We start from the raw sequence: 144,179 nt of genomic DNA, 5'->3' as shown, positions 1-144,179 counted from the left end.
TCACACTTTATGTAAGCAGCTTTAGAATACTTAGCATCGGGTTTGAAAGCTACACAAAATATTCATTTCATAGATAAAATGAATGTGTTGTTTTCATATTTAAAATGTAGATTTTGCTTTTATGGAAAGTGAAGCATGTTCAGAATCTTCTTGCACAGGAAGCTCCTTAAAACAAAGCAAAGGAGAGAGAAACCATTAGATCAATATTTAGCCGGCGGCGGTGAACATTTTGCCTCTGGCGTTATTCCTGGATATTTAATGCCAGGCCATGTCTGGGCTTTGACATTGATTATACGGTTTATGTGGTTCCGTCTGAGACATGGCCAGTTAAGTCGATATTCAGAACTTAACCGACTAGCAGGCTTATTTGCAAAAGAGAAGGACACCCATCTTTCGACACAAATTGGAAGATGGGTGTCCTTCTCACAGGGTCGTCCAAATCGGTATAATCGAAAGACAATTTTGGACGTCCCCAACTGCTTTCTGTCGCAGGGACGGCCAAAGTTCACGGGGGCGTGTCGGAGGCGTAACGAAGGCGGGACTTGGGCGTGCCTAACACATGGACATGCTCGACCTATAATGGAAAAAAAAGGGTGTCCCTGATGAGCTCTTGGACGACTTTACTTAGTCCTGTTTTTCTTATGACCAAGGCACAAAAAGGTGCTTGAACTGACCAGATGACCACCGGAGAGAATCGGGGATGACCTCCCCTAACTCCCCCAGTGGTCACTAACCCCCTCCCACCCTCAAAAGAAATCTTTAAAAATATTTTGTGCCGGCCTCAAATGTCATACTCAGGTCTATCACAGCAGTATGCAGGTCCCTGGAGCAGTTTTAGTGGGTGCAGAGCACTTCAGGCAGGCAGACCCAGGCCCATCCTCCCTACCTGTTACACTTGTGGTAGTAAATGTGAGCCATCCAAAACCCACCACAAACCCACTGTACCCACATCTAGGTGCCCCCTTCACCCCTTAAGGGCTATGGTAGTGGTGTACAGTTGCGGGTAGTGGGTTTTGGGGGCTCAGCACACAAGGTAAGGGAGATATGTACCTGGGAGCAATTTATGAAGTCCACTGCAGTGCCCCCTAGGGTGCCCGGTTGGTGTCCTGGCACATCAGGGGGACCAGTGCACTACGAATGCTGACTCCTCCCATGACCAAAGGGTTTGCATTTGGTAGTTTCTGAGATGGGCGTCCTTGGTTTCCATTATCACCAAAAATCAGAAACGACCAAGTCTAGGGATGACCATCTCTAAGGACAACCTAAATTTCAAGATTTGGGTGACCCTGACCGTATTATCGAAATGAAAGATGGACGTCCATCTTGTTTTGATAATACGGGTTTCCCCGCCCTTCCATCAGGACGTTTTACGAGGATGTTCTCAGTAAAACTTGGGCGTCCCTTTTGATTATGCCCCTCCAAGGGTTGCTGCATATAGAACTGACTTTCATACAGTTCCATTTTTGCGGTTACCCTGGATGTTTAAGTGGCTAAGTGTCAACAACGTTCCTGGAACTCCCCGAAAATAGTTGGCTTTCACTTGGGTGCTAACTACTAATTTTCACTGGAGATAACTGCTTAAGTGCCACTGAAAATTAGCAGATAGCCCCAAAGAAGTGATTTAACCAGTTAGCAGCCATTTCTGGCTGATTATGTCATGGCAGCACACTTCTGCACCTTGCAGCATGTAATAGTTCTATAACTTTGTTCACAGCCTGTGAAGTGGAAGCAGTGGCTTGGCCGCCGGTTTGTGAATTGGATAATATTGCAGCGACATTGCAAGGTATCCCCTGAAGAAGCATTTTTGTGAAACAGAGGTCCCTGTTGGGAATTATTACAAGATAAGTGTGGAAACTGTATTGTTAATGTTGCTACAGAAATGCAAATGTAAAGAAGTTCCAGGTATTGAATTGCAGGTCATTGTTTATGACCGGCGGTTAAGTATAAGGACTCAAATTGGACTCTTGTCAATATATTGTCTTTCAAGGATACATGTTAGAAGAAGGCTAAATGTTGGCCAGAAGAACTTTGTAAAGCTCCTGTGCGCTAGATTATCACGAAAGATTTAAAAGACTTTATTTGCCTATTTCATTATATTTTTGAATACACACATGTTTTTTGGAGTTTTTTTTTACCTATGATTATAATGGGGGTTGTATGAGTGCATTATTGAACTACAAATCCAAATGCCTAAAATCTGCTGAGGTCTTTTTCCTCTGAAAAGTTTTTTTTTTTTTTTGAATATTAAAGAATTAAAAATCAAAAACAAATATTATAATAACTATTTTTTACCCATGATTTTCACTTTTTGCTAGTTGGGCACATGTTTTTGAGTTTAGTGGAATTATCATAAATTTTGATTTTGTGTTTCACACTTATTAGACAAGTTCAGTTATTTATTACATTTGATAACCACGTAGTTTGTTGAGGAGGAACTTCTGAATTCTCTATGAAAATGGTAGATTAATCAAATCCATCTGAAGGGCAATTCTATAACTTGGTGCCCATCTTTACACGCCACTTGTACATGTAAAAGTACATAATATTTGCATTTTCACAGGTAAGTGAACACTTATGTGCAAAAGTTGAAGCAATGCAGGAAGCACTATTCTGAAGGGCATTCATAAGTGTCATAGCAAAGGGTAGAACATGGGAGGGGTATGGGCAGAGCTGCCATTTTTGCATGCATCTTCCAGAATTCTGTAAGTTACGTGTACTCTTGTTGCATTTAGGTGCCTGCAGTTCACCAAGTCTATGGCAGTTGTAACTGTGAGTGCCTAGTTTTTAGGTATGTCAATTCCAGATTATGCCAGTATTCCATTTCAGAATTGGGATGCACAGATGCAGATATAGAATAGTCACTTAACCCCAGATTCTATATAGCGCACCTAGAGACCTGCACTGAGAATCATGTCCAAGATCAGCAACCTCAGACTTCAAAAAAGGACAGCTGGGCTGGCTGACATCATTTTGACTACCCTGGCTGACAAAGAGAAGCTTTCAAATTCCACAAGACTAGGGATCTAACACGATTCAATATCTGAAGTCAAATGATCTTGCAACTTTGAGTTCATTCAGCCTAATTTCCAAAGGACTTTAATCACGGGTGCTCCTGGTAGTAGTGTGCATGCATACTGTAGCTGAGAAGTGATGTAAGATATGAGCGGGATTCCGATTAGCAGAATGTTGGTAGTCGTGGCAAACCGGAATCCCTGCACACAGGAGTGGAGGAGTAGCTACAGTCACTAACCACGTCACTTAACCTCAAAGGCTAGGTGAGGAAATTTAACTAAGTTAGGATTGAGATGGTTTCCCCAGAATTCAATGGCACCAATCACTAGACTCTCATAAACATTCACGTTGTTTTTTTATTTGCAAATAATCAATCTCTTTTAAGACTATTAAACATTGACTGAAAACGTTTAGCAAAGATGTCTGATATGATAACTCTTAAATAAATAACTATATTACTAACACGTTTCTCTAATTTATTACTTTACAGGTCAACCTTTCAAGAGCAACAAACAAATTTCATCAGATAAGTATTTTCCTATTTTTTTTCCCTTTAAAACTTTAACACATAATCAAATTTTCTAGTTGATTTATCAACTTTTACTGTGACTAACAAGAATTTGAGTCTTTCCGTATTACTTTTTCTCTTCCAGGAAACCCACTTTTCTACAGGATCTCCGGTTCACCAGGTAAGTAGTTCCCTGAGATGTAAAGATGTTTTTTTTTCTTTTTAGGCACTTATCTGTTATCCCCTTTGGTAACAGGACCGAGATGCTGCATTCTTTCTTACATTGGGGCCCAGTTGTCCGCTCCGCTTTTCCAGGTCTTTTCTTCCTCCTAAACCTAACTTAATAAACTCAAAAGGAAGGAAAACCCTTTTCTCCTTAAGGTCTGCTCTCCTAAGGGTCAAACAATATAACTGGGGCCAGATCTATTTTCAAAAATAAAAATAACACATCGCCCTCCCTTCTTCAACCTGCCCTTTTTTTTATATAGTCCCTGCACTAGAGGACCACTATGATGTTAACCCAACGCTTTCACCACATCAAACAAATCACCTAAAGCTATTTCCAGACTTTTTCCCTATGTTCACCCTTCTCTTTCTCTCAGATGTTTTATTATTTCTTTCATTCAGACAACTTTCCAAACCTTGCGCTCTCACACCACATCAGACACCAGCCGTGCACACCCTCTTCATCTGACAGCTTCAGCTTCTCTGCCAACTGTCCCCAGCCCCGTCTCCTAGGAGACCTGACTTTGGCTTCCCATTCCGTGACCCCCTTAACCAATCGTCAGCCTATTCCCACATTCCGCTGACAGGCGGAATGTTGCTCAGCCCTGTTCCAGCTCCATTTTAATCAATCCAAACCCATAGAAATAAATGGGAAATATTTCTAATTAACCAAAAACTACACAAACTTTAATTAAATTACCCCCAAATCTCAATAGACATTAAACCCTCCGTACCCTATTAACCTATAATTTCCAAATTTAAAATTCCTTAAATTTACTGTCCGCCCCACTAATTTCTCCTCAAACACCCCTTTAAAAACCCCAAATTTAATTTTAAAACCTCCCAAAAATTCAAACACCTCCCTCTTTACCCACTGCGTCAAATTTAGCCCCCTAACTTTTAATTAAGCCCTTCAAAACCACCTCCCTCAAAATCACCCCCTAAAAATACTAAAATTGTAAAACTAAATCACTAGAAAAATCATAAAAATTCCCCCGAACATGAATCTGAAAACCAAATTTAAATTAAAGCAATTCCTGAAGTTTTAAAAATAAAAAAACGTATTTATGCAATTTAAAAAATAATAAAAAGGAATTTCGGGTTAAACGACCCCTTACCTGAATCGGGATTTTCTTCTTACGTGATGACTGCCCTCCGTTCTGGTCCCGCTTGTCCTGGGGCGAAAACGGAGCCAAAAATCGAAAACTCCGGCTGAAAATTTAGGCCCCGGCTTTGGCCTACTCGGGAAAATGCGTGTTCCTGATTTGTGCATGAGGCTCCCGCCTCATGCACGCCCCCACACTCCAGCGACGTCTTTCCCATCGGCTCCTCCTCTCCTTGGCGCGTCCAGAGCAAGAAACAGGCCTCTTCACCGGCCTTCCTGCTCCTCCGTCTCTTCAGCCCCAGAAACACTGCAGCTTCCTCCCGCAGCTTCCTCTCGCAATGACCCCATCGCCGCTTCTCCTTCCAGACGTCTCCTGCAGCGATTCACCGATCCCCCCAGTCTCGCCTCCGGGTCCCACAGACATCGATGTTTTTAAAAAAAAAACACTGCGCTGCTCCCAGCAGCCCAAAACATGCGGTTTCTCTGTGCTGGCGCCACCTCCACTATCCGGGCTTAAGAAGCGACCAGGACCAGACCCCGAATGCCTCTGCTGATCCGCGATGGCCTGAGCACCCAAAACAGTGGCACTTCTTCCCATGACACCCAGAACATGCCCCAGAGCCCAAACAGCACCAACCTGACCCCAAAGTGTCCCCAGCACCCCCGGAGCCCAGGTAAGTATTTATTTACTTAACCCTAGGTTACATTGAAACATTTAAAGGGGAATTGCCCTGACACCCCCAACCTTGCAACAAAGACAAGTGCTGGTATCACTAACCAGTAAAACACACAGCTGCTTGCAACCTTTGTAGGTGATACCACTTCTGTGGAACAGGCTTGTACAATATCAGTGGCAAGTGACACTACTCATCACCAAGCAACTGAGGAAACTCTAGCTTTATTCTGCTGCAGTGATTCCTAACTTTTTTTTCTATTGTGACACAATTGACAATGTTCACCTTTGTGACACAATGAACACTGCAATTCACAGCTAAAGAAAGAAAGATACCATGAGCTTGATATTCAAAGCAATTTAACCAGAACTGAACATCAGCCAGCACCTGGATAACTTCTGGAAAATGGCTTGAAGGGTTTATTTATTAGGATTGATTTACCACCTTTTTGAAGGAATTCACTCAAGGCGATGTACTTGTCTGAAACCCCTTCCCATACAATGACAGACCCTCACCCAATTTAGTTCCCCCACCCTCCCTCCAAATTATAATCTCTAATCCCCTCCCCCATTTTAAAACCCTTCTCCCTCCTCCTGATTCAGATCCCCCTTCCTCCAGCAATGATCTCCCTCCCTCCTTTTCTAACTCACATGGTCTAGGGGTACTAAGGGCAGGAGTACTAGTACTGCAAGACTGCCAAAAGTGCTTGCCATTTGGAGTCCTTCAGCTCAAGAGGCAAGAGGAAGTAGGCATTGCTTCTGCTCGTAGGATCTCTTGACCACCAGGGCTATTAAAGGTAGGCCTAGGGGAGCCTACAGGGGTTGGGGTTGGGGGTTTTGTTGGCCCTGTGCTATATCTTTGAGGGGCTTAAGGAAAAGGGGAGGAAGGATCAGGATCAGGGGGAGGGAGGGAATGAGTGGATGAATTACCCAGATACCCTTATATGGGTCTCAACCGATATTTAGCTGGAACCTGCATAAGTGTTTTATGCAAGTCCCGACTGAATTTCAGCTAGGACCTGTATAACAGCCAGCAGCTTGACAGAGTCTAGTCAGACGCGCATATTCAATGCCATTGCCTGTACATGGCTCGGCATTGACTATCAGGGCCTAATTGTTCCTTCAGCAGTCAGCGATTAAAAAAAACCACTGACCACCACCAGCTGAATATTGACCGGCCTATATAATTTCATTGTTGCTAACAATTATGCAAGGGACGTACAGATGCAATGGTATTGACTTCCAGGGTGGAGGAGAGGAGTGGATCAGTGGCCTGCAACATCTCCAGCTGGAGTTGATGGCAGGAGTAGTGACTAGTTATGGAGATTTCAGTTACTTGACTTCCTGGTTCTCAACTCTTCCCAACCCAGCACACAAATAGTTGTTAAAGAGAGCACAATCATGCTGTCTGTTAAATGTCAGCTCTTGGTGACAAACCACTGTGCCCTGACCAGGGGGCGTAGCTGCTATGGGGCCACGGGGGCCAGGGCCCCCATAAATTTGGCCCTGGACCCCCCTACCGATGCCCCTCTCAACCCCCCCTGCCAGCCCACCATCGCCGTCTGTACCTTTGCTGGTGGGGGACCCCAACCCCCGCCAGCCAAAGTCTTCTTCCTGTGTTTGGTTTCTTCTGAGTCTGACGTCCTGCTGCATGTACAACGTATAGGACATCAGACTCACAGAAACAGAACGAAGCCTTGCGATCTGCAGGGCTTCGTTCTGTTTCTGTGAGTCTGACGTCCTGCACGTTGTACGTGCAGCAGGACGTCAGACTCAGAAGAAACCAAACGCAGGAAGAAGACTTTGGCTGGTGGGGGGGTTGGGTCCCCTGCCAGCAAAGGTACAGACGGCGACGGATGGCGGGTGGGCGGGTCGAGGGGGGGTCAAACATGTTGGAGGTGGCGCTGGCGTCAGTAGGGGGTGTTGGCAATGGCGGCGGGGGGGGGGGGGGGTCGGCGGCGCCGGGGGGGGGGGGGGGGGGCTAAAATGTGCCCCCTCACCTCGGCTCTGGCCTCCCCTACCGCTGAAGTCCAGATACGCCCCTGGCCCTGACACACTGGTTGAGAACCATTGCTCTACTGTGACCAGCTCTTCTGGGGTGCACTACAGCTGTTTTGGTTAATGGAGTCTGAGAGACTGTACCCATTGCTCTTTTGTATCTGGATTGGGGTACCCAACATTGATACAGAAAAGCAGTAAAGAACACCATGTCAGCACCAGTCCTGCTTGGAATTCACATGAGTCCAATGAACATTACCTTTTGTTTAAAAAAAAACTTTGTATTGTGGAAATGTTCAGGTCTTTACAATTAAACAAGAAAGCTGAACAGAGCATACAGAGCTGCCAGACAAGATCATAAATATGACATGTAGTGATCTCAGCTTTAATGAAAGAGTGCAGCCTAATAGCAGGGGAAGCAAACTGCTTGGTAAAATAATGTATACAATATTTCACATGGTAGTGACAAAATATATACCCATGGAAGCACTGGATACTACCAGGAGCTTAAAAAGAAAATTGCCAATACACTCAGTAGTAATATGGATGAAAACAATAGAAGAAAAAAAGAGAGGAAAAGGAAAGAAAAAATGCTGTTTCTGCCACATATCACAATCATGAGCAAACCCTCCCTCTCCCTCTGGAGGCAATGCAAGAGTTCAATTCAAGCTAACCCTTGTCCAAGCAGTCTTTAATTGCCCTAATATTGTAACTGTCCAGCTTGTTCTTCATTAGATAAAGTCTCTCAATTATTGCTTATCTCAGCAACCTGAGACCTCCAAAACTCCAAATTGGGCTTCGTCTTCCAGTAGAAGGTAATAGTGTGCCTCACTGTGTGAATGAAATGGCCAATGAGTTTCTGGTGGATAGACATCATTAATAGTCCAGCCAAAGTTCAAGCCTGGATAATGCATGTGCAAATTCTGTGTACCTGCAAAGGAGTCTGATGCATTTGAATGTTTGACAAAAGTGTGTGTACCTGCATGACTACCATATATGTAAATATATGTCAATTTGGCTGCAACCCCATCAACAAAGAACTTAGGTTACTAAGGGCTCCTTTTACAAAGCCATGCTAGCGATTCCCATATGGCAAACACAACCAAGCCCATAGGAATTGAATGGGCTTCATTACGTTTGCCGCACTAGAATCACTAGCGCAGCTTTGTAAAAGAAGCCCTAAATTTGGTGTAACATGGGAGAAACGTGTGGGTGTGGTGCAAGGATCTATAATTTCAGACATGGCTTCTGTAACATTGATATTTCTGACTGAATACTCTGAACTGATCACAGTTATCTGTGGCAAGGGACAGAATAAGCTTTCGGTTCTATTTTAAAATTAAATTTCCAAGAACCGAACTCAGGGCATCTGTGTCTTGGGGAGTCCAATAAACTGTGGTAATTCATCTAGGATGCTTAAAATGGTGTAATATATAGACTCAAAAATGTTAGCCTGAATAGATGGTATACTGTCTCCATGCTTTATGAAGCACTTTCAGGATTTCAAAGTATAGATCATGAGAGTATGAACATTACCCTTGACAGTGGAAATAATGTTGCTGCAATGATAATCCAAAGTCAAAGCTGAGTAGCCCAACATGTGGAATCGGGGAAATCACCTCTTTTGTTCCAAATTCTGAGGCAGTTCAGGCAGAACTGGCTAACCATGTGGCAGAAGAGAGTTCTCCCATAATTGCAGCTGAACCAGTTCCTGAGGTGACTAGGATGGTGAGTATTGAGCAGCCTCTTTTGTCTGACGCATCCGCTGATGAGACTATTGACCCCAACTTGACAGTCACTGACTGAGACTCTTTAAGTTATTTATATTTATATAGTGCAGAGAAGCCTTTGATACGGTCCCTCATAGAAGACTCATGAATAAGTTGAGAGGGCTGAACTTAGGAGCCAAAGTGGTGAACTGGATTGGAAACTGATTGACTGAAAGGCGACAGAGGGTGGTGGTAAATGGATTCCACTCAAAGTGAGTAGTGGAGTGCCGCAGGGGTCGGTGCTGGGGCTGATTATGTTTAATATATTTGTGAGAGACATTGATGAAGGGTTAGAAGGCAATATTTGCCTTTTGGGGGATGAAGATATCTAATAGAGTGGATACCCTGGGAGGAGTAGAAACCATAAGAAGGGATCTCCAAACATTGGAAGCATGGTCAAGGGTCTGGCAGTTAAAATTTAATATCTACATCCAGGGAAAATAAAAATTAATAAATCATGTGCTCACAAAAAAACAACATACACAAAGCACATTATATTGCATAAATTATTTTTTATAATAAATATTTGAAAATACTTTTTGAACCTCTTCAGAATAAATGCCTCCAAAAGGAACAGTTATGTTCAAACTCTCATCTTTATTTAATGCCAAGAACTGCAAAGTAATGCACCTGGGGCGCAGAAATCCAAAAGTGATGTACCAGATAAGAGGGAAGAAATTGGAAGCTTGGCTCAGGAGAGGGACTTTGGGGTGATGTGTCAGAGGATCTCAAGATGACGAAACAATGCAACAAGGTGGTGGCCATGGCCAGAAGGATGCTAGGCTGCATAAAGAGGGGTATAACCGGTAGAAGAAATGAGGCGTTGATGCCCCTCTACAAGCTTGAGAGTATTGTGTTCAGTTTTGGAGGCTGTATCTTGCTAAAGATGCAAAAAGATTTGAAGTAGTTCAAAGAAAAGTGATGAAAATGGTATGGGGTTTGTGTAGCAAGATTTATGAAGAGAGACTTGCTGACCTGAATATGTATTTCCCAGAGGAAAGGAGAAACAGGGGTGATATGATACAGACGTTCAAATATTTGAAAGGTATTAATCCGCAAAAAAACATTTTCCAGAGATGGGAAGGCAGTAGAACTAGAGGACATGAATTGAGGTTGAAAGGGGGCTGGCTTAGTAATAATGTCAGGAAGTATTTTTTCATTGAGAGGGTGGAATGCCCTCCTGTGGGAAATGTTGGAGATATAAACTGTAACAGAATTAAAAAAATACATGGGATAAATACAAAGGAATCCTGTTTAGAAGGACTGGATCCAAAGAAGCTTAGTGGAGATTAGATAGAAACACTGGTAATTGGGAAACTATGCCAGTACTGTGCAGACTTCTATGGTCTGTGCCCTGATGAGCTGGAGTGGAGCTTTTCATAAGCTTCAACAACAACTTCAGAAATTTTTGAACAAGGACAGTGCCGGGCAGACTTCTGCAGTCTATGCCATGCAAATGGCAAGGACAATTCAAGATCAGGTATACATATGAAGTATCCTATACCATATATAATGAGCTTATCCTGTTGGGCAGACTGGATGGACCGTACAAGTCTTTATTTGCCGTCATATACTGCGTTACTATCTAATTGACCGACACCTAACGCTTGAGAATCATACGAACAACACAACCAAAAAGATGTTCCATTCAATGTGGAAACTAAAAAGAATAAGACCATTTTTTCCAAGGAACATCTTCCGCAACGTAGTACAATCATTGGTACTCAGTCACTTGGACTACTGTAATTCACTCTACGCCGGCTGTAAAGAGCAAATACTAAAAAAAACTCCACACAGCTCAAAACACGGCAGCCAGACTAATATTCGGCAAATCAAAATATGAAAGTGCAAAACCCTTACGAGAAAAACGACACTGGCTCCCACTCAAAGAATGCATCACGTTTAAACTCTGTACTTTAGTCCATAACATCATCCATGGTGACACTCCAGCCTACATGTCAGACCTAATAGAACTTCCACCCAAGAATGCAAAAAAATCTTCTTGCACTTTCCTCAACCTTCACCCACCAAATTGCAAAGGCCTGAAATACAAACTAATGCATCTACCTTCTCCTATATGAGCACGCAGCTCTGGAACATGTTGCCACGTAACTTGAGAACTGTCTATGAACTGACAAACTTCCGCAAACAATTGAAAACCTATCTCTTCGACAAGATATACAACAAAGAGCAACACATGTAACTATATAACCTCTGACTTATCCAGAAATGTTTTATACTATCTTTTGCTTTATTACTATCATTTAATCCAATACTATCTGTTATAATAAATGTATGTTCCCCTCTATTTCCCATATCCACGTTGAATTGTAAGCCACATTGAGCCTGCAAAAAGGTGGGATAATGTGGGATACAAATGCAATAAATAAATAATGACATAGAATGTGACATACTGAATCTTACCTAGAAGTCCTGCAGCAGTGGGTGACCAACCACAAGATGAAAACCAGACTATAGCATAATGAAAGGGGGCTTGTTGTGCCAGGAGACTGATTCTGTTGGTGCTAACTAGCACTGGACAGCAGTACGAAAGGTTATAGTGCCCCAAAATATACAGGGAACAACTCTTGCAGATTGCATATGACATTCCACTATCAGGACATCAGGGAATGACACACACATGGATCTGATTGACCCAAAACATTTGTTGACTGGGAGTATCTCTGTCAGTAGTTGACTATTATTGGATATATGATGCTTGCCAGAGGCTATTATTGGATGTGTGATGCTTACCTCCAATCTGTTCCTGCGTACCTCTGAAACTCCTACAAATTATCAGTGAACCATTTTAGAGGATAGTGGACTGATAATAAGATTTAATTTTAATGTGATAATGACCTTTTTGGGGTTGGGATTCAAGGACTAGAAGAATTATCTGTACTATCTACAATTTGCCTACAGGGGCCTACTTGATTGTCCTCATTTGAGCTGGTTTATGGCTGGAGAGTGAATATGCCACTTGATGTAATAAGAGAATACCAGGATGAAAAAATTGACACCCCAGACACTTCTGCAATTGAGTATTTGGTTAATGTGTACAAGTGTTTGGAACACCTTCCAAACCTTCCAAACTAACACCTTATTAGTTTTGTAGGCAACCTGGCTAAGCAAAATATCACATATGACCTTAAAGCTTGGAGTAGAAGCTTTGTAAAGGGCTAGTAGGTGCTTAACTTAGTCCCAGTTCACCAGAATAACCTTCAGGTTAATTAGGCAAGAACTTAGATGTTCATTATCTGAAAATACCAATTATGCAACTGTATGTCTATGGACTCCAAAGATGATGACTGTAGGGTAGTGGGATAGTGGGTCCTTACCTGAATTCCTAAAAAAAGGCCTTACCTGAAGGACCTGAGCATCAAGTTGCTATGGCAAAAGAGTTAACAATGGTACTGTACCCATATGCTGATATATTTTCTACTAAATTTTTGTATAAACCATTGAAGTATCAAGTATCCACTGGAGTGGAGAAACATATAGAAAAAAGAGATAGGTAAGGTGTTAGTCATCAGTATTATAAATAAGTCTCATAGTACCTGGACTTCTCTTATGGTTCTGGTTCCCAAGAAAGGTGGTACTACCTCCATGGAGACTATGGGACACTCACTGAAGGTGCTGTTTCTACTGCATATATGTTGCTCTGGATAGATGAATTGTTAGACCACTTAGCTGGAGCTGAATAATTAACTACTATGGACCTTAGTAGCAGGTATTGGTAGACCCCTCTGGACTGCTGCTCAGGAGCAGTCTGCATTCATTACCTGTGTAAAATCACTATAATACCTCTGGGCATAAAAATACCTATGTTATGTTCAAAGGCCAGGTACACTGTTAGATGGACTTCAGGATCATGATATGACTTACAGAGATGACAAACTATTTATTTATTTGTTACATTTCTACCTCACATTTTCCCACCTATTTGCAGGCTCAATGTGGCTTACATAGTAGCGTACAGGCATTTGCCAGTCGGTGGATAACAAATGCAAGGTTATGTTGTGGTCGATTGAGGTAGGGGTGTGTCAGGTACCATGAGGGTCGAGGGAAAACTATTATAAAAAATAAAATTACTGAACACACGTACATGAACTGTCAGGAGAATTAGATCAGGTTTGAGAGGCAGACTTAACTATTAAATCCAGCAAATGTCTGTGAGAATGGCTGAAGTCAATATGTAGGACACAGATTGTGTGTGTATGTGTGTGTGTGTGTGGGGGGGGGGGGGGGGGATAGCTAAATCCCAAAACTACTAAAGTACCTAGCCCCAGCAGAAAATGTGATCAAGAAATTGAACTTTCTTCTGCAAGGCAGCACACATAGTGCCATTGAGTCACTGTAGGCTTTTTAGCAAGTTAGTAAATTCCTGTTACTATGCTTTTATTTATATTCTTCTGTTTGATAACTAGTTTCAGGGACACCTGTACTCAGAAGATGACTGTTGTGTTCTCTTTGAAGAAGATTGTAACCTGATGGTTTGTTAATTTCTACATGCTGCTGTTGTGTCTCTGAAGAAATTAATAAAAATAACAAGGAAAATGAAGGGAACTAGTATTTCCTGACACTTAGATGTTGTGGAGATGGACTTAACTATGAAAGTGTGGTTTACTCTGAGTGGAAGAAAGTTGGATAAGATGAAATCTTCGAGTTCATTATTGTGTTTAATTTATCTTGTGATTTTTCTATTTGTCATTGTTAAATCATTTGGTTTATTATCTATTGTTTATGGTTTTATTACATATTACATATATATAGAAGCAAATCTTTTCCAGAGAAGAGGAAGTGGTAAAACTCGAGGACATGAATTGAGGTTGCAGGGTATAGCGTCTACATTTCGGTTCAGATTGCACCAGATTTCATGTCCTTTTACTCTATGTGAGTTTCGGAGGAACATCTATATGCATCAATTTGAAGACCCCTGAAGAAGGCCTTTTGGCCGAAACATGGACCGTGTAGGGTCCAAATAAAAACATCTTTGGTGCTCTTACTATCTGTGGTTTCAGTCTGGTTTTTTGGTCTTCTTCCGCCTCTTTTGTTGCTTTGTGCGTTAGACTTAGAAATAATGTCAGGAAATTCTTTTTCACAAAGAGGGTGGTTGAAGCCTGGAATATGCTCCCAAGGGAGGTGGTAGAGGCAAAAACGGCATGGGATGAACACAGAGGATCTGTAATTAGAACATGGATGGTATTAAAAAACCTAAACTTCAATGGCTGCATGTGTGTGGATGTGTCAAGTGATGCTTAGATGGTGACTCCGGCTGTGATGAACTAGGGCCCATGCAAGGCAGACTTTATGGTCTGTGTCCCATATATGGCAATCCGGTTTAGGATGTGCTGGAAAAGGCTTGGACAGCAGCTTCAGTGGCTGAAACCTGAGGACAGTGCTGGGTAGACTTTTACGGTCTGTGTCCTGCAAATGACAAGACAGATAGGCTGGAGTGGGCTTCAACAGCAATTCCAGTAGTTAGAATGAAAGGACAGGGCCAGGCAAACTTCTATGGTCTACGTCCCAGAAATGCCCAAAAAAGACCATGATCAAGTATTTCACATCACATTCATTGTTGATTTAATCATGAAGTCATAATAAGTGTGGCAGTTGGGCAGACTGGATGGACCATTCACTTATTATGTTATAAATTTTTCCTAGAAGAGGACTCCTTCTTTGAGATTGTCATATGTAGAAGCCAAAGAGAAGAGAATCATCAGTTTTGTGGTTACCAGAAATGTTGAGATATCTCTTATACAATATAATTCTGTACTATGACATCATAATAAGTAATTCTTGAAAAGCAATACCAAAAGGTTTGTGACTCACCCAGACACTACTTTTTTTTAATTGGTCTTTTACCCCCCTGTTTGCAAAGCCGTGCTAGGGGCAGTTGTGCGCTAATGCTGATACAGCCCATTCACTTTGAATGGGCTGCGTCGGCACAGCTTTGTAAATAGGGGACTTAATATGTTTGAAAAGGTGCCCAAATGTATATTTCAAAAGACATTCACTGCTCACATATATATATTGGGACATAAAGGTTTAAGAATGCTAAGTACATATATATTTAATGTAATTGATTAAGTAAATAGCAATGGCTATAATCATGCACAGTTGTTATTTTTTACAATAAATTGAGAATCAATACATTTGCTTGTTATAAGATACACATAGCAGAAGATGCTATTACAAATATTTTAGAACTGTTATTGTGATGAATGTATTTTCAATGTTTTTATAGCCAGGGGATATTATAATGGTTTGTTATGAAGAGGGATGCTGAATTTATTTATTTATTTTTCAAATTGAACACACTGGGTGCATGCACGTAACATTAATGTGCATTATATTACCGTACAAATGTTAGGATCTGAAATGAGGGGAACACTGCTATGTTGCAAATTTTTCACCTTCAGAATCAAAGAAAAACAGAGACATGAAAAACCTGAAAAGAGGTTGCATATAGCAGAGCTACAGCACGGAGCAGTAGTACTTAATAATGGCCTTGGCATTTTCTTAGCAGCTGTACAAAGAAAAAAATATTCGTAGAAAAGGATAATCTACAGTCAAATCTGATTGAAGTCAAAAGAAACATTGGCTGATTTCTCTGAAAGATGCCCGTCTGTCCCTGAATTTGACCGTACACAATACAGCTTGCAACAGTGAGTCAGATTGTCAAGGCCAGAACCAGGTGCCTGTGCTGCTTGTATCCCTCTACATCAGTCATACTGTAGGGTGCAGACAATTAATTCTGGAGCAAAATTGAAAGTCAGAGGCAGAGTGTGAAAGAACAGAATGACAATAATAAAGTGCCCCTGGCTCACATTAATCTCCCTCACTTCAGGGCTGTCAGAGGCGGCCTGGCGGTGACTAATGCCAAGCTTTGCATACAGTGGTCACAGACATGAGCAGCATGCTCCCTTTACAATGGCCGCGATTCGCTTTGTTGAGTTTTTGACTCCTGTGGAATCACTGAAAAAAACATAGCCACCGGTCATAGGTGTCAGAATGAAGTTCCTTCATCATACCCATCCTGATCGATATGCAGGATCTAGGACTTAACTTCAAAGGAAATAAAATCCTAAAAATCACAGAGAACATTATTCTACCTTTTGGAAGCAGTGAGCTCATTAGATAATGGTCAACAAATGTAGTCTTTATGGAGGCATTTTGCAGGTCCAGGGGGCAAACCTCAAGGCGAAATAAGCTTGCAGCTCTATAGACACACATACCCATTATCATTGCAAAAGACTGTGATGTACCTGTGGGAATTGCATGCCATAGATTTTATTGTCATCTTTTTGCACAAGTAGTAAATGGGCTAATGTTCAAGGCATAGTATAATTATTCCTAAAAAAGCAAGACATCAGTGTAAAATTTATTGTTGCAGACCAGACATCTTGACAGAAATACAGTAATGTTCCAGGGGTGTCACTGGGTTAGTGAAAAGGATCAAAATTAGTGCACTGTGGAGAAGATGAAGAGAGGATAAGCACTAATCAGGAACATCAAGCAATTTGATCTATTTAAAACTGGAAATATTCATTTTCGGCCCGATAGTCAAAGGATTTATGTTTCCAACTTTGAGAGTTATGCTCCAAAATTGACCTCTTTGAAAATTTACTAGGTTTGAGTGCATCATTTTTTACTCAAAATTTCACTAAACTCTTAAATTTAGGAGCATAAAGGGACAAATTTTGGGTGGGGAAGAATTTAGGAGCTTAGCACTGATTTTCAGCACTAGGCTCATAAATAAGGCTCATAAACCTAGGAAAATGAATGGCAGGCTTGAAGTTATGAGCATAACTTTTAATCTCCTAAATTAAGATGAATGTTCAGCTGAAAATAGTGCACAAATTTATGATCCTAATTTAGCATAAATTTAGAAGCTCAGCCTTTCCTGAATGTTGGGCCCATTAGGAATAAGAAACCAAGGTGACAATTCAGATCTGCCATTTTCAGCCTCCATTTAATGACCTGCAAGATGTTTGAGTTTTCTAACAGAAAAATAAAAATAAAACAGCAGATACGGACTGCAAGAACCATCACAATTCCCCCACCCCCATTTTTGAAGCACTATTGCAAAGCATACACAAGTCTTTCAAGGCTTTACCACTAAGAATCATCTGTGCTTATCTCATGCTTTTTGAATTTCACCTTTGTTTTGATCTTTATCACCTCCACTGGAAGGCTGATCTATTTTTGTGCTGTTGGGTACTTGTGACCCAGATTGGTAAGTGTTGGAAACAGGGTATTGAGCTCAGTGGACCTTCACCTGACTCAACAAGGCTTATTGTATAATCTTATGCTCTAAAGAATAGTTTCTTATATTGCTCCTGAATTTAACCCTGACTGAGTCTCTCATCTTGACCCAAATAATGACTATCATAAAATGGTCCATTCAGGAGTTATTTGAGGTAGGCAAGCACCTATTCTGAGCACAGAGGAGTTAGATCCACTATAGATGGTCCATTAATGTCCTGTATTCATATCCTGAGCAAGCTTATGAAGGGTTATTCAGCCACATATTTATGCAGTTTTTATTTGGTTCTTTGACTGCTTTACTTTACTATTGAAACGATATGTCTGGGCCATCTCTTCTGTAAAGGTTTAATTGGGGCTTATTTTCAAATCACTTAGACTTACAAAATCCCATAGGTTACTAGGGGGTTCATTTTCAAAAGAGAAAAATGTCCAAACATTGAAACTGGTATTTTTGAAATTTATTTTGCAGAAGTTTATCTATGCAATTCATCTGCAGTTCATCCAAATCACAAGGGAGCGTGTTGGGAGCATTTCAAAGGCGGAATTAGGGCATGAAATACTTTCCAGGCTACTCAGCTACGAGGAGTACCAGACAAATATTGACTATAATCAGAGAAGAAACTAAGGAGTCTAACATTGATGTTGTTAGACTCACCTGGGAACAAATGACCTGGCCAATAACACCCCACTTGCAGCGCAGAGAGCTTTTCAGGAGCGGAAGGAGGGGTTAAAACGTTTGGTACAAATGGTAGCTTTTTCTGAAATACTACCTACTTTTGGAAAGGGAGAGAAAAGTTTTCAAAATACCGAGAATTTCAATAGGTGACTCAAAGCCTGGTGTCATCAAGAAGGTTTTAGGTGCATAGGAGGATGGGGCAAAACAGAGAAAAACAAAAGACTATATTGTAACAATGGACTGCATCTCGCTGTGGTATGAAAAAAAAAATCCTTGGAGGCGGAGATGGCATATTGGAGGCAGGCCAATTCCAGTGGTCATCCCTAGCTAAAGACAAGGTGTGACAGTAGTAAAGAAAACAACAAAAACAATAATCTTAGCAAATCACTTCTTACCAACACAGCAGGAAGTGAGACTAAACAAAAAACTAAACAGAAGATGAGACTGCCACTGAAATGTACCTGGAAAGCAATGACCACAAATGCTCGCAGTCTAAGGAACAAAGTTCATGATCTGCAAGTCCTGATGTTAGAGGCAGAGTTAGACATTATTGCTATCACAGAGACATAGTTCAATGAAGGGATGCAAACATACCAGGCTACAATCTATTTAGGAAGGATAGAGATGGTCGCAAAGGTGGAGGACTAGCTCTGTATGTGAGAAGCTATATCATAGCAACTGAATTGCCAGGGGCCTGGGGAAAGGAAGAAGCAAAATGGATCACCTTGAAAAGAAATGATGGAACTTCTGTCAACATGGATGTTGTCTACAGACCTCCAACACAATCGGAGGAACTAGATGAAGATCTGATTACAGATATCCAAAAGTTGGGAAAGAAAAGAGAGGTACTGTTGCTGGGAGATTTCAACCTGCCGGATGTGGATTGGAATTTCCATCTGCAGAATCAGAAAGAAGTAGAGTGATCATGGATGCCTTACCAAGTGCTCTGCTCATACAAATGGTGATGGAACCCATGAGGGGAGGAGCGACGCTGGATCTGGTGCTCACAAATGGGGAAAGTATGTCTAATGTCCGAGTGGGTGCCCACCTTGGCAGCAGTGATCATCAAACAGTTTGGTTTGATATAATAGCTAAAATGGTGGGCAGCCACTGAAAACTTAAAGTCCTGGATTTCAAACATGCTGACTTTAGCAAAATGAGGGAATACCTGAAGAAAGAACTGATGGGCTGGGAGAACATACGAGAAGTGGAAAGGCAGTGGTCCAGGCTGAAGGAGCTATAAATATGGCTACTCGTCTTCCACAGCCTAGTGCAATCACTCGTGCTCAGCCATCTGGACTACTGCAACTCACTATACGCAGGTTGTAAAGAGCAATTACTGAGGAAACTTCAAACAGCCCAGAACACAGCAGCCAGACTCATCTTCGGGAAACCAAAATACGAAAGTGCGAAACCCTTACGAGAGAAGCTACACTGGTTCCCACTCAAGGAACGCATCACTTTTAAAGTATGCACACTAGTCCACAAAATCATTCATGGTGAAACCCCAGCCTACATGTCTGACTTAATACCACCCAGAAACGCTAAAAGATCATCCCGAACTTTCCTCAACCTCCACTTCCCTAATTGCAAAGGCATAAAATACAAAGTGTTGCACGCGTCAACCTTTTCTTATATGAGCACACAATTCTGGAACAAACTACCACGAAACCTGAAAACGATCTACGAACTAACCGACAAAGGTTTAGAAGGTAATGTCTTCCTTTTTGCAGAGATACTAAGATTTGTGACAGAGTGGACACTCCAGAGGGAGTGGAAAACATGAGAAAGATCTGAAAAGTTAGAAGAATGGTATATTGTTTGGCAATTACATTTCAATGCAAAGGAGTGCGAAGTGATGCACTTCTTTGCAAAGTGCAAAGTGATGCACTTAGGGAGTAGAAATCCAAGGGAGACATATGTACTAGGTGGTGAGAAGCTGATATACACAGACAGGGAGAAGGATCTTGGAGTGATAGTATCTGTGGATCTGAAGGCAACAAAACAGTGTGACAAGGCAGTGGCCATAGCCAGAAGGATGTTAGGCTGTATAGAGAGAGGTGTTGATGCCCCTGTACAAGTCGCTGGTGAGGCCCCACCTGGAGTATTGTGTTCAGTTTTGGAGGCCGTATCTTGCTAAAGATGTATGACGACTTGACACTGTCCAGAGGAAGATGATAAGAATGATATGGGGCTTGTGCCAAAAGACATATGAGAAGAAATTGGAAGACCTGAATATGTATACCCTAGAGGAGAGGAAGGACAGGGGAGATATGATACAGATGTTTGAATACTTGAAAGGTATTAATAGAGAAACAAATATTTTCCAGAGAAGGGAAAGTGGTAAAACTAGAGAATAAGAATTGAGGTTGTGGGGTGGTAGACTTAGGAGTAACGTCAGAAACTTCTTTTTCACAGAGAGGGTGGTGGATGCCTGGAATGATTTCCTGAGGGAGGTGGTGGAAAAACTAACTGTGGCAGAATTCAAAAAGGTGTGGGATGAAGACAGCGGATCTATAATTAAAAAAGAAATTATATAAAAAACAAAGGGTTGCATATGTGTTTGCATGTCAAGTGGTGCTTAGATGGTGACTCTGGCTACATCAACTAAGGCCAGTGCTGGGCTGGGTTGTACGGTCTGAGTCCCACATATGGCGATCCGGTTTAGGGTGAGCTGGAGATAGCTTAGACGGAAACTCCAGTGGTTTGGGACATGAAGATAGTGCTGGGCAGACGTTTACAGTCTTTGTTCCGCAAATGGCAAGATGGATTTGGATAGACTGGAGTAGGCTGACTGCAACTCCAGTAGTTGGAACATAAGGACAGAGTTGGGTGGACTTCTATGGTCTATGTCCTACAAAAAGTCAAAAAAGCAAACAAACATGATGTAAATAATATCACATTCATTGTTGATTTAAATCTTGAATTTTTTTTTGTAATATTTGTACACCACGCTTTCCCACTCATGGCAGGCTCAATGCGGCTTACATGGGGCAATGGAGGGTTAAGTGACTTGCCCAGAGTCACAAGGAGTTGCCTCTGGCTGAAGTGGGCATTGAACTCAGTTCCTCTGGACCAAAGCTCACCACCCTAACCACTAGGCCACTAATTGATAATGAATGTGACTGTTGGGCAGGCTGGATGGACCATTCAGGTCTTTATCTGCAGCCACTTACTACTGTATGTGCCTAACACTTGGATGTTTTACAGCCATAATAGAACAAAACAAAAATGTCTAGGGCAAAAACTTCAATGTTTTGGTCTAGATCTGTTTTTCTAATGAACAAGACATAAAAAGGTGCCCTAAATAACCAGATAGCCACTGGGGTGATTCAGGGATAACCTCATTACTCCCCCAGTGATCACTGACCCCCACCCACCCTCCCTCCAAAAATGTGAATAAAAATAGTACTCACCAGCCTCTGTGACAGCCTCAGATGTTATAGCCAAGTCCATCAGAGTACCATGCAGGTCCCTGGAATAGTCTAGTGGTGGGGTGCAGTGCACTGTGACAGGTGGACCCGGGATCATAAATCCCCCTGCCTATTACACTTCTGGTGGAAACATTGAGCCCTCCAAAACTCACTAAAACCCCACTATACCCGCATAGAGGTGCTCCCTTCACCCATAAGGGCTATTGTAGAGGTGTACAGTTGGGGTTAATGGGTTTTGGAGGGCTCAGCAGACAAGATTAGGAAGCAACGGTGAGACGTGTACCTGGGAGCATTTATATAAACTCTACAGAAGTGCCCCTTGGGGGTACCCCATTGCTCTCCTGGGATATCTGGGGGACCAGTCTGCTAAAAATGCTGGCCCCTCTTACATCTCAATGGCTTGATTTTGTGCGATTTTAACTTGTGTATTTTTTTTCCCAAAAATGTCCTAAAAAGATAAATGCACAAAACCTTGTTGAAAATGGTATATAAAAAAAAAAAAAGATGTTTTTTCTTTTTTCGAAAATGGTTACATTTGCTATTTGGATATGGGACGTATAGCCTTACATACATCTTTTTTTTCTTTTGAACAGTTATTTCTGCCAATCAAAATCTCCCCCCTCCAAGACCCAAGAATACAACAAACTGAAGAGTCACTGTTATGAAATAATTTCAAGGCAATAGTATGACAAATCTAAATAAGGTGTGAAAAATGTTTTCTTGCGTATGCATGACTAAGGGGCCCTTTTAAAATGCTGTGATAACTAACGCATGCTTACTGCAGCAAAAAATGGCATACTGTGGAGTGCTGTGAGGCATCCCATGGTAATTTCAGGATGTGCACATGCTTCCCACATGCTAAAAATAAAATTTAGTTTTTTGAAGCAGGAGGCATATCTGGGGAACCGAGAGTGGGCATTCTCCATGCTAATTGGTTAGCGCAGCACTTTAAAGACCCCGCAGCAGCAGGGCGAATGTGAGCAGAGCGAAACGCTAGCCAACGTTGGTCATGTGGGTGGCGGCGGATATAGAAGATAGCCACTCGAGCTGTCAGGATAGGTGCTTTGGAGTTTTTTGAAATCTAAGTACCTTCTTTGCAAAACTGTGTTATTTTGAAAGTATATTATTTTGATGCACATAAAGAATTGACTGTGTGATGTGCTTTCTGTATCTGTCCACTGAAGGGTTTTTCAGCCAATGATGAATTGCAGATCGTTTACAATCTTTTCAGCTCTATAGATCTCGTGATCCGGAGCTCTTTGAGGCTTTTTCCTTCCAATTTCTAAATTTAGCACTATTATTGTGGGACACCCAAGTTTTGTTTATCCCAAAGGATCTTTTGTGTTTGTTGGGAATATGGAGAACTGCAGGAATGAGTTCACTGTTCTGGAAAGGACAATCAATATATACAACAATGCCCCCCTGAACCCTGGGAAAGGTGAATGGGGTTCACCACACAAACAGAGATGGAGTCAACTTAGGAGACATGTGAGAAAAGCTGGAGAAAAGCCATCAGATGGGGACCCCCGTGAAGGAGCTGAAGATAGACGTGAGGTGCAAAGCTGGGGAAAAGCCACCAGATGGGGATCCCTTGACCCTGAGTCCAGTGGAGATCATGGTGCACAGATCCATTCCCAGGGCCTCTCCCCCTCTTCCTGCAGGTGGCCACAACTGGGTGTCTCCAATACATTCACAGCTGCATATATCAGCACAGTCCCATCATGTCAGTCTAAAAACAAGACATATGTACATAGGCTAGAAACAGTTTGTATCACAGTCCATTGCTGTACCTTGTGTTCCTGTTGACTAGTGTCTGTACTCCATCCTGTCCTGCATCCATTTCTTGTAAAAAGCAAGGAGTCCTTGGTTAGCAGATACATAAGGGCATAGCATGTCTCAGCTCTGCTTCCTAGCAGAAGGGGAAGGGTAGGATGAGAGGTCTGTGCTTACCTGCAGACTATGGCAAAACCAGAGTCCATCTGGCTCCAGGCTTCCTAGATGCAGTTGGCTGATAGTGGAGGGGGGGGGAGAGAGAAAATGGAGGGCAAAAATGTCTGTTATGGAAAGCTCAGAGTAGATGAAAATCCACCTCCCACTTTGGAACAGTTAGAGGCAGGTGGAAATCAACAAGTAAACAGTTTTACATCATAGAGATTCAATGTCTACACGCGGAGGGGCATAATTGAAAGGGACACCCAAGTTTTGCTGAGGACGTGCTCGCAAAATGTTCTTGCAAAACATTTCAATAATACGGTCGGGGATGCCCATCAGGGGAAGCCGATTGGGCAGTCACATTTTGTGACTGGGAAGCAAGTTGGACAAGCAAGCCGAGTATTTTTCATCAAATGAGCAAGTGGAGCATTTCTACTAAAAAATTCTTTGAAAAAAAACGTCTAAAGATAAGTTCACGTTTTTCAATATTGAGCACTATATTATTTGTTAGCACTTTTTGATTCAGGCAATAGCACTTACACTTGAGTTAGCCCTATGAAAGATGTGCTATGCCACCGGGCAAAACCAATGATATTGCCTTAAAATAGGTGGACTTCTCTGAGGGTACTCTTTTAACAAAAATATTGAGAGACTTTTCAATTTATATCATGAGTACTGTGGTATAAGTATTAAAAAGTTCTTTACCTTATTTTGCTGTTAGCCTGCTTTACATAGTGTGGATCTTTGGTTCTTTGTATCTGATATAAACGTTTTACCAAGGATTATGGGGTGTCTTTTTGTATTGTGCCAGGTTATAAAGCATGCAGCAGGCCATGAAGATCTTGGTAACCTTTTCTGGCCTATAGAGGATCTCCCCTTAGGACCGATGGAGACATCGGAACCTATTCTTTAGCTGGCCAAATGTGCATACTGTGGTGCCAAATGTGGTCCAATGTCTGTTGTAGTCCTCCTCCACTGCAGTTTGGGGGTGCACTAGTGGGGTCATGAGCCAGGTCCACAGTGGGTATCTTCTGTCATCTGTGGGGGGAAGCAGAATGAGAGACATGGTTGTGTATAGCTGGTCTGGTTACCAGGTAGGGTGGGGATTGTGGGTTGTGGAGACACATGGAGGGAGGGAGGAACTGTTGAAGGTTTGTTGGAGGAGGGGATATGCAGATCCTTGTTGCGCTTACCTAGGAGCAAGCCGCCGATGATCTCACTTCGGTCGAACCTGCAATAAATTCCAGAATGCTGTGGTATATAGGTGTCATGGTGGAACCTGGGCATCAGGCACACATATCCACAATCTCCTCCTAGACATCACACACAATCTGTGTATTCATAGAGTGGAAGGCTTTTCTATTCCTATAGGTGGCCTCTCATGCCCTGGGTGGTATCTGAATGCAAAGTGTGTGCAGTCGATGAAGCCTATGACTGAGGGGAAGTGAGCTATGCTGTAGAACTGAGCCATGTTGTTCTGTAGGGCCTGGGGGGTAGTGGGGAAGGTGATGTAGTCTGAGGTGTGGGTGAAGAAGGCATCAAGGAACTGAGTGAGGCAATTATAAATAGCAGGCTGGGTGAGGCCTGTGTTTACAGCTAGGACAGACTGGAAGCTACTAGTGGCCAGAAAAGTGAGGGCGGTGGTAACCTTCAGGTGGACAGGAATGAAATTGTTCCCATGGGTCGAGGGCTGCAGGAGCTGGTCACACAGGTGCTGGATGGCAGCTCTGTCAAACCAGTACCTGGTGATGCATTGGGCATCAGTGAGGTTAAGGAAACAGGTGCAGAACCTGAAACAGACAAATGTAACACAGCACTCAAGTCTTTCTCAATAACCACCACTCCTAGCGCTCCATTCTTCAACTCCAAAAAACCAAAAATGGGTCAAAAGACAAGTTGCAATTACCCTAAATGTTTTTAAGGCAGGTCTAGTTGGGGATGTTTTTGTTCCTGCCAGTAGGAAATCGTTTTTCTATCCATTATGGGCTGGAGATGTCCATCCTGTAAGGCCACCCATGTCAGGCCTACGAAATGCCCCTTCTGAGAATTTTTAGTTCTAGACGTACTGGTGTTTTTGACATGGTTTTTCTTTTGTTTGATTATATGCTTTGGACATTTTTCTCCAAGAAAAACTTATATCTACCTTTTATGCCATTTTTTGGACTTTTTTTTTGTTTCAAAAATGAGCTCCATAGACTAGTTTTCCATCCCTAGATTAGAAAGTATTTTTGTGTAAAATTCAACATGAAATAAAGCAGTGTTTTCCAAACCTGGTTTTGGAGGTCCCCCAATCAGTCAGGTTTTCAGGATATCCACAACGAATATTCATGAAAGAGATTTGCATGCAGTGAAGGCAGTGCATGCAAATCCCTCTCATTGAATATTTATTGTGGATATTCTGAAAACCTGACTGGCAGGGGTCCCTCCAGGACCAGGTTGGAGAACCACTGGAATAAGAGATACTTTCTATCCAGGGCTGGTGTAACCATTAGACAAGGCAAGACAGTTGCCTAAGGTTGTAGTTTATGAGAGGCGGAAAAAACAGCTGTAATCAAAGCAAAACAACAGATCCCGATAGCTAGACAAACTTAGGACTAGATTTACTAAGTGGCGCTATGGGTCCGTTAGCGTTTTTAACATGCCCATAGAAATGTATAGGCGCATTAGTGTTTAGTGCACCTTAAATTTTCAGGTGCATTAAAAATGTTAACACACCTTAGTAAACATATCCCTAAAAGAATCATCGGCATATTCTTTTACCTTCTGGGTAATTTTCAAATAGCCCATTTATATAAGTGGGGCTACATTTAACTTGAGACTTTCTCTATTTCAGGAAGCAGGTAAAAGCCCAGCACTTCTCCCAAGCCTTTAATACATAGAGTGACTGACTGTACACCCATTCTGCACCCGGACTAGCTTGCTACACACAATGTAACTTAAACCAGTTATTTATATCTTGATTAACTGTGCAAAGAACTTACCTTTAGTTTAGCTACCCATCTATTTATCCCAACTGACTCTGTACCAGCCATCTTGTCCCCATTTATATATCTGCACTTGGCCCCTCAGCTATATGGTAAGCTGTATTGTAGAAAAGCATTAGTATCATATCAGTGTTATTTGAACGTTCTAATTGTGCGTTTATTAGATATTTCATTAGTATTATGCTGACATCGTATTATATCTCTGTTATTTGAATTTCAGTGCTGTCAAATGTGTACATTTTTTGATCCTGTTTCATGGTAGTCCTATTATTAGGGTTCAATTTACTGTTTTCAAGTTTTCCTCTTTCATTGTATTTATGTTTATACTTGTACATTTTACTATTGTTATGCTGTTAACAAAATGGTAAGTTTGATGTTAAACTGTACATACTATATATACACTGTCTTGGGTGAATCTCTTCATAAAAGCGGTTAAAAAATCCAAATAAATAAAATAAAAATAAGTAAATTGACTTTTGACATTTTTACTCGAATGTTAAGAGAGGGGTGGTATTTTCAGCATTATGATTGTTGTGTATGATGATCAAATTCTCAGGTGGTGGGGGATGGAGGTAGGCTCGGGGCCTGAAAGTTAATTGAAAGGGGGGAGGGCATACGCTTGTAGGTTTGCCTAAGGCCCTTGTACCAGTCTTGTCTGTATTTACCATTGCACTAATAAGGAGGTACTTTCCATATATTGCCTAGATGCAATATTTACAGTTAATTGAATCATTGGATAATTGTTAGAACTATGCAGATTAGAAATTCGTCATCAAATACCTTTTTTTTGTTGGCTACCCATATTAAATGGAGAGTACGAAATGTGTAGGTTAGCAACCAGCGTAAGAATTTCCTTGTCCTTGAGGAACAAGAACACAAAGGGAGCTCTTTACAAAGGGGCCTATTTGTTTGTTGAAATGAATGCAAAAAAATTGGACATACTTCAGTAAAGTCCAAACACCGCAGTTACCTGAACAGAGTCATAATTCCATGAGCAAAACAAAAAGGTAAAGCAGTAGTAAATTATTCACAAAATGACGGTTAATATCTTTCAGAAGTCTTGGAGGGAATTCTTCAGACAGTTTTGGAAATGATCTATGGCAAATGTTGCCATAAATTCCTTTTTTCAAAGAATTTATTGTATAAACAGTGCATAGTCATGTCTCTAAAAGGATTAACGATAAAGAGAGAGTGCACTGGTGACTTTTCTTACAGTAAAACATTCTACTTCACATTCCTATTATTGTATCATACATCACAACATTACGTACATGCTAGAGTATGCATATGAGATGTCAGTATGGTTGCCAGGATAGCACACATGCTCCATCAGATACCGCAGCTGTCCTCCCTTTTTTAGCCTATGGTGGTTAATGTGGATATTGAGTCCTTGGATAAAGGCGTGGCTAGGATAATTGCCTTACATTTGCATATTATTTTCCTGGCGCACAAACCCTGATCAATGATACGCTCCTCCACTCCTCATAGTAGCATTTTGCTTCATTTTCATGATCCATACTGAGCACTTCTTTTTTATTTCAATTAGGCGGAACATAAAGTGCAGACGAATTAAGACGACCACCTGGCTCCATGTTTTCGGGATATATTGATCCATCCCTGGCTTTTCTATGCATGAGCCTGTAGTTCTGTTTTGCTTAATATTCCTAATTTCCCTGATATTCCAAGCCTGATGTTCTTCATTCAGACTGTATCAATTTACATAAAACTAACATAAACTATGGCAGCAATTTTGATCTTCCTCATTAAGACTTCATTTAAATTTCAAAATATTTGCATAAATAGGCCACATAAATTAAGTGACTAGAAAAGTTGTAATAAAACCTCAGTGGTGTCAATAAATTTAAAATATTGAAAGAGAAGTAGTAACAGAAAAGAGCTAAAGGGACAACCATATATAATTCTGGGCCTTTTCATATTGATTTTCAAAGATCCAAAACGGAATAATTTGTGGAGATTTCCTTCCCCATATTTCTTAGAAATCCAAACTGTGTCAGTCTCAAAAAAAAAAAAGACATGTAGCCCTTGCAACATGAATATTTTATTTACAATCTGGGTAATAAGGTCTCTCCTATTAGAAGGTTATTCTTATGGTTTGGTAGCCCCATAATTAAGATAGCACACCCGTTTATTAAGGTGTGCTAGCATTTTTAGCGCACGCTAAAAATTAGCATGTGCTAATGCTAGAGACACCCCATAGGAATATATGGGTGTACTGGAACCTGTTCACACACGAAGCAAGACTTATACTGAGCCCGTTCACACAAGAAGCAAGGCTTGTACTATAACCCTGAGGCGTATCTGAAATGCAGCGGTAGGGGGGGCCAAGGCCAGAGTGAGGGGGCACGATATAGCCCCCCCCGCCGTTGTCGTCGTCGTCACCGTCACCTACCTTTGCTGGCGGGGGACCCCAACCCCCGCCAGCCGAGGTCCACTTCCTCCTGCCGCTGCCTTTAAAAATATTCCTTCGGCTGGCGGGGGATCCCAACCCCCGCCAGCCGAGCAGAGGTCTTTTAAAGTTCTTTTTCGTCCTCCGGAGTCCGTGCTGTTCAGAGCTGCTCCTTTCTGAGTCTGACGTACAACGTGCAGCCACGGCAGACTCTGAAAGGAATATTTTTAAAGGCAGCGGAAGGAGGAAGCGGTCCTCGGCTGGCGGGGGTTGGGGTTCCCCACCAGCAAAGGTAGGTGACGGCGGCAGGGGGGGTCCAGGGCGAAATCTGCGGGGGCCCAGGCCCCCGTGGCCCCACGCAGATACGCCCCTGCTATAACTCACTCTCAGAAGCAGCAAGATGCTGCGCTGGAACTCACAAACACAAGCGACAGGATGGAGCACTGGAACCCACATACACAGAAAGCAAGGCACTTCAGGAACCTACTTTCTTAAGAAGCAAGGCTTTACTGGAACCCACTCTAGCAGGCAGACAGAAGGCAGCTGGAACCCACTCACACAAGCAGCAAAGGTGTCTCAAGACCCACAGGAGCAAGACAGCAGCTAGGGCAGCTAACGATGCAAGAGCATGTAGGCATAAGACCGACGGGATTAAGTGCTGCTCCTCTATCGGCGTCTGATGTCATCCGGGGAGGGGGTGCAACAGGTCCTGCGACACAAGAGTGGAAACTCCTTCCTGCCACGGACTGCCAGCTCAGTCCTGGAGGCCACTCCCTCCAAAACTGTGTGGTCCCAAGGTCCCGAGTTACGGTAAGACCGTGACAGCGAGGAACCCAGGGGGTTAAATGCCAAGATAGAATGGAAGAGTTGTGAACAAAGCAAGTAACGGGAAGTGATATTTTGTAAAGGATAAAGGAAGGGAACCCGTGGCCATTTCGTATGGAATCTGGTGATGCCGAGAAAATTATATGGTGCTTAAAACTGCCAAGTACTGAATTTTAAACAATTTTGAAATTATTTAGATTGATCCATGTGGTAATTTTTATCACAATTGCATTTTGGTGTTTTTATCACAGGGATTAATGTGTGACATTTTTATTTTTAGATTCGTGGCACCTTGAGACAGCTGAAGGGTGAAACTCTGGCCACAGTAAGCGTATTGGCAATGTGAAATTGAAAAGCTAAGTTATATTTTTATTTTTAAGATTAACTCCCCTGTTCACTAAGCCATGCGGCAATGCCAGCACAGCCCATTCAAAGCGACAGCATTAGCGCACAGCAACCGCTGGCATGGCTTAGTAAGCAGGGGAGTAAGTCATTAAAGTGGACCTTTTTAATAGGTTGTGGGAAAAGGGCCCTGTGTTAGTGGGAGGTGCCATTTTCCCCCAAGCGCCAGGGCCATTTCTACTGCAGTGGGTAAAACCCTAAAAAAAAAAGGCCAATGCGGTAGGATTACTCTTACCATATGGCCATGCAGGGGGAAGCACTTATTGCCACCCAGTAAGGGCTCTCACGGTAAGCCAGCAGTAACTGGGCAGCACGCAGTGATGCCCGATTACCGCCAGGTTAGCGCCATGCTATAAAAGTTTTAAAAATTTCCGGCATGCCAGAACTACTGCCTGTGGCTGTGTTGGGTTGGTGGTAGTTCCGGGTTAGCATGTGGTAAGCCTGTGTTGGACTTACTGACACTTTGTAAAAGTTTTAATAATCTAAATACTGTGAAGGTTTTTTATGCCAGTGACGAGTAAGGCACTCCGGTAAAGCCTACCTCTGTTTAAAAAAAATTAAAGGTTGAAGGTAGAGGATCCAAGGCTTTTTGTTCACAGAATTGATCAAAGTCCTTAGTGTATATATTAGATAGCATGCAGAAGCAGGGCATTCAAATCTGAGAAGAGTTTAATTGGAATTATTACAGTCTCTTTGATCCTCTTGATAATTGATTATTATAGACATTGTAATGTATACCACACCTTATATTGTTATTTGAATATTTTTACTTCTGTAATTGTCTATTGCCTATGTTTCACTTATTCGTGCTGTAAACCACTTTGAGTGAATTTCTTCAAAAAGGTGGTAGATACATCCTAATAATTAAATACAAATATATAAAGATAAATTCTCATGCCCCACCCTACTACTACTACTACTATTTATCATTTCTATAGCGCTACTAGACGTATGCAGCGCTGTACACTAGAACATGAAGAGACAGTCCCTGCTCGATAGAGCTTACAATCTAATTAGGACAGACAAACAGGACAAACAAGAGATAAGGGAATATTAAAGTGAGGATGATAAAATAAGGGTTCTGAACAAGTGAATAAGGGTTAGGAGTTAAAAGCAGCATCAAAAAGGTGGGCTTTTAGCTTAGATTTGAAGACGGCCAGAGATGGAGCTTGATGTACCGGCTCAGGAAGTCTATTCCAGGCATATGGTGCAGAGTCTGGAGTTAGCGGTGCAGGAGAAGGGTGCAGATAAGCAGTGGCGTTCCTGGCCTGGATGGCACCCGGGGCGGAATGCGCCCCCCCCGGGTGCAGCACGCCGCCCCCTGCTAGATGACACCTCCCTTCCCCCTTCAGCGAAATGACACCCCCCCGGGTGCATGCTGCGGGAGGGGGGGTGCCGCGGCGCGCTTTCTCCTCCGAGTTCGCTGCAGCGAACGAAAGAAGTTTAGCAAACTCGGAGGAGCAGGCGCGTGCCGCGACACCCCCCAGTGGTGTGTACCCGGGGCGGACCACCCCCACCGCCCCCCTTGGTACGCCACTGCAGATAAGAGAGATTTACCCAGTGAATGGAGTTCCTGGGGAGGAATGTAGGGAGAGATGAGAGTGGAGAGGTACTGAGGAGCTGCAGAGTGAATGCACTTATAGGTCAATAAGAGGAGTTTGAACTGTCTGCAGAAACGGATAGGAAGCCAGTGAAGTGACTTGAGGAGAGGGCTAATATGAGCATAACGACCCTGGCGGAATATTAGTCATGCAGTAGAATTTTGAACAGATTGAAGAGGAGAGAGATGGCTAAGTGGGAGACCTGTAAGAAGCAAGTTGCAATAGTCTAAGCGAGAGGTGATAAGAGCGTGAATGAGGGTTCTGATAGTGTGCTCAGAAAGGAAAGGACGATATTATAGAGATGCCAGCATCCCATACTACATGCAATTTACTTGAACTTTCAACTCCTTTTCTACTGCTGCTCTCCATATCAGTCCCAGGCTTACCCAGAAAAGGTATTTGCCTCCAATATCTCCACTGGTAGCCCATTTCACTCAATGTTAGTTACCTCAGTGTCTTTTTGGGAACTTGTTGTAGCCACGCCACTACTGTAAGGGTCATAGCTACTGTTCAGTTCGTAGTGTGGTTCTAGGAATCCTTATACAGTTTTGCTACTGCTGTTTGGGTGATAAGTGCAGCTCCATGTAGCTTACCCCAATATTTATTTATTTATTTATTTATTACATTTATATTCCACATTATCTCAGATAGGATTCAAGTTCAATGTGGCTCACAATATAACAAAAGTAGAACTGACAAGGCATTCTGATTACGTAGAAGAAATTACTAATAACAGCATAACATGAAATCCTGATCATATAACATATTTGTAATACATTGGATAGAATGTGAATATGGACAGAGTTGCTGTTATTGCAGTTTAGTTAGAGGGTTAGTTATTTCTATTGTTAGAGACAATATTCTTAGAAGCAATAGGCAATAGAGTCTAATCTTATATAATTCTACAACTTCCTTGCTACTGAAAAAGGTATACGCCTTGTGCACTTTTCAGGTGTATTTAATTGTCTCTATCCAATCTCCTCTCCCTCTCCTCACATCTAGTGTATAAACATTCTGGGGTCCTTTTATTAAGCTGTGGCAAAAAGTGGCCTTAGAATGCCTTTACTTGGCTCTTTTCCATGCACTAAGGCCCCTTTTTGCCATGGCTGGGATAATGGCTGATTTTCCATTTTCCAATTTAATGGCCATGCGCCAATGTTGCCATTAGCATGCAGCCATTAACAAAAGTTAGCATACAAGCCTTACCATCACCTATTTGGTGGTAAGGACTCATGCATTAATCCTGCACTAATCAGTTAGCGTGCAGTAATGTAGCTGCACTAAGGGGGGGAGGGTTTACTAAAGTGCGCTAGCGTTTTTGGGTCACACTAAAAATCAGCTGGCGTTAAATGCTAAGACTTCCATAGGAATATAATAGGCATCTTAGCATTTAGGGGGAAATTCTATAAAGGGCTCCAAAAAAATTGGTATGGAAATCAGTGCCAACTAAGCATATTCTACAAGCGGTGCCTAGATTTAGGCACAGTAAATAGAATACATTTAGTTGATATCTCAGCACCTAAAATTATGCACCTCCATTTACACCAACAAAAACATGGTGTAAATCCTGGCGCATAGATTTAGGCGCAGAGGGCCATATTCTATAACTACGCACGTAAATTTCAGAACACCCACAAAATACCCATTTCCCTGCCCATAACCATGCCCCCTTTTGCCTGTGTGCATTAGAAGTTAGGCAGACTACATTACAGAATGCGCTTAATGAGTTGTGCACGTAAATTTGAATTATTGCCAATTAGTGCTCATTATTGCTTGTTAAGAGCTGTTATCAACATAGATTAGCTTGTTAAACCAATTAAGTTATGCATGTTGTTATAGATTACTCTTGGATTTTGGCGTAGATATTCCTAGGCGCGCTATATAGAATCTGGGGGTTAGCGCCAGCTGATTTCTAGCATGAGCTAAAAATGCTAGGGCACCTTAGTAAAAGACCCCCTTAATGATTAGCACAGACATGCTCACTCTTTGCACCCCAGACATGCTCCTACCTTGGGGAAGAAATAAAAATTAGTTTTTAGTGCGCCAGTAGTGTGCACACATGTCAAAAGTACCAAGGGATGCCTTAGCACACCCCATAATGTGCCATTTCAGTATGCGGTGAGCATGAATTAGTGCTTACCACTGCTTGGTAAAAGGGCCCCTCAGACTCTTAATTCTAATCTCATATGGCCTTTGAATGGACCCAGATTGCTTTGATTGTCTTTTGCTCAGCCACCTCTAGCCTGTTTATATCCCTTCAGAAGTGAACACAGTTTTTTTTAATGTGGTCTTACTTACTAATGACCTGTGCAGGGCATTATAACTTTTTGATATTGTTAGTTTTACTTCTCCCTGTGCATCTCAGCATCCCTTTAGCTTTTGCCACTTCCTTATCAAACTGTTTTGCTGCCTTGAGATCATAAGACTCTACTACACTTAGGTCTATCTTCTGGTCAGAGTATATCAGTTTCTTATTCCTCATTCTATATATATATGTTTCAAATTTCTGACACTCAAATGCATGATGGCACATTTTATATTGTTTTTTTAAAAATACTTCTCACTCTGTCTCTTCTTAATAAGGGTACATTCAGTTGCAGATCTTAGTGTCATTTTCCTTCTAACCCCTCCACAAACACATTGAGCAGAACCAACCCCATAACTGATCTCTGAGACAGTCCACTAATTCTTTTTTTTTCTCCACTACTCTCTATGTTTATCACTCACCCAGTTTCTAATCCAGTCCATCACCCTAGGAACCACCAGGATACTAACTTTATTAATGAGCCTCCTGTATGAGACAGTTTCAAATACTTTGATAAAATCCAAGCAGAATGCATCCAACACATGTCCCTAATTTAATTGCTCACTACCGCTGGCTGAATATTGACCAGCCAGTTTTATTCTTCTTTTTGTCTGTTATTGAAGTCTTGGGAATCCCTGACTGATGACTTTGTAACAGAATGAACCAGCCACAGTAAAGTTATTCATAGATTTAGTCAGTCACTTAAATAAAAAAAATCTGATAGAAGGACTCAGTTAAATTGAGTGCTCACAACACCTTACGTAGGGTTGTTAAATTGCCCAGTTCTAGAAAGGAACATTTTTGGCCATAGATCCTGATTCTACCCATTGAAATCAGTGCTGTAGGTCCCATAATGCATCAAGATGGTATCAGAAATCCAAGATTGGCCCAAAGCCTCGCTCCTGAAACTGGATAGCTTGGAAGCTTCGACTTAAGAGAGAATCCTAGGTGTTCATGATTGCCTGGAGTTTTCTTTTTCTCTTTCTTCTCCTTTTGCACAGCTCTATCTACAAGGAGTGGAACCTCCCTGACTACTAATCAACATGCTTGCATTGTGTACAGTACACCAAAGTTTGTCTGATCTTGAGCTCCATGGGAAACCCTTCCTGTATTTTTTGCCTTGTGAATCTATTGAGTCCTGCTCTAGTAGTCTTACTTTGATTCAGTTTCCCCAATCCCAAAACTCAAGTCCTTGGTATTCAAGTGCAAGTAAGGTTGCCAACTGGATACAGATTTGTCTGACAAAGAACTAGATATACAATTGGCAAGCCTAAGTCCAGTTTATAGATACAGAGAAGCCAAGTTACCTACTTCCAGGCTAGAGATTTTTGGGACAGTCCTGGATTTCTGAGAACCCAATCCTGGTGCATTATGGGACTTACAACACTGATTTTAATGGGCAGGATCAGGCACTATCTCTGTAGATAGCTTTGTTTCAGTGACCCCCCTGCTCCCAAGGCTCCAGCTCCTGGTATTCTAGTTCAGGCTATAGATACCTTTATTTTAGTGCCACCTGACCTTCTCCCAAGACACCAATTCTTGGCATTCCATTCTTCCTTTCATGAGCATTCATACTCAAGACTCCAGTTCCAGAGGCTCCAGCCCTGCTATTTCTGCTGCCACACCAAACAGCCTAGTTCCAGAAACTTCAGTTGCCATAGTTCCAAACCTGGCTGCGAGGGATCTTGTGTTCCTAAATCCAGTTTCCATGATCTCAAAGCTAACTCCAAACACTCTGGTACCAGAGACTCTAAGTAGGGCCCTTTTACAAAGGCGCGCTAAAAAATGTCCTGCTGTAGTGTAAGTAACTATGGGGCCCTTTTACTGAGCCACGTAGGCACCTACACACATCCAATGTGCACCAATTTTGAGTTACCACCCGGCTACTGCGTGGCCTTTGTGGTAATTAAATTTTTAACTCACGTCCACTACGGGCGCCGGAAAATATTTTTATTTTCTGGTGCGTGGGTGGTAATCGGGTGGTAATTGGCATTTTATGCGCGTAGACCATTACTGCCCAGTTACCACGTGAGACCTTACCACTAGGTCAGTGGCTGGCGGTAAGGTCTGAGACCCAAAATGCACATGTGGCAATTTTCATTTTGCCGCACATCCATTTTCAGCAAAAATAAAAAAGGCACTTTTTACAGGTGCGCTGAAAAATGATTCTGTTGCGCCCAAAACACGCGCCATTTTCAGCACGCCTTTGTAAAAGGGCCCCTTATTTTGCAGCTTAACCTCTAGTGGGTATACTATCACAATAACGCTAGGGGTCAAAGCTGCAATTAATGGGGATGAGAATAAAGGAGAATTGGAGGGAGTCAGAGGTGGGTCAGATTATGCTCTTAAGGGGATGCAGGTTTTCATCAGGGATTTGAGTTGTGATTGGGAGGAGGGGATTGGAGTGGAGATGGTTTGCCACAAGTATTTTTTGAGGGGGGAGGGATAGGAGCTATATTCACCTATTATAAAATTGTCCTGAATTAAACATTTATAAAATATATGAAATAAAATGAAAATTTTATTTAAAAAATACTTGTTAGTGACACAGGAAACCAGACAAAATAGAATTGTATTTGACTGCACATCCCTGTGAATATGGATATAAGGTTATGCAAATAAGCTATTTGTATAAAGGACAGGAGATGGGATTTGATACATCACCTTTGTGTGGTTACAAAGTGGTTCGCATATTAGGTTCATATATAGAAAAAACAAGTTTCTGAAATGGATGAGGTGTAATTTATACATGCAAAGAACCTCAAAAGTAAACTACAGGTTAAATATATTGAAGCCAATATTTGGTCAAGCACCACTTTTGCTGAGTGGAGGACTAGCCTAGTGGTTAGTGCAGTAGCCTCAGACCTAAGGGAACTGGGTTTAATTCCCTCTGCAGCTCCTTGTGACCCTAGGCAAGTCACTTAGCACTCCCTTTCCCCAGGTACAAAATAAGCACCTGTATATAATATGTGAACTACTTTGTAACTACACAAAGGTTATATATCAAATCCCATCTCCTTTCCTTATAGCCATGGAATTACATTATGTGCACCATTTGAGAAGCGCATGACTTCTCGTTGAAGATAAGTTTACAATATTGAAAGATTGCAAAAATTTAAAAAAATTAGGTAAAACCTTATGCTGCTACATATTTGTTTAAAGAGGATTTTTTGAGCCGATAATGAAGAATTTATAACTCCTTAAGACATTTGTTTGCCTGGAGCTCTTTTGAGGCTTTTTTCTTCCTTTACTATAAATCATTAATTGGTTGCTCTTTATGTGCAAGATTTAAGAGAATTGCATTTTGCTGTGATAGTGTTCATAGTGTTTTATTATAGCCAATTGGAACTTGTCTATGTTAGGTTGCAGCACAATAAGTCTTCATTTGCAACTACAAAAAACAAACAAACAAAAAGAACAATGGAGGTATAAAAGCCTATGCAATCCCTCACTACACATGTACACACATACATACACGAAAATGATAAAGGGGATGGGACGACTTCCCTATGAGAAAAGGATAAAACGGCTAGGGCTCTTCAGCTTGGAGAAAAGGCAGCTGAGGGGAGATATGATAGAGGTCTATAAAATAATGAGTGGAATTGAACGGGTAGATGTGAAGCATCTGTTCACGCTTTCCAAAAATACTAGGACTAGGGGGCATGCGATGAAGCTACAATGTAGTAAATTTAAAACGAATCGTAGAAACTTTTTCTTCACTCAACATGTAATTAAACTCTGGAATTCATTGCCAGAGAATGTGGCAAAGGCGGTTAGCTTAGCGGAGTTTAAAAAAAGTTTGGACGGCTTCCTAAAGGAAAAGTCCATAGACCGTTATTAAATGAACTTGGGGAAAATCCACTATTTCTGGGATAAGCAGTATAAAATGTTTTGTACATTTTTGGGATCTTGCCGGGTATTTGTGACCTGGATTGGCCACTGTTGGAAACAGGATTCTGGGCTCGATGGACCTTTGGTCTTTCCCAGTACGGCAATACTTATGTACTTATGTACCCCAACGTCAACACACATTGAGAAGAATGAGCTCAAATGCAGTCCTACATGGGCAAAACTTTGGTCATTTAGTAGTGGCATTTTCAGATAAATGAATGGAGAGCTCTATATAGTTATTGAACTTCAAAAAAAAAAGTGGATTTGAAAGGTTTCTCAACGTAATTGATGAACATTTTTTTAATGAATTCCTTTGATTTTTTAGATTTTTGATGATGAACGGAGAACATTAATAATGTAGAGAAATGCTATGCACACCTTAACAACATTTCAAACTCACTGGGTTTTTTTTAAATCACGCACTTCAAATGCCTCTTTACACAACAGCATGTATTCTTCTTTAGCGGCTACCGCCATGAGAATGTAATACAGACACAACTCAGTTTATGTTCCTTTCATCTTCATGCCACTATGATTTCCTAAGTACCTTTCTCAAAGGAATTGCATAAACTTCAGAATCATGTTACTCTGGATAATTAAACAAAAATGCCTAGTAGTAAAAATAGAACTGGTAAAAGGAAGCTGTAGCCACAATGTTTCAGACGTGAACAAAGTGCATAGTAACATTCATTTTCTATCAGTTAAACAAGTCACTACTAAATCCTTGGTTTCGAAATTCTTTGCCAAGCTTTCTTACAATCTCCACAAACCCTTGCTGGTAACCATGTTTGGAGCATTGTTCCAAATTACCTTGCATGGAATGAGATCTGATTGGTTCTTGCATTGTATATAATTCTATTTCTAATGAATAGAACCTAGTGAGCCTGAAGTAAGCAATGTTTTGTTGTAATAAATTCGAGGGTACTGAAGGAACTTAGGGAAGTTCTGGCAGTTCCACTGTCTGATCTTTTCAGTGCTTCTCTAGAGTCAGGAGTAGTCCTGGAGGACTGGAGAAAGGCAGATGTGGTCCCTCTCTACAAAAGCGGAAGTAAGGAGAAATTTGTGAACTCTGACTTCTGTGGTAAATTAATGAAATTGCTTTTAGAACAGAGAATAACGAGGTTTGTGGGATCCCTGAAATGACTGACTGGGTTCGGAACTGGTCAAGTGGAAGGCGACAGAGGGTAATGGTACCTGAGGAAAGAGATGTCACCAGTGGAGTGCCACAAGGTTTGGCTCTTGGGCTGGTTCTTTTTAACATTTTTGTAAGTGATATTGCTGAAGGGCTATCTGGTAAGGTTTGTCTCTTTGCAGATGATACCAAAATCTGCAATAGAATAGACACCCCTGATGGTGTGGATAACATGAGGAGGGACCTAACAAAGCTTTACGAATGGTCCAGAATTTTGCAGCTAAGATTTAATGCTAAAAAATGCTGGATCATGCATTTGGGCTGCAAAAACCCAAAGGAGCAGTATAGTTTAGGGGGTGAAGAACCTTTAATTTAAAAATATTTATAACCTGCACAATCTAGAAATTCTTAGCGGTTAACAAGTACACATACATAATATCCAATAAAATAACATAATATTAATCAAAACATAATCAATATATGCACAAAAGAGTAGTGAGAGTTGGTTGTGATCATATGTGATGATCGTAAGGTGACCAAAAGGTAGAAAACACACAGTGAAAGCTAGAAGGATGCTTTAGTACATAGCGAGAGCAGGAAAAAGGGGGGCGGGTGATAATGCCTTTGTAAAAGACTCTGGTGACAGCTTATTTAGAATACTGTCTACAATGCTGGAGACCACACCTTCAAAAAGATATAAACAAGATGAAGTTAGTCCAGAGGGCGGCTAATAAAATGGTCAGTGATCTTCATCATGTAGAGTATAGGGACAGACTTAAAGATCTCAATATGTATACTTTGGAAGAAAGGTGATATAAGGGAGATACGATCAAGATGTTTAAAAACCTTCATGCCTTAAATACACAGAAAGTGAGTCTCTTTCAATGGCAAGGAAACTCTAGAATGGTAGGGGTGGGGGGACATACGATTGACAGAGCTGTGAAATATTCAAAATGGAGGAAGAAAATGTGGGAGAAAGTTCTGTTCAGTGACAAAACTACATTTTGCACCTTGGGAAATTGGGGAAGGCATATACAAGATGATTTTCAGGGGAGGAATTCAAACCAGAGTGCCTTGAACTGTCAGTGAGGTATCCCACAAAAGTGATGAACTGGGACTGAATGGCAGCAACTGGTGTTGGATAGCTACATATTATGGAAAGGATGGTGAATTCAAAGAAATATGTGGAAAGCCTACAGAAATGTACATAGCCATTATCTGAGTCTTTGTTCTCTGGTGATTGAATCTTCCAGGATGACAATGCTCCTTGTCATAGGCCAAGACTGTTGTTGAATGAAAGAAAAGTATGAACTCATAGAGCCACTGATTGCAGCCTGGATTCACGTAACTACCTTGATAAGCTTGTCCACTCCATGCGAGAATGTGTTGACTTGTCCGCAACAGTAAAAGCTGGCCAATCAAGTATTGAATACAATAAATAAAACAGAAACAGTCCTTTTCAGGGCTAAATTTAAATTCAAAAGCAGTCAGAGCAGATATTCAGCAGCATTGTCAAGTACCTCAAGTCAGTGTGGCTTAACTGGGTTGGAGACTCTGAATATCAATCCCATTGATTACACTGGCTCCATATTCATTTCATTTATCAGACGTAGCTCAGTGGTGATACTAGGTGGTGCTGCAGGGTTCCAGGTCAACTAGTTATTTTAATTCCTGTGAAAATAAAATTAGTTGATTTAGCTCTAACAAATATACATCTTCTGTTTCTCTCAGAGGTTTTACTGTAGCTGAATTTACTGCTATTTCTTTGCCCTGATTATGGATATATGACTGTTACCTAAACCAAATGTTTTAAAAATGTGTTTTCATCAGTTGCATAATACTGTTGGGTGACAAACTTTTCTCTTCATTACTAGTTTGGTTAATACCTGTATGGCCATATGAACTCTCTATTACAATTCTTTGCAGATGTTGAAAGCATTTCACATGTTTCAGAAAATTCATCTGACAGATTCACTTCTTTGCTGAAAAAAATAATCATCTTTCTCCTGTTGTTTCAACACAGCACTTGACTATCTTGAAAAGCTAACACTGATCTCGAAATTCTTCTTATAAAATTGTTAACAGCTTCCATGGCTTTGGCCCTTTATATTTGACATATCTTCAGTCAAATTTCTCTCACTTTTTTTTTCTTTGCTAGAGCTTATATTCTTAAAAATTTTGGGTCCAATGTTCTAAAAAAATCTGAGCTCCTAAACTTAGGGCCCTGTTTATTAAGCCGCGCTAGCATTTTTAGCACACATTAAATGGTAGAGATACCAATAGACTCCTAATTTGTGCCTTACTTTTAGCTAAGCTTAGGAATCAAGGGGCTCCTTTTACAAAGCCACAGTAGTGATTCCCAGCGTGGCAAATGCGACAAAGCCAATTCAGTTCCTATGAGCTTCATCACCTTTGTCACATGGGAATCACTACTGTGACTTGGTAAAAGGAGCCCTAAGTTTTCAGCAGAAATTTCATCTTAGTTTAGGAGCTTAAAACTTCTGCTTAAAATGTTAGGTCTGCCATTAATTTATCTAGATTTATGAGCCTAGTTCTGTAAATCAGTGCTTAGCTCCTAATAATTTCCCCACTCTAAATCCACTTCTTTTTCTACCCACTTTTTATGCTCTTGGCAGAAACTCAGGTCATGATTATCAGTAGAAGGGAGTCATTACAATGGCTGGATAAAGTGTGGTTAGGGTATATGTATGCTTCTGTGAGGAAAGAATTGAAGTTCTTAGGGGTTGTTTTAGATACTACTACTTATCATTTCTATAGTGCTACTAGACATACACAGTGCTGTACACTTGAACATGAAGAGACAGTCCCTGCTCGACAGAGCTTACAATCTAATTAGACTTATTATGAGAGCACAAGTGATTAATGTGGTCCAAACAGCCTTTAAACATCTGTACATGATAGTCAGATTGAAACCGATTATACCTATTTATGACTTCAGATGTATGTTGCAGAGTATGATATTGGTGCGGCTGGATTACTGCAATGCCCTATACGCTGGAATGACATCTTCGGGTGTGAGGGCATTGCAGATAGTTCAGAATGCAGCTTCTCGTGTTCTTACAGAAATTTCAAAATTTCCCCGTGCATCCTCAGTATTGAAACAACTACACTGGTTACCCGTGTTACACAGGACTGAATTTAAGGTGTCAACACCTTAAGGTGCTGCCCCATGTTATTTGAAGGAATCTTTTTGCTGTCTGTCAGCCGCAGCGGGTATTAAAATCAGAAGCTGCCATGAGATTTTCAATGGATGTTGTGATTCAATTACATTATGCCGATACACGGACTTCGGCCTTTGTGTCGGCTGCAATTTTATTATGGAATGCCCTTCCTGATCAACTCCGCCATTGTGACAGCCTGACACAGTTTAAGAAAACCTTAAAGACTCGCCTATTTGTGACAGCATTTTTTTAAAGCAGCTATAGTCGTCATGTGATGTTATGAAGAGATGTTTTTATTTTATAGTTTGGTATGCCAATTTTGTATTTTTGATTTTGTATGTTCTTAAATGGCTTAGATGGAAACCACCTAGGTTAGGTGGTCTAAAAATCTTTTAAATAAATAAATAATTCCCTAATCCCGTATTTGTTCTGTGTGCCTTGAATAGATTGTAAGCCCTGTTGAGTAGGGACTGTTTCTTACCTGTTTGAATACAGTGCTGTATATGTTTAGTAGCCCTATAGAAACAATAAGTAATAGCAGTAATAACAATATCTGCAGTGGTGTACAAGTGGGGCATCTCACATCCTCCCTCTGTGAAAATAAAAGACTTTCTGGAATTGTAAAGATGTAGGACTTTGGGTGGGACTCTAGCCAAATCGGGTTGCTCTGATGCTGAACTGGGTACCCTGAAATGAAGCAAAGGGCGATTTTGATCATTGAGAGTAAGGATATGAGAGTTAGACAACGAGCGATAGAACCCACCAGGAAGGAATAATAGGACAACACTGGATCTAGTACTCTGGAGATACAATGTCCACAACCTACTGCATCTCTTAAGAAGTTGTTAGCCTTCTGCAATAGATGATGCCTTTTCGCATCACTTTTATGTTTGCTCCAGTTCAAACAGGGCTTAATTTTGCTACTCTTAATTTACTGTTTTGTTTTGGGTGTTTTTGCTGATTGTTTATGTACGGTTTGTGTTGTTTTTTATGTTATTATCTCCCAGATTCTATATATGGCGCTTTGATTTATATGCGCAAATCTGGGTGTATTCTGATTTGTGTGTGTGTAACTTAATTTGATAGCGAGCCAATCAGCAGTGATAATTAAATGGTAATCGGATCAGCACTAATTGGAAATAATTAGAATTTACATGCAGTGCTTGCTAAGCATATTCTATAATGTAGTCCGATAAAATCTACCACACATATCCTAAAAGGGGGCGTGGTATGGGAGGAGCATGGGAGGGTAATGGGCGTTCCAAAAATTTACATGCAGTGTTATAGAATAACCCACACCATGCCTAAAGTTAGGCGTGGGCATTTACACCAGGTTTTCATTGGAGTAAATGCCTACACCTAAATTCTAGTCATGTGGATGGATTTAGGCATATTCTATAAACCGCGCCTAAAGTTAGAGAGTTAGGTTTACAGAATCCCCCGGATTCTATACAGCGCGCCTAAAGCTCGGCGCTGAAATTGGTGCAGATTCTATAACAGTGTGCATAACTTAACAAACTTAACAAACAATAATGAGCACTAGTTGGCACTGATTAGAATTGTGCACAACTCACTAAGCATATTCTGTAATGATGTGTGCCAAACTTCTAATGTGTGCAGGCAAAAAGGGGCATTGTTATGGGCAGGGAAATGAATCCTTCATGGGCATTCCAAAATTGATGTGCCTAGTTATAGAATATGGTCTAGTGCGTCTAAATCTGTGCGCAGGAATTTACACCAAGTTTTCGTTGGTGTAAATGGATTTGCATAGATTTAGGCGCTGAAATATGAACTAAGCATATTCTATAATAGGAACCTAAATCTAGGCACCAATTATAGAATATGCTTAGTCGGCACGTTTTAGATGCTGTATGTAGAATCTCCTCCAATAAGCCTAAGCGTGTTTTCCTTTTATGCTGATTTTTTAGGTGCCATATATAGAATTAGGTCCTATCCCATAGAGTCTATATAGTGTGAGTTAAGTTGCGCATGCAAATCTAGTCGTATTCTGGATTTGTGCATGCAACTTAATTAACAATCCAATCAGCGCTGATAATTGCCACTTAAGTCATTATTGACACTAATTGGTAATAATTAAAATTTACACGTAGAATTGTCTAAGCATATTCTATAATGTGATGTGTGTAAATTCTAAGTCACATAGTTGGAAAGGAGGCATGGCCATGGGCATGGAATGGGCTGGTCATGGGCATGTCTAAATTTTATGCGCATTGTTATAGAATACACCTGGTTCGCACGTAATTTAGGCATCAGCATTTACACCGTTTTACTTGGTGTAACTGCCCGAAACTAAATTTAGTCACACGGACGGGATCTCGGTGTATTCTATAAACCGCATGGAAATTTTGGCTTATTCTATAAAGTATGCCTAAATTTAGGCGTATTTTATAGAATATGCCTAGGTGTATTTCGTTTCCGCACTAATTGTTTAGGTATGATATATAGAATCTAGTCCTATGTGTGTAATTTGTCCCCCACCTTGGATGAAGGTGGGTTAGAAATATTAATGAATCTAAATCTAAACCAAATGGAGTCACAGGAATCAATATTCAAAGCGATTTAATTGGACGAAAACAGCTCCTGGCCGGTTAAATCACTTGTTCAGGGCTAACCACTCATTTTCACTCAGGCACTTAGGGAAGCTAGGTTCACTTCAGAATTCTTCTGTAATTACGTGAACAACTTTTCTGAACACTTCCGATATGCCCATGCTTATGGCCATGTCCCTTTTTGAGATACATGCTATGGGAAGTTGGTGTCTTATAGATCAGCATGCAGCCAGATGCAGGTGCAAATTTGAGAAGTCCTTTTACCAAGCTGTGGGAAAAGAGCCCTACGCTAGCAGCAGGGGATGTTTTTCCCGCATACCAGGGCCATTTTTTCCCATAGCAGGTAAAAGCCAAAAGTGCATGTGGTGAGATAACTGTTACCGTGTAGCCATGTGGCGGGGAGCCCTTACCACCACCCACTGAGCTCCCGCACTAACCCAGCAGTAACCAGGCAGCACATGGAGATGCCCGAATACCAATGGATTATCGCCGTGCAAGCCATTTTCAGGAGTTTTCTTTTTCCGTTGGAAATGGGGCGTGCTCGGGGTTGGACTACGGCCGGCAGCCATGTTGGGCCGGCATTAATCCTGGAAGAGTGAGCGGTAAGCCTGCATTTGGCCCTCAATAAGTGCCAATTAACAACAATAATTGGGTATTAGTGCCCAATTATTCATAGTTCAGAGCTCATTCTCCAATTTCTTTGCGTGTGCTCAAAGTTGGGCATGCAGCTTTGGACACCATCTAGAGATTACTTTTCAAGTTTCAAATTTATTTAGTCTTTGGTATACTGCCCAATGGGAGATCATGGGCTGTGCTAAATCTATTAGCATGCCTTAGTAAAAGGACACAAAAATCCTGCTACAACTGTGCCAAGTCGCCATGTTATAAAATCACCCTGCCCATGCACTTGGATACAGTCTAATACACTTTGACAAGGAATGCTGATCATGTTTTATTATGGATCCCATGCTATGGAGTCATTCAGTCAAGTCTACTGAGCAACACTGTATGTCTTTTTTTTTTTTAAATCTTTTAGGATATCATTAATGCAAAAGGGTTCCCTGAGATTGCAGCAGGAGCGTTTTTTCATGGGGTACTCAAGGGTACTGAGTACGGGCACATTTCCATTGCCTGTTAAAATTGACCCATAGTCCCCAAATATTAATGAATCTGTGCTGCCTTTTCACCAGTTCTGTGGCTGATTGCAAGGGGCCTGGATATAGTGGGATGGGTCTCTCAGTGATTACTACACCCCTGAAGGATAGCCTGAAATCTGAGAACAAGTACTGTTTTGCTAGAAAAACAAAATGCAGTGTGATCAACTAAACAAAATGCTTCCTTTCCCTGATACATAACATGAGCTGATCATCCCTGATTCTTTTACTACCAGACACTTCCCTGCACAAAACAGGAGAAACAGCCTGCAAGCCAGAAATGCTTAATGATTAGGGTGGTACACAAGTGAAGCATTACCAGTGAAATAGCTCACTTTACTGATTTGTTGCAAGGTAGCAAGCCAATTAGCATTCCTGGTTATTATTTACATTTCATGCTATATATCACTAAAATTGTTTTCTTGATTTATCATTTATACTGTTGTATTGTCAGCATAATTTACTTAGATCATGCTGAGATACCTTGGAAATTAAGTAATAAAGAGAATGGCATTAAATCTGTCTTTTTTAAATTTTGCATTACTTTCTTTGTTATTATTTTTTTTTCTGTGATGGGAATGCAAGCAAGGTTTTACCAGAGATCTCCTACTATGTGTTTGTTCCAGTTCTGAAGCCCGGTTTCTATTTTTCTGCTTTGTGCTTTTATTGGTCGTGATGCTGGCAGTGTTTTGATTTGATTTCTGATTTCGTTTTTTCTTCTACCATGTTACATTCCTGACCTTAGGCTTTGTTTCCTGAAAAAACTGGAATCACGTAAACTTAATTGACAAATGTAATGGGTCAGACCACGAGCAATGCCCGTTACTCTGGTGTTCAAGGTTTTCCCTGTACATTATTTACAGGAAGTCTTTCCCCTAAGTCCTTTGTCATGTCTTGGAATGGTACCTTCTTAGTGACAATTGGATGCCTTATGATCAATATTGTCAACGTTAGAACAAAAAACATTGTTCAGTTTCAAGATTCAGAGGAAAACAGCACTGTTCCCTTCTAAGCTAAGTGGGAGTCCTCCAACTGCATTGCTTCCAGTGGGGGGTGGTGTTTCAATATTATATTTTCAATCACTAGGGGCAGGTAGGTTCCCTGGAGTCTTGTAGAGCTTGCCTGTCGCTTCCTACTGAAAATGTGATAATGAAACAGCAGGACTGTAGGTGGAGGACTCCCATTCAGCTTAGAGGGAACCGTGGTTTGATTCCCACTGCAGCTCATGACTCTGGGCAACTCACCTAACCCTCCATTGCCCCAGGTACAAAATAAGTACCTGTATATAATACATAAACCACTTTGATTGTAACCACAGAAAGGCATTATATTAAGTCAAATTCCCTTTTTCTTTTACTAAAATGCAGTAATCTCTGTGCTTAACACATTCTAACAAAGGATTTTCCCCTGTGCTAAGTCCCGATTTAACATAGCAAGTCATAGGACTTTTTTTTTGCAAGTTATGCACTAATGTTCCCTTTATCATGGTGAACCTGCAAAAAATTAATACAGGAGCACTTACGACCTCCTATTTAGGAAAAGCTAACTGCTTCCACTTTAACCTTGCAGTATTTAGAGTACCGTATGCAGTTCTGGAGACTGCACCTACGGAAAGATATAACCAGGATGGAGTCGGTCCAGAAGGCGGCTTCAAAATTGGTAAGCGGTCTTGAACACAAAACAGGATTATGCAGGCTTATGAACCTCAACATGTATATGCTGGAAGAGAGGAGATATGACAGAGACGTTTAAATATCTCAAGGGCATTAATGTACAAGAAGTGAGCCTTTTTCAACTGAAGGAAAACTCTGGAACGAGAGGGCATACGATGAAGTTAAGAAGGAATAGGATTAGGAGGAATCTAAAAGTATTATTTCACAGAAAGGGTGGTGTAAGCATGGAATGGCCTCCCGGTGGAGGCCATGGAGTCGAGGACTGTGTCAGAATTTAAGAAAGTGTGGGATAAGCCCGTGGAATCCCTTAGGAAAAGGAAGAGTTAGGGGTTACAGAGGATGGGCAGACTGGATAGGCCATTTGGCCTTTATCTGCCATCATGTTTCTATCCAGTTAGCTCACCCTAATCCTAACGTGCTACTTGGATAACATGAGAATTTCCACTCTCCACTAGGTAATGCTCAGGTTAGGGCGGGCAAACAGGCCAAATACTACACAAAATGCTTTAACGCATTTCTGCAGTAGAATGTTACTGTGTGCTAACCATATGTGAAGGGCATAGGACTAGATTCTATATACATGCCTAAAAAATTGGCATTGAAATGAAATACATCTAGGCATATTCTATAAAGTACACCTAAATTTAGACAAAGTTTATAGAATAAACCTACATTTCCACAAGGTTTATACAATACACCAAGCACATGTCCGTGCGACTAAATTTAGTCACGGGCAGTTACGTCAAGTAAAACTTGGTGTAAATGCCAATGCCTAAATTAGGCACAGACTGAGTGTATATAGCAATGCATGTAGATTTTAGAAACGCCCATGGCCGCAGCCCCTTTTCAACTAAGCGACTTAGAATTTATGCACACCACATTATAGAATACATGTAGAAAGTTCTGCATGTAAATTCTAATTAATGCCAATTAGTGTCAATAATTGCTTGTTAAGTGGCAATTATCAACACTGATTGCTTGTTAGCTAATTAAGCAGCATGCACAAATCCAGAATAAATAGAATCTGAGGGATAACACCCTTTAGTAAAAGGGTCCTGCCTTTAGCAGCAAGACAAGATTTTACAAAAAAATAAAATTCAAAAAAGAACAGCATCACTTGGGCCTTTGGATAGGTTAGTGTCAGCTCTTACATGTGTAAGAAGCAGATTTTGAATAACTGCACATGAAAGAAAGCCAATTAAGGAACAAACTTCCACAACTCTTTTTTTTTTTTCTGTCTGTGTTTCAGGTGGGTTTGAGTATCAGAAATGTTAGCACAATTGTGTCCTGTCACACCTCTAAATCACGTTCAAAAAGCAGTTAGCGGACACGTGCCCGACTCGGAGCAGTTACAAATAATGACTGACATTTTTGAACTGTATGTGTATTTATTTATTTATTTATTTATAGCATACAAAAAGTAAAAAAAAGAGAAATGTCTTCTACCCGGTGAGGCAAAACCAAACAAAAAATGAGTAGGGGTAGACCAATGGTCTTCTGAAGCCACAATTCAAAAAGAGGACACCAGGGGATGAAAATACAAATTTATTGGTCTATACAGTCAGGCCATATTGGCTGCTAACAACGAGAGTCCATCTGTGTTCATAAGTACACTCTGAGTCCATCTGTACTCACAAGTATGCCTCTTGATGAACTTTTTTATCCATCTGGGGTTTTGAGCCTGTGTTGAATTTTTGTGTGAACTCTCGTTGTTAACAGCCAGTCTGACTAAATTGTGGCTTCAGAAGACCATTGGTCCACCTGTACTCATTTTTATTCAGGAAAGGGAAAGTAAATAAGATCAGGAATATTTTAATGCTATGTATGTTATGTTCCATCTCTGTTACCATGTATGTATGCACCTTAACGCAACACCATGTATAAATCTGTTACCCGAAAATGGCAACCGCCATCACGACAAATGTAAGCCACATTGAGCCTGCAAATTGGTGGGAAAATGTGGGATACAAATGCTACAAATAAATTAATAAATAAATGCCTTGGTATCGCTCCATGGTGTAACCTCACCTTGAGTGTTGCATTCAATCCTGGTCAACTTATCTAAAAAAAGATATAGCGGAATTAGAAAAGGTTCAAGGAAAAGCGACCAAAGTGATAAAAGGGATGGAACTCCTCCCATGTGAGGAAAGGCACAACTGAGGGGAGATATGATAGAAGTTTACAAAATCCTGAGTAATGTAGAATGGGTAAAAGGTGAAAATACTCAGGCTTTATGGGCTAAAAATACTTGGGCTGTATATGCTCTGTAGAAAGGAATATATATGTTTTGCTCCATGAGGAACAAACTTTGGATAAGATTATTTCATACTGCTATGAAGAGCATATGATTCCAACATATTTAATTTGGAGATCAAGAAGAAGAATTGTGAGTGACTGTAAGGACACACTTTATTTATTTATTTATAAACATGCATAGGCCATCTCCCTGGTACTCAGCCATGCAAAGTGGTCTACATCAATATATGGGTAGATATTTAAGAGGATTTAACTGGGTAGCAAAGTTCCTACCTGATTAAATGCAACTTCCAAATGGTTCCACTGAATATCAGAACAGACTACTGCAGTGTTATCTGGTTAGTGCCAGGGTGGTGTGGGAGCAGAGGCAGGACTTATCCAGTTAGCATTTTCAGGTTGCTAAGCAGGTAAATGCCTGGATAAAGTTAGGACAGCAAAAAGTACCAGTCTGAATATTGGCCACAGGGCCAGCTCAAGGGATAGTGGCACTCTGAGCCAACTTGCTTTTGTGGCCCCCCACCCCATTGCATAAATTCCAGCACCCCCTCCCTCCTCCCCCTGTGGGATTCGGCATCTCTCCCTTTCATGGGCTGGCTGAAACAGCAGCCTGTCAAGCTGCTGTTGCTCCCACCGGCGAACAACATAAACTTTAGAAGATGGTGGGGAAGTGGGAGAGGTGAGGAAACAAAGCCAGATCCATAGGGAGAGGGATGAGAGAAGGGGAGAGACTGGACTGAGGTGGTGGTGGTGGGGGGAAAGGCTTAACTTGTAGATCAGGGGAGTTCAGAAACTGGGTATTTTGGCACCCTTAGTCACTGGTGCCCTGGGTCAGAGCCTTACCTGGTCCAATGGTTAAGGCAACCTTGATTGGCCATCACATAGATAATACCCGATGTCTGGCCAAACCTGGATATTCAATGCCGGTGCACAGATTAGGCTCAGAATTGAATATCTGGGTCAAAGTCTACATTGACTGCTACAAGCTCAATATTGGTCTGATAGGGAATACACATATACTTCTAAGGTCCATCCAAACCATCCTTTCTTCCAAATTTGAAATGATGATGATATGGGTCATAATGTTTCAGCTACAAAACTACTGAGCTAATAGATTTCCCTCTGATGGCCCAAGAAAAATACTTCTTAAAAACTAATTGGATTACTGTGTGTTAGAGGCAATTGGAATAGTAAACTTTGTAAAGGCATGCTAACAAAAGAAATGTGTGCAAATGAAACAGAGAAAAATGGAGACAGATAAAGACCATACGGCCTATCCAGTCTGCCCATCCATGCTATCTACTCTCCCTATTACTCCCTTAGATATCCTATGTACTTATCCCAAGCTCTCTTGAATTCAGATTATATTTTTGTCTCCTCTACTTCCACCAGGAGGCCCTTCCATGAATTCACCACCCTTTCCTCGAAGAAGTATTTCCTCAATTTACTTCTGAGTCTGTTCCCTTACACCATCATCCTATGCCCCTTTGATTCAGAGCTTCCTTTCAATTGAAAGAGACTTGCCTCTTGTGCATTTATGGCGCATAGGAATGTAAATGTCTCTATCATATCTCCCCTCTCACGCCTTTTTCTGTGCTAACAATAACAAAACTGCAGGGAAGGGTTAGATTTATCTAAAAAATACATTCCTACAATTTCTCTTCTCCTCCTCCAAGAAGATAAGTGAATTTGCTTCAATTAAATTAAATTTATACCACTGAACAATTTAAAGAACAACTATTCTTTAGCAAATTTTAGTTTTTTTTTCTTTTTATTTCCAAGGACTGATGGCATTAACAAGTATGCAATCACCTTTTATAATGAAGCAATAATTCTTTAAAAGTTGACCTTTCTAATGCCATTTTGTTATTATGTGGTAAAAACGTATTACAAGGATGTTCATTATTTCACATTAGGAGTCTTATTCTGTATGGCAGTGATTCACCACTGCTGTGTGTGTGTATATATACACACACACACACACACACATTTTCACCCACATCATTGTGTATATAAAGCTTAAGGATCTTACACATTGTTGATGGCTTTAGTGGTGTGTACTAGGAGGAGGGTACAAGTGAGCAGTAATGGTAGATTTGTATTTTCTGTTAGCTTGCCTAGGCTATGTATTAAACAATATTTTCTCTTGTGGGTTTGCCAGATTGACTAATATCCTATAATGTCTTAGTGCTCCTGGAGGATTCAAATAGGTAAAAAAAAAAGTTACTTCTTCATGAAAGATAGTTAATCAATAAACTAATCTTACCTGGTGGCCATTTTACTAAGCTATGTTAAACAGCTACCTTGGGTTTTATGGCTCATTAAGGGCCTCTTACTAAACTGTGTTAGCGATTCCTGGTACAGCAAATGCACTGCAGTCCATTCATTTTGAATGGGCTGCGTCGCATTTGCAACGTGCAACTTGCTAGTGTGGTTTAGTACAAGAGGTCCTAAATGTTAGCGGGAGCTTGTGCTATTGGCTAATGTGAGTTAAAACAGTAAGGACTTTGAACTAGAGAGCTGCACGGCTTCCGTCCCCGCGGGAATCCCGCGGAACCCGCGGGATTCCCGCGGGGACGGAGGCAGTTCCTGCGGGGTTCCCGCGGGGATGGAAGCGGTTCTGCGGGGTTCCCGCGGGGACGGAAGCGGTTCTGCGGGGTTCCCGCGGGGATGGAAGCAGTTCTGCGGGGTTCCCGTGGAAGTGTAAGCTGCACCTGCACTAGCCTCTCATCTACCGAATACCAATTTATTTGAGTGCTGTCTCCTCCTCCTCTTCTTCCTTGCTTTAACAGCATAAATGTGGAAAGTCTTCCATTAAGGAGGTGGTAGAGTCACAAATGATGACGGAATTCAAAAAGGCGTGGGATGAACACAGAGGATCTCTAATTAGAAAATGGAAGTTATATAAAAGCTAACTTTAAATGGCTGCATGTGTGTGGATATCTCAAGTGACACTTAGATGGCGACTCTGGCTGTGATGAACTAGAGCTGATACCTGACAGACTTGTATGTTCTGTGTCTCATACATGGCAATCTGGTGTAAGATGGGCTGGAAAGGGCTTAGACAGCAACTTCAGTGGCTGGAACATGAGGACAGTGCTGGACAGACTTTTACGGTCTGTGTTCCACAAATGAGAACATGAATAGGCTGGAGTGGGCTTTGATGGCAACTCCAGCAGTTGGAACATAAGGATGGGGCCAGATAGACTCCTGTGGTCTTTGTTCCAGAAACACGAAAGAAAGACCATAATCAAGTATATAATATCACACTCGTTGATTTAATGATGAATTGATCATGAGTGTGACTATTGGGCAGAGTGGATGGACCGTTCAGGTCTATTTGCTGTCACTTACTATGTTACTATTAATCCTCTTTGCTCCCAGGCTGGTGCACAGACCTCAGCTCTGACACAGGCACGAGAATCAGATGTCACCTGACCTACTGGCGCGTGCATGTGGCGACCTTTCAGCACACACTGCCAGTGAATCAGAGACAAATCTTACATGTGCGCACCAGAGTGTTCCAAGTTCCAACTTCCGTTCCTTCCTTGCCTACAGTGCTGTGGCTCAAATCCAGAAAGGGAGCTGACTGGAACTTTCTTTTATGTACTATTAAATTCTTACGGGGATGGGTGGGGATGGGTTAAATTCTTGCGGGGACGGGTGGGGACGGGTTGGGATGGTTTAAATTTTTGCGGGGATGGGTGGGGATGGGTAAGATTCCAGCGGGGATGGGTGGGGACGGGTAAGATTCCAGCAGGGACGGGCGGGGATGGGTAGGATTTCTGTCCCCGTGCAACTCTCTACTTTGAACTAGAATTATCGGGGATGGCTGAAAAAGCCTTTAAGTAAAGCAATAAGGAGAGAGGTTATCAAGGTGCACCCTTTAGAAAATCTCTCATCCTAGACCCTCCCTGACATCCATTTTACAATCTCTCTTCCCTCCAGGACCCCACCCCCTGACACTTCCCTGGTTCTCACTGGGGGTCCCTTGTGTCTAGAAGGGAGGACGAGCAATTCCCCCATCACTCCTACCCCTGTCGGCGGCCCAGGATCAAAATGGCACCTCTGACCCTTAGTGGTAGCATTGTAGTGCAACCACTAGGATTCAAACTGTCAAATAAGGGTGCTCCTTTCTTATTTGGCAGCTTGACACCTAACAGTACAACCATGAGAATACTGCCAGTGTTCAGAGATGTCATTTGGTTCTGGGTTCCTGACAGGATAGGAGTGACTGGGGACTATTTCTGCTCCTCACTAGACACCACAGACCCCCAGTAGGAGCTAGAGGATGTGTCAGGTGGAAGGTGAGACTGAGGTAGTCGGGGGGGGGGGGGGGGTTGAAGGGTGTTCTTGCTATACTGGCCTCTTATTGCAGTAAGGTTTGCACTGTGAGTTAACTGTATAGGCAGATGCTCGCAGTGCCTCCAACAGTTACCACCCAGGCTTTGCATTTATCTTACGCTAATTTTCATAAACAATGCATGAGAAGTTTAAAACATTACCGCAGGTTAGTAAAGAGGCCCCATTCTCTTAAAGATAATATTTCAATTCATGAAGAAATATATTAGAAAATGGACATACTTATAACATGCAAGTTCAGTCAAATTTAGAGACACATCTACTATTTTAAAAGCTCTATGTTTGTTTTGGATGACTGAGAACCAGCATTTAGGCATCCATACTGCATGGGTGTCCAAATCCCGATTTTATAAACCGGAGATACCAACGTCTAAACTGCAGTTCATCCTTATTGAAAGGGAGGCATGGTCTGGTCATGGGACTGGGGAATGGCCAAAATATGGACTTCCAACTCTGAAATCAGAAGGGACATCTATCTCCAAAAAGATGGACATTGATATTTAGACCTGATACCTGGCACATCCAGGTGTTCCTCAGGGGGTTGGCACTGTCATCCATTTTGCATAATACCCTATAGCTTCTGACAGTGCTTTTCGATTGGAGGGAGGCATATGCTTTATTCAGGTGAAATTCAGTGTCCTGCCTTACCAGTCTAAGGGATGTATAGATGTACTGATTATCTGCAAGCAATTTGTAGTTGAATGCATGACCATATACTTTAATTAAATGTTAAGAAAACAGAAGCTATTTCTTTTAGTCATAGGCCAGCTGATGATATTTGGCTGCATTATGGGATATAATGCGGGTTCTGTTTTAGTACGATGTATGTAGTTTGGTAGGTACTATTGAATCCTAAATTAATGATGAAATTCAAGTAAAGAACATATGGACATAAGAACAGCTATACTGGGTCAGACCAAGGATTTTTGTAGCCCAATTTGTGCATTAACATTTGGATTAATGCGTGCTGTTTCTCCGAGTTAACACAGAAGAACATACTGCCCTGTATTTAAGAGACGCTAAGTGCTCCTGCATTATAAGTACATTAGCTTGTTAGCACGCAGTAAGTATAAGGTGCTAACTGATTAACCTTCCACACCTATGCTTTCCCCATGCCATGTCTCCTGAATGAAAAATTGTGAAAATTTCAATAATGTGCAGTTTAACGCGTAGAAACAGGCAAGCTACAACAAAGCCCCTTAACATTGTCTCATGGTAGCCTCTTTCCGCATGTTAACCCCATGTTAATAACCTAAGAGCCTTTATTAAAAGGACCCCTTAATGAGTGCAAATCTATTGTGTATGAGTTAATTGATAGGTTAACAAGCATTAAATCAATTTTGAGCATGCTAAAAATTTAAAGATGTTTTAATGAGCTGAATGTATATTTGCAAATGAACATCCCTACTATTTCATATTAACTATTTCAAAGCAGATCCTGCACCGTGTACTTTAATTGGTCCAAAATGCTGCTGCACAGTTGCTAACTAATTGAAAGCCATGCACTACTTACCATCTGGAAGTGAATTAAATTTAAGATCATAGTATTGGTGTATACTGTGTTGAAAGAGGAAGGACCGATTTTCTTGAGTGATATATTGCAGCTATATATGACCCCTTTGCCAGTTGCATTCCACAGGAAAAAGGTTTTTGTCATTTCCTCTTCCTACACATGTTCATTTATTGGAGACACATCATTGTGCCTTCACAGTGATAGGCCTGTGTGGTGGAATGTCCTCCCAACTATGCTCCATGAAAAAGCTTCTTGTCACTTGAGCAAGTACATAAGAACATAAGAATAGCTATACTGGGTCACACCAATAGTCCATCTAACCCAGAATCCTACTTCCAACAGTGGCCAATCCAGGCCACAAGTACCTGGCAGAAACTCAAATAGTAGCAACATTCCATGCCAGCAATCCCAGGTCAAGCAATAGTTTCCCCTATCAATCTCAATAGCAGACGATGGACTTTTACTCCAGGAAATTGTCCAATCCTTTTTTTAAACCCATATATATTAACCAACGTTACCGCATCCTCTGGCAATGAGTTCTAGAGCTTAACTATTCATAAGAACATAAAACCATAAGTGTTGCTATACTGGCACATATCGAAGGTCCATCAAGTACATTGTTTCTAACAGTGGCCAATCAAGGTCACAAGTATCTGGCAAGATCCCAAAAGAGAAAAGCAGGTTTTATGGTGCTTATCCTAGAAATAAGCAGTGAATTTTCCCAAGTCCATCTTATTTACTTATCCGTTAGCCCCATTTATTTTGTGTTCACTACAAACTGTATATTCTTCTTACAAATTGTAATTCTTTATATTGTTACTACGTAAGCCGCATTGATCCTGCCATGTGTGGGAAAGCGCAGGGTACAAATGTAATAATAATAATAATAAAGATATTAACCAAACCTTTTTAAATCCTGCTAGGTTACCTGCATTTACCACATTCTCTGGCAATGAATTCCAGAGTTTAATTATACATTGAGTGAATTAATATTTTCTCTAGTTTCTTTTAAATTAGCTACTTAGTAGCATCATTGCATGCTCCCTAGTCCTAGTAATTTTTGGAAAAAGTAAAGAAGCAATTCACATTTAGCCATTCCATAAGTGCATAAGTGTTGCCATACTGGGACAGACCGAAGGTCCATCAAGCCTAGAATCCTGTTTCCAACAGTGGCCAATCCAGGTTACAAGTACCTGGCAAGATCTCAAAACAGTACAATATATTTTATGCTGCTTATCCTAGAAATAAGCAATGGATTTTTCAGAAGTCTATTTTAATAATGGCTTATAGACTTTTATTTTAGGAAGCAAACTTAACCTTTTTTAAATCCCACTAAGCTAACTGCTTTTACCACATTCTCTGGCAACGAATTCCAGAGTTCAATTACACGCTGAGTGAAGAAATATTTTCTCCAATTTATTTTAAGTTTACTACTTTGAAGCTTCATTGCGTGCCCCCTAGTTCTAGTATTTTTGGAAAGAGTAAACAAGTGATTTACGTCTACCCACTCCACTCCACTCACTATTTTATAGACTTCTATCATATCTCCCCTCAGCCATCTTTTCTCCAAGCTGAAGAGCCCTAGCCGCTTTAGCCTTTCCCCATTGGGAAGTCATCCCATCCCCTTTATCATTTTCATCACCCTTCTCTGTACCTTTTCTAATTCCACTTCTTTTTTGAGATGCGGTGACCAGAATTGCACACAATATTTGAGGTGTGGTCGCACCTTAGCAGCGATACAAAAGCATTATAACATCCTCATTTTTGTTTTCCATTCCTGTCCTAATAACACCTAACATTCTAGTTCCTTTCTTAGTCTCTGCTGCACACTGAGCAAAGGGTTTCAACATATCATCGACACATAGATCTCTTTCCTGGTTGGTGACTTTTAATGTGGAACCTTGCATCATGTAACTATAGCTCAGGTTCCTCTTTCCCACAAGCATCACTTTGCCCTTGCTCACATTAAACGTCCATTTGGATGCCCAGCCTCCCAATCTTGTAAGGTCCTCTTGTAAGTTTTCACAATCCTTGTGATTTAACAACTTTGAACAACTTTGTGTCATCAGCAAATTTAATTACCTCACTAGTTACTCCCATTATAAATAGGTTAAAAAGCAGCGGTCCCAGCACAAACCCCTGAGGAACCCAACTATCTACCCTTCTCCATTGAGAATACTGACCATTTAGCCCTACTCTCTGTTTTCTACCTTTTCATCATTTTTAATCGACAACAGAACACTACCTCCTACGTATCACATGACTCTCCAATTTCCTCTGGAGTCTTTCATGAGGTACTTTGTCAAATGCCTTTTGAAAATTCAGATACACAATATCAACTGGCTCACCTTTATCCATGTTTGTTCACCCCTTCAAAAAAATGTAGTAGATTGTCGAGGCAAGATTTCCCTTCACTAAATCCATGTTGGCTTTGTCTCATTAATCCATGCTTTTGAATACGCTCAGTAATTTTGTTCTTTATAATAGTCTCTACCATTTCGCCCCGCACTGACATCAGCCTCACTGGTCTATAATTTCTTGGATCACCTCTGGATCCTTTTTTAAAATCAAAGTTACATTGTCCACCCTCCAGTCTTCCGGTATCATGCTTGATTTTAAACATAAATTTCATTTTACTAACAATTGTGCTGCAAGTTCATTTTTCAGTTCTATCAGTCCTCTTGGATGAATACCATCTGGTCCAGGTGATTTGCCACACTTCAGTTTGTCAAATTGTTCCATTACATCTTCCAGGTTTATAGAGATTTCATTCAGTTTATCGTTCTCATCAGTTTTGAGTACCATTTCTGGCACCAATATCTCTCCCAAATCTCCACTCAGTATTTTATAGACTTCTATCAAATCTCCCCCTCAGCTGTCTCTTCTCCAACCTGAAGAGCCTAGTTGCTTTAGCCTTTCCTCAAAGGGAAGTCGACCCAACCCTTTATCATTATCATTACTCTTCTCTATACATTTTCTATACTTTTTTTGAGATGCGCTGACCAGAATTTCACACAGTATTCGAGGTGCGGTCGCATCATGTAGCAATACAAAGGCATTATAGCATTCTCATTTTTGTTTTCCATTCCTTTCCTAATAATTCATAATATTATATCTGCTTTCTTAGCTGCCGCTGTATACTGAACAGAGAGTTTGAACATATCATCAATGACAACACCTAGATCCTTTTCCTGGGTGATGACTCCTAATGTAGAACCTTACATCACGTAACTATAGTATGGGTTCCTCTTTCCCACATGCATCACTTTCATTCTATTTGTTTTAAAAGTATTTCCATATAACTTCATTGAGTGTCACCTAGTGTTTGTACTTTTTGAAAAAGTACAAAATCAATTCACTTTTACCCGTTCTGCACCACTGAGGATTTTTGTAGACTTCAATAATATCTCCCTTCAGCTGTCTCTTTTCCAAGCTGAAGAACCCTAATCTTTTTAGCCTTTTCTCATAAGAGAGGAGTTCTATCCCCTTTATCATTTTCACAGCTGTGTCATATCCTTTAATATCCCATTTGGTCCTATGGAAGTTATGAGCATTATTTTAGCTTGTTTTATCCATATAATAATGATTTTTTATATTTTATCTGTTTTCTCTATGTTGTTATTTTTTTATGTGGCATTACAGTTCTTGAAAGATATTTCTTTAGGATTCATGGAATATAAATCTATAGTCAGATAAATAAACTAGCATATGATGGTTGAGGAGTGGAACATTCTAATATATACTTATACTTTATCAGGTATGCTAAACCGGTCTAGATGCCAGGGCAGAACAAAGTGGTGTATGTAACTAAAATAATAAAGAAAAAGAAAAGGAACTTCAAATGTTGATAGGAAAGTGATACAATCACACAGAAGATGGGGAAAGCCCAATCAAATAGGAAAAAAAATGCATTCACATGAAGGAAAGCATACAGCACACAGTGTAAAACAAGGGTTGGTTTGCCTAACCAACTGGTAGCAGGTTCCAACTAATTGAACATGTTCAACTAATACACCAGGGCCCTTAACAAAAGTGAGGAAGATGAGCTTTTTCTGTAGTAAGTAGTGAGTGATACAGATACATTTATGGGCAGGTGTGTAAACAGATGATTTCCTAGTATTCTTTGATCAAATAAACACTAAGGGGCTGATTTTTAGACCATGGCAAGCAGCCTGGGTAACTCCCACGGTTGGTGGTGAGGCTGTATATTCAATGCCGGGTCATTTCCATTGACTGGTATTAAATATTCAGTTTATTTTTGGCCGGTTAAAACTTAACCAGCAAAGCCAATAAACAACGCTGGTGAGTTAAATTTATAGTGGCCAAAGATAGGCCTTCTATTTGGGCAGCCGGATTTGGCTGCTAAAACTTAGCTGGCGATGCAATATAACTGGTTAGCCACTAAGGGGGAGATTCTATATATGTATATTCAATGCCGGGTCATTTCCATTGACTGGTATTAAATATTCAGTTTATTTTTGGCCGGTTAAAACTTAACCGGCAAAGCCAATAAACAACGCTGGTTAAATTTATAGTGGCCAAAGATAGGCCTTCTATTTGGGCAGCCCGATTTGGCTGCTAAAACTTAGCTGGCGATGAAATGTAACTGGTTAGCCACTAAGGGGGAGATTCTATATATGGCACCTAAGCAATTGGCACTGAAATCAGTACCGACTAAGCGTATTCTATAATTGGCGCCTAGATTTAGGCGCCAATTAGAGAACTTGCTTAGTTGCTATTTCGGTTCCTAAATTTACGTGCAGCCATTTACACCAATGAAAATGTGGCATTAATCCCAGTACGTAGATTTAGGCACAATGGACCATGTTATATAACTAGGTGTGTAAATTTCAGAGCACCCAAGAAACGCCCATTTTCCTGCCCATAACTATGCCCCTTTTTGCCTTGTGTGTTAGAAGTTCAATGCACTTCGTTACAGAATATGCTTAGCGAGTTGTGCGCCAAAATTCTAATCAGTGCCAATTACTGCTCATTATTGCTTGTTAGGTGCTGTTATCAGCGTTCATTAGCTTGTTAAGCTTGTTAAGTAATGCACATTGTTATAGAATCTGCGCCTATTTCGGCTTGGATCTATAGGCACACAATATAGAATCTGGGGGTAAGCGCTGAAGGGAAATATTCAGCGGGAGATAACTGGCTATCTCCTGATGAATATTTGTGGAATATATATTTAAACGGCCAGGAGCCGTTCCTGGCTGGTTAAATAGCACTGCATATCAGGGGTCATGTCCGGGCATATGTAGCCAGATAAAACTTATGCAGTTAAGGGCAATGTTTGGGATTTAACTGCGTATGGGACTGTGTTTTTGTGGTCTTATTTATGCGGTTAAGCGCTGAATATTGGCACTTAACCAATAAGTGCTGATTTTGCCCCCAGACTTCCCATATAATACCCAGTTTTGGCTTAGGCATATGCAGTGGAACTATCCAGTTAAATGCCACTGATGCGTCCCGGCAAATGATTTAAATGGCTAGGAGCTGTTTCTGGTTGTTCAAATCACTTTGAATATCAACCCCTTGATACTGTGGAAATCTTTTCCTCTAAGTCAGAAGAAGAGATTCAGTACAATTATGCTCAAATGGAAAACTGTGATCAAAAGGTGACATACATTTAAATAAAGATTAAGAGATGTATGTTGTAATTCAGATAGAAATAGTGTGTTGGTGTTATATGGGTATTATGGTAATGGTGTTACCCCCTGTGGTAAAATAGTTCTTAATTGGGTCTTACTAATAGCAGTTTGGAAGATGCACAGAAACCCAGCGCTGCTGTCTTGAATGAATAATTTATGGAAAACTAGAATACCACAAAAAAATTTTTTTTGATTCAGCTAGAAGGTGATTGCTTGAACAATATTATCCAAAAATGTATTAATAAAAAGAGCTCTTAATTAAAGGAACAGTTGGTTTTCTCAGAAAATCATTGCTGGAGTGGTTTGAAAGTAGCCCCTCAGACTAAGCTTACGTGCATACACATATGGCAACACTTTTGCAAGACAAAGCACTATCCAGCTTATAATAAAAAGTCATCGCTGGCTATTTCCCGACACAAATCGGGATATGGCCGGCGATTTCACAAAAGCGGCGAAAAGCGTATAATCGAAAGCTACATTTGTGATAGCTTTGCCGCTTTCCCTTCGCCTCGCCGGCGAAAGTTCAAAGGGGCGTGTTGACGGCGAAGCGAAGGCGGGACATGGGCAGGCTTGGGCGTGGCTACCAGATGGCCGGCTTTCGCGGATAATGGAAAAATAAAACCCGGCGATAAGCAGTATTTCGCCGGGTTTACTTGGTCCTTTTATTTTCACGACCAAGCCTCAAAAAGGTGCCCCAACTGACCAGATGACCACCGGAGGGAATGGGGGATGACCTCCCCTTACTCCCCCCAGTGGTCGCCAACCCCCTCCCACACTAAAATTATTAAAATACAAACCTTTTTTTGCCAGCCTCAAATGTCATACCCAGCACCCTGACAGCAGTATGCAGGTCCCTGGAACAGTTGTTGTTGGTTGCAGTGGACTGCAGAAAGGCAGAGCCAGGCCCATCCCCCCACCCTACCTGTTCCACTTGTGGTGGGTAATGTTGAGCCCTCCCAAACCCTCCAAAACCCACTGTACCCACATGTAGGTGCCCCCCTTCAGCCCTTAGGGCTAGGGTAATGGTATACACTTGTGGGCAGTGGGTTTTGGGGGGAGAATTTGGGGGACTCAGCACACAAGGGAAGGGTGCTATGCACCTGGAAGCTAATTTGGTTGTTTATAAAAGATGTTTGAAGTGCCCCCTAGGGTGCCCGGTTGGTGTCCTGGCATGTGAGGGGGACCATTGCACTACAAATGCTGGCTCCTCCCATGGCCAAATGCCTTTGATTTCGCCGGATTTGAGATCGCCGGCAGTTTTTTCCATTATCACGGAAAAACAAAACTGGCGATCTCAAACCCGGCGAAATCCAAGGCATTTCGCCGGCCCACACCGTATTATCGAAAAAAAAAGATGGCTGGCCATCTTTTTTGAAAATACGGTTCCGGCCTGCTGTTGCGCCGCCGCCAAAATAGATCGCCAGCGACCTATTTCACCGGCGACGTTCGATTATTCCCCTCCACGTCCCACTTGCATGATACAAAATGATGAAACCATCTGATTCTCAAAATTGCACAAAATAATTCTATAAAGATGGTCAATATTAAAACTGGAAAAGCAAAATGAAGTACCAAGAGCCTTCAAAATCAGGACACGATTCCTTTAATGGTTCAACATGAGAAACAATCTTCCAATGGTGACCCAACACGGGCCGTGTTTCGGCGTACAGTGCCTGCGTCCGGGGTCAAATGCAATGTGTCATCTAATGGATACAATGTGCAGCAATGGAACCTATTCCCATGCACATTACTGAGTGGCTCCTCAGTGCATTCAGAGCTACGACTGTCCCTTTTGTTCAATCAATCAAACATCATTATTCAACTGCGGTATTTATATTTTTAAGGGGCTTGTCTATGAATGTGAAGTAAGCAGTTACCACATGAATTAGTGGGTGCTAACTGTTAGCTCATGGTTGTGGTAACCATTTCTAGGCTGGTGTGACAGTGCTCACTCATTCACATGTTAACGGAGTACTCTGTTATCGCATGATAAATGGGCAGTTTAGGAGTGGGAAATGGGCATGAACCATGCATTGCAGATATGCACAGTGACTTAATATCTACTGTCACTGTTGCAGGTAATGCAGATGTACTTACTACTTTTTTAATGTAACTGTATAGGAAGATGCTGGGAATGCTCCCAATGGTTATTGCACAATCTTTGCACTTACTATGTGGTAATTTGAGAATTTACTGCTTCAGATTTGCATCTTTATGCAAGCCTGAAGCATGTAACCATTGGGCCCATTTTACCAAGCTGCGGCAAAAGGGTGCCGGTACTGGCATTGATATGTGTTTTACACACACGCCAAGGCTCCTTTTTACCGCAGCTGGTAAAAGAGAAGTCTTGACTTCCTGCAGGAAATGGCCATGCAGTAAGTAAAGCACTTCCACCACTGAGGTGGTGGTAAGGGCTCCCGCATTAACCTGGCGGTAACTGGGCAGCACGGCACTGCCTGATTACCACCAGGTATACTCCAGTGCTACAAAAATAAATACATTATTGTAGCGTCGGAAATGATGGCGTGCTAGGGGTGGGAAATACCGCCGGGCTGCTGCGGTATCCCAGTGGTACTTCCTGTATAGCAAGCGGTAAGCTTGCGTTGGGCTTACTGCCGCTTAGTAAAAGGAGCACATACTGGAGTAGAGATTTTTAATGAAGTTTCAAAGAAAATGTAGTCAACCACAAGAAGATAGGACACCAAGAAGGGGTTGGACTGAAAAGGTCCTTACCGTACAATTTCTTTTATCCATGGTGCAAGCCACCTGTCACGCCACTCACATCCCCATCGGTGGGGCTCTCCAGCGGCGCGGGGACGCCCACCACCATAGCAGATCTGGCACTCCTGGATGGTACTGCGCTCCTCCGCACTCTTATCCGGCACTGTGCGCGTGCCTGAGGACGTCCACGTTGCCCTATGTCCCTGCCGGCTCTGTGCGCTTCCAGGGAACTCCCGAGGCTGCTCGGGACCGTCGACCCGCCTCCCTGCTCCGAGGGGATTGGCCTCCCCCGTGGGCGGACTCCTGCTCTCCTCCCCTCATTGCCTTCCTGACCTATGACAAGCTCTCCTCTCCAGCTGTTTCCTGCTGACGTCAGACTACTGCACTATTTCTGGAGAGCTTTCCCTCTGCCTTATTGCTTCGGCTTCTATTTGGTGTTTCTCTTCACTGTGTTCTTGCCTGTCCCGTTTTCCTGGTTTTTGACCCTGCCTATACCTGGTCTACTCTCTTGCCTGCTGCCTGCCTGTTGGACGTTGCCTGCACCTAGACTACTCTCTTGCCTGCTGCCAGCCTGTTAGATGTTGCTTGTCCCTGGACTACTCTCTTGCCTACTGCCTGCCTGTTAGACGTTGCCTGTGCCTTGGTTACTCTCTTGCCTACTGCCTGCCTGTTAGATGTTGCCTGTACCTGGACTACTTTCTTGCCTACTACCTGCCTGTTAGACGTTACCTGTATCTGGATTACTCTCTTGCCTGCTGCCTGTCTGTTGGACATTGCCTGTACCTGGACCACTCCCTTCTGCTTTCCTCTGGCTGGTTACCCCAGCGCCCCTCTCCTCATCTCTCTGCGTAAGACCTGCTGGCCGCCCGCAGCTGGGGGCTCAATCGCCGGGGAACGGCGGTCACTGCAGGTGAACCTCGGGGTTGCTCAGCCGCCAAGCAGAGTCCGGGTGCGCATCATCGCACTCAGCAGTGCTCTACTTGGTACAAGAACTCACAAGTCTGATACCACCACAGCTAAGATGCAATGCAGAGCACCTGGGGCATATATCCAACCTCCTAAAATGCCATCTTACTTTGTGCCTGCAATTGAAAGGATAAAAGTTGAACTAAAATATTTTAATAAGGTCTTGAAGAATGTCATGACTTCCATGTAGATGGCGACAATAGGAGATTAGAAAAGTAATTCTTACAGTCTAAAGGAATGAGTTTGCACAGTTACAACTTTTTGTGCTCTGCTGAATATAAAATCATTACTCATTTTAATAAATCCTTCTGTATCTTTCAGCCTGTGGTGGCTAATATAAATATCTCTAGTTATGTCATATCACCGCTTTTGTTCAGCTAGTGTTAGGTCTCAGAGACTGGAGGCTGATAAATGTAAAAACTCATTTTGTTTGTGAATGATTGAGTGCTAACACTGTTTGGATTTCTTAATATACTTGAATTAGCATGAATAAGTAATGAGCATGCCAGACTTTTTTTTTGAATATTTGATTATATCTTTATTTAATGGATTCGAGTCTCTCTTTTTGTGCTAATGTCATTGTAACTTTGTTGGTGTCATAACTCCCAACCTTTATAATCGATCTTTATCACTGTATCTTAAGTCAAAGTACACTCTTATGGTCAGATTGCTATGTTACCATTCTTTTATGCTTGGACTATGTGACTCAATGTATTCTTTGGGGTTCTTTTACTAAGGTGTGCTAACAGATTTAGGGCCCCTTTTACCAAGCTGCAGTAAAAGAGGGGCCTGCAGTAACGTCGGTGCGTGTTTTTAATGCGTGCTGATACCCCCCCTTTTACTGCAGTGGGCAGAAGGCTGGTTTTAAAGGAAATGGCCCTGCGCTAGTCACAGGGATTGCCATGCAGCCATTTCCGGGGGAGTCCTTACCGCCACCTATTTTGCTGACGGTAAGGGCTCCTGCGCTAACACCGTGCTACAAAAATACAAAATATTTTTGAAGTGCCAGAAATGGCATGCCCTGGGGGTGGGAACTACCATCGGGCTCCGTGGTAGCCTGGTGGTATTTCCGAATTGGCACGCAGCAAGCCCTTTGTAAAAGGGCACCTTACAAACAAAACTCCCGTAATAGCCTTTTTGTAAGTTGTTTTTTGCTGAAAAACAAGGCTAATATAGGAGATTTTTCCTAAATCGCGGCTGTTCTTCACGAAGGAACGCTTGATTTCATAGACTTTCCTTATTTGTCTTCAGAGGCGTTGGACATACACTTTACCACTAAACCCTGACCCCTGAGGCAGGCATTGTTTCATGCCGAAACAGCCTGTGTCAGGTCAATTGTCAATAAAATAAAATACTCCTGTTGTCTCAGTCTTGAAGGCCCAGTGTTGCTTTTTTGTTTGTTTGTATACTTTTTATGTATGCTGTAAACCCTCTCTGTTTGGCTTGTAAAAGGGCACCTTACCATGCACTAATTGTTAGCACATGCTCAATGATAAGACGCCTCTAGGAATATAATGGCGTCTTATCATTTAACACACACTAAATACATTAGTGCATCTTAGTAAAAGGACCCCTTTGTTAAGACTCAAATGGACATTGCTTATTTGCCCTCATTTTAAAAATCTATCTGCAGCCTATTAATATAAGCATCTTCCAGTGTATACCAGTATAATTTTAAAAAGTGGGATAAAATGTCATACTTAGAAGCTGAAAGATCCTTGTAACTATTTTTTTATTATCTGATATTTTCAAAATATTTTCACATTATTCATTTGTTAATCCAAAAACCTAAATATTTAAAATTATGATAAATATATAAACATATGTTATGTGGTATATTCAAGCAAATATAAAATTACCGTAAACTAAGCAAACCTTAGTAAACAGGGCCTTAAGTTTAGATAAAGCAGATTTAAGTTTGTGCTTATGCCACTAAGAGGTTCCTTTACTGAGCTGTGGTAAAAGTTGACCTTAACATGACCTTATGTGGGTTTTCAACACACACTAAGATCATTTTTACTACAGCCAGGAAATGGTCAATTTTCTATTTCTTCTCTTAATAGCCATGCACAAATGTTGTGACTGATCTGTGTGTCTACAAGGGTTACTGTTGTTCTGTTTTCCTGCCATTAGCATGCGGCCACAAAAAAAAATACTGCAGAGCACTTACCGACACCTATTTTATATGCAGTAAGGTCTCATATGCTAATTCTGCACTAATCAGTTCGTGCCTAGTAATTTAGCTGCACTAAGTAATTAATGCAGAAATGCCCACTCTCCACCCCCAGACATGCTCCTTCCATGATATAATAAAATATATATATTTTTAGCACATTGGGGAATTACCGCAGGATGCCTGAGTAAGTCCTGCGGTAAGTTCATGCTAGTGCTTACCACAGCTTAGTAAAAGGACCCCTATACAAAGTGCAATTGCGTTCAGTCAAATCACTCATCTGTTGAAAATGCATTAAAATAAAAAAGAAGAGGGGGCTATTCAAGTAACTGTGCTCTGCCATACAAAGATTTTGGTTGGATTTCAGGGCTGGGCTTTTTGTTCCTAGGCATTCACAGCTTCTGGTGAAAAAAAGTGGCAGTGGTAGAGGGGGTGGTGGTAGTTGGGGGGAGGGGGGGAATAGGAAGCATTGGTGTGCTGGAGCAGGCTCTCACAGGCTCGCAAGAGCCGGTTGTTAAGTTTTTAAGAATTTTGGGAGCCGGTTGTTAAAGTAGGGCCCTCCATGGCTACTTTAAGAACTGGCTCCCAAAATGTGGGCTTGGGCCCCCTGCTGAATTCTCTTTTACTTTGCTGGTGGGGATGCTGAGCCCTGCTAGCCAAGTAAATAAACTACTGCTGCTCCCTGCTCCTTGTTTCCAGCTCTGGGCAGCAGGCTGGGACTTCTCGAGCATGTGAGAGAAGTTCCAGCATGCTGCTCAGAGCAAGACGTTGGGAGTGGTGGCAGTCCATTTATTGGCTGCCAGCAAAGGTATGCCTAGCGTACCCCCACAAAGGGAGGGAGGAGAGAGAGAGGCAAGTGTTGCTCCCCCCCCCCCCCCCCCCCCCGGCCACCCCTGGCCCTTCCAACTGCAGAGCTGGCTACATCCGGAGAAAGAGCCTGTTGTTAAAAATTTACCAGCACACCACTGATAGGAAGGGACTCTGAACTGTTGCACAACAGCAACACCTAGTGGCCACCTAGTGGTCAGAGGGGTTGTTTTACTAAGCTATGGTAAAATCTGGGCTTAACACGGGTTAACGTGTGACTTTCCTGCCCACTAAGCCCAGACTGAATGCAGCATTTTTCAAGGCTTTTTCTGTTTTAATTGCAGGCCGTGTGTGGTACCAGCACATAATTAACACAGGAGGCACTTACCACCTCTTATTTAGGAGGTGCTAAGTGCTCCTGTGTTAACTCTGCATTATCCAGCTACTGAGCGCTAATCATAACACAATAGCTGGATAATGTGGCAAAGCCCATTCTCTGTCCATGACACCTCCCTTCTGAAAAATCGCTAATGCACAGGTTAGCAGCACCTGCTATCGGGCGAAATACTGCAAAACGCTTTAACACATTTTGCAGTAGCCTTTAGCATGAACTAACCACATGTTGAGGGCTTAATGCACTTAATTAAAATGATCCCCTAATACTGGAAGGAATTTTGTGCAAGGTTTGCAATTTATGTGAGTATTTTTGCACAAGTACATTGCAGCTGCAAAGAATGTAAGTAAAAATCAGTCATGCGTTTAGCATTTCTTATTTACATGGCCAGCTGAGCTGGGTCCAAGGTCAGCATTGGGGGGAGGGGCAAACAGGGCAACTGCCTTGGGCCCCACAGCTCCAGGGGGGCCCCACGGTCCAAGAATCTCTCCCTCTTTTCCCCACCACAGTCTGTCTCCTCCTCCTTTCCCCTCACCTTCCCAATCTTTAAAAAAAATGTATTTCTCTTCTCAGAGGGGCTCAGTGCAGCAGCCATCCTCACAGGCTGGCTCCGCCTGCACCAAAGCTTTCCCTCTCTGCCGCGAATCACGATACGCCCCCTCTGATGCGATTTCTTGTTTCTGCCTGGGCGAATCGTGACAGATAGCTGGAAAGCTTTGGGGTGACTGGGGGCAGTTTGTGAGGATGGCACTGTGCCGGCCCTCTCTGAGAAGGGAAATACTGCAAGGTGAGGTGAGGGGAAGGGAGGGAGACGGACTGTGGTGAGGAGAAGGTAAAAAAGGTCCAGCCCGTAAGTTGGGAGATCAGAGGAGGGGGTTGGGAGGAGAGGGGATCAGGGACCCCTTCTTATTTTCTGCCCTGGGCCACACCATGTCTAAAACCGGCCCTGAGCTGGGGTAGTATAGCATGATATACATGCCTAAAAATTGATATTAAGCCTGCAGTGGTCAGTGATTTTTAAAACATTGGCTGCCGTATTAAAATAACTCCAGATATTCAGCACTGATATCCAGATACCGGCTGGCACTATCCGAAATCAGTGGTGATCTACGTGGTTAGAAGTGATATTCAGGCCGCTAACCAGATAAATTTAGGACAGCCTTTTTACTGTCCTAAATTTATATGAGTAGTAAAATTAGATCAAGCTGAAAAGTGTACATGATGGCACCTGGATCTGTAATAGTTTATTTTTTTTTAATTATAAAAAAGGAGCCTATGGCCCTTATTTTAGAAGCGCTAGTCATGTTTTAGACGTCTGAAAACTGGCATTTACATCAATATTGTTTGGATTACCAAATCCCTATTTGATAAAGCTGGGATATGGACATCTAAAACTTCAGTACATGGCAAGGAGGCATGGTCTGGGCATGTTTTAGGCAGGACTAGACAGGGGCCTGTTGGTTGAGGTCCCAGAATCCTCATGCCATTTTTCAACCATCCTCAGGTACGGTATCTGACACCTATCTCACCCTTCTCACAGCCACGCGTAGATACCCATGCCTCCCGGATAATAACATTTCCAAAAGTTCGATCACTAATTGGCATTAATTAGAATTTATGTGTAGAATTATCTAAGCATATTCTATAACATGCTGTGCGTAAATTCTGCGCCATATAGTTGGAAAGGGGGCATGACCATGGGCGTGGAATTGGCGGGCAGTGGGCATTTCTAGAGTCTATCAGGCTTATTTTCAAAAGAGAAAGATGCCCATATTTCGACCCAAATCGGGAGATGGGCGCCTTTCTCTCATGGGCGCCCAAATCGGTATAATCGAAAGCCGATTTTGGGCGCTTCCAACTGCAGTCTGTTGCAAGAACAGACAAAGTTGATGGAGGTGTGTCAGAGGCATGGTGAAGGCATGACTGGGGCGTGTTTATCGGCTGAGAAGAGATGGGCGCCCTCGGCCGATAATGGAAAAAAGAAGGGCACTAGAAGCGAGAATTTGAGTCACTTTTTCTGGACACTTTTTTTTCACGAACAAGTCCCCAAAAGGTGCTCCAACTGCCCAGATGACCACCGGAGGGAATCTGGGATGATGTCCCCTGACTCCCCCAGTGGTCACCAACCCCCTCCCACCGAAAAAAAAGAACTTTAAAAACGTTTTTTTCCAGCCTGTATGCCAGCCTCAAATGTCATACCCAGCTCCATCACAGCAGTATGCAGGTCCCTGGAGCAGTTGTTAGTGGGTGCAGTGAACTTCAGGCAGGTGGACCCAGGCCCCCCCCCCCCCCCCACCTGTTACACTTGTGCTGGTAAATGGGAGCCCTCCAAACTGCCCCCAAAACCCACTGTACCCACATCTAGGTGCCCCCCTTCAGCCATAAGTGCTATGGTAATGGTGTAGAGTTCTGGGGAGTGGGTTTTGGGAGGGATTTGGGGAGCTCAGCACCCAAGGTAAAGGAGCTATGGACTTGGGAGGTATTTAAATTTTTTTTTTAAATTGTTACAAGTGCCCCCTAGGGTGCCCGGTTGGTGTCCTGGCATGTGAGGGGGACCAGTACACTACGAATCCTGGCCCCTCCCACGACCAAATCCCTTGGATTTGTTCGTTTTTGAGTTGGGCGCCTTCGGTTTCCATTATCGCTGAAAACCGATACCGCCCAGCTCAAATGCGCCTAAAGCCGATGCATTTGCCCGGCACCAACCGTATTATCGAAACAAAAGATGGATGCCCATCTTTTTCGAAAATACTGTCTGGCCCGCCCCTTCGCGGACCTGTCCTCGGAGATAGATGCCTATGGAGATGGGTGTTCGCGTTTGATTATGCCCCTCCATGTGTGTTATAGAATACACCCAGTCTGTGCCTAAATTAAGCGTCGGCATTTACACCAAGTTTTACTTGGCATAACTGCCCCAACTAAATTTAAGCGCAAGGATTGGTATTCGGTGTATTCTATAAATCATGTTGAAATTCAGGCTTATTCTATAAAGTATGCCTAAATTGAGGTGCACTTTATAGAATGTGCTTAGGCAAATTTCCTTTTGGTGCCTAATTTTTAGGCGTGGAATATAGAATCTTGTCCATTGAACAATCCTAGTTCTCATCTTATTCGTATGATCGTATCTAATATACAAACCTTAGAAGTCCTTTTCTAGTAGCTGCTCATACCCTGGCAAGGGACTTTGTGAAAGAATGAACCGGCAAAAGTAAAGGTACTGATTGGCTTAGTCACATAAACAAAGCTGATAGAAGGATTCAGTTAAATTTGAGTGTTCATAGCAGAACTGCCAAGTTACCCATTCCAGGAGGGAGACATTTTGACCAGTCCTGGATTTCTGCCAACCTCATCCAGGTGCACTATGGGACCTGCAAAACTGTTTTCAATGGCTAGAATCTTGGACTACAAATGTTATACTGCGTTTTGGATGGAAGTTTAAAACCAGAACCGGCCAAAAAGTCTCCCTCTTGGAATGGGCAACTTAGCAGTTCTGCCACAACAGCTTAAGCAGAACTGCCAAGTGACCCAATTCCTTTCTGGGTACTCTTGGTTTTAAATTGTTTGTTGAGATTTGCAGTTCCTGATTCCACCCATTGAAATCAGTGCTGCAGGTCCCATAATGCACCAGAATGAGGTGGTCAGAAATCCAGAACTGGCCTAATGTCTTCCTCCTGAAACTGCTCTAGTGACTTACTTCACGTGCTATGGTCCCAGCACTGTAAGTTCTGGGGAAAGTATTCTGGAACCATTCTTAAAATTTCTTCTTTGTTGAATTCTTGGACTTACAATCCTGAATCCTTGAGTGAAATTTACCATTACTATTGTAATATCAGAGAATTTTACCAAGCTTATTCCTCATCCTTGTTGTGTACAATTAGTGATCCAGTTCAGAAATTCTGTGAAACCATTTATAGGAAAGTAAAAGCTGCAATTAACTCCCATGTCTAGAAATCTTTGTGGCCTTTTGGAATCTTCTAAACCTTTCCCTGAATAGTTTGATAGCATCCAAGAAGCATTAGCAGAACTGCCAAGTTACCAACTCCAAAAGGGAGATTCTCTGAGGACAAGGGACACTCTCTGGACAAGTAATTTAACCCTCCATTACCCCAGGTACATAATAAGTACCTGTAAATAGTATAGATGACATCCGATGGAGCCCCGGTACGGACACTACTCAGCATTCAGTCTTTGTTTTTCTGTGGAGCAGAGAAGTCACATTCAGTAAACTCTCCTCAGCGATTCATTTATTTTTATTTTTTTTCTTCATTATTTTTAAGCAGTGCTCTAGGTGCAACAGAGTCATTTCCAGGCCCAGACCATGAGGCTTCTAATTGTATTCTCTGTTTAAAAATGCAGAGAAAATCAAAGAGCCCAGCACAAGAAACATTTTGACACTTCTAAGACTAATACATCAACATCAGGGACATCGGTCCCTATGGCTGGAGGAGCAGCATTGAGGAGGTCTCTCCCTGCCTTGACATCAGGCAGCGGTAGGGCCCCATTGGACCTGGCTTTCTGACAAGCCTATCATAATGCATAATATGACCTTCAGTATGAATTTCAATGGGCAGAATTAGGGACTATAAATCTTACAGTGCTCTAGGGTGTATAAGTTCAAAACTGAAAAGTATCCATCCTGGTACCGATAGCTTGGCAATTCTGCATTAAAGAGGGCCGTTATAAAGTATTCCCAGTGGTTCCTGTCACACCTACAGAAGATTCTTATGGAAGAGGCTCAGGTGGCTTCATTTTTCTGCTTCCCAATGAAAACCAAACCAAACCAAACCAAAAAAACAACTTATACTGGGTTGCTTCCCTGTGGGATAAGAACAGCCCACTTCTGCGCAAGCGAGAGACTTTAACTACCATGATCCTCAAGTTTGGGTTGCCTTCACTTGCTCCAAATGTCCAAAATATGTGGCTTTAAGCTGTGTTTCAAAGCTACCTGCTTCCAAGACTCCCACCCTTGGTATTCCACTCCAAATTACAGCTACCTTTGTTTAGTGTTTCCGGATTCAAAGACTCCGATCCTGGAAGCTGTGTCCAGGGCTACAGCTACTTTGCTTCAGTGCAATGGGGCTGACAGCAAAGGGGGATTGCAGCTACCCCTACACTATGAGTAGTGGGATTGGCTGCTAATACTGGTGCCAGGAAGGTTGGGGTGGGTTGTCTGATGCTCTTTGAGGGGGGGGGGGGGGGATTGTCATCAGTGATTTGGTTAAGGGTGTTTTGCCATAAGCTTTTTTTGTTTGTTTCTTTGAGCCAACAACCATCTCTTAATTAACAAAATTGCCCTGAAACAAAAATGTATAAAAACAAAATAAAATGAAAAAAAGAATGCAAATGGCACAGGAAAGTAAACAAAATGAAATTCTTTTTGCCTGCACACCCCTAATATGAACTAGTTTCAGAGCCATAAACTTTAAGCACAAGCTCTAACAATCTAGTTTTCTCTGTTTTTCTTTTCTTTAGTTCTTCTTTTTAAACTACTATTCTGTATGTCTTCTATACTGAACATTGTATAACACTACAGAAAATATGAGGATGCTGTAAATATACTATAAACATAGCCATCTTTGCACCATTTGATGCTGACAAAGAAAGAAACTATACAGATTGCCTGCACTTGCAAAATTTCACCCAAGATGCATGTTAACGTTTCTCATCAAGCATTTCAAAACTGCATTAATCAGGATTTCATAGTTCATTACGGTCTGCCTAATTTTGAAATCCCTCATGTAAATTGATTAAATGCCTTTTGCTTTCAGATAAATAGAGTTTTGTTTTAAGCAACCTTTACTGAGGGGTTTATATTTCTTTGCAAATGTCTTGCAAGTTATTATATATGTTATTTTTTTTTTACAGTTTTTGATCAGATACTAGAAATTACTGCCTAGTTGAATCTAGGCTATAAATGATCCATCTGTCTTAAAACCTATATAAGAATTTAAACCAATTCTTCAGTGCATAAGGGAGCTAACATTTGAAAGTCCAGCAATAATTTGGGTTGTTCTCACAGTCCATTCTCATCCTATATAATAAAACTCACCCTCAACGTTCTGAGGACACTGACGTCACTGTCAGGTCCTCCGGGCACTTCCTTCTGGTTCGAAGCCTTTGTGGTGGTGAAGCCACCGAAAACACTGTGTTGAGGCCCCGCCCTCGCGTCTAACGTGATGACGTCGAGGGCGGAGCAATGACAGCAGACTGAAAGTGGCGTGCAAGGTCAGCAACAATGGCGGACGAACGCCGACGGAGTGAGTACGGAGGGGGGGGGGAGGTCCAGAAGGAAACAGTGCTAGTGCCCGTTTCATTGCCGCAAGAAACGGGCATGTTTTACTAGTAAGAACATAAGAATAGCCATACTGGGTGAGACCAATAATCCATTTAGCCCATCTGGCCCACTGCTTCCAACAGTGGCCAATCCAGGACACAAGTACCTGGTAAAATCCCAAATAGTAAGTCTATCTCAATAGCAGACTATTGGACTCATTTTCAGAAGAGAAAAACATCCAAAAAGTGGCATAAGTCTGCACTGGGACGTTTTTCTCACAAAAATGTCCAAAATAGTATTTTCAAAACCTATTTTTAGATATTTTTTTCTGAAGTCCATCAGATGTACGTCCAAATCTCAAGGGGGTGTGTTCAGGGCGGAACTTGGGCATTCCTAAGACTTAGACATTTTTCACATAATAATGGAACAAAACAAAACCGTCCAGGACTAAAACTCAGACATTTTGAGCTAGACCTGTTTTTATAACGAATAAGGCACAAAACGTTGCCCTAAATAACCAGATGACCACTGGAGGGAGTCAGGAATGATCTCCCCTTATTCCCCCAGTGGTCACTAAGCCCCTCCCAACCCCCCAAAATGTGATGAAAAACATTACTTACCAGCCTCTGTGCACCCTCAGATGCTATACTCAGGTCCATCAGAATAGCATGCAGGTCCCTGGAATAGTCTAGTAGTGGGTGCAGTGCACTGCAGACAGGTGGACCCAGGCTCCTACCTCCTCCTACCTGTTACACTTGTGGAGGAAACTGTGAGCCCTCAAAAACTCACCAGAAACCCACTGTACCCACATCTAGGTGCTCCCTTCACCCAGAAAGGCTATGGTAGTGGTGTACAGTTGGGGGTAGTGGGTTTTGGGTGGGTTTGAGGGGGCTCAGCAGAGAAGGTAAGGGAGCAATGGTGAGATGTGTACCTGGGAGAATTTTATGAAGTCCACTGCAGTGCCCCCTAGGGTGCCCTAGTGCTTTCCTGGGATGTCAGGGAGACCAGTCTACTAAAAATGTTGGCTCCTCCTACATCTCAATGGCTTGATTTTGTGTGTTTTGCACTTGGACGTTTTTTTCTCGAAAATGGACCAAAAAACAAAATGTCCAAATCAGAAAACCATCTATTTTCGAAAACAAAAGACAGATGTGTTTCTTTTTTGAAAATGACCTTTTTTGCTATTCAGATTTTGGACGTTTTTGCAAAACATCCAAAGTTGGACTTAGATGTCATGTCAAAAATGCCCCTCCACTGATTTGTCTGAATCTTTTTTAAACCCAGCTATGTAAACCACTGTCACCATATCTTCTGCTAATGAGTTACAAAGCTTAACTATTCATTGAGTGAAAAAATATTTCCTCCTATTTATTTTAAAAGTATTATGTAACTTCATTGAGTGTCCCCTAGTCTTTGTACTTTTTGAAAGAGTAAAAAATCGATTCACATTTACCCATTCTACACCACTCAGGATTTTGTAGACCTCTATCCTGCCCCCCTCCCCCTCAGCTGAAGTCAGTGTAATTAAGTTTTAAGGGGAGGGGTTGCAAGTATTTGTGGAGCATGTCTATGTGTTACATGACCTCTGAGTAGGAAGGAGATGTATGTGCTTGTTTTTGAGTGAAGGTGATGTTCTCTTTCACACTTGCACTTTGGATGGTCTCTGGATCCTTCTTCCTCCTAGTCTCTTCTCAACACCATTTTCCCTCCACTGTAATCCAACTCCTTCCCCCTTGCAATCACTGTACTTTCTTCTCCCATACATTTATTCCCCCATCCTCTTCCAGTTACTCTTTCATATCTCTCTCCTCTCCATTCCCTCCTCCAGTCACTATCACATCTCCTTCGCTCTCCTCTACAGCCACTCTTCATTCCTTCCCCAAGCCCCCTCCCCCTCACTAACATAAGAACATAAGTGTTGCCATACTGGGGACAGACCGAAGATCCATCAAGCCCAGAATCCTGTTTCCAACAGTGGCCAATCCAGGTTACAAGTACCTGGCATGATCTCAAAACAGCACATTTTATGCTGCTTATCCTAGAAATAAGCAGTGGATCAACCCCAAGTCCATCTTAATAATGGCTTATAGACTTTTCTTTTAGGAAGCTATCCAAACCTCTTTTAAACCCCGCTAAGCTAACTACTTTACCATATTATCTGGCAACAAATTCTAGAGTTTAATTATACGTTAAGTGAAGAAATATTTTCTCCGATTTGTTTTAAATGTAATACTTTGTAAAAAGTAAACACACGATTCACATCTACCCATTCCACTCATTATTTTATAGACCTCTATCATATCTCCCCTCAGCTGTCTTTTCTCCAAGCTGAAGAGCACTAGCCGCTTTAGTCTTTCCTCATAGGGAAATCATCCCATCCCCTTTATCATTTTTTTTTTGTTACATTTGTACCCCGTGCTTTCCCACTCATGGCAGGCACAATGTGGCTTATATGGGGCAATGGAGGGTTAAGTGACTTGCCCAGAGTCACAAGGAGCTGCCTGTGTCTGAAGTGGGAATTGAACTCAGTTCCTCAGGACCAAAGTCCACCACCCTAACCACTAGGCCACTCCTCCTTCTCTGTACCTTTTCTAATTCCACTTCTTTCTTGAGATGCGATGACCAGAATTCAAGGTGTGGTTGCACCATGGAGCTATACAAAGGCTTTATAACATCCTCATTTTTGTTTTCCATTCCTTTCCTAATAATACCTAACATTCTATTTGCTTTTTTTTTTTGCCACCGCTGCCGCACACTGAGCAGAGGGTTTCAATGTATCGTCAGTGATGACGCCTAGATCCTTTTGCTGGTTGGTGACTCCTAATGTGGAACCTTGCATCACGTAGGCATAGTTCGGGTTCCTGTTTCCCCACATGCATAATTTTGCATAAGCTCACAGAGAAATTTTCGAAACCTAATACAATCAATGGTCCTAAGCCATGCAGATTACTGCAATGGAATCTATGTGGGATGCAAAGAACAACTCACAAAAAAACTCCACACCGCCCAAAACACAGCAGCCAGGCTGATATTTGGTAAATCACATTTCGAAAGTGCTAAACCCTTCCGAGAAAAGCTGCACTGGCTCCCAATCAAAGAAAGGATCATCTTCAAAATCTGCACTTTGGTCCACAAAATTATCTACGGCATAGTCCCAGGATACATGATAGACCTCATAGATCTACCAACCAGAAATAGAATCAGATCATCACGATCATACCTAAACCTTCATTACCCAACTTGCAAAGGACTTAAATACAAAACAACCTACGCATCCTGCTTCTCCTACATAAGCGTACAACTATGGAATGGACTCCGAAAAGCTGTGAAAACAATCCATGACCATCTAAACTTCAGGAAATCACTAAAAACCAACCTCTTCAAAAAGGCCTACCCCACCGATCCACCATAAATCCCCACACCCAGCAATACAGCATAACCAATGATCGTACTGGACAATATACAATCCTCATTCCCTTAGACCCTCGTGCTGCCTGATACACACCTACCTCTTTCGACCACAATATAACCTTTTATTTGTTATCAACTGACTTGGCGAACGCCATTACGGTACTATGTAAGCAAATTTAATTACCTCACTAGTTATTCCCATCTCTAGATCATTTAAGCAATGGTCCCAGCACAGACCCCTGCAGATCTCCACTATCAACCTTTCCCCATTGAGAATACTGACCATTTAACCTTACTCTCTGTTTTCTATATTTTAAACAGGATCATAAGAAACAGCAGTGGGAATTGCACCCAGCTCCTCAGGTTCTCAGCCCACTGCACTAACAGTTAAGCTACTCCTCACAAGGTAAAAGTGTATTCTCAGGACCTGTGCAACATTTTTTTTACCAGTCTATGCAAATGATTATTATGAGGTCCCCTCTCCCCAGTGGATCCCTTCACAAGCTTCTCTTTTGTCCCAACAATAACTTCATGGGTATCTGAATACCATTTACATTTGCAGTGGGGTTAAAGAAATGCTATCAGATCTCCACACAACTTCATTCCAGTGCCAACTGCTAGGTACATTTTGAAGTACAAAACAATTCTTAAAAACACTCATTCAGAACCTACAGCAAACCTGCACTGCAGGACTCACACAGTACCAACCCATACCTATGACATGGCAGCATTACAAATATTATATTGGACTTTAGAACAGAAATATACTTCCTATTGGGAAATAAAATAAGCAGGACTGCCACAGATTTCAATACAGAAAGTAACATTACCAGAATGCTGCACCTCAATCACACAGACAAAACACAACCTCTCACCAAATACTGAACAATCAGTGGATCAGTAGATGAGAGGCAATCATTTTAATTCTCTCTATTGAGATTCGTGATGATGTCTCTCTATCAGTTAAGACAGATACTGTTGAGATTCCAATTCTTAAGGAGATAAGAAATTTAGGAATTCAACTTGACTCAACTCTTTCTATGAGACATGTTTTTAGTGTAGTTTGAAATTTTTTTCATAAACTGAGCTTGGTGAGATGTATTAAATCCTATTATTTTTTATTTTATTTATTTATTTAGATTTTGCTCACACCTTTTTCAGTAGTAGCTCAAGGTGAGTTACATTCAGGTTTGGGGGCATCTATCTGTGATATAATCATGCTAGCTGGCTTGGGGCCTTCACTGATGCCAGTGGCTACACATCATCCCATGACTCATGGGCATGCTCTTAGGGAAAGTTGGGGGGGGGAGGAGTATACATAGGTGGTCATTTTTCTAAGGAGGGGTTTATGTCCAACTATCATGTAGATGTTTCAAGGGCCCCCAGCTTTTGCCTTGAGGGATGTGTCACAGGGCATCATACCTAACTTGGGACCATACAATGGTATACATAATCAGTGTGTTCTCTGGGCCATGAGAAGCCAACCATTTGGGTGGCAACTTGTCCTCTCACAGCCGTCTGTGGTCAGTGTACTGTCCTCCTTGAGCACTTCTTTGTCAGGTAAATGTGTGATGTAGGGGTTTTAGGGTTGTGTACCCTCAATACAGGGGATGTGGGTTTGATTCCCACAGTGGGTCTTTCTGGTTATTATTTACCCTGCCATGTCTGGTGCAATGTGCTAGGTAGATGTTTCTGACTTGCTGACCACTTTTCTCTTGGTCACAGGAGAATGCTATTCAACATCCCTCCCCCCTCCCTCCCTCCTTCCTTTCCATGTCATCTCATAGGTTTGGAGTTGGCTGCAATACATTCTACTGGATATGGGGATTGTGGGCACACTGTAATGAGGGTAGCTGCATACTCAGGCCTTGATCCAAGACAGAGCTGTTATAGGGGTGAAATGTTAGTGGTACTTACGTTGGGCCCTGAGGCGGTCTTTCATATGCTGGATGAGGGCTGGGTCTTCCTACCGTATGAGCCTGTACCGGTGCCTGAGCGCCTCAATGTCCCTGTGGATGTCTAATCACCTGCAAAACACAAGTTGGTGGAGACAGGGTTCCGGTTATGGGTCTTCTTGGCTTCATATACCTACTTCTTTTTAATGACACATGCAATGCTTCTCACTTAGTCTGTGACACATAGCAACAGACAGATTGGGGGGGGGTGGAGGCTGAGAGGGTGGGTATATAGTATAGAGGTACAGGTGCTGTGTGAGCCGAAGTGGCCATGGGGACCGAGGATGGCATGGTGGCCGTTCTGTGGAGCATGTGTACTATTTCTGGGAGGTGGGGATGGGCATAATGACTTGTCATTGGATATCCTGGACATTTTAATTTTATCATTTTTAATTCTTTCTTATTAAAAATCAATAAAATGTATTGCAACAACAACTAACAAAAGAACTCACTGTATCTGACCAAGCCTATGTTTGTTACTTGCACATGAGTGGTGATGTGATCCTAGGGGGCAATGCTTCATACTCACTTTTACAGCCTGCTCCTGATGGATCTCCATGCCCTCTTGGAGGCATTGTGGGGTGACAGGTAGTGTTGGTGCTTAAATATCTTTCTCCTGTGCCTGAGGCATAGGAGGACCAGGAGATCAGACACCTGCATGGAGAAATTTGGCTCCATATATATATATATATATATATATACTTTGCACCTGTGCACTGGACGTTTTCTCGATGCGGGGACCACTACCACCATTGCCCATTTTGTGTAGTGTATTTCCGACTGGTGGAGAGCTCAGGGAGCTCATTATTAAATTGCTATATGGTCTTTACTTTGCCTAATTTGCACCTGCAAAGTACTTGAGAGTACAAAATCCCCATTACACCAGCCAAAAGTAGGATTTTCAAAGGGAAACCCTACAACTAGCTTGTCTTGTCAATAAATACCTACTGGGTGGTGGCAGTGGGTGCTTTGCATTTTGGGGAATATGAAGATTGTCCTCCACGTATATATATATATATCTGGAGAGAGGCAGCACCACAAAGCATTAGTAGCTGAGGTTATGCTATTGTAAACACCTCCTGCTGTCTTTGTCACATCTTGAGCTGCTTTTGTTCTCCTTCTGATTTTTGCCGTGAAAATGAGGCATCTGAGTTTTAATTTCTCAAATGTTCTGTGAGTTATAACAGTAAACTGTAACTACTTTGACCTTTTCAGTATTCTGCATCCTTTGAGTGGATGGACATTTGACTGCTTGCTTGAAAGTTCGTCGAACCGCACTTGGGAAAAGAAGGAATAGTCAGTCAAGCAGAAGACCGTTGCAGGTAGTTTCATGTTTATGTGTGTGTATCATAATGACAAACACACTGACTTTAGGGGGAATTTTATAACTACCCACGCCGATGACAAGTCTGTGCATATTTTTCACTCTGCAAAATTTTCAAAGCTGAGCGTGTGCACAAGTACAGAGTGGTCCTGCGTTAACTTTTCTCAGGTAATGTGTTTTAATGCAGACATTTGGGAATGACCTGAAAAAAGTTTTTTAAATGCCATAAATTGTGCCACATTAGAAACAAACTGAGCCCATAGGAAAGTCCTGTGTTAAAACATGCTAACCCCATTTCCTAATGCAGTTTAGTAAAAAGACCCTATATTTATAGGTTTTTAACTTATTCTGCAATAAATTCAAGACCTTGATCCTCGCCCATAGAACTTTTTATACTGGTATCCCTCTTTATCTTTCATGTCTTCTTATTCTCTATTTCCCTTTTCAAACTCTTTGTTCTTCCTTAGCTACTTTATTAGTGAGTCCATCATTCACTACTACTACTACTACTACTTATCATTTCTATAGCACTACAAGGCATACACAGCGCTGTACACCATACACAAAAAGACAGTCCCTGCTCAAAGAGCTTACAATCTAGATAAGACAAGCAGACAGACAGAACAATTAAGGGTAAGGGAATAAAGAGGTGAGGATAAAAGGCAGGGCAAGTGAGGGTTAGGAGTCAAAAGCAGTGGTAAAGAGGTGGGCTTTAAGTTTGGACTTCAAAATGGCCAAAGAGGGGGCTAGACGTACAGGCTCAGGAAGTCTATTCCAGGCGTGAGGTGCAGCAAGATAAAAGGAACAGAGTCTGGAATTAGCAGTAGAGGAGAAGGGGATGGATAAGAGAGATTTATCAACAGAACGGATCCACCAAGCTTTGTTTGGATATATCATGTTTCAAGGCATGTAGGGGTCCTTTTACTAGGCTGTGGTAAAAGGGGGCCTGCACTAGGATCAGTGCATGTTTTTAGCACGTGCTGAAGTCCCCTTTTACCGCAGTGAGTAAAAGGCTGTCTTTTGTTCTCAAAAAAGGAATTGCCATGCAGTAAGTGAACCACTTACCGTGCGGCCATTTCAAGGGGGGGAGGGAGCGGTAAGGGCTCCCACGCTAACCCGGCAGTAACCAGGCAGCACACAGGGCTGCCCTATTACCGCCAGGAAAAGCACCAGTGCTTTTGTAGCACTGGAAATGGCACGCGCTGGGGGTGGGAACTACCACCAGGCTCCTGTAGTAGCCCAGTGGTAGTTCCGGATTGGCACACACCAACCCTTTAGTAAAAGGGCCCCTTAGTTACCTGACTTACCCTCATCATGGAATTCACTACCTTTAGAGATTTAGGGGCCCTTTTATGAAGGTGCGGTAGGGCTACTGCATGGGCAGCATGTGCCAAAACAGCACTCCCAGTTGCCAGGTGGTAGTTCTAATTTTTGGCAGGTGCCATTTCCTGCCATAGAAAATAATTTTCTGTGTTCTAGTGTGGGAGCGGTTCCGGCAGTAATCAGCAGCATGGACATATTGGCACGTTCTGCTCGATTACTGCCAAGTTAGCATGTGAGCCCTTACCGCCACTAAATAGAAGGTGCAAGGGCTCACGCAGTAAATGGCCAGGTCGTAATTTGGAAATTAGCGCTTTGCCATTATTGCTGTAAATAGAAAATCAACTTTTCTGTAGCCGTGCTAAGAGCTGGCCCCGCACTAAGAGGCGGCTGGAGTGCGTGGGAAAACAGTGCACTACAGCCACCGCCAGCTTACCTTTTAACGCACCTTCATAAAAGGACCCCCTTAGTTGAAACCTTCTTATTACAAATTTAAGACTGCTCTGAAGACCTGGCTATTTGTACAGGTATTCCCTGATTCAAGTTCTTTAATTGTGTTCTTATTTTTTTTTTTCAAAGTCCTTATCCAATCAAGGCCTCAATCCGTTCATCTATGCAGACAATGTTACAATCTACACTCCCTTAAGACATGACTTATCAGAAATAACCAATGAAATCAAAGCAGGCCTGGACACCATGGACTCATGGGCTAACTCATTCCAATTGAAACTGAACACTGAAAAAACACATTGCCTCATCCTCTCATCTATACACAACAAGAACAAACCCACAACCATAACCACCCCAGAACACACTCTCCCTATCTCAGACAGCCTCAAAATATTGGGCGTCACAATCGACTGCAACCTCACTCTTGAGAGCCACATAAACTCCGTAACAAAGAAAATGTTCTACTCAATGTGGAAACTCAAATGCGTAAAACCTTTCTTCCCGAGGGAAATATTTCGAAACCTAATACAATTAATGGTTCTAAGCCATGCAGATTATTGCAATGGAATCTACGCGGGATGTAAAGAACAACTCACAAAAAAAACTCCAGAACACCCAAAACACAGCGGCCAGGTTGATATTTGGTAAAACACGTTTCGAAAGTGCCAAACCCCTCCGAGAAAAGCTACACTGGCTTCCAATCAAAGAACGGATCACCTTCAAGATCTGCACCCTTGTCCACAAAATTATCTACGGTGTAGTTCCAGGATACATGATAGACCTCATAGACCTACCAACCAGAAACAGATCCAGATCATCTCGCACAGACCTAAACCTTCACTACCCAACTTGCAAAGGACTCAAATACAAAACAACCTATGCATCAAGTTTCTCCTATATAAGCGCACAAATAAGGAATGCATTCCCAAAAGCTGAGAAAACAATCCACGACCACCTAAACTTCAGAAAATCACTGAAAACCAACCTTTTGAAAACGGCCTACACTACAGACCCAACGTAAATCCCCACATCCAGCCACACAACAAAACCAAAGACCTTACTGGACAATATACAACCTCCCTCCTTTCGACCCTAATGGAGCTTGGAATACATGCACCTTATCCGAACACAACATAACCTTGTATCTGTTCTCTACCGAATTTGGCAAACACCTTACGGTACTGTGTAAGCCACATTGAGGTTGCAAATAGGTGGAAAAATGTGGGGTACACATGCAACAGATAAACAACAAATAAATTACATTTAAAGCTTTCAGTGAAAATTAACCTTTTATTAAGGAACTCTATTTATGACACTTGTGGATTAGGAATCAGCCCCCCTCTCTCCTACACTCATACGCTTCAAAGAGAAGATAGTTTTGAGCAATTTCTGAAAATGCTGTCTGTAAAAACTCAAGGTCTTTTCCCAAGGTGATATTGCTGTACCTTCAAGAGCATGATTACAAATAACAAATCAAAAGGAGTGAATGTTCTATAGCACATATTTATTTATTTATTTATTTATTTATTTATTGCATTTGTATCCCACATTTTCCCACCGTATGGCAGGTTCAATGTGGCTTACATATTGCTAAAAAGGCGGTTACAAAATTTAGATTTGTAGAAGTCTAGTACATAATACAGAAGTACAATAAACATATCCACATGCATAAATGGTAAGTGAGTCACAGAGGGGCCCTTTGAAAGAGCGGCGGTAAGCTTAAAATCGGCTTACCACTCGCTCTTCCGGGACTACCGCCGGCCTAATACGGCCAGCAGCAGTATTCCCACTCTGAGCATGTGCCATTTCCAAGGGAAAAAGAAAATCCCTAGAAATGACTTGCACGGTGATAACCCAGCAGTAATCATGCATCGCAACGTGCTGCCCAGTTACTGCCGGGTTATCAAGGGAACCTTTATCGCCAACTCAGTGAGTGCCGGTAAGGGCTCCCTGCCGCATGGCCATGTGGTAAGAGTTCTCTTATCTCGTGGCCATGTGTGTCTGGAGGCTTTTTTACCCACTGTGGTAAAAAGGGCCCTGGTGCGTGGGGAAAAACGGCCCCCACCGCAAGCGCAGGGCCCTTTTTCCCACAGCTTGGTAAAAGGACCCCAGAGTCATTAACCAAGCATTTCTTAATACACAAATGTAGTAAAATATTTATCTTCTGTCATCATCATCATCATAAGTGATATATTGAAAATTTCTGTAAAGTGATTACCAGCTGATATAAAAGCTAATGGAGAAGAAGGTACTTTTGTATGCAGTATCATATCGTATCTTATACTGAGTTTATCTTGTTGAGCAGACTGGATGGACTGTACAGGCCTTTATCTGCCGTCATCTACTATGTTACTTTCCCCCACACATACAGGTGACAATTCTATAAATTAGTGCCTCATTTTAGGTGCCACAAAGGGGTGTGCTTAGCCCCAATTCTATATCGACTGAAGAGCATACCTAAGCCTTTATAGAATATTAATGCAAAGAAGTTTTGGTGTGCCAAAAGTTAGGTACCTACTTATGACAGGTCAATGGCTGGCTGGCATGAGTGCACCTAATTGCGCCATGATGTATGGATAGTATTCTATAAGCTGTGCATGTCATTTGCTGGACAAACCCATGTGTACACCCCCTGACAGTTGCACACTAACCTCCAGATTCTACATAGGTTGTCCAAATATAGGCGCGTAGAGCTGATGTGCACACAAATGAATTAGTTAGGGGCCTATTTGCTAAGCAAAAGGAGGCCTATGCTAGTGCTAGCATGTGTTTTTGACGCACGCTGAGGCTTCCTTTTAACACAGCGGGTAAAAGGCTGTCCTTTTTTGAAAGAAAAATACCACACGGCCATTTTTTTAGGGGGGGGGGGGGGGGACTTACCACCACCCATTGAGATGGCAGTAGGGGCTCTGTGCTAACCTGACGCTACAAAAATAGAAGATATTTTTGTAGCACTGGAAATGGCATGCAGTGGGGGTGGGAACTACCTCTGGGCTTCTGCAGTAGCCCGGCGGTAGTTCTGGATTGGTGCACACCAACCCTTTAGTAAAAGGGTCCCTTAATGAGGCATTTACCACACCCTTTCCAAAAGATATTACACGATGTGATACCCGCAAGAGAGCCTTCTCCGGAGTAGCCCCCACACTCTGGAGTACACTCCTTGAAAGGCTCCGCTTAACACAAGACTATCTCTACTTCAGGAAGCAGGTGAAAGCTTGGCTCTTCAACCAGGCCTTGAATGGAAGAAGTAACTAACTTGTTAGTCTCACTCACACACACAAGGAGTGACATGGGCTGTACATACTGCAACAGGACGTTTTTATCCACTCCTACCCTAGCTGAGACAATATTTAACCATCACTGACCTCATGTGCAACTTTCTTTTAAATTAATCACCTTACTTTCTAACTCTTCTTACTCTCTTACCTATCTATATGTTCCACCTTTGCTTTACCCTTCACCCTTTACCCCCTTTAAATTCCATGCCAGTTAAATGGTTTTGAATCAGGAGCGTATCTGAACTGCGGCGGTAGGGGGGGCCAGGGCCAGAGTGAGGGGGCACATTATAGCCGCCCCCCCCCCGCCGCCGCCATTGCCGATCCCCCTCCCCCCAGCAGCTGCCATTGCCGATCCCTCCCGCCGTTGCTGTCGCCTACCTTCGCTGGCGGGGGACCCCAACCCCCGCCAGCCGAGGTCCGCGTCCTCCTGCCGCTGCCGGTAAAATAATTCCGTCAGCTGGCGGGGGACCCCCAACCCCCGCCAGCCAAGCCGAGGTCCTTTCATTTCTAAAGCTGGCACCGAAAGTTTCTTCTGAGTCTGACGTCGCTGCACGTTGTACGTGCAGGACGTCAGACTCAGAAACAGAATGAGCTTCATTCTGTTTCTGAGTCTGACGTCCTGCACGTACAACGTGCAGTGACGTCAGACTCAGAAGAAACTTTCGGCGCCAGCTTTAGAAATGAAAGGACCTCGGCTTGGCTGGCGGGGGTTGGGGTCCCCCGCCAGCTGACGGAATTATTTTACAGGCAGCCGGCAGCGGCAGGAGGACACGTACCTCGGCTGGCGGGGGTTGGGGTCCCCCGCCAGCGAAGGTAGGCGACAGCAACGGAGGGGGAGGGTTGGCAGCGGTAGGGGGGTCCAGGGCGAAATCTGCGGGGGCCCAGGCCCCTGAGGCCCCACGCAGATACGCCCCTGTTTTGAATACTAGGGGGACTGTTTATAAATTAGCACCTAGCACTTGTGTAACTGCCAATTATTGATGCCAATCACCACCGTAAGCCTACTAATCTAAAAACTAGAGGGATCTAGGGGCTTACTGAATGCTAAATCAGGACTACCGCCGGCCCAATACAGTAGTTCTGCCCCGAGAGTGCACCATTTCCAGGGGAAAAAGAAACCCCCCCGGAAATGGCTGTGTGCTGCCCAGATACCGCAGGGCTCCCCACCTCATGGCCATGCGTTGAGTGCTCTTTTCCTGTCACATGGTGTTTGCTGATCGGTTGGCTGGTCTTTTGTTCTCTCTGTGGATTAACTTGTTTTTATAACCACATGCATACATAAAGGAATTATTCAAGCCAATCAGCTTCTTCTCAGAGAAAGTTGTTTGTGACCCCTGAGGCGCCGAAACACGGACTGTGTCGGGTCCTTGATATGAATATTCTGAATAAACTGTTTTTTGATATTATCTCCCTATTGGTTTGCGGATTTGTCAGCCTCTACTTTTGCTGTTTTGCTTTGACTCTCCGTGGAGGCTCCTCCGGCCTTTAAGAGTGCTCTTACCACGTAGCCATGTTTGGCTGGGGGCTTTTTACCCACTGCAGGAAAAAGGGCCCTGGCATGCAGGAAAAACGGCCCCTGTCACTAGCGCAGGGCACTTTTTACCGCAACTTGGTAAAAGGACCCCTAGGTGCACTGTTAACACCTAAATGTAGGCACCAACTTATGGAATTGCCTTTTAATATGAGAGAAGCCCCTTAGTATATTTGACCCTAGGTTCAGAATATGATGAACTAGTGTAGTACATAATGCTTTTTCAAATAATGTTTCATACAGCACCACAATTCTATACAGCTGAGTTCATAGGTTTCCTTTAATGATTCATCTGATCTTGCCTCATTGCTTTGCTTTATGAGGGCTCAGGGTGGCTTTCAACTGCAGTCAGTAATGTTTTTCAAACTGCTCATTTGTGGTATTTTAGAGCTAGCATAGTCAAATCAAGTATGAACATATTTAGAATTTGTCAGTCCTCTTACTCTTTCAGATATATAGAGATTATTCCTTCTTTGTATTTCTGTTAAAGAGTGATGAAGAAAAGAGAGCTTTTGCATGTAGCTACTAGTCTCTAACAAAATATACTGTGGCATGCAGTATCTTCACTTCAGATACCTCTGAGAGGGGCTGAGGTAGTAAGCTTCTTTTACATAGACAAAAATATTTTTAAACAGTTTTTATTCCATGTTTCTGGCAGGTCATTGACCTGGAACCTCTTGAAATTGCAATAAATTTCTTCCTTTACTACTGGGCCCAACTTGATACAATACACTTTTTAGGCACATTTTGCTGAAAAAGAGAGCACACCTGTTCTCTAGACTCAGCTCATACGTTTGTCTGTTCATCTGTACAGATATGTTTGCACATGTGCAAACGAATATATGCGTACAGAGAAAACATTGGGAAAACAGGAGCAGTAAAAGGAACCGGCAGTGCAACAGGATGTCATGGAGGCCAGGACCCACCACCAGACAAATGGAGGAACCAATGGCCAGAGGCGGTAGGAACAGCAGGGTGGCAAGAAGGCTTGGCGCTACCCCCTGAAGAGGAGAGAAACCAATGGAAGCAAAGCAGTGGTAGTAGCAGGAGGGTAGAGATCAGGAGAAGAGAATGGCAGAGCAGGTAATTGACAGGGGCAGGCAGAGGGAGAGACGTGAAAATGAAAAATGGAATGGAGGAAAGAGAAAAAGGAAAATTTAAGGGAGGAGGAGAGAGAATGGGGTAAAACCAAGGGGGGGGGAGGGGAAGTGGAGAGGAAGATATAATATGAGAGGAGAGGGAATGGTGAGAGGGTGGAGTGGAATAGGAAAGAGAGGAAGGGGAATAGGAAAGGGAACTTGATATACTGCTTTTCTGAGGTTTTTACAACTACATTCAAAGTGGTTTACTTATATTCAGGTACTTATTTTGTACCAGGGGCAATGGAGGGTTAAGTGACTTGCCCAGAGTCACAAGGAGCTACAGTGGGAACCAAACTCAGTTCGCCAGGAGCAAAGTCCACTGCACTAACCACTAGGGTATGTGCATCCGTAACTCTTGCTGCACATACCTTCCCAACACACATACCCTTCCTACCCATACACTGCCCTCTATTAATAAAGTTTCCTGTACATTTTATAGCACCCAAGGCACCTGACACAGCCCTCCAGCATTTCCAACACTGTCCCACTACACACCCATCCTACCACCATACTCCTTCCCACCTCTGACACATACATACACCTCCACTTATTTCTCTATACCTTCCCCACAGACACATACAACTCAAAGTCCAGGTTTTCAAACATAGTAACATACATAGAGGGGCATTTTTGAAAGAAACGTCTAAGTCGGAATTTGGACGTTTTGCAAAGACGTCCAAATTCGGAGGTGGGGAGAAGGTGATTTTCAAAAAAAGATGGACGTCCACCTTTTGTTTCGAAAATGCCAAGGAAGTCCTTAGATTTGGACGTCCTTAGATTTGGACGTCTTTGATTTTAGGCGATTTTTGAAACCAAAGACGTCCAAATCTAAAATGTCCAAATGCAAGCCATTTGAACGTGGGAGGAGCCAGCATTTATAGTACACTGGTCCCCCTGACATGCCAGGACAGCAATGGGGCACCCTAGGGGGCACTGCAGTGTACTTCATAAAATGCTCCCAGTTACATAGCTCCCTTACCTTGTGTGCTGAGCCCCCCAAAACCCACTACCCCCAACTGTATACCACTACCATAGCCCTTACGAGTAAAGGGGGGCACCTATATGTGGGTACAGAAGGTTTCTGGTGGGTTTTGGAGGGCTTGCTGTTTCCTCCACAAATGTAACAGGTGGGGGGGGGGGGTATGGTCCTGTGTCTACCTGTCTGAAGTGCACTGCACCCACTAAAACTGCTCCAGGGATCTGCATGCGCTGTCATGGATATGAGTATGACATTATTATTATTATTATTAGCATTTGTAGAGCGCTACCAGGCACACGCAGCGCTGAACATCTGACACAAAGAGACAGTCCCTGCTCAAAAGAGCTTACAATCTAAACAATACAGACAGACAAGATGGTTACGGATGATGAAAAGTAATGGATAATGAAGTAATAGGTGATAAAGAGTAATGGGTGAGAAGGAAGGAAGGGACAAGGGGAGGGCAATTGAGTAGTAGCTAGGAACTAAAAGCAGAAGTGAAAAGCTGGGTTTTCAGCATAGATTTGAAAATAGGTAGAGATGGAGCTAGACGTATAGGTTCAGGAAGTCTATTCCAGGCATAAGGTGCCACGAGAGAAAAGGAACAAAGCCTGGAGTTAGCAGTGGAGGAGAAGGGGGACGACAAGAGAGATTTTTCCAGTGAGCAGAGTTCACGGGGAGGAATGTAGAGAGAGATAAGAGTGGAGAGGTAATGGGGGGCTGCAGAGTGGATGCATTTAAAGGTCAGTAAGAGAAGTTTAAACTTTACCTGAGGCTGGCATAGAGGCTGGCAATCAATATTTTTAATGATGTTTTTTGAGGATGGGAGGGGGTTAGTGACCACTGGGGGAAAAAGGAGAGGTCATCCCCGATTCCCTACGGTGGTCATCTGGTCATTTCGGGCACCTTTTTGTGCCTTATTCGGAATAAAAACAGGTTTGGGTGAAAACATCCAAGTTTTAGTCTTGGATGTTTTTTTCCATTATCACTCAAAGACGTCCAAATCTTAGCAATGCCTAAGTCCCGCCTTCACCACGCCTCCAATACGCCCCCCTCAGATTTGGACGTACTTACGACGGACTTTCGCTAGAGACGTCCGAAATCGTGTTTTGATTATAGCAATTTGGACGTCTCTGGGAGATGGACGTCCAAGTGCTGATTTATGTCAGAAGATGGACGTCCATCTATTTCGAAAATGAGCCTGATAGTAACATAGTAAATGATGGCAGATAAAGATCTGTACGGTCCATCCAGTCTGCCCAACAAGATAAACTAATTTTACATGGTATGTAATACTTTATACCCGAGTTTAATTTTTCCTTGCCATTCTTGTACTAAGTAGTAAAATGAGAAAGTACTTGAAGAAAGAGTTGATGGGAAAGGAGGATATAAGAGATATGGAAAGACAGTAGTCCAAGTTGGAAAGGGAAATAAAAATAGCAGTGGAACTCTATGTAAGAAAAGTTAATAAAAGCAAGAGGAAACAGAGACTGATATGGTTCTCCAAACAGGTGGCTGAAAAAATAAAGGCTAAAGGAGGTGGCATTCAAATAATACAGAAGAATACAAGAAGAGAAACAAAGAAAAGAATACCAGATAACACTCAAAGAAGCGAAGAAAGAAACATGACTGGCAAAAGCACAGGCAGGAGAAAAATGACTAGAAATGTAAAGAGTGGTGACAAGACATTTTTTAGTTGTATTGGAGAAAGGTGGAAAGCTAGAAATGGGATTGTGAGACTGAAAGATAGTGAGAACCACTATGTGAAAAGTGATGAGGAAAATCCTGTAGAAGGACCTCAGTTGGCTGAAGATATACATGGGAAGTTAGTAGATATCACACCATTCATGGAAGAAAGTGTTTATGGAGCAAGAGAAAACACCTGCAAAAGGTGAAGGAACAACACACTCTAGGACTGTAGTAGAATCAACCAAAGTGCAGAGCAAGGATGGCATTTCCAAAGACCACAACGAAGACACAAAAGATTGTTGTAAATGATGTTTATTGGGAATACACCAACAGGACTTGACACATGGCTATGTTTCAGTACCTAAGTGCTTGCCTCAGGACAGAGTCTGACCAATCAAGGTGTTTCAAGGTCAAATGGACTTCTGTATAACTGAATAAAATGCAAACTTCTATCGCAAAAGAAAGGCCTAAAATGAAAAAACAAGCCTCGGTGTATCACACCTATTGGGTCTATAGGAAAATTGTTTAGTATTTACAGGCCAAAATGGTAAACTTTTGAGTATATTTGACCCAGAAGGAACATAATTTCCTCTTGTAAAAAATGGAGTTCAAAAGCATTGCTTTACTTTCTTTAATATTTACAATTAATGAGGTTGATGTGCAGAATGATTTATGTGCTTAATGTTGGACTTAGCTGCATAAATCATCACAGCTCTTGTTTCGGGGCCTATAAATAGGCACATTTTAACCAATTGTCCAATTAAAATCTATCCGCAAGGCTGAGAGCAGCAAGAGCATACCCAGGGAAGGCCAAAAATTTACCAGACAACTCTGATATTCAGGGCTAGTTTGTTAGTTTTAACTGGATAAGTAGAACCATAAAAACAGCTACCTTAACTTACCTAGATAAAATATCTGATTAGGTTTAGGACTGCATATTCAGTATTCTGATTTAATTGGATTCATTGTCTGAAAATCTATTTAGAGGTAACCAACTATTTTCAAATGATACTGGTAAACCACTGAATTTAGAATACCCCAATAGAAAAGTTGCAGAAAAGGCTGACGTAAAGTAGGTGCATTTAAATGACGAACAGACAGAGATCAAGGATTCCAAATTATCCCAATCAACTGATAGACAAGTTTTGAATACAAATAAAATTTTACTTTATATGTTTGCATGCAAATGCCAGAAGCTTAAAACACGTGATCAGAGAGTCAGAATGTATATGATTAAGGAGAAACACATAATTGACCTATCCAAATATTTAAAAACGTTATATAGATAGTATCGGACCATCTATATTGGTAAACAGCCCAATACTATCTATAGAAAATTGGGCCAGGTTAGGGGAGGAGTAAGTGCTGGCCAACAAAATTATCTAGATAACAGAAATGTTCAGCCATTGAACAGATAATTTAAATATTTAGTTTAGGCTTGAAATGCAAGCCTAAATTAATTCCCTAATTCTATAAAACGTGCTAAAAATTATGCACACACATTATTTGTTACATTTGTATCCCACATTTTCCCACCTATTTGCAGGCTCAATTAGGGCATGTGTACAAATTTGGGCATGCACACTTTAATTGAATAATGAGCTAATTAGCACAAATTAGTTTTTTAACAAGCAATTATTGGTACAAATTAGATTCATTTAACATGTACCGAGGCATGCCCAAATATCCAATAGTATGATCTGCCCCATGTATAGAAGACACTACAAAATTTAAGCCCATATATCATTAATGTGGACCAAATGCAGCAGACTTATCCAGTGACAGTGGAGAAAGTTACTGTGGTAACGGTGCTAGATTCTACAAAATTATAAAAATGCATAAAACTATTCAGAATAACTTTATGAAACAAAAAAGAAATACGAGAAAAATCTAAAAAAGGGAGCCACATTGTCCACCAAATCAGTGATATGAACCAAAATTAACACAGACCCAAGGAACAAAATGGTTGAAGGCAATAGTTAGGCACCTAAAATACAAAATAAAAAAGTTGAACAGTCAAAACTGTGGGGATCTTTCACAAAGGTACATTAGTGTTTTCAGCGTCCGCTAATAATTAGCGCATGCTAAATGCTAGAGATGCCCATAGGAATATATGAATAATCAAATTGAAGCCCACCAAAACAAACAAGTGTGAGGACTGTCAATATTATGTATTTATTTATTTATTGCATTTGTATCCCACATTTCCCCACCTATTTGCAGGCTCAATGTGGCTTACAGAGTTTGGTTGTGACATAATCATTCCATGATATCAGATACAATTAGCAATGTACAAAGATTAGGTGAGGGAAGAGAGAAGGAAGGTGTTAGGCAAGATATAAGGTGGACTGTAATAATTGGGTGAGTTGTTTTTTTCTAGTGCGGGGGCACTTGAATTGTGTTATGAGAGCCTCTTCCTTGAAGAAGCTTTTTGCGAAACCTGGCCACGTCGGTGGAGGTTCAAAGGCTGCCGCTATTTAAAGATAAGTGTGTGCTATAATGCACATCTTTTATATTGCTAAAATGCTGTTACAAGGTGCAGCTATAAGATATTGAAAGATTAGAAAGAAGAAAAATAATAATAATAATAAAATACTCTTATAAAAAAATACAAAAACAGGCTGATCCTATGAAGATTTGCACCACAACCATTTCTTTGAATAAGAAAGAACAAAATTGTTCATATGGTATGTGCTGCAGTTAGATCTGATGATTGCCTTGAAGCTAAATATAAGGTTTATCTCATTGCAGCCATGAGAAAAGTTTGATAAAGTTTGGATGTTTGGGACATTAAGGAGAAGCATAGGAATATATGGGCATCTTTAGCATTTAGCACATGCTTATTTTGAGCACGCATTAAAAACGCTAGCACACCTTTGTAAAAGGCCCACTAAATGAAAATTAAAAATACCAATGGGCCTATTTATCATGCTATGCTAAGCAGTTAACATGGGAATTGGGGGGGGGGGGGAGGGTTAGGTATCAGTGCAGGCTACTGTTGTCAGGTTATTTTGAGAGCTACATATTGTTAACGCCTCTTTCCCTCCCTTCCCCCTCCCATCCTCCAATTCAGGATCTGGCTTTTCTCTCTCTCTCTCTCTCTCTTCACCTTGCCCACAGTTCAATAGCTCCCTCTCCCTCAATTCCCCCCCCCCCCCCCCCCCGGGTGGCACTCCTTCCATAAAAACGCATTGGACCATTTTATTTTTGTAGAGCTTATGCTTATTTCTTTTGAATCCCCAGTCCAATTTGGCCCATTTTCAAACTCGTTTTATTCATTTTTCCTCATGCCACGTTTCATCCTATCCAGTTAAATTTACAGAAAGTTATTTTGCCCCCAGACAGAAAGACAGAAGGACAGACATTCTCGACACCTTTCATGTAATTCTTCCCAACCTCTGTTGAGTTGGAAAGAATAAAAAAGAGAAAATAAATGGAGTAAGGTATTGCACGTCAGTGCTCAGTTCTTTTTATAACAAACATGTGGAGATAAATTGGAGCTAACCCGATTGTCATTTCTCACTAATTTTTTTTTTCAAGTACAGTGTTTTCCAGCACTGGAGAGGTTGGCTTCTTCTAGCTTGGCAGAATAAGTAAATTAATTTCTCCTCTAGCCAGGCTCTTCTGGCAAGATTCAGAGATTCAGGGATAAAAGAGGATGAGTTTTGTTTTGCTATCGAGCCAAAATCCATTAATTGAGGTTTCAGAATCCAACCAAAATTGTGAATATTTATAGCTATGTGAACAAAGGCAAATTTGCTTGTTGCTGTGTGGTGAACTTTTCAGACAAACCTGATTGACAGGCCACTTGAGGCTCATGGTCATGTTATATATAGTAGGTGAGTTAACAATTTGAGCACAAATAGGATGATAACATAAATGTGATATCTTCCTGGCACTTGCTGATAAAATGAGAAGTAAATTGGACAAGGATAAATAATATTGCAGGATGTTAACACTGAAGGATAACATATTTGTCAGTTGTTGACCTGCATTTAAAAGTAGCTCGACTACCTCCCAAAGCAATGAGGTGTAGAAAAAGCGAGGGGTTTTATCATTAATGCTTTTATTCTAATCATGCAATCCTTTCAACCTTATGACTCTGCATAGCCTTGGATATGGAAACCCACAGTAGATGGTGTAGCATATGGAACAGTCTCTCTTATACAATGGCCAATAATTCTTCTAACATATGATTCAGAATGGTTAGTTGGTACCACCGTATAAAGATGGTGATTTTATAGTAACTCTAGAAAAGCCCACAAATGTCTATGAGCACAGCACAATTAAAGCTATGGAAAACCAGAACCTGGAACATGGTGAGCTGAAGAAAAAAACACGGTAATCAATGAAAATGTCAGACTGTTTCTAAAACTGTAGAACAGATGTTTCAGGTCTTTGGGTGAGCAGAAGATGTGTCCATAACATAAAAACCAAGATGTTCCATGTATTGTTGCAGGGCCAATGGATCCTCAAACGATTTTGTTGCATTATTGATGGTGACCCTCATAGTAGCAGGAACATAAGAACATAAGCATTGCCATACTGGGGCAGACCGAAGGTCCATCAAGCCTAGTATCCTGTGTCCAATTCAGGTCACAAGTATCTGGCAAGATCCCAGGACAGTAAAACAGATTTTATGCTGCATATCCTAAAACATGCAGTGGATGTGCCCAAGTCCATATTAATAATGGGTTATGGACTTTTCTTTTAGGAAACTATCCAAACCTTTTTTAAACCCTGCTAAGCTAAATGCTTTTACCTCATTCTCTGGCAACAAATTCCAGATGGGCCCTTTTACAAAGGTGTGTTAGGCACTATGCATGTGCAGCATGCGCCAAAATGAGACTACCACCATACTACCGCATCCCCTGGTGGTAATTTCAGATTTGCTGCGCTCCTGTAATGCCTGGATTATTTATTTATTTCAGCCCACATATGGTGCTTCTGGCAATAATCAGCAGTTGGCATGCACCGATATCTCTAGATCAATGGGTGGTGTTAAGGGTTCAGGCCAGTTTTAGTCACTCACTGCTTTCAGTTTTACCACATGCCCTTTACCCGTCCCATTAAAAAAAACAAAACCTTTTTTGCAGATGCGGTAAAAACTGGCCTGGCAAGTGCCCAAAACACGCACCTACAATACTAAATTTACTATGTGGAGGGGCATAATCAAACAGAAACGCCTATCTCCATGGGCGTTTATCTCCGAGAACGGGTCCGTGAAGGGGCGGGCCGAACCGTATTTTCGAAAAAATGGATGTTTTTGAGCTGGGCGTTTGTTTTTTTTAGCGATAATGGAAACTAAAAACGCCAAGCTCAAAAATGTCCTAATCTGAGCCATTTGGTCGTGGGAAGGGCCAGGATTGGTAGTACACTGGCCCCCCTGATATGCCAGGACACCAACTGGGCACCCTAGGTCAGTGCGGTGGACTTCAGAAAAAGCTCCCACATGCATAGCTCCCTTACCACGGGTGCTGAGCTCCCAACCCCCTCCCCCAAAACCCACTACCCACAAATATACAACACTACCATAGCTCTTAGGGGTGAAGGGGGCACCTACATGTGGGTACAGTGGGTTTTGGAGGCCTCCCATTTACCAGCACAAGTGTTACAGGTGGTGGGGGGGATGGGCCTGGGGCCACCTGGCTGAAGTGCACTGCGGTACCCACTAAACCTGCTCCAGGGACCTGCATACACACAGGGCTCTAGGACTGGTTGCTGCTATATAACATTGGCACACCAGTTGACACCTGAAGACTAATCTCTCCGAAAACGTCCTTTATTGGAATAACCGCGTTTACTCACAGTTAACTGCAGATCAGAGGTTGTGCCCCACTGGCAATGAGTCTCCCTGGTACTGAGATGAGCAGTAGGTCAGAGATGGCAGAATGCTGTACAATGCCCTCTTTCAGCCACATTCAAGGGAAGAACTAAGTTGTCTAACGTGGCTAACACAGGAAAGGGAACTAAAACTGGCTTACAAAAATGGCCACTACCGCATGGACTACAACAGGAAACACAACAGGGCACACTCTGACCCAGTAGGCAGGGGGAAAAGCACCATGGGAGAAGAGCCTACCAACTACCAACATCCTGAGACTGTAACACAAGCTAATGAAATCACGGAGCCCAATACCCTACACCCACCAAAATGCAATGCTGATGTGACCCTGTACTGCACCCAAGAGCCATATCTGACCCAGGGAAAGGCTGTGACAGGATCGAACACATTCTGCTGTCATGGAGGTGGGTACGGCATTTGAGGCTGGCATACAGGCTGGAAAAAAAGTTTTTAAAGTGGGGTTTTTTTGGTGGGAGGGGGTTAGTGACCACTGGGGGAGTCTGGGGAGGTCATCCCCAATTTTCTCCAGTGGTCATCTGGGCAGTTGGAGCACTTTTTTGGGACTTGTTCGTAAAAAAAAAGGGTCCAAAAAAGTGACCCAAAATCGCGGTAAAAACACTTTTTTTTTGATTATCAGCTAAAGACGCCCATCTCTCCTTGGCTGATAACCACGCCCCAGTTCCGCCTCCACCACGCCCAGTCAACTTTATTCATTTCCGCGACGGAGTGCAGTTGGAAACGCCCAAAATCGGCTTTCAATTATACCGATTTGGGCGCCTTTGCGAGACAAACGTCTATCTCCCGATTAAGGTCGCACTATAGGTGTTTTTCTCTTTCGAAAATAAGCTGGTTAGTATCTTCTTTGCACGTCCCCTAGTCCTAGTATTTTTTGAAAAGAGTAAACAAATGATTCACATCTACCCGTTTTACTCCACTCAGTATTTTATATACTTCTATCATATCTCTCCTCAGCTATCTCTTCTCCAAGCTGAAAAGCCTTTGCCACTTTTGCCTTTTTTCATAAGAAGTTGTCCCATCCACTTAATCACTTTTGTTGCACTTCTGTGTACCTTTTCTAATTCCACTATATCTTTTTTGAGATGAGGTGACCAGAACTACACACAATATTAGAGGTGTGGTCACACCATGGAGTAATTCAAAGGCATTATAACATTCTCAGTTTTGTTTTCCATTCCTTTCCTAATAATTCCTAACATTCTATTTGCTTTCTTAGCTACCGCTGCACACTGAGCAGGTTTTCCTGGGTGGTGACTCCTAATGTAGAACCTTGCCTCACATAAGTATGGTTTGGGTTTCTCTTTCCCAAATGCATCATTTTGCATTTGCTCACATTAAAAGGATAAGCAGCATAAAATGTATTGTACTGTTTGGGATCTTCCTTGTAACCCGGATTGGCCACTGTTGGAAACAGGATGCTGGGCTTGATGGATCTTCAGTCTGTCACAGTATGGCAGCATTCATGTTCTTATGTAAGTCATCTGCCATTTCGATGCCCAATCTCCTAGTCTCGTAAGGTCCTCTTGCAATTTTTCACAATCCTCTTGTGAATTAACAACTTTGAATAATTTTGTGTCATCAGCAAATTTAATTACCTCACTAGTTTTTCCCAATCTCTAGATCATTTATAAATATGTTAAAAACCAGAAGTCCAAGCACAGACCCCTGGGGAACCGCACTATCTACCCTTCTCCATTGAGAATACTGACCTTTTAAACCTACTTTCTGTTTTCTATCTTTTAGCCAGTTTCTCTCCCACATCTTCCTTGGTGAAGACCGAAGCAAAGAATTCAGGTCATCTCTCTGCTATGGCCTTGTGTTCCCTGATTGTCCTTTTTATCCCTTGATCATTTAGCGGTCCAACTGATTCTTTTGCCGGCTTCTTGCTCCTAATAGACCTAAAAAAGTTGTTATTCTGTGTTTTTGCCTCCAACGTACAATCTTCTTTTTGAAGTCTCTCTTTGCCTTCTATATCAGTGGTTTGCATTTGACTTGCCATTCCTTATGCTGTTTCCTATTAATTTCAGTTGGACCCTTCTTCCATTTTTTGAAGGATTTTCTTTTAGCTCTAATAGCTTCCTTCACCTCACTTTTCAACCATGCCGGCTGTTGTTTGCCCTTCCTTCCTCCTTTCTTTAATACATGGAATATGTCTGGTCTGGGCTTCCAGGATAGTATTTTTGAACAGTATCCATATTTCGCACTGGAGCATTTCAGCCAAAGCCTCATTGCAAGGAATTTTTTGCGGTGCTGTATAGTTTTTTTTTTAATGAAGATCAGCCACAAAAAAGGATGGTATGCCCATCATATTTAATCAGGGCTTTGGATTTAGCCATTTGTAAGATTTGTAAGGTATGCTGATACCTCAATGATTTAGCAATTACTGGGATGTAAGATAGAGTGTGCTGTGCACGTTCTAGTTTCAGTGGAGGAGATGGATTAAAGTTTAACACCTTAGGAATCTTTTCAGTCAAAAAGTCATTATGTCTGATCCCTCTGTTTGTTCTGGTAGGCCCAGTATTCTGAAATTAGAGCATCTGGAGTGATTATTAAGATCTTCCATCTCTCTTTCTTGTAGTTGTAGTGATTTTTGTAGATGCAGTAAAGATTGCAGTTGTTGATCATGTGCACGCAGTCTGAGTTCCGCTGACTCCATTTTCACTAAAAGTGAGTTTAATTGAAGTTTTATATTAAGAACATCCTCTTTAATCTCGGATAATGATTTGCTATTTTCAGAGTAGATTCCCTCCCCTTCCAGCAATGTCCAGCAATTCTCCGTTCCCTGCCCTCCCCTCCCAGCAATGTCCAGCAATTCTCTGTTCTCTCACCTCCCAGCCATGTCCAGCAATTCTTCGTTCCCTGCCCTCCCCTCCCCTCCTAGCCATGTCCAGCAATTCTCCGTTCCCTGCCTTCCCCTCCCAGCAATGTCCAGCAATTCTCTGTTCCCTCCCCTCCTAGCCATGTCCAGCAATTCTCCGTTCCCTGCCCTCCCCTCCTAGCCATGTCCAGCAATTCTCCGTTCCCTGCCTTCCCCTCCCAGCAATGTCCACCACCAATTCTCCATTTCCTGTCCTCTCCTCTCCCATGTCCAGTAATTCTTGGACCTTTTTTTGCCCCCCTCCCCGGCGACATTTCCGGCGAGTCCTGACCTTACTTTTTTTTTTTTTAAGACTCAGAACGTGCAAACAATGCAGCCGGCAGCGATTGAAAGAGGCTGTCTGGCGTCTGCGTTGGAGCTTCCCTCACCCTCTGCGAGTCCCGCCTATGCGGAAACAAGAAGTTGTAACAAAGAAGGCGGGACTCGCAGAGGGTGAGGGAAGCTCCGACGCAGACGCCAGACAGCCTCTTTCAATCGCTGCCGGTTGCATTGTTTGCACGTTCTCAGTCTTAAAAAAAAAAAGTAAGTGCAGGACTTGCCCGGAGTGACGCGGGGGGGGGGGGGGGGGGGGCAAAAAAAAGGTGCCTGTATGCCGTACCGTAGCGTACTGGCACAAAAAAGCACTGTATATAGAATCCCAGGGATAGCAGGCATAGGATAAATGTGAAAACTGCTCTGTCTCTGTGTTCAGGCTCTTCACCTCCTTTCCTCCCACATTTTTCAAACATAGTGGGTGTGACTTGTTCTTACTGGGCAGTGCCTACCTGCCTGCTGCCTACCATTCCAGTTTTAAGCCTCTAATCCAGCTCTGCCGTTCTATCTATCGCTTAACACCTCAGTCACTACATATACCCGTAACACCTCAGTTACTACTTATGGCCCCTTTACACATTCTCTTCCTTGCCCTGTCCCTTCCTAATCTTTTTCCCCTCCCCCTACCGCTGTCTACCACTGGAACTCACTGCCCACCCATGTCCTCTCCCATCTTGCTCACTACTGCAATACCCTACTCACCCCCGTCCCTCACCACCTCACCATCTCTCCTGTCCCCCTCCTCCTTCCTAGCTCTCAACCTTCAACACTTCCTTCCTGCCATTAACCCATCCCCATTCCTCCTAAGCGCATCCCGTCTTCGTCGCCTTTGTCGCCCTACCTCCCCCACCCTCCTCCGCACTCTCTTGCTCCTCCTCCTGCTATCCGCAGGAGACATCAATCCCAATCCAGGTCCCCCACACCTGTCCTCGTCCTATCCATGCAAACGTTTCCGGGATGTCTCCAATCTCATATCTATTCCCCTCCTCCCCCCCTCTTCCCTCCCCTTCTCATGTGCACTGTGGAATGCCCACTCGGTCTGCAACAAACTTCCCTTCACCCACGATCTCTTCATCTCTCATTCCCTTCACCTGCTTGCCCTAACTGAAACCTGGCTCTCCCCTGACGACTCTGCCTCAGTTGCGGCTCTATGCCATGGAGGCTATCTCTTCTCCCATACTCCCCGCCTAGTTGGCCGTGGAGGAGGCGTCGGGTTACTACTCTCGCCCTCCTGTAGCTTCCAACCCCTCCTCCTACCACAGTCTCACTGCTTCTCATCCTTTGAAGTCCACTCCATCCGTCTATTCTACCCGTTGCCACTCAGAGTGGCAGTCATTTACCGCCCCCCTGATAAATCCCTCCCTTCCTTCCTCACCGACTTCGATGCCTGGCTTTCTGTTTTTATTGAACCCTCATCTCCATCCCTCATTCTCGGAGACTTCAACATACACGTTGATGACCTGTCCAACTCTCACGCTTCTCAGTTCCTCACTCTAACATCCTCCTTCAACCTCCAGCTATGTTCCACCACCCCTACTCACCGTGATGGCCATTGCCTTGACCTCGTCCTCTCCTCTTCTGGCTCACCCTCCAATTTCCACACCTCAGCTCTTCCTGTCTCTGATCATCACCTGATCACCTTCACACTTCTTCACCCTCCCCCTCAGCCCCGCCCAACATTAACCACTACTTCCAGGAATCTCCAGATTATTGACCCTCCCACCTTATCATCTAGTATTTCTAATCTCCTCCCCTCCATCATGTCCTCTGAGTCTGTTGACGAGGCTGTCTCCACTTACAATGCCACTCTCTCCTCTGCTCTGGACACCCTTGCACCATCCACCTCCCGTCCCACAAGGCGTACTAATCCCCAGCCCTGGCTGACCCCTTGCATCCGTTACCTTCGCTCCTGCGCCCGATCTGCTGAACGCCTCTGGAGGAAATCTCGCACCCATTCAGATTTCCTTCACTACAAATTCATGCTATCCTCCTTCCAGTCCTCACTATTCCTTGCCAAACAGGACTATTACACCCAATTGACTAATTCTCTCAGCTCTAACCCTCGTCGTCTCTTCGCCACCCTTAACTCCCTCCTCAAAGTGCCCTCCGCTCCCACCCCCCCGTCACTCTCTCCTCAATCACTGGCTGACTACTTCCGCGACAAGGTGCAAAAGATCAACCTTGAGTTCACTACCAAGCCACCTCCTCCTCTTCACCCTTCAAACCCTCTCCCTCAACCAACCAACCCAGACCTCCTTCTCCTCCTTTCCTGATATCTCCGAGGAGGAAACCGCCCGCCTTCTTTCCTCCTCAAAATGCACCACTTGTTCCTCTGATCCCATCCCCACCAACTTACTTAACACCATCTCTCCTACTATCACCCCCTCCATCTGTCATATCCTCAACCTCTCTCTCTCCACTGCAACTGTCCCCGACACCTTCAAGCATGCTGTAGTCACGCCACTCCTCAAAAAACCATCACTAGACCCTACCTGTCCCTCCAACTACCGCCCCATCTCCCTCCTACCCTTCCTCTCCAAGACACTTGAGCGCGCAGTCCACAGCCGCTGCCTTGATTTTCTCTCCTCTCATGCCATCCTTGATCCGCTTCAATCCGGTTTTCGCCCTCTTCACTCGACAGAAACAGCACTTTCTAAAGTCTGTAATGACCTGTTCCTTGCCAAATCCAGAGGCCACTACTCCATCCTCATCCTCCTGGATCTATCCGCCGCTTTTGACACTGTCAATCATGACTTACTTCTTGCCACACTGTCCTCATTTGGGTTCCAGGGCTCTGTCCTCTCCTGGTTCTCCTCCTATCTCTCCCACCGCACCTTCAAAGTTCACTCTCATGGATCTTCCTCCACCCCCATCCCCTTATCTGTTGGTGTTCCCCAGGGATCGGTCCTTGGACCCCTTCTCTTCTCAATCTACACCTCTTCCCTGGGCTCCCTGATCTCATCTCATGGTTTCCAGTATCATCTCTATGCTGATGACACCCAACTGTATCTCTCCACACCAGACATCACCGCGGAGACCCAGGCAAAGGTATCGGCCTGCTTATCCGACATTGCTGCCTGGATGTCCAACCGCCACCTGAAACTGAACATGTCCAAGACCGAGCTTATCGTCTTTCCACCAAAACCCACTTCTCCTCTTCCTCCACTTTCTATCTCAGTTGATAACACCCTCATCCTCCCCGTCTCATCTGCCCGCAACCTCGGAGTCATCTTTGACTCCTCTCTCTCCTTCTCTGCGCATATCCAGCAGATAGCCAAGACCTGTCGCTTCTTTCTCTATAACATCAGCAAAATTCGCCCTTTCCTCTCTGAACACACCACCCGAACTCTCGTCCACGCTCTCATTACCTCTCGCCTGGACTACTGCAACTTACTCCTCACCGGCCTCCCACTTAGCCATCTATCCCCCCTTCAGTCTGTTCAGAACTCTGCTGCACGTCTCATATTCCGCCAGAACCGATATACTCATATCACCCCTCTCCTCAGGTCACTTCACTGGCTTCCGATCAGATACCGCATTCAATTCAAGCTTCTCCTTCTTACCTACAAATGCACTCAGTCTGCTGCCCCTCACTACCTCTCTACCCTCATCTCCCCTTACGTTCCCGCCCGTAACCTCCGTTCACAGGATAAATCCCTCCTCTCAGTACCCTTCTCCACCACCGCCAACTCCAGGCTCCGCTCATTCTGCCTCGCCTCACCCTATGCTTGGAACAACCTTCCTGAACCCTTACGCCAAGCCCCCTCCCTGCCCGTCTTCAAGTCTTTGCTTAAAGCCCACCTCTTCAATGCTGCGTTCGGCACCTAACCCTTACCGTTCAGTGAATCCAGAATGCCCCAATTTGACTGCCCCTATCGGACCGACCGTTCACTTGTCTATTAGATTGTAAGCTCTTTGAGCAGGGACTGTCTCTCTTTGTTAATTTGTACAGCGCTGCGTAACCCTAGTAGCGCTCTAGAAATGTTAAGTAGTAGTAGTAGTAGTAAAAGGGATAGGCTCAGAAGGAAATACTTCTTCACAGAAAAGATGGTGAATTCATGGAACAGCCTCCCAGTGAAAGTGGTGGAGATGAAAACAGTATCTGAATTCAAGAGAGCTTGGAGCAAGTACATAGGATCTCTATGGGAGTGAGGGAGAGTAGATGGCATTAATGGGCAGACTAAATAGGCCATATGGTCTTTATCTGCCTACATTTTTCTATGTTTCTATACATGTGGCACACGGAACAGGGAACAACCACAGCACATGGAGGAACACTCAGTCCTACAAATGTCAACCATACAAATCCGAGAGTAGGGTAAGCTGGGGAGACATTTGGTGACTTTCAAGAAAGGTTTAAACATTGGAAAAGCCAGCCTGCCCTACTCTCAGATTTGTTTGGTTTTCTACACATGTGGCAGCAGACAAGAATTTAAAGGAGGGGCTGAATCTGAAAAACTGGACTCATCCTGAACAGCTCACTATGAAAGGGAAAGAAATGGAGGGCAAACCTTTAGGTCTACAGTCACCAAACAGAACGAGGGGATATGATAGAGACATTTAAATATCTCCATGGCATTAATGTACAGGAGGTGAGCCTTTTTCAAATAAAGGAAAACCATGGAATGAGAGAGCGTAGCATGAAGTTAAGAGGTTATAGGCTGAGGGGTAATGTAAGGAAATACTTTTTCACAGAAAGGGTGGTGAGCGCATGGAATAGTTTTAGGTGCTAGGAGATCAACCTAGCGTATTTTATATACCGTGCCTAAATCTAGGCCCCGCTTATAGAATATACTTAGCCAGAAATGTTTACTGCATGGATTTTGTAGGCGCTTTATATAGAATCTGGCCCTTAGCACACATTAGTTCTGTTAGCGCACTTTATAAAAGGACCCTCTAGTATGTAAGATACCACTAGCCTCTGACATTCATGTGCATTTTAGCACTTTAAAACACAAATCCAGGCATAGCCAAAATGAATACCCTGGTAGCATAATATTGGCACTGTACTACATGTATACTAGGGATGGGCAGTCATCTCAAACAAGTGCATACTTTTCTTAAAGCGTGTGTGCTATTGCACATAGTACATACACTTTCCCGATAGTACGTGCCTGCACAATGGTTCACACATATACATGATATCGGAAAGAGTGTGCAATATGTAAATATAGTGTGCAGTGGCGTAGCAAGGGCGGGGCGGTGGGGGCGGTCCGCCCCCGAAGCACGCTGCTGGAGAGTGCAGAGAGCAGCCGCGCGCCTTTGGGCTCCACTGGTTCCCTGCTCCCTCTGCCCCGGAACAGGTTACTTCCTGTTCTGGGGCAAAGGGAGCCAGCAGAGCCGACAGGCGCGCGGCTACTCTCTGTACCCTCCAGCAGCCAACAATGCACCCGGGGGGGGGGGGGTGTCATTGCGCCGGGGGGGGGGGTGTCGTGCTGCATCCTGGGGGGACAGATGCTGCTGCACCCGGGGGGGGGGGGGTGCGCAGTGGCGATCCGCCCCGGGTGGCAGCCGACCTAGGATCGCCACTGATAGTGTGCACTCTTTAAGAAAAGAGTTAGGTGTGAATTTCTGTGAGTAACTTAGGTTAATTGGCCCCTAATTAGCACTAAGGATCCATCAATTAACCTAATTAATTAACAAGCATTAATTGGAGCTAATCAATAGTTACATGCAGGAATTCTTTGCGTCCTATTCTATAATGCCCATGTTTAATACATCATGCTTAATACTGTCAAGTACTAAGCATGATGTACTTAGGAACAACAAACATAGTTTGAAATGTCTATATGCGAATGCCAGGAGCCTAAGAAATAAGATGGGGGAGTTAGAATATATTGCACTAAATGAAAAATTAGATATAATAGGCATCTCTGAGACCTGGTGGAAGGAGGATAACCAGTGGGACACTGTCATACCGGGGTACAAATTATATCGTAGTGATAGGGTGAATCGGATTGGTGGAGGGGTAGCATTGTATATTAACGAGAGCCTTGAATCAAATAGATTGAAAATTCTGCAGGAAGCAAAACACTCCTTGGAATCACTGTGGATTGAAATTCCATGTGCAAAGGGGAAAAGGATAGTGATAGGAGTGTACTACCGTCCGCCTGGCCAGGACGAACAGACGGATGCGGAAATGTTAAAGGAAATCAGGGACGCAAACAAACTGGGCAACACAATAATAATGGGGGATTTCAATTACCCGCATATAGACTGGGGTAATGTAACATCTGTACACGCAAGGGACATAAGATTTCTTGATGAAATCAAGGACAGCTTCATGGAACAGCTAGTTCAGGAGCCGACAAGAGAAGGAAAAATACTAGACTTAGTCCTTAGTGGTGCTCATGATCTAGTGCAGGGGGTAACGATACGAGGGCCGCTTGATAACAGTGATCATAATATGATCGGTTTTGATATTGGCATTGAAGGAAGTGAAACTAGGAAATCAAGTACGCTAGCGTTTAACTATAGAAAAGGTGATTACGACAAAATGAGAAAAATGGTGAAAAAAAGACTGAAAGGAGCAGCTCGCAGAGTAAAAAACTTGCATCAGGCGTGGATGCTGTTTAAAAACGCCATCCTGGAGGTTCAGGACAAATATATTCCACGTATTAGAAAAAAGGGAAAAAAGACTAAACGTCAGCCGGCGTGGCTAAACAGTAAGATAAAGGAAATCATTAGAGCCAAAAAACAATCCTTCAGAAAGTGGAGAAGAGAACCAACTGAAAGTAACAGGATAGATCATAAGGAATGCCAAGCCAAATGCAAAGCGGAGATAAGGAGGGCAAAAAAGGACTTTGAGAAGAAATTAGCGTTGGAAGCAAAAATACATAGTAAAAACTTTTTTAGATACATTAAAAGCAGGAAACCGGCCAAAGAGTCGGTTGGGCCGCTGGACGAAAATGGTGTTAAAGGGGCGATCAAGGAGGACAAAGCCGTAGCGGAGAAATTAAACGAATTCTTTGCTTCGGTCTTCACCGAGGAGGATTTGGGGGGGACACCGGTGCCGGAAAGAATATTTGAAGCGGGGGAATCGGAGAAACTAAACAAATTCTCTGTAACCTTGGAGGATGTAATGGGTCAGTTCAGCAAGCTGAAGAGTAGTAAATCACCGGGACCTGATGGTATTCATCCCAGAGTATTAATAGAACTAAAAAATGAACTTGCGGAGCTACTGTTAGAAATATGCAATCTGTCCCTAAAATCGAGTGTAATACCGGAAGACTGGAGGGTAGCCAATGTTACTCCGATTTTTAAGAAGGGTTCCAGAGGAGATCCGGGAAATTATAGACCGGTGAGTCTGACGTCGGTGCCGGGCAAGATGGTGGAGGCTATTATTAAGAATAAAATTGCAGAGCATATACAAAAACATGGACTGATGAGACAAAGTCAGCACGGATTTAGTGAAGGGAAGTCTTGCCTCACCAATCTAATGCATTTTTTTGAGGGGGTAAGCAAACATGTGGACAATGGGGAGCCGGTTGATATTGTATATCTGGATTTTCAGAAGGCGTTTGACAAAGTGCCGCACGAAAGACTCCTGAAGAAATTGCAGAGTCATGGAATCGGAGGTAGGGTATTATTATGGATTAAGAACTGGTTGAAAGATAGGAAGCAGAGAGTAGGATTGCGTGGCCAGTATTCTCAGTGGAGGAGGGTAGTTAGTGGGGTCCCGCAGGGGTCTGTGCTGGGTCCGTTGCTTTTTAATGTATTTATAAATGACCTAGAGATGGGAATAACTAGTGAGGTAATTAAATTCCCCGATGACACAAAATTATTCAGGGTCGTCAAGTCGCAGGAGGAATGTGAACAATTACAGGAGGACCTTGCGAGACTGGGAGAATGGGCGTGCAAGTGGCAGATGAAGTTCAATGTTGACAAGTGCAAAGTGATGCATGTGGGTAAGAGGAACCCGAATTATAGCTACGTCTTGCAAGGTTCCGCGTTAGGAGTTACGGATCAAGAAAGGGATCTGGGTGTCGTCGTCGATGATACGCTGAAACCTTCTGCTCAGTGTGCTGCTGCGGCTAGGAAAGCGAATAGAATGTTGGGTGTTATTAAGAAGGGTATGGAGTCCAGGTGTGCGGATGTTATAATGCCGTTGTATCGCTCCATGGTGCGACCGCACCTGGAGTATTGTGTTCAGTACTGGTCTCCGTATCTCAAAAAAGATATAGTAGAATTGGAAAAGGTACAGCGAAGGGCGACGAAAATGATAGTGGGGATGGGACGACTTTCCTATGAAGAGAGGCTGAGAAGGCTAGGGCTTTTCAGCTTGGAGAAGAGACGGCTGAGGGGAGATATGATAGAAGTGTATAAAATAATGAGTGGAATGGATCGGGTGGAGGTGAAGCGACTGTTCACGCTATCCAAAAATACTAGGACTAGAGGGCATGAGTTGAAGCTACAGTGTGGTAAATTTAAAACGAATCGGAGAAAATTTTTCTTCACCCAACGTGTAATTAGACTCTGGAATTCATTGCCGGAGAACGTGGTACGGGCGGTTAGCTTGACGGAGTTTAAAAAGGGGTTAGATAGATTCCTAAAGGACAAGTCCATAGACCGCTATTAAATGGACTGGAAAAATTCCTCATTTTTAGGTACAACTTGTCTGGAATGTTTTTACGTTTGGGGAGCGTGCCAGGTGCCCTTGACCTGGATTGGCCACTGTCGGTGACAGGATGCTGGGCTAGATGGACCTTTGGTCTTTCCCAGTATGGCACTACTTATGTACTTATGTACTTATGTACTTAATTTCCATCGTGCTCAACTCCAAACTGGGCATGGCAAGGGAAGGGGCAAAGGCACATCAGAGGCGCGGGGTTATAGAATACCTGCTTTTTCATGTCTAACTGTCACTAGTTGGGTGCAAGAATTTACACCAGCCTTTGGCAGGTGTAAGTTAGGTGCAACATGCATACTAAAGTAGCATTCTGTAGTTCAATTCTGGTTGTCACATTTCAAGAAAGATATAGTAGAATTGGAAAAGGTGCAGCGAAGGGCGACTAAAATGATAGCGAGGATGGGACAACTTCCCTATGAAGAAAGACTAAGGAGGCTAGGGCTTTTCAGCTTGGAGAAGAGACAGCTGAGGGGAGACATGATAGAGGTATATAAAATAATGAGTGGAGTGGAACAGGTGGATGTGAAGCATCTGTTCACGCTTTCCAAAAATACTAGGACTAGGGGGCATGTGATGAAACTACAGTGTAGTAAATTTAAAACAAATTGGAGAAAATATTTCTTCACCCAATGCATAATTAAACTCTGGAATTCGTTGCTGGAGAACGTGGTGAAGGCGGTTAGCTTGGCAGAGTTTAAAAAGGGGTTAGACAGTTTCCTAAAGGACAAGTCCATAAACCGCTACTAAATGGACTTGGGAAATATCCACAATTCCAGCAATAACATCTATAGAATGTTTGTACGTTTGGGAAGCTTGCCAGGTGCCCTTGGCCTCGATTGGCCGCTGTCGTGGACAGGATGCTGGGCTCGATGGACCCTTGATCTTTTCCCAGTGTGGCATTACTTATGTACTTATGTACATGGAACTGCCATTATAGAATTCATGGTTAGCACGTGTCATCCCGGTGTTTAACTTTGGCTGACCTTTACTGAATTCTCTACCTAGCTATGTGTATATGCCTGTTCATTCTATAAAGATGTGCACTCAAATTTCCGACTACCTCACAATAATTTGTGGTTATGTACATAACGACACTTAGATGCTGTTTTAAAATTAGCACCTAAATGCTATACCGCATATTTGTGGACCAGGAGTACGTCTTGCAGTTGTGTGCATAATAATTTTGCACACAATTGCCAATATTGAATTGCTGTGCACTCTTAACGATATTCATTTCCACCTGGAAAAAAAAAAGGAAACACAAAAACTTTCGGGGTGCCTATCCCTAATGTATACCTCCAAAGAAGGGAGATGGATTAGCCGTCGTGCAGCCCATTAAAACATTCCACAGAAAACTAGCAGCCACCAAACTGAGGCAAAAAAGAGAAAGTCTCAGCTCTGCAAAATACATAAGCCAAATAAATGTTCAAATATCGGGTGATAATCAGCCACTAGAATTGTTTGTATTCATACTAGTAGATGCATATACCGGTTGGCTTAAAGTAGATCTTATTCTTTCTCAAGGAGATTTACTGTTCTGCACCCTGAAGACCAAAGTGACTTGCTAAAGGTTTCACAGAGAGTCAGCAGCAGAAGGAAGCCTTGAACTTAGCAGGACTTCTGCCTGAATAAAATATTACTGTATATTTCAATTACTAATGTATTTTTCCTGTGTATTGTACTATGCAGAACTGTAATCCAGACAGTAACTGTAACATTTCCAAGGAGATAAATCAGTCTAGTTAATAAAGATTTTATGGCTTTTAGAACTTTTCTTGCAAATGTTTTTTTTTTATTTTATTTGGGGGGGGGGGGGGGATAAGAGAATTCAGACTGCCCTATATTTTCGATTTAATGAGCCATGAAGTCTTCCGGTTACATGTCTACCCCTATCTTATAGGATTACAGATTGCATTTAGTTGTGATGCTAGCTTTTCAACCCAATAAATATGCTAGAATCACAGTTTTTTCAAGCATCATTGAGAGGCAAAACAACCTTTGAGTACAGAGACGAATAAGAACATTAATTACCTGACCTGCTTCCACTGGCACAGATATAAAAAAGCACATTAAGAGTGTAATCCATATAAAGAAACTAAGGATGTAATGTTTCATGTCTAATCATCAGGAATTTTTAAATTTAAATATTGATGTCCATAAAGCATATATACCATTTATTTTCTAGCTATGATATTTCAACAGCATAGTATATCAAATCTGTGTGTAACATAGTAAATGTTGGCAGATAAAGATCTGCCTGGTCCATTCAGTCTCCCCAACAAGATGTCCAGAGATGTATCTGGAACTCTGTGCAGGTTCCACTTCTTGATATTTAAATACTGTCATAAACAGGGCAGTCAGCAACTTGCCTTGCCATCCTCATATGGACAGTTATATGACGCAATCTTAGAACATAATACCATGATTCTGTTGCTTTCAACCCTAAGAATGTCTTCCTCTCCCTCACTGCTCACTAGCATCATTTATTCACTAATATAAATGGCCCGCATAAGGACAAATCGCAAAAACAAGAGGGGTTCACACTCTCCACAAAGGCAAAACGCAACAATAACAAGGCGGAAAGGAATCAAGTTCAAGTGACCAGTCCACACACCAGGATAAGATGCTTCAATCAAAATTTTATTTAGACCCTACACGGTCCGTGTTTCGGCTACCAAAGCCTTCCTCAGGTTGGATGCTACACATGCTTTTACCAAGATATTTATATGCTCCATTATCAATCGAGATACAGCTGAGCACTCATCGATTGACACCTGAAAAAGGCTTTGGTAGTCGGATATTCAATGACGGTCACCAAAAACTGACCGGCATTGAATATTCAGGTTTAGTGCTGACCATGGGAGACAGCCTGGCTATCTCCTGTGGTCTGAATATCGGAGCCGGTATAAATACCGGCGCCTAAGTTACAAACGGAGCAGGTGTATTCTATAACCCTGCACGTAGATTTTCGGAACACTCACACTTCACCCATTCCATGCCCAGAGCCACGCCCCCTTTTTAGCAGCGTGCATTAGAATTTACATGCAGCACTTTACAGAATACGCCTGGCAAGTTCTGTGTGTAAATTGTAATTAATGCCAATTTGTATCAATAATTGCTTGTTAAGTGCCAATTATTGGCATTGATTGGCTTGTTAAATAATTCAATTGTGTACGCAAATCCAGAATATGAACTTATTTGCGTGTGCAATTTTGGTCACGCCATACAGAATCCTATCTGTCTGGTTAGGAATACAGGCACCCAGACTTCATATTGCTGGAGCCCAAAAGCTTCTGGGTCCACTCTGACTCCGCTCATGGACTGTCCTGACTCATATCCCAGTAGCACACTACAACTACTACTACTACTACTACTATTTAGCATTTCTATAGCGCTACAAGGTGTATGCAGCGCTGCACAAACATAGAAGAAAGACAGTTTTTTTTTAATCTGGGGCGACGGAGGGTTAAGTGACTTTGCCCAGAGTCACAAGGAGCTGCAGCGGGAATCGATCCCAGTTCCCCAGGACCGAAGTCCGCTGCATTGGTTGAGCAAGATACATGCTTTATCTGAGCTCAGATTTGTAGCCTTGATGAAATTTGAAGTGGGCCAAAGGGGCAATGTCCTACGCAAAATGATGTTTAAAGAATAAAAATTGATTTATGAACAGGGCATGGTAATACCAAATGGGCTCAACAAAGTACTCTGAAAGTACCCAACACTGCACCGTATTTCGGCAAACAGTCTGCTTCAGGTGTCTAAAATCCAACAATAAATAGAAATATAAATTATATATATATAGAACACATATACAACCAAAAAATACATAGCCAGAGGTCAATTTTTAGATGGGCCTGGAGGTGGACTGGGTGGACACGGGCCTCGCATTTCCTCTCCATCCGCTGCCCTCCTCCCCCCCCCCTCGCCCCTGCCTCCTGCACATGGTCAGTTCTGGTCATTTTTACTGCCCTGAAGCGCCGTTCTCCCTGTAGCACCGGCGATTCCCATAGTCAGCCTTCTGCCAACGTGCATCGTCGGGGCCTCTCCTTCGGTGTGCGTCCCACCTTTGCGGAAAACAGGAAGTTGCAGAGTAGGCGGGACGCGCCTGAGAAGAAGCCCCGACGCACGCTGGCAGAAGGCTGGCTATGGGAATCGCCGGTGCTGGAGGGAGAACAGTGCTTCAGGGCAGTAAAACTGAGCAGACCACGCAGACGGGGAGAGCGGGCAGAAGAGGCAGGAAAAGATTGGAGCCTCGCTTTGGAGAGCTATGCCACTGGTTGGGTTGGGGCTAGTTAGGGTAGGCGGGCCTGGAGCAAAGGTGGCTGGGCCTGGGCCCGCCAGGCCCGCCCGTGGCTATGCCCCTGTGACATATCCCCTTCTTGTCCACTGATACCCGTTTGAATATCTACCATTTATATTTTTTATGAAGATTGAAACCTTTGCAAATAATACATGCTGTTTCCAATTTTGCTCACTATTTGGTATTTTAGCATGGGAAGCACCATCTATCACATTTTCTTTGTTATGGTACATTAGCTTCCTGTTCTGGTCATGCAGTCATGGTCCTAGAAGCCAAGTTCCGGGGCTCTACTGGAACCTTTCAATCATTAGTTGTTACCCTTGAGGAATGACTGTATCTAGCTCCCCTGGGGGCTATGATTGCTATTTCTACAGCACAGTGGAAGATCCAGGCTGAGATTCAGCATGGGACCTTCTACATGCCAGTGTCCAGCACTGTCACTGAACTGCTGGGCTAGTTCCTCAAGGTCTGATTTTGACCCATTCAATCTTTGAATTGGAAATTGTGGGGCCTTTTTACAAAGGCGTGTAAAGGCCTACGTGCGTCCAGTGTACGCCAAATCGGCATTACCACCCAGCTACCGCGTGCCCTGTGCGGTAATTCCGAATTTGGCATGCACCAAAAACACACAGTGCCTATCTGGCGGTAAACGGCAGTTGGCGCATGCTGCATGCTTACTGCACAGGTAGTGTGTGAGACCTTACTGCTAGGTCAATGGGTGGTGGTAAGGTCTCAGGCCGAAAATGGACACGCACTGGTTTCAATTTTAGTGCACATCCATTTTCCGGCCCCTTAAAAAAAGGCCCTTTTCCCTAGACACGGTAAAAAATGGCCCAGTGTACGCCCAAAAGACATGCTTGCACTACTGCAGGCCACTTTTTACCACGGCTTAGTAAAAGGACCCCTGTTTTAGGGAAGGCAGGATTACACATTCATAAATAATGGGCAAAAATGAGTACTGAATCATCCTCTCAGGAATGTTCTGGACCAGATAGGAATATGCTTTTTGATAGCAGTAACTTGTTGTTATGAATTCCCCACCTTAGGACTTTCCAAACCTCTCCTGGTAAATCCTACAGATAGTCAGGTTTAAGGATAAAGTAGTGAATTTGCATGAAATAAATGTACCTATATAGGGGTCTCCAAAATAAGCACATTTATCTTATGTATATTCATTGAGGATTTTGGTCCTGGGGAACTGAGTTCAATTCCCACTTCAGGCACAGGCAGCTCCTTGTGATTCTGGGCAAGTCACTTAACCCTCCATTGCCCCATGTAAGCCGCATTGAGCCTGCCATGAGTGGGAAAGTGCGGGGTACAAATGTAACAAAAACAAAAACACAACTCATTGTGCAGTCATCAGGGCAGGTCTGACCCATCTGCCCATTTTTTTTTAGATAACTCAGGATTTCAAAGAATCAAGCCAAGCACTCTTTAGTATATCCTGTTTCATTTCTTTTTACACAGTACAATTGCTTATGTGAGATAAGATCTACGTTTTGGAATTTTGAGAAAGAACATAAAAACATTTAAAAAATGAAAACGCCTCTCCTTGTATAATATTTTCACTTTTCTGCTGGTGAGTTCAAGTTTTGACTGTGTAACGGGAACAGATTTTTTCCTCTGCATTGCCATTACCTCTTCCTACTCCTTTCCAGGTCACTAATTTTTCTGCTTAGAGTTCATTCTGCTTAGACCGATATGCTGTCTTTTTTAATGAGGTTATTTCTGGGTTATTAGCCTTCCTGTTATATGATACCTTATGTGAAGGACCTAATTGATGTAAATCAGAGAGGCTTGCTGAAGGAAATCAAATGATCTTGTCTCAGATATTTTGTAGGTTGGCAACGTGTCTCAGGAACTTTGAATTCAGAGCTACATTTTTAGACAAGAAATGACTAATAACACAAATAAATCTATTTTTAATTCATGCATTAGCAGGTTCAAAGAGGTGGAAATTGAAGAAATGCATTGACATTTTGGTTTGCTGAATAAGCTTTAGATCGAAATTAGACTGAAAAGTATTTAGTGGGAGGGGTTTAATCGTACAGTTCAATACCCTCAACAGCACATTTTTATTAAACCAGTCTTACATAAGCCGTTAAGCTTTAGGTTGATTTTTACAGATATTTCTCAGTCATGTTTAATAAATTAGAATTTAAAATGTAGCCAAGAAGCGGTTACTCCATGTTAACACCATTGAAGAGATCTTACTTATGCTGCCATTTTTAGAATTATTTTGTTAAAACCACGGTAGCCAAAAGGATAAAACTATTACGTTAAAGATACTGAAAGTATTTTGTTTTCATATACAATAATTTTCCTCGTGGCTAGTGGCATTGTCAGAAAAGATTGTGGGTCCCTTTTACTAAGGCATGTCGAAAAGTGGCCTGTGCTGGTGTAGGCACATGTTTTGGATGCGTGCAGATTCGTTTTTCAGCACACCTGGAAAAAAAAAGACCTCTTTTTGTGGTGGAAAATGGACGTGCAGCAAAATTTAAACCAGCGCATGTCCACCTTTGGCCACATATTGACTTAGCAGTAAGATCTCACACGCTAACTGGGCGGTAAGCGTCAGCACGCATAAACTGCCGATTACTGCTGGGTAAGCGCCACGCAGTAGAAAATAGAAAATATCTTCTACCCTGTGTTTTGGACGTGCATCAAAAATGGAATTACCGCCTAGGGCACGTGGTAGCTGGGCGGTAGTTCCAATCTGACGCACGTTGGACGCGTGTAGGTTCCTACATGCCTTAGTAAAAGGGCCCCTGTACTTTTATAATGTATACATATATTCTAATTATAGTGTGGACATAAATATAGATTTGTATATAATCACAAAAGTTCTTTTGCTCCATGTTTTTCACAAGATATAAAAATGAACTTAATATTTAATACATTGAAGGTAAGATTTTGTAGTTATTGCATATCAATTGCCAACGTGCAGTATCTGCAGAATCTCTGCATTAACTGTCGGGGGCATTCCCAACTGTTTTCCATTTGCAGAGGAGCATTTTTTTTTAATGCATGTTAATTGCATTGCAGATAATAAGATGCAGTTCAGCACACCTGTTGAGATGTTTTTAACTACAGCCAAGGGCGGCCCGACAATTAGGCCACCTGAGGCGGGGGCCTCAAGTGGCACTCTTCAAGAAAGGCATCTCCCCCTTTGCGGCGTTTCACCTCATCGCAGTGACGTTCCAATTCCGGCAGCAGCAGTGATTCCCATACGCTACCATGCCGCCACTGGCACCTGCCTCTTCCCTTTACTGCGGCCGCCTCTCTGATGTAACTTCCTGTTTCATCACTTGTTAATGCAGAAATTGTTGTGTGTTAGGTGCTAATGCACTATGGGGTCCTTTTACTAAGGCATGACAAAACGTGACCTGCGGTAGTGTGGGCGCGTGTTTTTTGCATGCACTGGGCAAGTTTTTACCACGTGTGGGAAAAAAAGGACTTTTTTTTCAATGGGCCAGGAAAAGGGCCTGTGGTTAAATTGAAACCATCATGTACCAATTTACGGCCTGAGCCTTTAATGCCACCTATTGATCTACCGGTAAGTGCTCATATTCTACACATGTGGTGACAGGCCGGCGTGTGCCGATTAATGTTGGAAAACCTGCGTGCAGTAGGAAATAAAAAAATAATTTGTCCCGGCAGTATGGGCACATACCAAATCCAAAATTACCACCAGGGGGGCGTGCTAACCTGGTGGTAGTTTCATTTTGGCGCTCGCTACATGCGCGTACAGCCTATCAAGCCTTTGTAAAAGGATCCCCATGTTAGTTGTTAGTGTATGTTAACTGCCACAAGTTAACAGCTAATGATGATACGTAAATAAGCCCCAAAGAGAATAGGCTAACTAGAAAAAACAGGAAATGGAAAATATACAGTATAGAATGTAATGAAGAGAATTCTGCACACTGATGAACAAATAATCAAAAATATGGTTTAATAAACTTTGCTATTAGTACTAAACCTTTAGGGCTTGTAGTCATAGAAAAAGTTTAAAAGTGAAATAAACCAATTTATTTGAGAATAGAAAAATGGGTGACCTGTTCCTCTCATGGGTCAGGAGGAAATAAACACACCAAAAGTAGTTAATTCGTTCAAAAGGTTCCTGAAGAGCCGCGATGTGTACTGATCTGTCTTTCAAAAGGCAGCACAAACAGCTTGCTTGTGGCCTAGAATCCCAGGGTTACAGTTCTGTCTTTCCAAAAGGCAGCTGTTACTTCTGACACTCGCTCCCAGATCGTGAGCCCTTGGGCCCAGGCTGTGGACAGAAGGGGAGGCTAGAAACAGCCTGGGGTGGACCGAACCACAACTAGGAAAAAATACTAAAACCACAGGGTACTCACCCAGAACACCAGGCTTGTGAGGAGAGGTGCAAAACTCCTCGAAGGTAGAAAACCTCAGGGCACGTACGGTCTGCACCAGCAGGCTAGGCTGCCCCCAACTACCGGACGCAGAGTCAACAGGAACTGGCTGACAACAACAGGACTCCACGGGATAAAGCAGGGACAAGGATACCAGAACAGCTTCTCGAGACTTCACCTGCACTTAGCCACGGTCCCCCAGGAGTTGGGCCCCTGGGTTCAGGTGGCTGGCAGGACTTCAGGCCCACAGGAGGTAGCAGTATAACAGGTGAAGCTGAACCAGACAGACCAGGCAGGAACCAGCACTACAGAGAACCAAGCGAAAGAGGTACTGGCAAGAGCAAAGACTAAAGGTCCCACTAACCCACACAGCTAGACACAGAGAGTGAGGGGTTAACAGAGCACACTAACCTCAGAAAAAGAGGTGGAACTACAACAGACAGAACTAAAACAAATACCATGACACAGCACAGACTGCAGGCACTGCTCCAGCCCAGCTGCAGGGAAAGGCAAATTAACCCCATGCTGAGAAAAGCAAATACAAAATGGAACACAGAAGAAGGTGCTGACAGGCCAGCCCCAAAGAACACAAAAGAGAAGGAAACAGATTCCTTCAGCGCACTAAGCAACAGCTCTAGAAGAAATAAGAGAAGAGGCCTCAGCAGAAGAATATTAACGCTAGAGCGGTGCTTACCCGAAAACTGCAGGTACAAATAGCTCCTGATTACTGAAGTCTGTAGCTGCAGACGTCAGCTACAAGCCAGCTAACCAATAGCAACCAAGTCCCACCCAGCTACTCTAGCAGAGAGATACCAGCCCCTCCCTCCCTAGCCTAGCAGAGACATAGCAGAAACCTAACAGCAGCACAATTGACCAGGCTTGGCCTTCAGTTTAAAAGTCACAATTTAAGCAGGGTTTCAAGCTAAACTTGGCCTACCTGAGTAGAGCTTCTGCATGACTTCTCTTTTCTCCTCTGGGCCTCTGTGGTCTATGCTGAAAAAGTTTATCCTACCTTGACCATGCACTTCCTGCTCTGCTCCTGCTGTTCTGGGATCTTGCCAGGTACTTGTGACCTGGATTGGCCATAGTTGAAACAGGATACTGGGCTTGATGAACCTTCAGTCTGTCCCAGTATGGCAATGCTTATGAGTCATCTCTTCCTTGCTCTGTGAACTGCCTTTTAAGGTGGCTCTGTGATTGTGTGGGAGTGCTGTTAAAAGCGAACAGTAATTCCTATAGACTCCCTCACAAGGCCTAATATTCAGAAAATGCTAAGCTCCTAAGATAGCCTCCTAAATTTGTACCCTATTTTCAACTAAATTTAGAAGCATAACTTTTCAGCTGAAAATTTATCTTAATTTAGGATCTTAAAAGTTATGCTCATAAATTTAAGCCTGCTATTTGCTTAGATTTATAAACCTAATTTATCAGCCTAGTGCTGAAAATCAATGTTAAGCTCCCAACTTTTTTCCCCATCCTAAATCACACCCATTACCACCCACTTTCTATGATCATAAATTTAAGGGTTTATTGAAATTTTGGGGTTAATATTCAAAGCAATTCAACCAGCAAGAAATCAGCTAATCGGTTTGCACTAATCTAAAAACCATTGGGGGGGGGGGGGGGGTCCGTGGGTGGAGATGGCACTTGGCCGTTAAGTGCCCATATTCAGCACTTAATTGGCCAGGTTAACCACATAAGTAGGACTGCAAAAATATCAGTCCTATCTTTATGCAGTAATCCATAGCCATTAAGTGCTGAATATCACTGACTATGTGTTAGCTGGCTCTGAAAACCTGGAAATTCAATTCCAGTGCCCCGACATGGCCCAGCAAAACACTGATCGCCACTGGCTGAATATCAGGCCCTTTGAGTAAAAATGTACTGTGTTCAATTCTAGTTGCCGCATCTCAAGAAAGATATAGTAGAATTGGAAAAGGTGCAGCGAAGGGCGACTAAAATGATAGCGGGGATGGGACGACTTCCCTATGAAGAAAGACTAAGAAGACTAGGGCTTTTCAGCTTGGAGAAGAGACGGCTGAGGGGAGACATGATAGAGGTATATAAAATATTGAGTGGAGTGGAACAGGTGGATGTGAAGCGTCTGTTCACGCTTTCCAAAAATACTAGGACTAGGGGGTATGCGATGAAACTACAGTGTAGTAAATTTAAAACAAATCGGAGAAAATATTTCTTCACCCAACACATAATTAAACTCTGGAATTTGTTGCCGGAGAACGTGGTGAAGGCGGTTAGCTTAGCAGATTTTAAAAAGGGGCTAGACGGTTTCCTAAAGGGCAAGTCCATAAACCACTACTAAGTGGACTTGGGAAAAATCCACAATTCCAGGAATAACATGTATAGAATCTTTGTATATTTGGGAAGCTCGCCAGGTGCTCTTGGCCTGGATTGGCTGCTGTCATGGACAGGATGCTGGGCTCGATGGACCTTTGGTCTTTTCCCAGTGTGGCATTACTTATGTACTTATGTTTTTTGTGATTTTATTGTTAGCTGAAATGGTGCCTAAATGCCATGGTGCCTACTTTGAAGATAGGTACAGCCTTAGTAAGTCCAACAAAAACAGAAAACCAGACAATCCTACAAAAGTCAAAGGAAGCGAAAAGGAGGGTGGGAATGGCCAACGTGATGTATCAAAATTCAATCATAAGTCCTTTATATACATCAGCGTGTGTTTGAAGATAGCACATCAAATGAAAGCAGCAGGCTTCACTTTAAAGATGACCCAATACGGTTTGTGTTTCGACCTGTGCCTTCATCAGGAGTCCAAAACTTTAGGCGATATGAAAACTGTGCTGAAAAGGAAGCATACAGCACTACAGACTTCACTTGGCAAGTTTCCAAGTTTATTTATTATTTACTACCCTGCCCTATGGAAGCAGTCAGGGAGGTGTACAATCTAAAATAAGAGGAAAGGAGGACATAGGGGGGAGAGAGCAAAATAAAAGTACAATGTACAAAGACTACACACAATAAGGGTGGGCACTACATTCGTGATAGAAAAGAGGGTGGGATACAACAAAAGGACTGCTCTGCTATGACAGTCTACTCTGTCCAGGTATTCAAAGAGGAATCATTGGTAAACATCATTGGTAAGCATCTGCAAATAAGTGAATTTTTAGTTCAGCCTTGAAAGTTGATAAAATGGATTGAAATCTTAACGAGCAAGGAAGGACATTCTAGAGACTTGTACAGAAAAGGTGGAATCTCAGATATGTTTGTGAATTAGTATAGGATAACTTGTGATAATAAGCTAGTTTTGATGGGTGGATCTTAATGTCCTATTCGGGCAATATGGGATAAGAAGCAGGAGAGGTATTGCAGTTCGTTATGAGAAAGAGTTTTGAATACAAGTAACAGAATTGTGAAGATAACATGGTGAGTTATAGGCAGCCAGTTAGCTTCTTTAAGATGAGGTGTAATGTAACATACAGGCTCATTTTCGAAAGAGATGGACTTCCATCTTTTGACATAAATCGGCACTTGGACGTCCATCTCTCAGAGATGTCCAAATCGGTATAATCGAAACCCGATTTTGGATGTCTCTAGCGGAAGTCCGTCGCAAGGACGTCCAAATCTGAGGGGGGCATATCGGAGGCATGGTGAAGGCGGGACTTGGGCGTTCCTAAGACTTGGACGTCTTTAAGCCATAATGGAAAACAATAGAGACGTCCAAGACTAAACTTGGATGTTTTTACCTGGACCTGTTTTTATTACGAATAAGGCACAAAAAGGTACCCAAAATGACCAGATGACCACCGGAGTGAATTGGGGATGACCTCCCATTACTCCTCCAGTGGTCACTAACCCCCTCCCACCCTCAAAAAACATTATTAAAAATATTATGTGCCAGCCTCTATGCCATCCTCATATGTCATGCTCAGGTCCATGACAGCGCATGCAGGTCCCTGGAGCAGTTTTAGTGGGTGCAGTGCACTTCAGACAGGTAGACCCAAGCCAATACTCCCCCTACCTGTTACATTTGTGGAGGAAACAGCGAGCCCTCCAAAACCCACCAGAAACCCTCTGCACCCACATATAGGTGCCCAACTTCACCCGTAAGGGCTATGGTAGTGGTGTACAGTTGGGGGGATAGTGGGTTTTTGGGGGGGATTTTGAGTGACTCAGCACACAAGGTAAAGGAGCTATGTACCTGGGAGCATTTTAAGAAGTCCACTGCAGTGCTCGATTGTCAAGGGGACCAGTGTACTACAAATGCTGGCTCCTCCCACATCCAAATGGCTTGAATTTGGACATTTTAGACTTGGACGTCTTTGGTTTCGAAAATCGCCGAAAATCAAAGACGTCCAAATCTAAGGATGTTCAAATCCAAGGACGTCCTTGGTATTTTCGAAATGAAAGATGGGCGTCCATCTTTTTTCGAAAATGACCTTTTCCCCGTCTCCGAATTTGGACATTTTACAAAGATGTTCAAATTCCAACTTAGATGTTTCTTTCGAAAATGCCCCTCCACAGTAACATAGTAGATGACGGCAGATAAAGACCTGTATGGCCCATCCAGTCTGCCAAACAAGATAAATTCATTGTGCTACTTTATATGTATACCTGATCTTGATTTCTTCTCACCATTTTCAGGGTACAGACTGCAGAAGTCTGCCCAGCACTAGCTTTGTTTCCCACTTACCGGTATTGCCACCCAATCTTTGCTAAGTTTCTGTGGATCCATTCCTTCTGAGCAGGATTAATTTGTCCATATCCCACACATTTTTGTTTTCTGTTACCATTTTCATCTCCACCGCCTCTCACGGGAGGGCATTCCAAGTATCCACTACCCTCTCTATGAAAAAATACTTCTTGACATTTTTCTTGAGTCTGTCCCCTTTCAACCTTAATTCATGTCCTCTAGTTCTACCGCTTTCCCATCTCCGGAAAAGTTTGGTTGCGGATTAATGCCTTTCAAATATTTGAACATCTGTATCATATCACCCCTGTTTCTTCATTCCTCCAGGGTATACATGTTCAGGTCAGTAAGTCTCCCCTTGTACATCTTGTAATGCAAATCCCATACCATTTTTGTAGCCTTTCTTTGCACTGTTTCAAGTCTTTTTACATCCTTAGCAAGATACTGCCTCCAAAACTGAACACAATACTCCAAGTGAGGCCTCACCAATGACTTCTACAGGGGCATCAACACATCCTTTCTTCTGCTGGTTACACCTTTTTCTATACAGCCTAGCATCCTTTTGGCTACGACCACTGCCTTGTCACACTGTTTTGTCACCTTCAGATCCTCAGATACTATCACCCCAAGATCCCTCTTCCCTGTCTGTACATATCAAACTCTCAGCACTTAACACTTATGTCTCCCATGGATTTCTACCCCCTAAGTGGGTCACTTTGCACTTCTTTGCATTGAATTTTAATTGCCAAACATCAGACCATTCTTCTAGCTCCTGCAGATCCTTTTTCATGTTTTCCTTGCCCTCCGGGGTGTCCACTCTGTTACAAATCTTGGTATCATCTGCAAAAAGGCAAACTTTACCTTCTAACCCTTCGGTAATGTCACTCACAAATATATTGAACAGAATCAGCCCCAGCACCGATCATTGAGGCACTCCACTATTCACCTTTCCCTTCTCCGAGTGAATTCCATTAACCACCACCCTCTGACGTTTGTCCATCAACCAGTTCCTAATCCAGTTCACCACTTTGGGTCCTATCTTCAGCCTGTCAAGTTTACTCAAGAGCCTCCTATGAAGAACAGTGTCAAAGGCTTTGCTGAAATCTAGGTAGATCACATCTTTCGCATGTCCTTGATTCAGTTCTACTACTACTACTACTACTTAACATTTCTAGAGCGCTACTAGGGTTACGCAGCGCTGTACAAAATAAACAAAGAAGGACGGTCCCTGCTCAAAGGAGCTTACAATCTAAAGAACGAAATGTCAAGTTGGGGCAAGTTGGGGCAGTTCTCTGGTCACCCAGTCAAAAAATTCAAAAGAGATTCATTTGGCACAATTTACCTTTGGTAAAACCATGTTGTCTCGGATCTTGCAACTTATTGGATTCCAGGAAATTCACTATCCTTTCCTTCAGCATCGCTTCCATTACTTTTCTAATAACTGAAGTGAGGCTTACTGGCCTGTAGTTTCGAGGAGCTTTCAGATTCCTTTAATGACCAATGCTCAAAACTAACAGTGTGCATGTAATTTGCATGTTGTTAGTGTTGAGCCATGGTCAATAATTACGACTCGGTGTTGAGTCAATGTTTTTCCTGTGCTGGTCCCTACAGCACTGGAGTTTTGTGCATTGGGCCCCAGTCAAGATTGCTGTAAGCACTTCATGCTGGCCAGCTTCACCTTCCACTAGTGAGTTCTGCCGACTTAGAATCCACATGCCAGTGCACTTTCTTTATCCTTGCTCCAACGCTTTGGAGTGATTTGATTTTGGATTTGCACACCAAAGTTTCATACATGAGGTTTAAGACAGCTCTGAAAATGTACCTATTCGAACAGGCTTTTGCAGTCAATTGATCTACTCCTTAACTCTGGTTCTTCATCAGGAGCAGAATGGTCCAAGAATTTGTGCCTAGGTTTTTTTCTGACTTTACCTTACCTTCTTTACTATAAATGATTTGGCATTCCTTTCTTACTGTGATTTTATTGAATTTTAATTCATTTGTAAACTGCTCTGCTGTCTTGTACAAAAGACGACATATTAAGTTTAATAAACCATAAACCATAATAAACCATGTGGCTTTATGAATAAGCTCCAAGAATTAGCCCCAGCAGTATACAAATTATTTGACATAAAGTTAAACTTGCTCTGAATCAAGTGCAGTTAAGTGCATGTAGTCTATGCATGTATATGTGTTTGCATTTTGTTAAATACATAAGTGCTTTGTAATGCTCTCTCAGCTCTGCCCAATTCTCATCCCCAGCAGTGTACATGCTAAGATCATGTATATGTTCTTGTTGACATGTGAACGCCCTGTGCAATTTTAAGATATCATTTTGCCCGCTTGAAATTTATAACCTACTAGACAATGTGCACGTAAATTCTAATTATTGCCAATTAGTGCTCATTATTTCTTGTTAAATGCTGTTATCAACACTGATCAGCTTGTTAAGCCAATTAAGTTATGCACATTGTTATAGAATATGCCTGGATTTCAGCACGGATCTCTAGGTGCACTATATAGAATCCGACAGTATATGTGTATCTCTGTCATTTAGGAATGAGCACTTACACCAACTCTACAGTCGGCATAAATGCTCACATGTAAATTATAGGTCCTCATTAACCTGTTATGCTAGTATTCTATAAACAAAAGTAGGCACTTACTTTCCTTTGTAAAATAGGTGCCACATAGGCACCTACTGGCGCTTAAATATAGGTACACTGTTATAGAATTATCCCCTCTAGTGGGTAATTCTGTAACACCATAGAGCTGGTGTTTAGTGTGAGCACCCAAGTGCGGCAGATACCCACATAACTTATAGTATTCTCTAAAGTTATGTGTGTTAAGTGGGAGCCCTGCCTCCCATACTACAGCCCTATGTATACCCCTCTTACGAATATGTGTTATATACGTTATTCAGTTATTATGTAGAATATCACTTAGTTGACATGCTGGCATATTCGCTGCATGTTAACACACAAACGCCAACTTATTCTTTATATTCTATAATGGAATCTGGGAGCCCAGATGTTGATATAAAATTTGTGCTCAGTGCATTTTAGCACTCAGATTTGGGCAACCTTTATAGAATTCCTTCTAAGTGTGCATTTTTCAACTTGTTTTCAACTTAGACTTTTGGTGGGCGGAATCAATGTTTAGATTGTAAAATACAGTATAGGCTCGATTATCCAGCATATATGACAAGCTCCTCGTGACATCATTGCGCTGCCATTAAGAAGTGTGCAGGTTCTCTACCTATTTTCCAGCTTCAAATGATGCTGGTTAGTGTTAATAAGCAATACTATATTTTAAATACAGGTACTATATGCCTGTTCTTTATACATAAAGTATGTATACTGTGCATTTTTAAGGGGTTATCATTGTTTTCCGTACTGACTTTTCACTTATCCGACAACTGCTCTGACCCATTGGCTAATCAAGACTGTACTGTATAGTTGAAAAAGAAAAATAGAGGAGTAGCCTAAGTTGGTGCAGGTAGCTGAGAACCAGGGAAACTGGGTTCAGTTCCCAGTGCAGCTCCTTGTGACTCTGGGCAAGTCACTTAACCCTTCATTGCCCTAAGTACAAAATAAGTACCTGCATATAATATATGTAAACTGCTTTAATTGTAACCACAGAAAGACAGAACATCAAATCCCATCCCATCCCATCCCCCCTCCCTCCCTCTCTCTCTTTTTTTTAATTAAGAAGGTATAAAGTTAATGGGAAAAGAAAATCATTGTACTAGGCAGAAAATAGTAATTGTATTTTCCAATCTGTAATGTATTCTTTACAAAAAGAAGAAATGCTTTAATTTAGCATGATCACATTCAACAAAATGGCAAGCAGCTATTTTCATCTTCCTGGACGTATCTTGTCTGCACTCATCCACATACTCAGAATCTCCTAGAATGCCATCAAGGCCTGAGCCCTGTCAATTAATTGCCATTACAGCTGACTGATTTAAGATGACTGATGTGAAGCATCTGGAGCATACTTCCTTCACAGTTTCCTGTCATAAGACATCTGGATGGCAGGACATCCCTCATGACTACAGATTGGTCTATTGAGCAGGCAGCATATATATATCCTAATTCATTCACAAGGTGTCATATATTGATGATGCTTAGCATTACTTGAAAACAAATCCTTCAGAGGCAAATATCAGTTGCAAACCAGGAAAGAGGAAACAATTTCTTATTTTACCCTTAACTTAAGCTGCCTGAATTTTAACTGGAAACCAATGAAATGCAGACTGCTATTGATCACACTTTAATGACCCGGAAATCGACTTTGTAATCGGTTTACATTATTAATGAGCAAAAGAACTAAAAAGACGGAAGAATGTTTGCTTCAAAGGTATGAACTCAGGCCAGCCAACACAATTAGATTGTGGAAAGAAAAACACTGAGGCTAAGATTGGCGATGGCTTTTATTCATCCCGAGAACGTAAGGTCATGGACTAACCCCTGAGTAACCTGTGATATGTATTGCCATGTACTTCCAGAATCCACTGACACTGAAACTATACAAAAGCTCTGCATGGAAACTAGGCAAAAGAAAGATATTCTACCTGCTACTTTAAAGCAAAAAAAAATATTAATGAACTTGAGGTAGGCAGCAGGAAAATATCCTTTAATCTGTGCATTCAAGTGTTTATGATCCAAAATCAATCTGGATTTGGTGGATTTGTTCATTTATTTATTTATTTCACTTATTGGATCATTTTCAGTTTCAGTTTGCAATGAGATAACAGGAGATATAACATCTAACATAAGAAACAATGTTTACTGCGTCCTCCAGTTTCCCTCCCTTTAACATACCCCTAATAAAGAGATACAGATAATTATACACTATAACTCAATTTAGATGATTTCCTTGTTGTCTGATTACCTGATGCAGATAAGTGAGGCAGCCTGCAGCTCCCTCCAAGCCCACCATAGTGTAAGTGGGACCAGCACTATGCCAAATATCATGCTTTCCTAGCTAAGTTGCCTAACTTATGACATCCAGCATTTTGGAGGTTCCCCAGTACTGCATTAATGCACCCACCTGATGGCATCCTGTGGCACCACTTTGAGCACCATTCTCTAGCTCATGAAGTTCATGTCTCTTAAAGAAGATGCCCTCTTTAAGAAATGGCTTGAATTGAGCACACAATGGGTAAAAACAATTTTCAAAAAATGCTGTTCTCATTTATCACAAATGAAATGGGAAACTTTCTGGCGATGTCAATTATGAGCTCAATTCAAGCTGCACAGAGGTCCAGCAAATGAATCTACACCATATTTTCAGACTCCTGAGGTAGGCACCTAAGTGCTGAAACACGACCGCTGTATCACTTTGGTGTATCCTCAATAAACATCACATACAAGAATCATCCTGTCTCCCTCATGTTCTTTGGAAGTTCCACCCCAACACTACTCTTTGGTTCTTTTTCCTAGTTTTGTACCATTTCACTGCTTCTATTTGCCAGTTGTTTTGGAACAGCTAACTTTTGGTGTATTTTTATTCAGGTACTGTAAGAACATGCAGTTTTAACTTCTTCCCCTTCCAATAGATGAATCTTTAATCCAGAAATGTATTGAGCTGGTCAGTACTCTACAACAGTTGATCACCTGGCCAGCTGGGATTTCAGGATATCCACAATGAATATGCATGAGAGAGTTTTGCATACTCAGTAGTCAATGCATGCAAATCTATCTTATGCATATTCATTACGAATATCCTGAAAACCTGAATGATTGTCCTTGGGAATGGGTTGAAAACCACTGCTGTTGTCCTTTGGCTATTATCAGGGAGTGCTCTGGAACACCTAACTTGTCACCTGCTCGTAACCTTTATCTTGTCTTCCTCTCTTCAATAGTCCCCATTCCCGTGTCCTATCTGTCTGTCCTACCCTTATCCCTTATTTGTCCTGTCTGTCCTGATTTAGATTGTAAGCTCTTTTGAGCAGGGACTGTCTTTTCTTCATGTTCAATTGTGAAGCGCTGCATATGACTGGTAGCCCTGTAGAAATGATTTGTAGTAGTTGTAGTACATGAATGACTATCTTCATCCCTATACAGTCCAGGATAGTTCACCAAAGCCCATTTGTGACATATTTGGTAACTCTCCCCTGGAATCTGTGCAGGTTGCCCAAATTTGGGCATGGATCCCAGTTAGTCAATTAGGCACTAACAATCAAAAGAGTTAACAAGTACTTAATTGGCAGTAATTAATAGATATATGTAGATCTGCCCTACACCATATTCTATAACATATGTACCTAAATTTCATAGTATTCAATTTTGTCATTACTGGATTACGGTAATTCATTATATCTGTGGTTTTCATCTAAGCAACTTTGTAGGATCCAGATGATACAAAATTCAGCTGTTAGATTAATATTTCGGAAGACTCGGCTAGATCATATGAGTCCTTTATTGGGATCATTGCATTGGTTACCTGTAATATTTTGGTTTGTATTTAAGATGCTTTACTTAGTTTTCAAGCTTTTGAATGGTTTGTGTCCAGAAAGTGGGTCTCAATTGGTAAATATGTCAAATTCAAACAGGATTTCTAGAAGCTGTAATTATTTACTACTTGAATTTCTATCAATTAAGAACGCTTGGTTTAAAGCCGCATTTGACCAATCCTTTTTCGTTTTAGCTGTTTGCTACTGGAACAATCTCCCATGTGAAATGCATTCAATAAGGAATTATTTTATGTTTCATAAAACTCTGAAAATGTATTTGTTTTCTAGGCCTTTGGGGTTTTAAATTATAATAGTTAATAACCTGTTTTTTTCTGTCTGATTTTATATTATTCCTGATACTCTTGTTGTCGGTTCTCTTTTCACTGCAATTTGATTGTAACTTGCCTTGAATCTATATTTGGAGAGTTGATGGGAAATAAATCCCTGGTAACATAACACTGTTTCCCAGTGGATCCAACACCACTACCTCTCATATCATTCTCTGCATTCCACTAAGGATTAGATCTAAAATAGCTCTCCTTTTCACTGGTGCCTGGACTAGAAACAGTCATTTATTACATCTAGAAATTTTACCTCCCTAGCACTCCCTGATGTAACATTTATCCAGTCAATATTAGGATAATTGAAATGACCCATTTTTATAATATTGCCTAATTTGCCAGCTTTCCTAATTTCTGTAAACATATTTTCATCTGTCTGTTTGTTCTGTCCTGGGAGACGGTAGTACAGCCCTACCAGTATACTCCTTCCCTTCACACCTGGAATTTCTATCCATAAAGAGTCCATGCTGCTGCCTGATTCATGTAAAATGTTTATTTTGTTTGACTCAATTCACTTGTTAACATATAGCACAATCCTGCCCCTCCAATTTTATCCACTCTATCATCCTATATAATAATTTGCACCTCCAACGTTCTACGTCTGGATGCCTGGGTTCGTAACACAATTCCCATTGGTCCGCCCTCGCATCTAAATGTGATGACGTCAGAGGGCGGATCAGTGAGAGGGAAGGAAATCCAGCAACTGCCAGCCACAGAACGTTGGAGGTGAGGACAGAATCGCGGGAGAATCGCCCACTCCTCCTTCCCTGTCCTTCGAGTTCCAGGCCCCCTCCCTTCCTCCCTCCCTCTCTCTCTCTCTCTCCCCTCTGAATGGCAGCCCAACCTTCATTGGCCGCCCTCTTCTCCCAGTCCTACGCCTGCCCCTCGCCTTCCTGCATGCCACCCAGAATGTAAGTTCTTACCTCGGGGTCTGGCGGCAGCAGTGAAAGGCGAGCAGGCATGGCGCTTCAGCCTGCCTTCCCTTCTGTCTCTGGTCCCGCCCTCATTTCCTGTTTCCGGAAGGGTGGGACCAGAGGCAAGCTGAAGCGCCATGCCTACTCGCCTTTCACTGCTGCCACCGGGCTCTGAGGTAAGAACTTTTACATTCTGGGCGGCACACAGGAAGGCGAGGGGCAGGCATAGGACTGTGAGAAGAGGGCGGCCAATGCAGGTCGGGCTGCCACTCGGAAGGGAGAGAGAGAGAGAGAGGGAGGGAGGGAGGCGTGGGGGTCTGGAACTCGGAGGAGAGGGGGGCATGGAACTCGGAGGGGAGAGAGGGAGGGAGGGAGGCCAGGAAATCAGAGGGGAGGAGGAGAGGGGGGCCTGGAACTCAGAGGAGAGGGAGGGAGGGAGGGAGGGCTGGGGCCTGGAACTTGGAGAGGGAGGGAGGAGACCCTGGAACTCGGAGGAGACAGAGAGGGGCCTGGAACTCGGAGGAGAGGGAGGCCTGGAACTCAGAGGAGAGGGAGGGGGCCTGGAACTCGGATGAGAGGGGGAGAGGGAGGGGGCCAATTTGGAACTCAGAGGATAACTTTGCTAGCGCCCATTTCATTTGTGTGAGAAACGGGCCTTTTTTACTAGTAGTGATATAATTTGTACCCTGCTAATATAGTGTCCCATTGATTGCCCTCCTTCCACTAGGACTCTGAAATGCCTATTATATCTTCATTTAGTGCTATATATTCCTATCTTATTTTTAAGGCTTCTAGTATTTGTATATAGACACTTCAAACTGTCTTTTTTCCCCCTTGTATCTACAGGCTACTTTGAAGTTACTGGGGATAATTTGCATCCTTTACTCTGTTCTCCCATTGAACACCCCTGGCTTTCTTTCACCATTATTGAAACCTACTCATATTACTTTCCTTACTCTCATTTTGGGGGAAGAAGGGGGTATATTTTTCTGTTGTTTCCAGCACTTGCAGTGCTTTAAAGGATATGCTAGGAAAGATTTTTATAAAATACTGTTTTTACTTGGTACTCTTTCTTATATGCAGTATGGTTCTCTATGACTTATGTGTGATTTTCCTTGAGTGAACAGAGAAAATTACACCTTAAACTACATTAACTTTAATTGAAAAATATCAAAGTAAGGTAAAAAGAAGAATATTAATGGAAGGATTAAATCAAAACTGAATCCTTTGGGGTTTACCTTTCCACAGGTGTTTCTACAGTAAACAAGATTGAAGGGATGGGGCACATCTGTCTCCAAGCAATAAAATAGGAAATCTTGCAAGATGGTGCAGGAGAATCACATCTGCTACTGCAGGACAAGGTAAAGCCAGAATGTTTCAACTAAGGAACTATAAAATTGACTTGAGATCATACATCTTTTTTTAGTGAAACAGTAAATAGCAGGTATTTACAAATAGCTCATCTCCTACTTAACCCTACAGTATCTTTAGATTTGTTCTTTTTTTTATTATTTGCATCTAATAATAAACATTACAAGTAGTCACTTGATAAAGAAAAGCACAATTCAGAAAAAAAAGAAAACTATAATAATAATTAGATAAAAACAAAATTTTAAAAAGTGCTATCATAGTTCACAATATGCAGAGAAAGCCAAGAAAAGAAAAAAAAATCCCTGAAACTAGAACCAAAATGCAATGTTAAATTAAAGATTAGACAGAGAGAAAAGTTGTTCAATACAGATATCTACATTATTTCACTCAAAGGTGCAGGTGCTTCCAACTTCTTTGCTTCCAGAAATGCTTTTAACTGAGCAGGGTCAAAGAAAATATGTCTTTGTGAACCAAAAATCACACTACATTTACAAGGAAATTTCAAAATGAATTTGGCTTCCAGCACTAACGCCTCTTGCATCATATGAAGAAATCATTTTCTGCATTCCTCTGTGGTCTTGATTAAATCAGGGAATATCCAAACTTTTTGGCCCATGAATAGTTTTTGCCTGTGCGAAAGTATAACTTGAGAATATGGTCCCGATTCTGAGGGAATACAATGGTTACCAAAAGAGTACCTTGCGTCATAGTTTCAGTGTCTGATTTCTCAAGAAAAGCAGTTAAATCCAACCTGTGATATCTCCTCCAAATTTTGAACTTGGGTAGCTCCAGACATTTTGTCATGATCTGGGGTTACTTTAGACTTAGAAGAAATACAATACAACTTAGATGTTGGAGGAATTGCTTCTTTAGGAAGTAATAAATAAAACCTCCTCGAAATAATTCTTCAGCAAATGAACAGAGGAAAAAACAGGATGTTTTGGAAAAATTTAAAGTCTCAAATTCAAATACCTCACAGAGTTTTCCAAGTTCTCCAACCTTCTATTTATGAAAACTTTATCCTTTAACAGGGCAGATTGCATCATTTGTGACTCCAAGGAGTCAACAGATAGCTTTTTTGTTTGATCCTGAATCGCTGGCAATTAATTCTCTGTCTTCAAAATTGAAGCACTAAAACTTGCCACGGCTTTAGTTAAAGAGGAAACAGCTATATGCAGAGAAGTTAGAACTTCCCAAACCGACTCGAGAGAGACTTTCTCCGGATGTACTAGTGAATGAACCAACTGCAGGGAATCTAAAAAAAGCCTCTTGTTGGAGAGTGCGGTAAAGAGTTTAAGACAGGTAGCCATTTGACCAAAGAAACACCTTCCCCTGAGGTATTCTGGGACTCCTCCAATAGCCAAGGGCTGCCCTCTCCAGAAGTCACACCTTCTTGTGATGTCGATGCCTGTAGCCCTTCTTCAACACTTAAGTCTGGCAGAGGAGGAGGAGGTGTAGAATGCTGAACTGGGTTGAGACTAACGTCAGCATCTCCCATAGCTGCCATTTCTCGCAGCTCAGCAGGAGCAGTTTGCAAACCAACTGCAAGAGCCTCCTCAATGGAAAGTTGACGGTAAGGGGAAATCACCTGTAATTCAGAGGGATAATCTCTGGGCTTCCCTTTATGTTTCTTCCCCATAGTTATGGGGAGATGCAGAGCAGGTCTTTTCCATGCCTTCTCTCAAGCAGCCATCTTGGATTTCACTGTGTCTTTAGATTTGTAGTTCCTTCCCTTTATGTGAAGGAGGTTTGGCAAGGCTGAACTTTAGACTGCTTCAGCATGCAAGTGAAAGAAGATATAAGCTACATGGAGTCAAATGATAGCAACTCTGAAATGTGAGAAGTAAAGGTGGCAGCAAAAGTTGATGCTTGGATGCATAGTGAGAGGAATGGCCAGTAGAAAAAAAGAGGTGATGCCTCTGTATAAGACTCTGGTGAGACCTCACTTAGAATATTGTGTACAGTTCTTGAGACACCTTCAAAAAAGATATCAACAGGATGAAGTTGGTTCCAAGGGTGGCTTCTAAAATGGTCAGTGGTCTTTGTTATAAAGCGTTTAGGGACGTTGGGTACATTATCACATTGAGACACTGGCAGGAGAAGGGAAAGTATTATACATGGGATGACGTTTAATAAAGTTTTGCTTACACAAAAGAAATGTGTTTGAATGAGTTCATTGTCTGTGGGGGATGCCAGGTCCTGATGTTACACAGCCTCCACCTCCTCATTGCTGTCTATGTCTTATAGTATTAGTCCATCTGGGTCTGGCATCCTGTGATTGAGGACTAGGTCATGGAGCATGTAGCAGGTCATGTGAAGATATCACAAACTTTAGCTGGGGTGTATAGCAGCCCCTCCCCTGACAAGTCCAGGCATTTTAGACATTATTTCAAGGTGCCAAATGTCCTTTCTGTCACAAACATGGTTTTCCTGCCTGCCTTATGGTGCCCCTTGGGTGCTGACAATGGGAGTCAGCAAACTGTAGAGCAGAGGAGTGGCCTAGTGGTTAGAGCACTGATCTTGCAATCCAGAGGTGGCTAGTTCAAATCCCACTGCTGTTCCTTGTGATCTTGGGCAAGTCAATTAACCCTTCTTTGCCTCAGGTACAAACTTAGAGATTGTGAGTCCTCCTGGGAGAGAGAAATATCCAGAGTACCTGAATATAACTCACCTTGAGCTACTACTGAAAAAGGTGTGAGCAAAATATAAATAAATAAATAAATAGCCTCTCTCACTATCAAGGAAGGGAGCAAAGGGGATGTTACTGAATTTTTATCTACTGTTGTGTGGGTTGGTACCTCAAAGATTTGGTGGTCCCCAAGGCTTGCAAGACAGGTTATGGCACATTGTTAGTGATAATGGTGTGCTTAGCTCACCTAGCATCCAACCCCCAGTGATCTGGCAAATCTGAAAACATTAATGTATTCCAGATAAGACCAGATATAGGCATTGTAACAGGATCCTGGGTAGCATGCACACTCATCAATTACATCTGAGGCATTGCGGATGACCTGCATGTTTAATAAACAGTAGGACGTTCAGTTCTTATGGATTATGTCCTTCCCAGCAGGTGGTCGTATGACAATTGTTCCAAATTGTTCCAAACACAGAAGGAAAGTGTGCCAGCTGATAGAAATCTGTCATGATTCTGGCTCCTGCTCAGGTACTCATATATATATATATATATATATATATATATATATATATATATATATATATATATATATATATATATATAGTATGTCCCTGCAGAGAAAGGCTTGTTGAAACTGAACAGTACTGTATGAGGCAGCTGACTGGCTGATGCCAACTGTGGCCCCAAGGATGTCTCAAATGATCCTGTGGCAAAGAAGGCTAAGGCTGTGGTGATCTGCAGGTGCTTAGGCAGAGCTTGTCCTTTCCATGTTGTGGGCTCTAGGTCTTCTTTCATTAGAGCTATCCTGAACATCTGACTGGCTGGTGGTCCTCCGTTTGAAAACCCCTGATTTTTGTGAAGCCTCTTTGAGTTCTTGGAAGTATCTCTTCTTACTTGCAATTTGCTACAGAATGTACTGACTTTCTTCTTCAGGTCCTTGAATTCAGGTTATTGTAATACCAGAGGAGGGGATCTGCCAGGAAGCACCCTGCACAGACGTAGCTCCTCTGTCATGCCCATGAACTGTGTTCTTACCCTTTATATTCTCTGGTGGTAGTGGGGGGTTTCCTTCTGTTCTGCTGACTCTCCTGTGAGCCAGTACTTATGGGAGCAACAACTAATTTCCACCACCAGTAACACCCAGTACCCACCACCAACTATGGTACAGACAATGAAAAAGGTGCTGGTACTCAGTACCAGCGAGTATACCCTGGAATAAAGTCTTGCCTGTTCAGCAGTCTTTGAATACCTACTCAATGTGGTAGGAGTAAAGGAGTAGCTTTATGGCTAGCATAGTAGCTTGAGAAACAGGGGACCCAGATTCAATGCCCACTGTGGTTTCCCGTGACCCTCAGCAAATCACTTAACCTTCCATTGCTCCAGGCACAGAACTTAGATTGTGAGTCCACTAGGGAAAGAAAAAAGTACCAATATAAAATACATAAACTACTTTGGTTGTACTACAGAAAGGCAGGGGTTTCCAAACCTGTCCTGGGCCACCCCAGGCCAGCCATGTTTTCTGGATATCTGCAATGAATATACATGAGATAAATTTAGTGCATGTAAATCTGTCTCATGCATATTCATTAGAGCTATCCTGAACATCTGACTGGCTGGTGGTCCTCCAGGACAGGTTTGAAAACCCCTGACTTTTGTAAAGCCTCTTTGAGTTCATGGAAGTATCTCTTCTTACCTGCAATTTGCTGCTGAATGTACTGACTTTCTTCTTCAGGTTCTTGAATTCAGGTTATTGTAATACCAGAGGAGGGGATCTGCCAGGAAGCAACATAGTAGAGGCATATCTCTGCTTGTTGGCATTGAAAACAGAAGGACTTCCTCCAGCAGAAACAGCTTTGTGACAGACCTCAGTTAAAACCGGGCTTTCTGGGTTGGGGTGTCAGCTTAGCTGGGAACACTGTGCATAACTAAAACAAGAATATTGGTAAAGCAGATGAGCAGAAGCTTAAGCTGTGGAAAGAATACAGGTGCACATGTTTGGGGGCAGAGATGGATTTTGAGAACTATTTCAGAATCCAGTATAAATTTTAGGTGCCCTGTCCACAGATATCTGAATGTCTTCCTGCTTATGAACACGTGTAAATGTTGAATATATATTATGCAAGCTATATGGAGCAGGAAAGGAAGTGACTTACTGGTTAGAGCAATGTGCTGGGAACCAGGGAAGCCATTGTTTGAATCCTGCTTCTGCCTCAAGTACTTGCTTGTATGGTAAGTGCTTTGGAGCAGAGACATGATACTGAACCTGAATACTTTACAGCAGATGATCTCAAACTTCTCCTGGGCATACCACAGCCAGTTAGGTTTTCGTGACACCCACAATGAATACATGTAAGCTTAGCTTGTATATAACAGGTGTCCACACATTCAAATTGATCTCATGCGTATTCATTGCACATATCCTGAAACCCTACCTTGCTCTGGGGACCTCAGGTTTGTAAAGCCATGGTTTTCAGCCATGAAAAATAAGTAAACATCAGAGTCAACAATCAACCAAACATTCATTGTGGGCCCCTTTTACAAAGCTGCGTAGGCGCCTATGCGCACCCAATGCGCTCCAAATTGGAGTTACCACCCGGTTACCGCGTGGCCCGTGTGGTAATTTCAATTTTGGCGCGCGTCCGCTATACGTGTCTGAAAAATGTTATTTTCTGGCACGCATAGCAGACGCGTGCCAAGTGGCATCTGACAAATGTAGGTCATTACCACCCAAATTCTTTATCGCTAGGTCTATGGCGGTAAGGTCTCAGACCCAAAATGGACATGCAGCAATTTTGATTTTGCCGCATGTCCATTTTCGTGAAAAAAGAGGCCTTTTTTACAGGCGCGCCTACACTACCGCAAGCCATTTTTCAGCGCGTCTTTGTAAAAGGACCCCTGTATTTCCTAACCTAAAGGGCTTAGTACTGGCGTTTTGTCTTGCACAAGCTGGCGTTCATCTCAGCATCACTTAACATGGTCCTACCTTCTTTAGGAAACACTCTCTTCTCAAATAATTTCCATCACATTTGGTGCAACAAACACCTTCCTCTTTCTCTTCATATTTATACACAAGAGACTTCTTTAGCTAAGAGGCAATTCTACTGTTTTATCTTGGTAATTGTTTAATAGGCTCATTTCTATGATTCCCAGTTTCATTTGATTCTTATTCTTTCAGAACACTGCGGTGAATTCACAGCCTCCTTGCGAATCTAAGAACAGACCGGCATCATAAGGTCAATTCTCATACTGTTCTATCCAGATTGGATTTATCCCAACATGGACAAGTAAATGGGTTTTAAATTTGAACCTGCTGCTCTGCTGCAACCCTTATTAAAAAACATCATTGCGCCAAGATGAAACTTTAAAAGAAATCCTTAATTTCATTAATCTGTTTAGCAATACCAATATAATGAGCCATAATATTGATTTCCTTATATGGAATTTAAAAGCTCCACTTCTTTCCACAGCATTAAATGGCTCAAACTGATGCTCTACCTCTTTACAGTCACATCTTTAATTTAGTTGTTATAATTAGGCATTAACTGGTGTCAGTGGTATAGCCAGTTACAGGCCATTCTGTTCTGCTTGTCTTGATTATCACAGTTCAGATGTAGAGTAAATTAGAATGAAAGACTATACAGTCCAATTACAGATAAAAGCAGCAAACTGCACAGCTGTAATTAGATGCCAGTAGTAGTTTTCCTAGATTTTGTATCTCTGAGGGCATTCCTTGCCGTTTTGTGGAGGCCCATATCTCAAAATTTTAGGCATTCACTGTACCTTTTCAGCATTGCCCATACTTCCTGAAGCAGGGCTTTCCAACCTTGTCCTGGTGACTCTATAGCCATTTGAGTTTCCAGGATATCCACAATGAATAAACATGAAATAGATTTGTGTGCACCCGAATATGCATGAGATACCTATGAATTCAGCTAATCTCTGAAGCATGCATGATTACCATGTGCATATTCACTGAGGCTATCCTGCAAACAGAGCAGGCTATGGGGTCTCTAGACTTGGTTGTGCGGCCAAGAGGAAGGTGCAGTCATAAGGGTGTCAAATGAAGCAGAGTGCTTTCTTTGGGTCAGGAATATTCCAGCACTGTTGAAAGCAAATGAAAAGAAGTATCAATTGAACTGTTATTACAGAAATGGGGCAAGATATATTAGGTTGCACCAGTCAAATTTATGAGTATTTTTTAATGCGTCATTTCATAAGAGATCATAATGTCCTATCCATTCTGCAGCCTGAGGTGACAAAAATAGGTAGAAACATAACACTACAGAATGATACAGAAATGCATCTACAAAGAAAGCATTTATTTTAATGAGCTATGTGAATTAGTAATGATTATTCAAATAATAATATAAAATCATTTTGGCATCTATTTACTAAGCTATCTTAGGGGCCCGTTTAATAAGCTTGGCGTGTGCTAATGGACATGGCCCATATGTAAAACATAGGATGTGCAGCATTTAGCATGTGCTAATGTCTGTTAGTATGTGATAAGCTTTAGTAAAAGGGCCCCTTCAGGTAGTTAACAAGAGTTTTAATGCACATTCAGGGGAGAAGTTACTAAGCCAGAGTAAAATATGATACGTTACCATAGCTTAGTTTACTGCCGGAGTCAGTAACCTGCGGTAACAGAGTACCACAGTTTAGTGGTTCCTGCAGTGAAGGAATAACATAACTAGCAATCAGCCTCATAAACTACGTTATTCTGCTTTCTAGGACCTCTCTTAAAGATGTGTGGTCCAGAGATCCCCCACCCCCAGCAAAGATCTCTCCTTAAAGATAAACCCAGTCCTCTAGACCCCCCCACCCTATGAAGACACACTAGTTTTTAAGGGCTCAAGCCATGCTCCTAATCCTGTTGACTCATCCTGTCTCCTAAGCTATCCCCTCCCCCCATAGATTTCCTTGGGTTTTCCTGAAGTAACTGCTGGTGGTCCAGGATCACAACATAGACAGTCTTCCATATAGGACCTAATTCTATATATGCCGCCTAAAAAATCGGCACCAAAGGAAAACACGCTTAGGTGTATTTTGTAAACCATGTCTAAAGTTAGGCTTGGTTTATAGAATATGCCTAAATATGTCCATGCAATTAGAATTTAGGTGCAGTCATTTACACCAATGAAAACCTGATGTAAATGCCCACATCTAACTTAAGGCGCAGAACTGGTTATTCCATAACACTGAGCATATATCTTTGGAATGCCCATGACCCACCCATGCTCCTCCCATAGCCACGCCCCCTTTTGGGATTCTCGCAGTAGAATTTATGCGAACCCCAATTAGTGCTGACAATTGCTTATTAGCATCCAATTATGTGACACTGATTGGCTCATTATCAAACTAAGTTATGCACGCAAATCATAATATGCCCAGATTTGCGTGCATAATTAAATGTGCCATCTATAGAATCCAGGGGCTAACGTATAATTAACTGCTTCCACATTATCTGCCACTGTGTTAACATGTGCTAACACACATTAATGCAGTTGTTTCATGCTGGGCACACCCCCTTTCTTAAAAAAACACCTCCACAGAGGCTGTGCAACTAGCAGGTTAAAAAATTGCCATTAATACCTATAAACAGCAAAATTGTGCCAGGAGTTAGTAAATTAGCACCTTAGGGGGTAAATTCTTTATAGAAAAAGAAAACTAGTGTAAGTTGCATTTATGCACTTAAATTTAGGTACCAGCTCAATGGATGGTGTAAATGCTTGCTCCTAAATGTAGATAGTTGTTTTTTCAGGATATCCACAATGACTATGCATGAAAGAGATTTGTTTCCCAAGTTGGTCTTGGCAAGGGGGTACTGCAGGATCAACTTGGGAAACACTGCTATTAAACGGCACTCAGAGTTGAGCGCCATTTATAGAATAGAGTTTGGTGTCGCGATCCAATGGTGTAAATTCTTATACCTAACTTAGGTGTGGATCTCCCTAATTCTATAAAACTATACGTAAATTCCAGGAATGCTCCAAATCCACCCCTGCCTGTCCCATGGCTGCGCTCCATTTTTGGATCCATATGTAAAATTTACATGTGGATCCTGGCAACTAAGGATGTAGCGTACCAATTTTAATTAATGGCAATTCATGCCGATAATTGATTATTCAAAATATCCCAAACACCTAATGTTAGATCATTTTTATGTATAATCGATCCTATCACAGTATACTCATTTATACATTCATTAATATGGCTAATCGGGGATATTCAGAATCTTTAACAGCGCAACCATCCAAAAGATCATTCTTCAATATACTGATGGTGCTGTTTAACTCGTCATAATTCAACCCTTTTTCCTTTTTTATTTTTCCATTATTATTAATATTTTCTTAGATAGTCAACTTCTCAGATAGTAAACTTTAAATAAACAATTATAACTTAGCTTTTTAGCAGCTATAAGCAGCAATAATTCTCCAGCTTCAAACCTCCGCCACTCACTGTGAAATTACCGTCTTAAATTTAACTTCAACATCACAATAAAATGGCTGCGGCGTCTCATCTACCCCAGCAATTTAAATAAACCACAGCTGTATTCGAGTCCACCAATTGTAGTGCAACTCTTTATCTAGCTAAATTTGAGGATTCCTTTATATATACATCAGGAGAATTTCAACAGATCTCTCTTTGGAAGCGATTTTTAGATGACATATTCTTTATTTGGAATGGAACCCCTCAGTCTCTGCAAAACTTCATGGTAAAATTAAATTCCTATCAGAATAACTTGAAATTTACATCTAAGTTCAATTTGACAGGCATTGAATTCCTGGACATTTGGGTATATAAAAATCATGGACATCTTTGTACCAATCTATATCAGAAACCCACCATGCGTAATACTTTGCTTCACTTCTCCAGCTTTCACCCATACCACCTTAAAGCTAGTCTGCCAATCAGCCAGTTCCTAAGAATTAGAAGAATCTGCTCTGAAGAAGTTATGTTTGAAGATCAAGCATGCAATATGACAACACGATTTTTGAGGAGAGGATATCCTATCACGATTATCAAAAAAGCATATCGTAGAGCAAAATTTGCTTGTAGGGACTGGCTTTTACAATATAATGTGCGACAGGCAGAAGATAAGCTGGTTTTGGTTATTCCGCACTCTCCTTTGAGTTCGAACATCAATAGAAGTATACACTGGTATTGGAAAATGTTACAGGTTTACCCTTGTTTTGAAGATCATCCGATTTGTGCGTTTAAAAGAAGCAAAACGATAGGTGAGATGTTGACCTACAAGAGGTTGGATTATATGGTATCTGATTCTGAGATCTTGGGACATTTTAAATGTAATTCATGCCAATGGTGTCAGTTCACGATTGAAGGAATATCTTGGACATCTCCTGGATCTACACAACCGATATTGGCACGGGCTCGAATTAATTGTAATTCATATAATGGTATATATATCATTGTATGCCCGTGCCAATTGATCTATATAGGCAGATCGAGCCGCCCGATTAAAATCAGATTGAACGAGCACAAGTCACGGATTAAAAATAAAGTATTGACTGCTCCTTTAGTTCAGCACTGGATAGAAAAAAATCATCAAATTGAAGATATTAGATGGCGAATTATAGATTATATCCAGCTAGGTTGGGAAGGTGGAAATATTGAATCTTTACTAAATTATAAAGAACAAAGGTGGATTTTTCGTCTTCATACGTTACATCCTTATGGACTTAATTCTGAAATAGATTGGTGGTCTTTAATTTGATTTATGCCTTTAAGATTGCATGACTTTTCCTTCTTTTTTTGATTGGTGGGTCCAGGTATGACGTGGCTGCACTACAATTGGTGGACTCGAATCAGCTGTGGTTTATTTAAATTGCTGGGGTAGATGAGACGCCGCAGCCATTTTATTGTGATGTTGAAGTTAAATTTAAGACGGTAATTTCACAGTGAGTGGCGGAGGTTTGAAGCTGGAGAATTATTGCTGCTTATAGCTGCTAAAAAGCTAAGTTATAATTGTTTATTTAAAGTTTACTATCTGAGAAGTTGACTATCTAAGAAAATATTAATAATAATGGAAAAATAAAAAAGGAAAAAGGGTTGAATTATGACGAGTTAAACAGCACCATCAGTATATTGAAGAATGATCTTTTGGATGGTTGCGCTGTTAAAGATTCTGAATATCCCCGATTAGTCATACTAATGAATGTATAAATGAATATACTGTGATAGGATCGATTATACATAAAAATGATCTAACATTAGGTGTTTGGGATATTTTGAATAATCAATTATCGGCATGAATTGCCATTAATTAAAATTGGTACGCTACATCCTTAGTTGCCAGGATCCACATGTAAATTTTACATATGGATCCAAAAATGGAGCGCAGCCATGGGACAGGCAGGGGTGGATTTGGAGCATTCCTGGAATTTACGTATAGTTTTATAGAATTAGGGAGATCCACACCTAAGTTAGGTATAAGAATTTACACCATTGGATCGTGACACCAAACTCTATTCTATAAATGGCGCTCAACTCTGAGTGCCGTTTAATAGCAGTGTTTCCCAAGTTGATCCTGCAGTACCCCCTTGCCAAGACCAACTTGGGAAACAAATCTCTTTCATGCATAGTCATTGTGGATATCCTGAAAAAACAACTATCTACATTTAGGAGCAAGCATTTACACCATCCATTGAGCTGGTACCTAAATTTAAGTGCATAAATGGATCATTTTGGACATATAAATTGTTATCACACTATAACTTTAGCGCCTAACATTAGGTTAGAAGGGTTAGAAGGAAACGTTTGTCTTTTAGCAAATGACACAAAGATTTGCAACAGCGTGAACACTTCAGAGGGCATAAACAGCATGGGAAGTGATCTAAAAAAACTTAGAATGGTCTAATGTTTGGAAGTTAAAATTTAATGTGAAGAAGTGCACAGTGATGCCTATGAGGTATAGAAATCCAAAAGAACCTGTAAAGAATCTGCTAGTTGGTGAGAAACTGATAAGCACAGATCGAGAGAAGTACCTTCGAGTGATAGTATTGCAGAATCTTAAGTCAACAAAACAATGCGACAAAGAAGTGTCCATAGCCAGAAGGATGCTAGGTTGCACAGAGAGAGACATATCCAACAGAAGAAAGGAGGTGATAATACCCTTGTACAAGTTGTTGGTGAGGCTCCATTTGGAGTATTGCATTCAGTTTTGGAGGTCACATCTTACTAATGACATTGAAAGACTTGAAGAAGTTCAGAGGAAGGTGACAAAAATTGATATGGAACCTGTGTCAACAGACATATGAGAAGAGATTTGAATATCTAAATATGTATACCCTAGAGGATGAGGGATGGGGTATATGATAGAGACATTTAAATACTTAATAAGTATTGATATGCAAAATAAACTTGTTCAAGGATGGGAAAGCGGCCGAAATAGAGGTCATGAGTTGAGGTTGCAAGATAGTAGACTTAGAGGGTGGTAGATACTTGAAATGCTGTCCCGGGTAATATGGTGAAAAGAGAAACAGTGATGGAATTCAAGA

Source organism: Microcaecilia unicolor, chromosome 5 (genome assembly GCF_901765095.1).
Source record: "Microcaecilia unicolor chromosome 5, aMicUni1.1, whole genome shotgun sequence".
In the NCBI taxonomy this organism is placed as follows: Eukaryota; Metazoa; Chordata; class Amphibia; order Gymnophiona; family Siphonopidae; genus Microcaecilia; species Microcaecilia unicolor.
The sequence above is the reverse complement of the archived record's forward strand: the minus strand, read 5'-3'. Positions refer to the sequence as shown.